Raw genomic sequence first — 144,179 nt, forward strand, 5'->3', positions numbered from 1 at the left:
GGGTTTTCTTGGCTGTAAATCTTTACAGGAGCAGATTGTCAGGTCTTTTCTCCCAGGGAGCTGCTGGTGGGTTTCAACCATCGACCTCAGTTAGCAGCTGAGCACTTAACCATTGTGCTACCAGGGCTCCTGTTATGGATTGGATTTTGTCCCCCCAAAATATCTGTCAACTTGGCTGGGTCACGATTCTCAGTATTATATGATTGTCTACCTTTATATCACCTGATGTGATGTCCCTATGTGTTGTAAATCCTATCCCTATGATGTAGTGAGATGGATTAGAAGCAGTTATATTGATGATATCTACAAGATTAGATAATGTCTCAAGCCAATCTCTTTTGAGATATAAAAGAGAGAGGCAAGCAGAGAGATAGGGGAATCTCATACCACCAAGAAAGCAGTGCCAGGAGCAGAGCACATCCTTTGGACCTGAGGTTCCTGCGCTGAGATGCTCCCAGACCAAGGGAAGACTGATGAAAAAGACCTTCCTCCAGAGCCAACAGAGAGGTAAAGCATTCCCCTGGAGCTGGCGCCCTGAATTTGGACTGCTAGTCTACTGGACTGTGGAAAAATAAACTTCTCTTTGTTAAAGCCATCCACTTGTTCTATTTCTTTTATAGCAGCACTAGATAACTAAGACAGCTCCTCATTTACTACTTCCCCAAATACGTTCAATGACTTCAAAATGCCACACACTGTCTCAGGCACTGGAAACAATGAAGATGAGCAAGACACCACCGCTCTCAATGCTTAGATTTTATCCTAAAGGCAATGAGCAATATCTGAAGGACTTTTTTCTTTAAATTGTGCTTAAGTGAAAGTTTACAAATTAAGTCAGTCTCTCATACAAAAACTTATATACACCTTGTTATATACTCCTAGTTGCTCTCACCTTAATGAAATACCACACTCCTCCTCTCCACTCTGTATTCCCCATGACAATTCATCCAGCTCCTATCCCCCCTGCCTTCTCATCTCACCTCCAGACAGAAGCTGCCCGCATAGTCTCATCTGTCTACTTGATCCAAGAAACTCACTCTTCCCAGCATCATTTTCTATCCCATATTCCAGTCCAATCCCTGTCTGAAGAGTTGGCTTTGAGAATAGTTCCAGTCTTGGGCTAACAGAAGGTCTGGGGACCATGACCTCCGGGGTCCTTCTAGTCTCAGTCAGACCATTAAGTCCGGTCTTTTTATGAGAATATGAGGTCTGTATCCCATTGTACTCCTGCTCCATCAGGGATTATCTGTTGTATTCCCTGTCAGGGCAGTCATCAGTTGTAGCTGGGCACCATCTAGTTCTTCTGGTTTCATGCTGATGCAGTCTCTGGTTTATGTGGCCCTTTCTGTCTCTTGGGCTCATAATTACCTTGTATCTTTGACGTTCTTCATTCTCCACTGCTCCAGGTGGGTTGAGGCCAATTGATGCATCTTAGATGGCCACTTGCTAGTATTTAAGACCCCAGATGCCACTCTCCAAAGTGGGATGAGGAATGTTTTCTTAATACATTTTGAAGGACTTTCAATAGGGGGAATAAATTTTAACTTAGAAGTTTGGAATTGCTTTGAATCATAGGTAACTTTAAATTAAGGGACACGTCTACAATGTGTTTTTTAAAAAATTGTGCAATACGAAGAAATCGTGTGTTTGTGAACATGGCAGAAAAACTATGAGGAGTGACCAGTATAGTAGTATAGTTTTCTATTACACATGATACATATGTATCAAGGGTCTGGCCTATATAAAAGAGCCCATCAGGAAATGCAAAACTAAACCATTACTAGCATAACCTCCCTTCATTTTGTGTAATAGTGTGTATTTGCAAAGGATCATGACTAACTCATTCATTACAATGATAAATATGTTTGAGGAAGCAAGATAGCTTCCAGTCAATATAGGATATTCCAAGTGAATGCTGCCTTTTCTCATGAGATCGTTTATATTAAGAATATATGCATTGAAAACTGTTTGAATAGATAGTAAATTAACATAGTATAAAATTCAAGCTCTATAAACCAATATGTAGCAAAAAGTAAGCTCTTTCCCATTCTGTTTACCAGCATCCCTCTCTCCCCCACGCCCCACCCACGTTGTCCCTCTCCAGAGGCAAGGACTGTTCAGGTCTTTTAGGAAACCTTCCAGAGAGGTTCTGTGATGTACAAATGGTAACATTTTATATATATTCTTACTCATGTTGCTACACATTAATAGGCAAAGGTACATAGCACAAACCCATTAGTCTTTTTAATGACAACATAGAATTCCATTGTATGGCAAGTACTACATTGTATTTAGCCATTATGCCCTTGATTTAGGTCATTTTGTAGCCTTGTATATGTCAGTTTTACTAATGTGCAAGTACAACTATAGGATAATCTCACAGATACGGAATTTCTGGGTCAAAGAGTAGAGATTCTTATTTTAAAACTAGTTTTATATAATAAAGGTAACGCGTGGATAGGAAAATAAAATGAATGAGTACAAAAAATATACAAGAAAAGTTTCCTTTTCCTCTTAGACATCCAGCCCCACTCTCCAATACTAACCACTGTTAATAGATTCCTCCAGAAAATTTCCTACACATAAGCAAGTGTATGGGTGTGGTAGTTTTTATATTACATTTGCATTTTAGAAAGAATACGCCCGTGGCAGATTGGAGAGAGGTTAAAGAGAGAGCAAGATGGAGAGCAGCAAAACCAATTAAGAGGTTATGGTAGTAATCTGGAAAATAAGCAACAAGTGATAAAGACCTACAAAAAAAGAAAAAGAAAACTGTAGATTCAAGAGATATTTAGGAGGTAAAGTCATCGAATGAGATAAGATGAGGGCCAAGGACTAAATCCTGGGGAACATCAACAAGTAAGTGAGGAACAGAGAGAGAAGAATCTGCAAAAGAACTAGAGGATAAGTAACCGGAGTTCTGAAGCGAACCAAGAAAGAAGTTTGTCCTCTAAACCACAGGACAGGTGGTTTTAAGAAAGAGAAAATGGTGAACAAAGTCAAATGATTGCGTAATGATTTGGAATCGGATAGACCTGGATTTGAACCCTGGCTTTGCCACTTACCAGCCAGCAATGACACCTTGGACAAGTCACTAGAGCTTTGTAAGTATTTGTAAAAGGGGTTAATAATAGTACCCATTTTTACAGAATTATTGTGAGGATTAAATTGGATAATGGACACAAAGCTGTTAGCACAGTGCCTGGCATATAAAACATCATTAATGCGGGCTCCCTAAAGGTCCCTAGGTGGAGCAAGCAGTTTGCACTAGACTGCTAACCTAAAAGTTGACAGTTGGAACCCACCCAATAGTACCATGGAAGAAAAGGCCTGACAATCTGCTTCTGTTAAGATTACAGCCAAGAAAACCTTATAGAGCAGGGTATTTTGTATAACATGGGGTCACCATGAGTCGGAATTGACTTGAGGGCAACTAACAACAACAAGAGAAAAAAAAGCACCGAAAAGAATTTCGAGGGCCGTGAGCATACAAGATGGGCCCTGCCCTAAAAGGACTCTAGGGAAGAACCAGAGCATTTTACAGAGCAGTGATCTGGCCAGGAAAAAACACACCAAACACCTGACCTCATGGTAACATCAGTTGGAACCCATTAATAACCCCATCCATCAAAGATTAGTCATTTTTTTTCCTGGTTTCCCTGCATGTAACCTTACACACAGGCACTAGGTATATAAAGTCACACCCCACACTGCCTTGTTGACTCACTGCCTTGGGACCGCTACCCAGGTGACTCTATGCTTCAGTGTCTGTTGCAAGAATCTTGGCACCAACCTCTATATGTAAGTTCCCTAATAAAGCTAGATTTTTAATCAAGCTGACTTTCTCTGCCTTTTTTTTTTTTTTAATCCAACATGTGTCCCTTGGAGCCACTCCTGGCACTAGTCCAGTGGGGTATGACAAAAATCCATTCAATTTAAAACTAATGGCCCTACCACAGTACTTCCAGAGAAGCAATGAGGACATAAGTGAAAGAGTAGCCAAGGAACTTGGCAATGAAGATGAGAGATTAGGTATATGCCAGAGGGAAACCAAGAATTGGGGAGTGTGGTTCCTCCACCCCAACTCCTCCACTCCACCTTTTTTAATAGATGGGGGAGCCATGCAGTGTACATTACTAGGCTTGGGGAACAAGTATAAAGGGACAGACTAAAGACATGGGAGGCAGAGAGGATAATGGATGGGATCAAGAAGGGACCATGAAGGTTGTAGGATCCAAATTTCAGAGGAAGAGCTCTTCTTGGACAACGAGATGGTTACTTTCCTCCCCCCCGCCCCCAATCACTCTTAGATGTTTCCAGGGACTCTCTTTACCATGGTCACACCTGCCAAACATCATCGCTTGTTTTGCCTTTCTGAAACACGTGCTTTGCAAATGTCACATCCTCTACCTTTTGTTCAGGCTCCAAAGCCTTCGAGGAATTCCCATTATCAATGGATTATGATTCAAATGCCTTCCCAACATTCAAGGCCCTCTATAATCTGGTTTCAACCTACCTTTAAATGTTGTGTCTTCCTATAACCTGTGAAGTCTTCTGTAGCTGAATTTCTCTCCTTATCCCTTCAGGGGGTCTCCCTAACATAGCCTCTTTCCTTTTTCTCACTTACCTCTCCATAAAGTGTTTCCCACCATCTCCATAAAGTGTTTCCTGAAGTACCGCACTTTCCAATGGCCACCTCCTGCTTCATAACTCTCCTAGAACTAAAGTACAGGTTGTAGACCAACCCATGATGTGATTTTTTGTTTTATTTGAAGTAGTTGCCCAATCTACAAATCAGAAATTCTCATATAAAAAAACCTGAATTTTTAGCTTTTTTTGAAGAATCGGAAGATATGGCAACACTGGGTCTGCATTCCCGCTTGGCAAGAGCGAAAGCAGTTACCCGATTCCAAAGTTAAATACTAAGGAAGAAAACTTTTAAATGAGGAAATAAAACAGTATAAGAAAGCACTGGGAGAAAGGAGGGGGATGCAGTTATAGGTGGATTGGTTTCAGTGTGATACCAGCCAGGTCTTGTAGCTAGGGCAAGAAGTTTGAAATCTATCAACTGTAGTTAGCAAATATTTATGAATCCTTGCTAGAAGACTTCTTGCCAGAAGGCTCTGTTGGCCCCTATTCTGCTCCCCCCTTCCCTCACATCAGCCAGCTGAGATTCAAAGGTAGGGAGAAAAAGAGGCAGGACGATACAGTGGTGGTGAACCCTGGGGCGGGGAAGGCACTATTACTGCTATGGAAATTATCCTCACACTCTATTTTCTAATGTATGAATACAGGTGGCTAGATCTTCAGGGTGAGGGACAGGCTAGGATTTGAATCCACATGGTATGACTCCACAGTCATCACTCCCTACGGCTATACAAAGGGAAGGGGATTTACTATGAAGCTAATGAAGCTTAACCTTCAGGACTCTGGGCAGGGCTTTAATAATGTGTTCATGTGGTCACAATGAAATTCAGAAAAGCCGGATGTGGTTTTTTTTTTTTTTTTACCAAAAAGATGTTTTATTGTTTCCAAGGATAGATGGTAATGATTCAAATATTTTTGCGAATACAATGGAAATCTGTTATTCTTTAAATCTACGTTTTTACATAAAATAGGGTGTTATCTTTATTATGCTTGTCATTATGAACAGAATAATTCTTATTTTACACATTAGCACGTTATATAGAGATCCGATTGGATGATATTGTTGCTGTTTTCACAGAGTAGTCTAATCACATATAGTTCTAGAACTGCACAGTAACGAAGCATAAAACAAACAGTATCCAAAGGCAGTAAAAGAGGGAGTCAGTTCTAGCAATGGTTAAGAACCCTGTTTCTTTCCACTGAAACACTCCCTCCAATAACTTTCCCTTCTTGGACATTTTGGGATTTAGCTAAGTGGAAGTTGAGTTGGGATACAATTATTTTGGGTTATGTTTGTGTGGTTTACACTACAATTAAGTTATTGATAGCCAAGTAAGTTTAGAAATGGCTTCCAAGAATACCCTTAATACCCACTGTGCTGAACAAAAGTTGTGGGGCCAGAGGTCTTATCTTGATATAAACCTACCCTACATCTTCTGGCCCTAAAAGAATGTGGATTGTGGAGGAGAGAAAAGATTTGAAATGTTTGAAACCAGAATCTAGTCTGTGGAAAATTCTTCCAATCATCACACATGTAAAATTTTCAGCAGAGGATTCAGTTCATTCTGGTTGAAATCCTTGCCAAGAATTTGTGTTTCTAACAAGTTCCCAGGAACTGTTAAAACATAGATTATGCTTTAGTATTCTGGGACAGAAATGACAATTCTCAGCAGGGGTCTAAGCCGAATGAACCGGTTCAAATCTCTGGTTATCACTAACACCTGGTGTGGTGGTCAGCCTCCAAGACAGACCCCAATGATCCCTGCCTCCTGCTATTCATGCCCTTGTTTAGTCTCCTCCCACACTGTATCAGGGTGATCTACGTGACCAATAGACAACAGGTAGTGGGTAGTGGTGGTGTGTCATTTCCAGGACTAAGTCATAAAAGATATTGCAGCTTCTGTCATTCACTCTGGAGGAAGTCAGCTGCCCGTGTCCTCAAGAGCCCTACAGAGTGGATCACATGATAAGAAACTGAGGTCTCCTGTCAACAGCTATATGAATTATGAACTTGGAAACAGATCCTCTAGCTCCAGTCAAACATTCAGATGAATACAGACATGGCTAACAACTTGACTTCAACCTCATGCGAGACCTTGGGTGCTTAGCCAGAACCACCCTGCTAAACTGCTGCCATATTCTTGACCCACAGAAACTGTAAGATAATGACTAAATTTTGGATGTAATTTGTTATGCAGCGATAGATAACTAATACACCGAGTAAAAATGCTAGGTCTCTCTTGGTCAAGAATATATTCAGTAATTCAATAAAGTCTTAGTGCTTATATATGCAAGCAGTATGACAGGTGAAAAAAAATCATTGCCTTCAAGTTGGTTCCAATTCATAGTGACCCTGTAGGACAGAGTAGAACCGCCCCATAGGGTTTCCAAGGAGTGGCTGGTGGATTTGAACTGCCACCCTTTTGGCTAGCAGCCAAGCTCTCAAGCACTGCATCATCAGAGCTCCAATATGACAGAAGAATCATCAAATTTGACAGCAATCCTATAATTTTCATGACATTACCAAAAATAAGTTATGAAGTTGAAACAAACTTTTCTAAACTATCATTAACAAAATTATTTTCATTAAAGATGCTGGGGAAAGACTGATTTATGTTTTTATTCTCTTTACAGAGATTATAGAATTGCCATATAAGATGATAATCAAAGATTATGCAGTTAGGTTTCCTTAGTCTAAATAATTATTCACTTTCGTACCTAAATTTTATCTCAATAATTTTGCGTTCTTTCTCTTAGAGGGCTATACGAAAACTCCGCTCTCAAAGCCAAAACACGTGTGACACCCTTAAAGATTCTGGCAGTTATTTACTGGAGACTGAAATTCATTTAGAATTCAAGGTGGAGTGTGGGTAGGGGGAATCTGGGATTGTGTTCCTAGGCTGGATAGTCATTTCCAACTCATGGCGACCCCCTGTGTGTCAGAGTAGAACTGTGCTCCGTAGGGGTTTTAATTTCCAAAGTAGATCACCAGGCTTTTCTTCCAAGATGCCTCTGGGTGAATTCAATCTGCACCCTTTGGTTAGCAACCGAGCAAGTCAATCACTTGCACCACCCAGGGACTCCTACAAACTTTATCCCCTTGTAACAAAGAAAGGGCAAGACTCCCCACAAGCAGAATTCTGTATATATGTGGGAGAGGCAATCCCCATGTGGACTCGCCCCTGGCTTTCATAGGGTATCCCAACCGGTTGTCCCCCCTTCCACAGCTCTAAGCTTTTAACTTCTGGCCTCTTCAATGTCCCTATCACCTTGTCACTTTTCTCTTCTCTCTTGGGAAAGACTAATGGAAACTGAGATGTGATTATTTCCATCAATTACAGACTGTTGAACAAATTGGAAAACAGTTTTGCAATGGGATGGGAGCTGTTAAAAAGTTTGTGGCCTATAAGCCCTGTAAGGAGCCTTGGCGGTGCAATGGTTAAGCATTTGTCTGCTAACCAAAAGGTCTGCGGTTCCAACTCACCAGCCCCTTGCTCCTAGGGAAAAAGATGTGGCAGCTTGCTTCCATAAGGATTACAGCCTTGGAAAACCTGAGGGGCAGTTCTACTCTGTCCTATAGGGTCACTATGAGTCAGAATCAACTCGACAGGAATGGGTTTGTAAGCACTGTATTTCATTCAAAGATTCACGTCTGTTGTAGTTATCTAGTGCTGCTATAACAAAAATATCACAAGTGAATCGCTTTAATAAATAAATTTATTTTCTTACAGTTTAGGAGGCTAGAAGTCTGAATTCACGTTGCCAGTTCTAGGGCAAGGCTTTGTCCTGTGTCAGCCCTGGACGAAGCTCCTCGTCTGAGCTTCTGCTCCTGGACAGTCTTCATGTGGCTTGGCATCTCTCTTTCCTCACCTTTGCTTCTCTTATGCTTGTTTAATCTCTTATATCTCAAAAGAGATTGACTCAAGACACACCCTATATTAATGCTGTCTCATTAACGTAGTAAAGACAACCCATTCCCAAATGGGATTATAACCACAGCATAAAGGTTAGAGTTTACAACACATATTTTTGGGGGCCACAATTCAATCCGAAACATCCTTTCACATTTTAAGAACTTTGATCAGTGAGCTGTCAAGTGTTTAACTGGCATCTTTTTTTTTCTCTTTTAAGGTCCATAAAATAATAGTGCATCTTACAATCAATGATATCTTAGGTCTGATAAAATATGATATAACTGTAGACTACATATAGCATACAGCATGACTCTCAGGCCAGGGCTGCAGTTTAGAAAGCCCTAGGCTGGAAAGTTCTTAAATTGTTTGGAGAGCCCTCTGTTAAAGTGAAAAAACATAAATGTTGCGGCACAGACAGAAACTCATTACCAGGAACCTGCTTGTTGGGTCTGGTTGACATGGCAATCACAGGGTATTGTCATGTAAGACAGGGATGGGGACTAGGATTCTAATGTGGCTTCTCACACTGAAGGGAGATAAAAGTCCACATGTGAGGTAGGACCTTTCTGACTTGATAGATCCCCAGTCATGCCCTGGCTGGGACTGCCACACCAAGCTGACATCTGGCTGCACAAACCCAAGAAGGAATAATAGGTGCCTGGAGTCCTACAGGGTCGCCATGAGTCGTAGTCCTCTCAACCGCAACGGGTTTGGTTTTTTTGGTTTATCATCATGTGTATCCTTTCTTGGTAACTGAACTGTACCCTTTATCCAAGTTAGGTAAAATGTTGCCACCTAAGCAAGTTATGTGAAGCCTCTAACCTAGGCGGATCTTGGGCTTTTAGTGTATCAGTGTAATATGTCTATTTGCATACAAAAAAGTTAGGATATATGCTAAATTAATAAGAGATTATTTCTCAGGGGTAGAATTAATGGAGATTTTAACTTTCTACTTAACCTATTTCTGTATCACTTGAATTAAAAAAAAAAAAACCACTTACATGTATTACTTTAATAATCATAAAAAAATGTAGAAATATTCTAAAGAAATGAAGTGGGGAGGCGACTGCAGATGTTTTTCCTTTCACTCCCCACTCCATCCCTCAGGAAATTTTTATTGAGCGTGAATTACTTTCCCTATACAAATACTTGTTTCCAGAAATAAAAGAAACTCCCCAAAGCCCAATGTTATTTCTTAAAATAAAAATAAACGTACAAATCCTTCAACATTGTGAGGGGAAAACTACAGTTTGTTTTCTAAATCAAATTTATACACGGTTTGGACATTTTATTCATTAAGCAAACACTTTGGTAAGAATAAACTGAGCGCCTACGGTCAGGTAGATAAATTTCTGGCGACTCTCACGTTTGTTACCTCATTTGAGTCAAAAAAAAGACTTTATAAGAAGATGGTTTCAAGAAATCCGTAACTTTCTAAAAACGCATTCCCGGGAAAGGAAGGAACCCCATGGCTTAGCGTCTCCCTTATCACGTGACTCTGAGACCACAGGAAGCCATCTTAAGCACCCCTTGCAGAGGAAACTACATCTCCCAGAATTCTTGCGCTGTGCGTCGTGCTGGCACTTTTACTGGCCGGGTCTTAGAGCTGAGCCTGTAGCCGGGCGCCATCTTTGACGCTGGCAGTCCTGGATTTCTGCTGGTGTTTCTGCTGCGAGGACGGCGGGTGGCAGCGGCTGAGAAAGAAGAAAGACGTGGCAGCAAGCGGGAGTCGGGGATAGTGTCGTCGGTTCGGTAAAGTTCTGTTCTCTGGTAACTAGACCCGTTTTTTAATTCCCGGGTGGCTTGGGGCCGGGGAGGTGGGGAGAGGGCGAGGGGAGTGGCAGCGGCCTCCCCTCGCCCCTGGGTCGGGGCCTAGCCCGGGAAGTCAGAGTGGGTCTTTCGGCCCCGCGGTAACGACCCCACCTCCCCACCCCCCGGCTGCTGCCCTCGCCGGGGCGGGCTAAGAGCCCCGGGCTCGCGCTCACTTTCCTCGTCTACCCTGCCCCCACCCACACCACCCCTCCGACCCCACCCCACCCCACTCCCACTCCACCCCACCCCACTCCCACGGCGCCTGCTCTTTTCCCAGCCAACCAGTCTCCCTCCCCTCCCCCACATCCGGTGTTAGCGAAACTTGTAGGAGCCCGGAGCAGCCCCAGAAGGCAGGCTGCTCCCTTGACCCCTGGAGAGACAGCTGACACTAGGTTGCCTTCTTCGGGGCGACAGTTTCTCTAGTTTAGCCGACCCCCCCACTGCCTAAGTCAAACTGAGTGCCGGGAGCTGAATTTACCTACTCTCATTCCTCTCCAGGATCCCACTACTTTGGAGATTTTTCTCAAACTCCACATCCCGAAAGCCACCGACCTTACTCCGGTATTCTACACCCCTTCCCTACCTTAATTACACTCCCACTCCCAGCCCTCACCATCGGAGTCAAGAGCAACAGGGACACTTCCGTTCTCCTTGTAGGATTGATGAAACCATAATGAAGAACATCCCCCAAACTCCCATAATCGGTGCGGAATCCTATGGGGAAAGCTTATATTTTTCGCATCTTCCAGGCCTTGGTTCAGGACCTCGAGAAGGAGGCTGTGGAACTAGTGATAGAGATGCTTTTTAGGGTAAATGTATGTAGGTATTGGGGGAAAGGGAGGGTCAACCAAGAAGGAATTAAAATGGTTTAAAGATCATATTTCAGTTTTTACTGCACGTATAGAGTTCAACTTGTGAGTTACTCATTTAGAGGCTGTAAAGCTTCTCCAGTCTAAAAATGTCTGAAAACTAAAATTGGATTAACTGTCAATGCAAACAGTAAATTAAAAACGTGGTTCGTAACCTTATTTTATAATTTTACTTTCAAGGCTTTTTTTTTTTTTTTTAGCCATCCACATTTTTAAAAATTTTATCACTTTTAGTTAGAGCTGACAGGGCTCAATTAGCATTTGCTGTTGGTGACCAGTATGTGGAGTCTGATTTAACTTTCCAGAGTTGACTTACTGGATTGTATTGGCAAATCACAATCCTAAATGATGAATGTTAAATGATGCACTATGTTTTTGTTTAAATGAAATTTCCTAAAAATATGTAATTTCAGAATTAAGGGAAAATGAATGTTGCTATCATGAGGCATCATAAGATATGTGTTTAAAGAGCTGAAGGCAGATTAGTTCCTGATGAAGCAGAAAGAACAGAGACCTGGAGTTTGGAAGACCTGGCTTCTAGCTGCTACCTACCAGCTCTATGACTTTGGGGAAGTGGGCCTCAGTTCTTTTTTCTATAACATGAGGAATTTGGACTATTTGAATTCAGAACTCAGAGAATCGGAAGGGACCTTAAAGCCCTCTAGGAAAGAGTTTGGGAATGTTCTCCATTGCTGTCACTTTTCCTCCAAAAATAACCTGGCTTGGAAGTCATTGGTCCAAAGAGAACTTGACTCCCCATAGAAATTGGAGAAAAGGTAACGCAAGGAGAGAGGAACAGCTGTATTTCTGCTTAAGTAGTAAACCCACTCCCAGATTCTGGTACAAGTTTTGGAGACATAAAGAGAATGAGTGTATGTACCTTAAGTGTGCCAGTTTCCTCACTTTCTCCTGGCAGAAGATGCAGCACTTTTAGCGGTGCTGGGATTCTGGGATGTGTTCCTATTAATTCTAATACTGATGAAGAAGATGTGGTAGAGGCAAAGATGGTGGCTGAAGGAGTGGATAAAGATGCTAAATTGCCTGCTAAAAAGAAAAGAAAGAAGGGTTTGCGAATTAAAGGAAAAAGGCGCCGAAAAAAATTGCTCCTTGCCAAAAAGTTTAGTAAGGATTTGGGATCTGGGAGGCCCATTGCAGATGCCCCTGCTTTGTTAGCTTCCAGTGCCCCTGAGCAGGATGAAGAAAGTCTTTTTGAGAGCAATATAGAAAAACAGATCTACCTACCTAGTACCAGAGCCAAGACTTCCATTGTGTGGCACTTCTTTCACGTTGACCCTCAGTACACCTGGCGAGCAATTTGTAATCTCTGTGAAAAAAGTGTCAGCAGGGGTAAACCAGGCAGCCATCTTGGTACGTCTACTCTTCAACGACATCTGCAGGCAAGGCATTCACCTCACTGGACCAGGGCCAACAAGTTTGGGGTCACTAGTGGGGAGGAGGATTTTACCTTGGATGTGCCTTTGTCTCCCTCTTCTCCTGGAAGCAGTGGAAGCTTTGAATATATTCCTACTGATCCTTTAGATGATAATAGAATGGGCAAGAAACGAGATAAATCAGCATCTGATGCCCTGAGGGCAGAAAGAGGGAGATTTCTCATCAAAAGTAACATTGTCAAGCATGCCTTAATTCCTGGAACAAGAGCCAAGACATCTGCAGTTTGGAATTTTTTTTACACTGATCCTCAGCACATCTCAAGAGCTGTATGTAACATATGTAAAAGAAGTGTGAGTCGGGGTAGGCCAGGGTCCCACTTAGGAACTTCAACACTTCAACGACACCTACAGGCCACGCATCCCATCCATTGGGCTGTTGCCAACAAAGATAATGGTGCTGTTGGAAATGGATTAGATGAGGCCGAGACTGAGAGAAATGATGTCTTGAGTGATCCTCTTCATGGAGAGAAGTCTACAGGCAGCCAAGATTTAACAGCTGAGGATCTTAGTGACTCTGACTCAGATGAACCTCCTGTGTTAGAAGTTGAAAATAGAAGGTCTGAGAGTCCCACTCCTATTGCAGAGCAAGACAATCTGATGAACGCACAGGAAGGGGGAAGAACATATTGTGAAAATTCAGTCTCAAGTCAAATCAGTCAAGCAATTATTCAGATGATTGTGGAGGATATGCATCCTTATAACTACTTCTCAACCCCAGCCTTTCAGAGATTCTTACAGATCGTGGCCCCTGACTATAGGTTGCCGTCAGAGACTTACTTTTTCACTAAGGCTATACCTCAGTTATATGATTGGGTCAGAGAAAAAATTTTCTTAACTTTGGAGAATGTACAAAGCCAAAAGATCCATCTGACTGTTGACATATGGACCCATGATCCATCCACCGACTATTTCATTGTGACCGTACACTGGGTTTCTTTGGAAACTGTACCTTCTAATAATGGCAGAACCCCAAATTTTAGAAAATGGGCGGTGCTTTGTGTAACAGGTTTGGCCAAAGACTGTTTGATAACCAACATTTTACAAGAACTAAATGACCAGATTGGTCTGTGGCTTTCTCCAAATTTTCTTACCCCTCGCTTTATTGTTTCTGACAATTCCTCTAGTGTGGTACGTGCAATCAAAGATGGCGGTTTTACTCATGTGCCGTGCTTTCTGCATTGTTTAAATATAGTCATTCAGGACTTTTTCTGTGAGCACAAAAGCATTGAGAATATGTTAGTGGCTGCTAGGAAAACCTGTCATCATTTTAGTCATTCAGTCAAGGCTCGTCAGATACTGCAAGAGTTCCAAAACGATCACCAACTTCCATGGAAGAATTTGAAGCAGGATGAAACTGGCCATTGGATTTCTACCTTTTATATGTTACGATGGCTCTTAGAGCATTGCTACACAGTTCACCATAGTCTTGGCAGAGCCAGTGGAGTTGTGCTTACCTCCCTTCAGTGGACTCTAATGACTCATGTTTGTGATATTCTTAAGCCATTTGAGGAGGCCACCCAGAAAGTGAGCGTGAAGACCACAGGATTGAATCAGGTGCTGCCCCTAGTACATCATCTACTTCTTTCCCTCCAGAAACTCAGAGAAGATTTTCAAGTCAGAGGTATTACTCAGGCCCTCAATCTGGTGGACAGTTTATCTCTGAAACTTGAAACTGACAGTCTGCTAAGTGCCATGCTCAAATCGAAGCCCTGTATCTTGGCTACTTTGTTAGATCCTTGCTTTAAAAACAGTTTGGAGGACTTTTTTCCTCAAGGTGCTGATTTAGAAACTTATAAGCAGATTCTTGCAGAAGAGGTTTGTCACTATATGCAGTCTTCACCAGAGGTCTGCCGTGTTGCAACTTCAGAAGCTTCTGGTCCCTTGGCCACTGGAGGGGCTGATTCATTTACCTCATCTATAAAAGAAGGCACCTCCACTTCAGGCCCCGTTGATAGCTCAGCTGCAGATAATGTTGCCATTGGAAGCAAAAGCTTCATGTTTCCTTCTGCCATAGCAGTAGTGGATGAATACTTCAAAGAGAAGTATTCAGAAATCTCAGGAGGTGATGACCCTTTGATTTACTGGCAGAGCAAGGTGAGCACATGGCCAGCTTTGACCCAAGTTGCCGTTCAGTATCTAAGCTGCCCCATGTGTAGCTGGCAATCCGAATGTATCTTTACTACAAATAGCCACTTTCGTCCAAAGCAGATCATGACCTTGGACTTTGACAATATAGAACAGTTGATGTTCTTGAAAATGAACTTGAAAAATGTTAACTATGATTATTCTACGTTGGTTCTGAGTTGGGATCCTGAGAATGAAGCTATTCAAAGCAATGAAAAAGAAATATTACCTTGATTTCTTTTTCCTTTCTCCATTTAAAATGAGCAATTTTTTGCTGTATTACTGTATCCTAATTGCTATAGTTGTTATATATATAAAAAATATATATATAGTCATACTAATTACTTCATCTATAAAAACAAATCTGGGGAAACATAAAAAAGGGCTGAAAATTCCTCAGAGGCAATATGATTTTGCTAAAATGGAGATTACAGATTTCACAGTAGTAATTCAATGTAGCTGGCACTTGAAATTTTGTTTCTGTCAATTGAGAGAGAAAAATATTTTTTAACTAAAAAAAAAATAGTGCAGCACTGAAGAAAGGCTTTAGGCTGTTTCTGGCTGGTGGATTTAATTAATAATTGGTTTTAAGTAAAACTTTTCCCCCATATAGGAAGTGTGATTTCTCTAGACCAATGGAATGAGAATAAAGCGTACTAAGGTGGTATTCCTTACCCACCCTGCCCCCCACCATTTTTTAAAATTTCTTTAAAAACCCTGATGCTTACCTACAACTTGGCAAAAACAAAACCCATAAAATTGTTTTATATTTGGAAATTTCTAAGTGCCTCCTCATACTGGTCAGCTTTATAATTTCTACTTAGTGTAATAGAGTTTACCCTTTATATTTAGGATTGGATCTATATAAAATTTGGAAATTTTAAGAAACAAAATTTACTTTTATTCTTCGAATTGCCTTTTTTAACCTTTATGTGGTAGTATAAAAACAATAAAATTGAGTAGGTACAGTCGTATAATTTATAGGTAAATGACATGATATAAAGCTTATAAAAGATGGAAAAGATTGAATGGGAGTTGGAATGAAAGCCCCATGAATGTGCTTTGACAAACCCAGTATGCGTTTCCCAGAGAATATTTCTTAAATGTCTTTTTTTTTTTTTACTATACTGAATGACCCATAATACTGTATTCTTAACTGTCTTTGAGATTGTTCTGGTCACCGTATTCTTAACTAAAAATAAGCAGTCAATATTTTCATGTGTTAGGAGTCATTGCCTCATTGGCAAAAGGAGGAAATGGATCTCGATGACCTTTAAGGTCCCTTTCCACTCTAAGTATGTTTCAGTGAGTGAGTGGGAAGCCAGAAAGTGGTGACTTTTAGTAAAAGTCTATTAGAAGTTTCAGACTGAATAACTAATGTAAGATCCCAATTTTTCCTTTTTTTCATTTTAGATTTGGGGATATTCCCTGCCCAAAAAATTCCTGGAAAATTGACTAGTATTAAGTGTGAGTAAAAGGTGTCCACCTTTTTTTAAGTTTTGATTTTAGTTTTGTCTTGGATAGTATTTGGCAAGATTTAGCCTAGAAATTATGTAGTGCTTATTACATGAGAATCAAAATTGCTTTGTTACTGGGCTGGTTTCAAAATTTAGAACTCATTTCTGTGTATCAAAAAAAAAAAATTTTTTTTTAAGTTGTGAAATGGTAAATGTACCATTGTAAAGTGAAATTTCAACTCTGAAAGGTTACCCTTTGCTAACTGGAGTAAATGGATGGTTATAACATTGTAGCCATTAGCAATAAAGCATTTGGAACTAGGCTGCATAAGCAGGCCTTTGTAGGGCCAGTGTTGAATGTCATGTCAGTGACATTGGTGTTCATATAAAAGAAGGAAAAATACTCCCTTAGATAAAAATTTTCTGTGTTTGACAGTGCCAGTTCAAGATGGCTATAACACTGCTCTGCCTTCTACAACTTGCCGCACCGCTCCGTAGTTACTCTATAACTGTACGTTTCTATCTTTTTTGGTTAAACACTCCCTGAGGATGGTGATGATATACCTACATCCATATTATACACATTCACATATGTGTAAGGATTTCCCTTCATCTTTGCGTTATGGGCTGGGCAAATTTAGTGTAACATTAATTTTCATGACACTTTGATATAAGAGTAAGTTCACTATTTTTATAATGAACCCAAATCTAAAGGCTTTTATAGTGTATTTTAAAAGGGAAAACTTACCCAAATGTTTTATTTCTACACATCTGTGTGTGTGTGTGTGTGTGTGTGTGTGTAAGCCAGTTAGTATATATGTACATGTATATTATATACATAAAACACTTTATATTTTTACATACAAGTATGTTTTTAATATACAGATAATAAAGATGGGGGAAGGTTTCTGTTTTTTTCTTAATAGGTGAAGAAATCTCGAAGACCAGAAATTGGATCTTACTGAATTTTGGTGTTTTTTTAAATTTTTTATTTTATTCTTTTTAAATTCTATTGCTCGGCTATGGAAGATGGATTTTTTTTTTTTTAAATAACCCTTTGAATCTCAAGTTCATTTTTAAATGAACTGTTTTTTTTTGTTGTCTTTTTTTTTGTTTTTGAGGAGATAACTAACCCTAGCTGTCTCCAGCCTGACAAAGGTTATTCGAATGGACTTAATCTCCCAGTAGTTGGGAGATGTTTTAAAAGCACATCCTGTGTTTGAATTGTGGCTGAGAGATTTCCTTGGCAATGTGAGGAGGAAAGTTCTTTCTGCCTCATTATTATTAATTCATGGATTGAGTGTTGGTTCGACCTACAGGAGTAATAGATTGGAACTCAGTGAAGACCCAGACGTTCCTGTTGAGATCAGCCAGCTAATGTAAGTGTGGAAATGGGCTTCTTTTTTTTTTTAGCTCATTGAAGGAGAGAACATTTTGTAATTTAAGGCATAAATTTCCTGAATTAGTAAGAAATTAAAAGGCCATTGTCAAGCTATTTTTACAAGCTCTTAGTTTTTGGACAGAAACATCCTCTGTGTATGTGTGTGTCATAATGCATGAATATTGCAAAAAAAAAAAAAAAAAAGGTAAAAACAATATAGCCAAGGTGGAAATCCCCATGTAATTCCATCTCAGAGAAAAGCACCGTTAATAGTTTTCTCACGACATAGTTCTATGTCCATACACACAGCTGTGCCTCATCTTTTTTAAATGACTGCATAGTGTACCATTATATGGATGCTCCATAATTTAATGTATTCCTCATCATACTCCCACCCACTTCAATTTTAATGGCAAAAACTCGTTTGGGTTTTTGCCATTAAAATTAAAAATAGCCCTGCACTCAGTAACAGCCCTGTCCACACATCTGTGTAAACTTACATCTTTGGAACCAACTCTTAGATGTGACTTTGTAGAATTGTCATATATTACCCTCTAAGAAGGTTGTGCCAATCTACTAAACAACTAACAAGTTTTTTTTTTTTTTTTAATTTGTAAGCAAAAAAGTTTTGTATTCCTTTTAATAAAAACACTTATATTTGGCCATGTTGCTCATAAGTTTTTTGCTATGTAAATGTTTTCATTTTATGTAGTAAAACCTATTCACTTTTTGTGGTCATGTCAAGTTTGGTATCATGCTAAAGAAGGTTTTTACCATAAGCTGATTTAAAAAGCACCTTGCATTTTCGGCTAGGACTTGGATGATTATATTTTTAATATTTAAAATTTTAGGTATTATAGCTATGTGGTATCTCCACTGTTCCTCCCACAGGCATGGTAGACATTGTCAAATATGGCTTGCCTGTTTGCTGAGCCCAGTTATAAATTCAGAATTCTCCTTAGTATTGTTGTTGGGTGCTGACAAGTTGATCTCGACTCACAGTGACCTGATGTGATAGAGTAGAACTGCCCCGAGAGGGTTTTCTAGGCTGTCATCTTTACGGGAGCAGAGTGCCCGGTCTTCTGGGGAGCCGCCGGGTGCATGGGTTTGGACCACCAACTTTTCGGTTAGCAACCAAGCACTTAACAGTTGCGCCACCAGGGTTCCTTTTCTTAGTATGTTGTTAGGTGCTATCCAATCGATTTTCAACTCATAGCAACTCCATGTGACAAGCGTAGACCTGCCCCATAGGGTTTCCTTGTCTGTAATTGTAATCTTCACTGAAGCTGATTGCCAGGTTTTTCTCCCATGGAGCAGCTGGGTGGGTTTGCACTGTACTTAACTGTTATGCCATCAGGGCTCCTCCTTCTTAGTATAGTGCTCTAATTAAATGGAGTTGATACATGAGCTAAAACTAAAATCTCTTTGCCATACCTGCTTTTATTCACCTGGAATATTTTTTTGACTGAAGTAGAAAATATTTTTTTTAATGGCTGGCCAATTTTTTTTGTTAATTTCAAAAGCCACTTCTTTCATAAGTCACGTTTATTCATGGACTCAAGTTAAATTGATCTGTGTACTCAGTCATTACCAATACTTAAATGTTATGTTTCACACCTATTATATCAGGTAGAGCTGGACCCTTCTATTCTTTTTTGATTTTCCTTTTCTCAAACAGTTATTTTTCTAGATGATTTTACAGTCTGTCATATTTCAATAATATACTAATTACATTCACCGTGTGGATTATCTTGGGGAGAAATAACATCTTTAAGCCTTCTCCATTTATCTTTCCATTTATCTAGGTCTTTTGTGTGTTAATTTCATAGTTTCTTCTTTTTTAATTTAACGTAGGTCTTGGATACTTCTTAAATTTCTTCCTATGTATATTAATGGTTTTATTTTGAATGGGACTCTTTATTATGATCTGAGTGATTGTTGCTGGCACGTAGGAAATTTACTGATTTTTTTTGTATATCTATCTAGTATCTAGCCACGTTTATTATTTTCATTATTTTTTTAGTTGATTGTTAGATTGTCTAGTTTTCAAGCATATAATCTGCAGATATTGAATTTTTTTGTCATATCTTTTCTGGTGTTTGTACCTTTTTTTTTTTTCTTTCTCTTTTTCAAGAACCTCTGGAACAGTGTTGATAGTGGAGATTATGGCCATTGCTTTTGTTCGTTTGCCCTTAAGTGCCCTTCTAGTATTTTGCTGTATTGCATGTGCTCATGGTTCCTTGGGTTCCTTACGAATAAGTGCTCTTATGCTAAGGAAGTTCCTTCTAATTTACTAAGAGGTTTTTTTTTTTTTGTATCAGGAGTATGTATTACAAGTTATTTTTCCTCCTCTATAATTTTCTCTTTTTAAAAATAACATTTTAAACCCCCCCCCTTTTTTCCCCCTTATTTATCATTTTATCTTTTGGGAATCTTAAGATAACCACAAGGTCTCCCCTTTCCAGTTTAATCTATTAATGTAATGAGTTACATAATAGATTTCCTAATGCTAAACCATTCTTAGCCCTGGAGTAAACCTTTTTTTTTTTTTAAATTATGTTACTTTTTTAATATAGTGTTGGGTCAGTTTGCTAATGTTTTTATTTAGGATTTTTCATCTGTACCTTAAATCATATGTCCGTAGCAGTTTGAGTGTTTTAAAAAGCTGTGAAATAGTGTCTGCGACATGGTTTATTTTCTTTTTTCTACTTATATTGAGTTCTTTTTCTAAAATCCTCTTTCTCAAGCATACTTCCTTGAGTAATTATTTTCAAGACTACATCGAGTCCATAGATGATACAGTTTTTGAGACTTTTCATGTCTGATAATTTCTTCCTTATCCTGAGGTATCCTTGAAATGTGGGTCATAATCTTTCCTTCAGAATTCTGAAAACATAGCATTATTGTCTTTTGACATACAGAGATTCAGATGGGAAGTCTTATGCCAAGTCTGACTTTCTTTCCATTTAGACATCTGCATTTTCCTGGAAGTTTACACAATTATGTCTTTACTATTGGAATTAAAAAAATTTCACCGGATCTATGTAAGTAGAGGAAATCTTCTGTCTAGCAGTTGATGGGCTCCTTTTAATATAAGGGCTCAAGTCTGCCCAGGATAGGGAAATTTTCTTGTATTGCTTGTTTTATTATTATCTCTATCAGTGCCATTCCTTCCTTTTAGAATTTCCATTGTACAGAAATTGAGTCTCCTGGATCTGTTTCCACATGATAGACCTTTTCTCTCAGATTTATATGTCTTTGTGTTTTTTGTTTTGCATCCTGGGAGAAGTCCAGCTAGTGATATCTTATAGTTCAGTTAGAGTATTTGTTTTTCATTGTCGTTTATTTTGCTGTTGATTCCCTCTACTGAAATTTCTTAGAGGGAGAAGCTGGAAAATTGAGTTTTTGTTTTGTTTTGTTTTAAGCTTTCTATTGTTCATACTCTTTTTCATGGTGGTATGTTCGTTTGTATCAATGTTATATCCTTCTGAGAGTATGTATTAATTTTTTTTAAATAATTTCTCCTTTCCATTCATTAACTTAGGGTTAGGATGGGAGAAGGCTGCAGGTTTTTTTTCCCCCTTCTACTTTCAAATAGCTGTTTTCCATTGAAAGTAATCAGGTTTTTCTTAGCAACTTGGATACTTTTTCTTTTTTTCCTTTTACAATTTAAGAAGTTTAGCAGGAGCTCTTGGGTTTCTGTCTGGGGGGTGGTAGTGATTCCTGGAAATGTTTAAATTTTTTATTTCTATAAAGATTTTTTTTTTTTGCCATTTTCTTGAATAGCAATTCTATTTTACCCCTATGAAAGTTATAAAAGCTCAACGCGTAAAACTTACAGGAACTGTTCTTTTGAACCATTGTTAGAAAGGAGGTGCCCATCTACTCAGGACTCAAGTCTCCCCATGCCCCTGCCTACCTCTGAGGGAGCTGTATAGAACCTTATTTGAAAATAATTGCCATAGTGCAATTCATGCTATTTTGTTGCCACATCATAGCTGTCATTTGTTGTTTGATTAGTATGTTGTGGGGTGGGGGTCTTCCTGAAAACCAGCTCAGTTACGTAGATGCTCTTCAAGATGTTGATTTCAGGTGTGCAGTTGACTTTTAATCCCTCTTTTGCCCTTTAAGAATTTTTTATTGTAAAATTTTTCATTGTCATCAGATTAATAACGTTTCCTTTTAGCTTATGTGTCATTGTAATTATTTGACTGTCTCTTAGGGACTTGGTCACATATGAGGCAGTTTTTAAAATTTTTTTGGTGTACACTAGAATGCAGAATTCACTCTCTGGGTGTGGGTCAAGGGAGCCCTACTGGTGGATCAGTGTGATGCTTTTAAAGGTCCAACGCATGTCCCATTCTGCAGCAGTTCAGTATGGTCCAGCCAGCTAGGGCATACTTAATTTTTTTATTATGCCTATGCTGTATTATATTAGAAAATACTATATTATGATGAGCAGATAAAATTATAATCACCAAAATTCTACCACCCTGGCAATAATTACTGCTAACACTTTGGTGTATATTCTCCCAGACTTTATGTGTATATGTGAGTATAAACAAGTGAGATCGTATTATTTTTATGTATTTTTGTAACTTTCTAAAACAAATACATTATCCATACTTCCACAGTACAAATATAATTATTTTTAATAGCTGCATATTGTTACATTATATGTATGTCCCACAATTTTTTAAACAGTCCCCAATTTTTGAACATTTACGTTTCTAGGCGTTTCTTCATTGTTAGAAACAAGATGGTGGTGAACTTCTTTGTGCATTATTATCTTGTATAGTTGTTCAATATTTACGTCAGGACAAATTCTAGAAATGGAATTGTTTGGGTCAGAGAGTGTGCAGATTTTAAAAGTTTTGAGGCAAGTTGAATGGCAGATACTTATTCTTAACCTAGGTTGTTCACTTCAAGGCTGGTTTCATTTTGGCACACTGTTCTTAGATTAGGAATTATCAGGGGAAGATATGCTTGAGTTTGGATTGATTGATTTCAAATGTATATCATGGCTCTGAAACCTGACCTTCTGGTACAGGGGTTTGTAGAAACCTTTCCCATGTTGAGATATGTGTTCTTGGCACATATTTTTTACTTCTGTAGAAGTGTTCATGGACACTTAAGTGGACCAGGGCATGGCAGGGACTGGGGAAGAGGCAGTGTTGGTTATTTTCTTGATTAACTATTTTATGGAAAGAGCTCTGAGGAATTTCTTTTTGCCTTGTTTTTAAATGACCTCGTAATGTTCTTATCATCCCATCTCAGGTATTTTCTACCTTGCCTATCTTTCCTTACTCCTTCGTGCTGGTCTAGATTCTAGGTATGCAGCTAGGTAGCCACCTTCATTACATAAACTACCTCTGTAGATGTTTTCAGAGGCATTTATTTCTCCGGTTATTCCTGCCAAACAGGGTTTTCCCTACGTAGTTATAATTACTGTATGTTTGAAATAACAAATGCTTGTGAAAATATTGGCTCTTTTGTCAGTTAGATGAAAAAATGCTATTTGCCAGAAATGTAGATTTATTAAGTATTCTGTGTAAAAAAAAAAAAAAGGAGCCCTGGTGGCATAGTGGTTAAGCGCTCAGCTGCTAACCGAAAGCTTGGCAGTTCAACCCACTAGTTGCTCTTGAGGAGAAGGATTTGGCATTCTGCTTCCGTAAAGGTTACAGTCTTGGAAGCCCTAAGGGGGTGGTTCTGCTCTGTCTTTCAGGGTCACTATGAGTCTGAATTGACACGATGGCAGTTTGGTTTTGGTTCTCTGTGTAAAAAAATCTAAGTCCCATTAATAATCTAAAATGTAGATCATTTGTTGAGTTAGCAGTACTAATTTAATTTTATTTGAGCAGTTTAGCACCATAAAAGAATATATAAGAAAGAAGGGCATGGCTATTCCTTAACAAAACAGAAGAATAAAATATGAACCAGAGTGTTTACAAAGCTATGTACAGGCAAATAAATATTAATTAAGAGTTGGTTTTAATGATACAATCTCATTAGTCAGAATGATTTGGAGGGGAAAGTTGGAAGAATTTACCTGAAATGACTTATTTAATTCATTGTCCGTCTCCTTGTTTTAGGATTGCATTTTAAAGACGATTTCTGTGATTGAGTGTTCTTGTGGAAGGTTAAACCTGTTCCCAGAGGACTTGGAGCTGGTCCTCGCCTTGAGGAAGCAGTGGCTTGTGTTCAGGAAGCCACTTTTAATCCAAGGATCTACCCAGCATGCCTAATCAAGGAGAAGACTGCTATTTTTTTTTCTATTCTACATGTACCAAAGTAAGAATTGGTATCTTTGAATCAGCTCTTTCTTAGTTTCGTGAGTAAGATAATCCTAACATCCTAAATTGATTTTATGTCTTGTTTTGCTCAACTGTTTATTACTGCTGTTAGATTTTAGTAAAGAATAGCATACCTAGGAAAATGCATTGTCCATTCATTTTTATCTCTTTATTTTATAATAACTGATTTTCCAGTGTTCTCTAAAAGTGAAAAGGACCATGGCATATCATTGAGTGTTTGCTTATCTGTAATTAATCTGTTCGGAGTACCTTTGGAATAAGGTGCACTTTGGCCTGTCGGTTGTTAACCTTGATTTTATTTACTTTGTATTAAATGAGTGAGTGGGTTGGATTATACCTCTAGAAACTGTCATGGGTTGAATTTGACTTAATTCTCCCCCCAGGTTTCCTGCTGTTAAGAATACATTCAGTATAAGAAAACAATGCTATCTTTCTAAATATAAATATGCTTTTGCAGCTTCTTTGCTTTGTCTTTGTCAAAACTTCCTGTTTTTCCGCTTGATTCTTTTGCAGCATTGGTTAGATAGATGCTTTTTTTCCTGTCATTTCTTTGTGACTAATTCTGTAAATTTATATGTTGTTATAAAAAGTTTTTCTGTCTTAAATACAGCAGTTTGCCCAACAGTAGTATTTTGTTTCAAGTATCACCATTGTACAAAGTATGTAGTGAAGCATGTAATTATACTTAAGTTATAATCTATTAATTTACTTTCCGATTTTCCATCAAAAGCTAGAGTTACAGAAATCAGGGTGTATGAAATGGTTTTGTAGATAAACTGTGAACTGTATTTAAAGAGTACCTAATACTACCACTTACCTTTTTCCACCATCTCTCAGCTCGTATCACCCATGTTGTTAGATCAGATGAAGGGTGCTGTTAAGAAATAGACCATATGGAATGATAAATTTTTCATTAGTATTGTTCCTGTCATCCCGTCTCAGTTGTATTCTATCTTGCCTGTCTTTCCTTACTCCTTTGTGCTTACCTAGATTCCAGGAATTTCTTATTACAGACACTTTGTCTGGGTTGTATTTTGGGGCCACAGTTCTTTACTTTGTTCTCCCCCTTTTGTTTACAGGGTGACAGCTGCCCATTCCGTCACTGTGAAGCTGCACTAGGAAATGAAACAGTTTGCACATTATGGCAAGAAGGGCGCTGTTTTCGACAGGTGTGCAGGTTTCGGCACATGGAGATTGATGTAAGTTTTGAGTTTGCATTATCATCATGTAATAAATAGTCTGGGGTGATGGCAATAAAAAAGACCAAAAAAAAAAAAAACACATTCTATACATTTTAATATGGTCAATTTTTCTTTTTTAATGATCCTGTGAATTTCTTGTTATAATGCTCACTTAATATCTAAATGTTAAGGAGCATGAATTGGTATAATCTTTCTGCAAGGCAGTTTGGTAATATATCTAAAGCCTGAAATATGTACCTATATGTATATGCAAATATTTGAGGAGTGTTTACCTGTATTTCTGTTTTCATTTATTTATTTGGAAACAGTCTCACACTCAGAGAAAAGTTTCCAGTACCGTATGAAACTTTATTTTTTCTGAAACACCTGGGAGTTACTGACGTTTCCCATCACCTCCAGATATTGTCATGAATATTTCCTACAAGCAAGGACATACTAATGACATAACCATAATGCAGCCATCAAAATTAGAAAATCAAGATTGATACATTACCTCCATTTAATCCTTAGGTCCCATTCATGTTTAGCCAATTGTCCCAGTTATGTTCTTTGTAATAGCAGAAGGAGTGAGCCCAGGTTCAATGTCGCAGTTAGTTGTCATGGCTCTTCAGTCTGCTTCAGTCTGAAACAGCTGCTCAGTCTTTCCTTGCCCTTCGTTAGCCTTGACATTTCCAGTAATTACAGACTATTTATTTTCTAGAAAGTCCCTCAGTTTGGGGTTGTCTGCTATTTCCTCATGGCTAAATTCAGGTCGTATATTTTGGGCAGGAATATCATAGAAGTGATAGTCTTCTCATTGCATGATATCAGGTGCATATGATTTTATTTTTCCTGTTGCTGATGATGCTGACTTTGATCACTTGATTAAGGTGATATTGGCCAGACTTCTTCACTGTAAAATTTTTCTTTTTGTAATTAATAAATATTTTGTGGAGAGGTGGTAAACCTGATGGTGTGGTGGTTAAGAGTTCAACTGCTAACCAAAAGGTAAGCAGTTCAAATCCACGAGGCACTTCTTGGAAACCCTATGGGACAGTTCTACTCTGTCCTATAGGGTTGCTATGAGTCAGAATTGACTCAACGGCAGTTTTTTTTTTTGTGTGGAGAGGTACTTTGAGACCCTGTAAATATCCCATTTCTCATGAAACTTTCAAATTTTTTCCAGTTTTTTATTTGTTAGCGTGAACTCAGGATTTCTTTCATGGCCTCTGACTGGTTTGTTCTGGTTCGAACCCCTGCTGAAAATTTGCATTTCTAACAAGTTCCCAGAAAATAATACATAAGAATCATCTAGGGATCTTACTAAAATGTAGATTTTGATTCAGTATATCTGGGGTGGAAATGCAAATTCTCAGCCAGGGCAGAGGTTCTCACAGGAACAAAGAACGAACCTGTTCAGAGCACTGGTTTCTACTTTTTTCAGTATATTTCATCTTGTCATTTATTTTTTATGCTCAGATTAACCCAGATTTGACCAGTAGGAGTCCTTCAAACTGATTTTTGTGTACTTTGCCATGTTTCCATCATTCTTTGAGCACTTCTTTGCTTTCTGACCTAACCAGATTTTTCAGGCTCATCTTGTACTTTTCCTATTCCAGCCTTGGAATCAACCATTTCTCCAAGGATCCTTGGTTCCTTTCAGTGAAGAACGATATATAGAAATTAAGATCTGGCTGCTCCTGCTGTGTCACTGCTTCAGGTCCTCTCAGTGAACAGAGCTAGGGGATATATAATGTATATACATACACACATTGACATCATTATTTATTACTGTATGTCTTCTGGTTGTTGTTAGTTGCCATCGAGCTGATTCCGACTCGTGTGCAGACTAGAACTGCTCCATAGGGTTTTCAAGGTTGTGACCTTTTGGAAGCAGATCACCAGGCCTGTCTTCCAAGGCCCCACTGGGTGGGTTTGAACCACCAGCCTTTCAGATAATGGTGGAATGCATAACCATTTGTGCCACCCAGGGACTCCCTACTATATGTCTATGTAGTGAAAATTATGAGTTCACATAGATGCCCCCAGTTCCAGTCTGAACCACAAGGTTTATTCTAGACTTCTCCTTTTCTACACTTGTAACTCTTTTCTCCAGAAGTGAGAAGTTTGGTTCCCATTGCCCTTAATATTTTCACTTATCTTATCAGTCCTTGGAAACCAATATTGTATCACAGCCTCTTCCTTCCTCTTGGGCTCTGACTACACAGGAATACACTTCTGCTTGCGTCAACTCCAGCTCCCTATGCCAGGCCTTACGGGGACCCCTTCCTCACTCTGCTTGGGCCCTCCTACCCCATCCCACTCTGGACACCCCTCATGGATTCCTTTTTCATACCCTTGGGCTCTGATGCTGTGTCTTAGGCAGCCCTGCCACATGGGATGCTCTCCTCACCCTGCTTACACTCTGTGTGCCAGGTCTCCACTCGGGGACACCTGCCACCTTCCTCACCTTGCTTGGTCTTTGTTGCCCCATTCCAGACTTCTCCTCCGTGGAGATACTGTCCTCACCCTAAACTGAGCTGCCCTTCTGCACAGAAACCTTGCTTACCCTGGTCAGGCCCAGCACTGTCAGTCCACCTTCTCTGCAGATGCCTTCCCAACTCTACTGGGTTCTGACACCCTATGCCAGGTTCCTATGTGGGATCTTTGTTGTGTGGACATCTTCCTCATCCTGTCAGGCACCAGCCAACACCCTGACCTGGACCGCCATACCCCTTCCTCCCCCAGCATGGATGCCTACCACCCTCAGCCCCACCTAATGACTTTGGACTGAATTGTTGGGGAAGGAATGGGGAAAGAAGAGACCAGGTATGCATTTCGTATGCCAGGGGTCACATAGTCTGGTTCCACATTTCTGTTCTTTCAAATAGTATGCCTGTCTTCCAAATAGTAAGGAATTCATTAAATAAACTCAGAGCAAGGAATACTTTGCAACCTAATGAAAATATCATGTTGTAAATTGCTGGTAAAGTATAAATTGACACAGCTTCTATGGAAGGTGTGCCTGGGTCTCTAAGTCTGCCCCTACATTTAGGAATTTGCTGGAACTCATGGGACACAGCATATAGTTTTATTCATGGTTAAGATTTATTACAGCTAGGGTGCACAGATGGATCACAAGAGAAGACGACACAGGAGGAGTCTGGAAGAATGTACGTCCAGGCTCCCTCATGCTCTCTCCCTCCCACGAGGGGCCACACGGAGCACACTCTTCCCCACAGCAACAAAAATGCAGGAACATTGTGATGTTTCTCTCCAGGGAAGCCCATTAGAGACTCAGAGCCCAAGGTACATAGGCACCCCCTGTCTTGCACCTTCCAAAAGTCCAGACTCCCAGAAAGAAGGCAGGTGTTCAGCATAAACCATATTGTTTGCATAGTCTAGGCACAGTGAACCGTCTGATCAGTTAACTGTTGACGGGGAACATTCGAAGAGCCAAGTTCCCAGATCCCACCCAAGGGCCAATCTTGGAAGCAGGCCTTTCTAAGGATAGCAGTCCTAGGCCTGCTGTTTTAATTTTATTCTGCATAGAGGCTAATCTGGCCTTCTCTCTCAGAACTCTCTCAAAATGCTTATACCTTTGTCCTGTATGTTCTCATACATGTGCAAAATGAGCTGTAGATGGAGTTACTCATTGTGGCATAATTTGTAATGGTAAAATACTGGAAATAACCTAACTATCCTTCAGTGAAAATAGTTTGCCATATTCATGGAATGAGTTCTGGGCAGCAAAATTTTTAAAGGGAAACTCCTTATTTATGGATAATGGAAAGATCAAAACATTTTGAGTGAAGGGGGCAGAACCAAGTGTTTAATATGCTACCATTTATGGAAAAAAAGGAGAGGGAAAAGAAGTTGTGTCTGTTTTCGCTTACCATATGCATCTAAAAAAAAGTCTCTGGACGTATAAAGGACAAAGAGGCTTTGGGGGAGGAGGGACAGGGATAGGAAGGAGCCTTTTTACTGTGCACCTCTTTCGTGTGTGTCTTTGGAACATGTGCTGTATAACCTGTTAAAAACTCAGAGAAATAATTATGCAGGAGGAGGGTGTTACTATGGAGGATATGTTGCTAAATCAAAAAGGTGCAGAACTCTGTGGAATTGCTTTAAGTGTGCATATGTGTATTTATGATTAAAAAATAAATAAAAGAGTTGCATACCAAAATAAGTGGTTCTCCTTGGGTGACAGCATTAACAAGCATTTATTTGAATTTTCTAAGTCATCTTCATGTTTGTGTTACTTTTCAGTTAGAAACAAAACTTAGTGAATTTATTAAACAGATCAAATAAATGTCAGGTGACTCCAGTATACAGAGGATGCTATTACAGAAGTCATCCTGTAACTTAAAAATTGCTTCCAGGAGAGAAATCACGTAATAAGCAAAGACTGACCCAGGAGCAAGGAAGAGTGGCATGAGGTCCTGCCTTGAGGAAAGAGAAATTGAATAATTGTTATTATTCCTGTCTAAAAGAGCAGTGGCAGCTATTACACCTATTTTTGGGGTGTGGCGGGAGACTAATTCTGTCTTTGAAAGGTAAAGGTGTTTGCTGTACCTTTTAAAATAGGTTTTTTTTACTCATGCATGTGGCAAAAATGGGAGCATACATTTTAAAGTAGTTTTATCCCAATTGCCTTTCAGGAATGTTGAACTAATTTACATTTTCACTAGCACTGTGTGGGTTGCCCGATTTTTCCATACCCCTGCCAACATCATGTATTATGAAATTATCAATCTCAGTGTACTAGGTTTTGATCTTTGTCCTTTTTGATGTCTTTAAAGGCCTTTTTATTTCTCTACATTTTTAATTTCTGAAGTAATATTGCTGTGCTTTCCTGGAATTTTAAACCTTAGGCTGCTTATCATGATGAAAGAACCAAATATAATACAGGCTATTGATCAGGGTCATTGCTTTTCAGAAGTGCTTGTTGGGTCTTTTTTTTCTTTAATTTTTATTGTGCTTTAAGTGAAAGGTTACAAATCAAGTCAATCTCTCATACAAAAATTTATATACACCTTGCTGTGTACTCCTAGTTGCCCCCCCCATGAGACAGCCCGCTCTTTCCCTCTGCTCTCTTTTCATGTCCGTTCCGCCAGCTTCTAACCCCTTTGCTCTCTCATCTCCCCTCCAGATAGGAGATGCCAACATAGTCTCAAGTCTCTACTTGATCCAAGAAACTCACTCCTCACCAGCATCCCTCTCCATCCTATTGTCCAGTCCAATCCCTGTCTGAAGAGTTGGCTTTGGGAATGGTACCTGTCTTGGGCCAACAGAAGATCTGGGGGCCATGACCACCGGGGTCCTTCTAGCCTCAGTCAGACCATTAAGTCTGGTCTTTTTATGAGAATTTGGGGTCTGCATCCCACTGTTCTCCTGCTCCCTCAGGGGTTCTCTGTTGTGTTCCCTGTCAGGGCAGTCATCAGTTGTAGCCAGGCACCATCTAGCTCTTCTGGTCTCAGGCTGATGTAGTCTCTGGTTTATGTGGCCCTTTCTGTCTCTCGGGCTCGTAAATTACCTTGTGTCCTTGGTGTTCTTCTCTCTCCTTTGCGCCAGGTGGGTTGAGACCAATTGATGCATCTTAGATGGCTGCTTGCTAGAGTTTAAGACACCAGATACCATTCTCCAAAGTGGGATGCAGAATGTTTTCTTAATAGATTTTATTATGCCAGTTGACTTAGATGTCCCCTGAAACCATGGTCCCCAAACCCCCGCCCCTGCTACGCTGGCCTTTGAAGCATTCAGTTTATTCAGAAAACTTGTTTGCTTTTGATTTAGTCCAGTTGTGCTGACCTCGCCTGTATTGTGTATTCTTTCCTGTCACCTAAAGTAGTTCTTATCTACTATCTAGTGCATACCCCCTCCCACCCTGCCTCCCTCCCCCGTCTCGTAACCATCAAGAATATTTTCTTCTCTGTTTAACTGTTTCTTGCGTTCTTGTAATAGTGGTCTTATACAATATTTGGCCTTTTGCAGCTGACTAATTTCACTCAGCATAATGCCTTCCACATAGCTGCATATTATGAAATGTTTCACAGATTCATCACTATTCTTTATCGATGTGTAGTATTCCATTGTGTGAATATACCATAATTTATTTATGCATTCATCCACTGATGGGCACCTTGGTTGCTTTCATCTTTTTACTATTGTAAACAGTGCTGCAGTGAACATGGGTGTGCGTATATCTGTTCATGTAAAGGCTCTTATCTCTCCGGGATATATTCCAAGGGTGGGATTGCTGGATCTTATGGTAGTTCTATTTTTAGCTTTTGAAGGAAGCACCAAATCAATTTCCAAAGTGGTTGTACCATTTTACATTCCCACTAGCAGTGTATAAGTGTTCCAGTATATCTCCACAGCCTCTCCAACATTTATTGTTTTGTGTTTTTTGGATTAATGCCAGCCTTGTTGGAGTGAGATGAAATCTCATTGTAGTTTTGATTTGTATTTCTCAAATAGTCACTGATCCTGAGCATTTCCTCATGTATCTGTTAGCTACCTGGATGTTTTCTTCAGCGAAGTGTCTATTCATACCTTTTGCCCATTTTTTAATTGGGTTTTTTGTCTTTTTGTAGTTGAGTTTTTGCAGTATCATGTAGAGTTTAGAGATCAGGCACTGATCGGAAATGTCGTAGCTAAAAACTTTTTCCCAGTCTGTAGGTAATCTTTTTACTCTTTTGGTGAAGTCTTTGGATGAGCATAGGTGTTTGATTTTTAGGACCTGCCAGTTATCTAGGTTTTCTTCTGTATTGTTAGTAATGTTTTCTATACTGTTCATGCCATGTATTAGGACTCCTAACGTTGTCCCTATTTTTTCTTCCATGATCTTTATCGTTTCAGATTTTATATTTAGGTCTTTGATCCATTTTGAGTTAGTTTTTGTGCATGGCGTGAGGAATGGGTCTTGTTTCTTTTTTTTGCAGATAAATATCCAGTTATGCCAGCTACATTTGTTAAAAAAACTGTCTTTTCCCTGTTAGAGTGATTTGGGGCCTTTGTCAAATATCAGCTGCTCGTACGTGGTTGGATTTATGTCTGGATTCTCAATTCTGTTCCATTGGTCTGTATCTGTTGTTGTAGCAGTACTAGGCTGTTCTGACTTCTGTGGTGGTATAATAGGTTCTAAAATGGGGTAGAGTGAGGCTTCCTACTTTGTTCTTCTTTTTCGGTTGTGCATTACTTATCCAGGGCCTTTTTCCCTTCTATATGAAGTTGGTGATTTGTTTCTCCATCTCGTTAAAAAATGTTGAAATTAGGACTGGAATTCCATTAAATCTACAGATCGCTTTTGGTAAAATACACATTTTTAACAACGTTAAGTCTTCCTATCCATGAGCAAGGCATGTTTTTCCACTTACATAGGTCTCTCTCGGTTTCTTGCAGAAGTGTTTTGTGGTTTTATTTGTATAAGTCTTTTACATCTCTGGTAAGATTTATTCCTAAGTATTTTATTTTCTTAGGTGCTACTGTAAATGGTAATGATTTGGTGATTTCCTCTTCGATGTTCTTTTTGTTGGTGTAGAGGAATCCAGCTGATTTTTTATGTTTATCTTGTATCCTGATACTCTGCTGAACTCTAGTATTCGTTTCAGTAGTTTTCTTGAGAATTCCTTAGGGTTTTCTGTGTATAAGAACATCTCATCTGCAAATAGAGATACTTTGACTTCTTCCTTGCCAATCTGATGCCCTTTGTTTCTTTATCTAGCCTAATTGCTCTGGCTAGGACCTCCAGCACAATGTTGAATAAAAGTGGTGATAAAGGGCATTTTTGTCCAGTTCCTGCTCTCAAGGGGAATGCTTTCAGGCTCTCTCCATTTAGAGTGATGTTGGCTGTTGGCTTTGTATAAATGCCCTTTATTATGTTGAGGAATTTTCCTTCTATTCTTATTTGCTGAGAGTTTTTATCATGAATGGGTGTTGAATTTTGTCAGATTCCTTTTCTGCATCAATTGATACAATCATGTGATTCTTGTCTTTTATTTAGTGGTGGATTCCATTAATTGTTTTTCTAATGTTGAAGCATCCCTGCATACCTGGTATGAATCCCACTTGGCCATGGTAAATTATTTTTTTGATATGTTGTTGAGTTCTCTTGGCTAGAATTGTGTTGAAGATTTTTTCATCTGAGTTCATGAGGGATATAGGTCTGTAATTTTCTTTTTTTTGTGGTGTCTTTACTTGGTTTTGGTATCAGGGATATGCTGGCTTCCTAGAAGGAGGCTGGGAGTATTCTGTCCTTCTCTATGCTCTGAAATACCTTTAGTACTATTGTTCTTAACTCTTCTCTGAACGTTTGGTAGAACTCTGCAGTGAGGTCTTCTGGGCCAGGGCTTTTTGGGGGGGGAGGGGAGTGTTTCGATTACCTTTTCAATGTTTTCTTTTGTTATAGGTCTATTTAGTTCTTCTACCTCTGTGTTAGTTTAGGTAGGTAGTGTATTTCTCGGAATTCATCCATTTCTTCTAGGTTTTCAAAATTTCTTAGAGTATAATTTTTCATAGTAATCTGATGTGATTCTTTTAATTTCAGTTGGGTCTGTTGTAATATCGCCCATCTCATTTCTTATTTGGGTTATTTGCTTCCTTTCCTGTGTTTCTTTTGTCAGTTTGGCCCGTGGTTTGTCAATTTTGTTAATTTTTCCAAAGAACCAGCTTTTGGTCTTGTTAATTCTTTCATTTGGTTTTCTGTTTTCTATTTAGTTCTGCTCTTTGCTTTTTTCTGGTGCCTGAGGGTTTTTTTTGTTGTTGTTGCCCTCTTTCTATTTGTTCAAGTTGTAAGGATAATTCTTTGATTTTGGCCCTTTCTTCTTTTTGGATGTGTGCATTTATTGATATAAATTGACCTCTGAGCACTGCTTTCTCTGTGCCCCAAAGGTTCTGATAGGAAGTGTTTTCATTCTCTTTGATTCTATGAATTTCTTTATTCCATCCTTAATATCTTCTATAATCCAGTCTTTTTTGAGCAGGGTATCGTTCAGTTTCCAAGTGTTTGTTTTCTTTTCCCTGCTTTTTCTGTTATTGATTTCTACTTTTATGGCCTTATGGTCAGAGAAGATGCTTTATAATATTTCAGCATTTTGGATTCTGCTAAGGCTTGCTTTATGACCTAATATGTGATCTATTCTAGAGAATGTTCCATGTGCACTAGAAAAGAAAGTATACTTGGCTGCTGTTGGGTGGAGTGTTCTGTATATGTCTATGAGGTCAAGTTGGTTGATTGTGGTATTTAGATCTTCCGTGTCTTTATTGAGCTTCTTTCTGGTTGTCCCGTCCTTCACTCAAAGTGTGTATAAGTCTCCTACTATTATTGCGGAGCTGTCTATCTCAGTTTTCAGTGCTGATAGAGTTTGTTTTATGTGTCTTGCAGCCCTATCATTGGGTGCATAAATATTTAATATGGTTATATCCTGGTATATTGTCTCTTTAATCATTATATAGTGTCCTTGTCCTTTATGATAGATTTAACTTTAAAGTCTATTTTGTCAGAAATTAATACTGCCACTTCTGCTCTTTTTTGATTGTTGTTTGCTTGATGTATTTTTTTCCATCCTTTGAGTTTTAGTTTGTGTCTCTAAATCTAAGGTGTGTCTCTTGTAGGCAGCATATAGACAAATCATGTTTTTTAATCCATGTTGCCACTCTCTGTCTCTTTATTGGTGCATTTAGTCCATTTACATTCAGGGCAAGTATGGATAGGTATGAATTTAGTGCTATCATTTTGATGTCTTTTTTTTGTGTGTTGTTGACAGTTTCTTTTTCCCACTTAATTTTTTGTGCTGAGTAGATTATCTTTATATATTGTCTTTTCCTCATATTCGTTGTTGATTTTGTTTCTGCTGAGTCTCTATTTTTTTTCTTGTATTTTATTTTGATTTGTAGGATAGTTTGTCTCCTTTGTGGTTACCTTACTATTTACCTCTGTTTTTCTAAATTTAAACCTTACTTTTATTTGTTTGTATCACCTTGTCTTCCTCTCCATATGAAAGATCTATGACTACATTTCTTAGTCCCTCTTTATGGTTTTAATGTTGCCTTCTTTTACAAAATAACATTGCTGTTTCCCTGGTTTGAGCATTTTTTTATCCTGATTTATTTTTGTGATTTCCCTGTCTGGGTTGACATCTGATTGCTCTGTCCAGTGTTCTAGTCTTGGGTTGATAGCTGATGTTACTGATTTTTTAACCAAAGAACTCCCTTTAGTATTTCCTGTAGTTTTGATTTGGCTTTTACGAATTCCCTAAACTTCTGTTTATCTGGAAATGTCCTGATTTCACCTTCATATTTGAGACAGTTTTGCTGGATATATGATTCTTGGTTGACATTTTTTTCCTTCAATTTTTTATATAAGTCATCCCATTGCTTTCTTGCCTGCATGGTTTCTGCCGAGTAGTCCAAGCTTACTCTTATTCACTCTCCTTTGTAGGTGACTTTTCATTTATCCCTAGCTGATCTTAAAATCTCTCTTTATCTTTGGTTTTGGCAAGTTTGATTATAATATGTCTTGGTGACTTTCTTTTAAAATCTACCTTTTGTGGAGTTTGATGAACATCTTGGATAGATATCTTCTCATCTTCACAATACCAGGGAAGTTTTCTGCCAACAAATCTTCAACAATTCTCTATTTTCTGTTATCATTCCCTGCTCTGGTACTCTAGTCACTCTCAAGTTATTTATCTTGATAGAGTCCCACATGATTCTTAAGGTTTCTTTGTTTTTTAAAATTCTTTTATCTGGTTTTTCTTCAAATATATTGGTGCCCAGTGCTTTATCTTCAAGTTCACAAATTCTGCCTTCTACTTGCTCAGTTCTGCTCGTCTGACTTTCTATTGAGTTGTCTACTTCTGTAATTTTATTGTTAATCTTCTGAATTTCTGATTGCTGTCTCTCTATGGATTTTTCCAGCTTATTAAATTTTTCGTTATGTTCTTGAATAACCTTTTTAATTTCTTCAACTGCTTTATCTGTGTGTTCCTTGCCTTGTTCTGTGTATTGCCTGATTTCCTTCCTGATGTTTGAAGTGTTCTGTATATTAATCTTTTGTGTTCTGCATCTGGTAATTCTAGGAAGGCACTTTCATCTAGAAGATCCCTTGATTCTTTGTTTAGAGCTTGTTGATGCGATAATAGTCTGTTTCTTTACATGACTTGATATTGACTCTTGTCTCCAAGCCATCAATAAGTTATTGTATTAGTTTATTTTATGTTTGCTTACTATATCATAGCTTCTTGCTTTGTTTTGTTTTGATATGCCCAAATGTGTTGCTTGAGTGAGCTAGCTTGATTATTTTTACCTTTGGAGCTCTGACGTCCTGTCCCCAGATGGCTAGAGCTGTTATCAGGTATATCAGTCTAGGAGTCCATTCACTTTTCTTGTATGAATTCAGCTGAGGTGTCCAGGTAGCTGATCATCAAGTGTGTGGTACAGGCTCTGTCCTACAGTCTTAGAGGGGCTGGGGTGATTGGTGTAGGTATCAGTACCTGGTTGCAGCAGGGGGTCATGGCTCTGAACAAGGCAGGGGGCTGAGAATCATCCCCCAGGTGTCTCTGAGGAAAGTGTGTCCCTGTTCCCTAGAGCGTAGAGGTGAGTGGGTTCTGCAGACGGACCGTGGGCACCCAGTGTTTTTGGTTGTAAGGACTGGGAGGTACCAGTTATCCTTGGACCCCTGTTTTGGGTGGCTGGGTGACCTGAGTGGAGCCACCCATCCTTAGGCCCCTGATGTGGGTAGATGGGGACCCTGTTTAATAGGCAAGGTGGTGTCAAACATCAAACGCGCACCTCTCCACACACAGCTGAAAGAGTTGTATTGTGCCATCAAGGGCCTACTCTGCTGAAGGATGCCCACACAGGTCCAGACAGGAGGGAAAGGTACTCAAAGTCCATAGACCGTTTATGCCCGGACAGGAGCTGCTTCTGTCCTGAGCTCCCCAGGTTAGTGGAGCTGGCAAATTATTGTTTCCTCCAATTGTGAATTTTTTCCTTCTCCAGGGCCAGGAAGGATGGCTCTAGATGCTCAACAGGGCCTATCTCATGCCCAGGGAAATAACAGCCACTGAAGCCGGCTTGGGGGTTGGTGGGCACGGTGAAATATACGCAAGTACTTAGCTTTTGCCGAGATCGCCGTTCTTCCCTGGGTCCGGAGGTATGAGTAGGCTGTGTGGCTGGCTGCTTCTGCCTTAGGGAACTGTGGCTGAACGCTAGTACCAGCCTGCTGCCTCTGGTCTGGGGTTGGTGTCTGAGGGCTCCCGGCGATTCAGGTCCAGTAACTCTTCTCTGCTTCTGAACCATCTCTTCCTCCCCTTGCCCCTCAGTTCATTTTCTACCCTTGCCTTTGATGTTCAGGGCTCCTAGCTTGTCATTGTCATGAATATAACTGGTTTCACTTGTTTTTTGGGTGTTTGTTGTAAGAGGGCTCGCCGGAAGCATCTATTCCACCATCTTGGCTCTGTCTCAAGTCTTTTCTCTTTTTTGAGTTATTTAATATAAATATGGAAAATTACACAAATCACAATCATACAGCTCAAAGAATTTTCACAAAATGAATATCTTACTTGATCAGTACTGGAATCAGGAAACAGAACCTTAGCAGCCCCGTTTACTCCCTTCATCCCCTCGTTGCCGCTGACTACACCACCAGAGGTACTTGCTAGCCTGACTGCTCTACTGCAGACAAAGTTGGCCTGTTTTGATCTTTATATAAATGGAATCATACCGTGTGTGCCCTTTGTGGCGGGTTCCTTTCAGTCCACATCTGTGGCGTTGAGTGTAGCAGTGGTCCTTTCTTTTCATTACTGGGTAGCGTTCTATTGTATGGATGTAGTACAATGTATTTATCCATCCTAGTGTCGATGTACATGTGAGGTGTTTGGATTTTGGAGCTATTCGAAATAGTATTGCTTTGAACATCCTTTGTTTTGAACATTCTTTGTGTGGGTCACTTGGAAAACTAATGTATGTATTATCCAGCAGTTTATTCGTAGGTGTGCAAGTATTTTTTTTTTTTTTTTGTTCTCCTGCTTCATAAGATGGAGGTGGCTTTGGTAAGGATAAATGCCATCCTTTAGTGTGTTACATATGCCTTACTTTGAAGAGTCACTAATGGGGAAAATTTGCTTAATGCCTTGAACTCCCAGCTTCAAATAATACCTGCAGTTTGTTGAGACCTTTCTATATACTAAGTGTTGCACATGCTTCATTTAATTTAATCATCGGAAGAAACCAGTTAGATAGCTATTCGTCCCATTTTATAGCTGAGATAAGTGAGGCTTAGAGGCATTAAATTATTTGTCCAAGGTTACATGGCCAATAAATAGCATAATAAGAGTTTCAAACCTTGTCGCTTTCTTTTTTGCATAATTTTAACTATTGTATCATCCTGCTTCTGTAAATTAAGTATGGACATTTAGGGGTTCTAGGATGAGGGTAAGGAGGAAAGAATAGCAGAGAAACTACCACCTTACTCCCTTCATCTATTCACAGTTCTTACAGTCTGTCATGTTCAGCAACTCCTTTCTGCTCAAAATCATCTCATGTGCCTCAGGTTTCTGAACCTTGTTAGGAACTTTTTTCAAAAAAAACAGTTTCCAAATTAATACATGTCTTACTTTGTTTTTTACTTGAAAAAAACGTGTCTGTCTTTCCTACAGAAAAAACGCAGTGAGATTCCTTGTTATTGGGAAAACCAGCCAATGGGATGTCAAAAACTTAACTGTGCGTTCCATCACAACAGAGGACGTTACGTTGATGGCCTTTTCCTACCTCCGAGCAAAAGTGAGATGCATATGTAATTTTAAAAGAATTAGTTACTATTAACAAACCCCTGCCACGCATACTGTACAAAGTATTTCATTGCCTTCTTTCCCTCTTAGTGAGTCTGTTATTTCTACTTTCCAGATGAGGGAATTGAATTTATAGATTAAATGACTTGTACATGGTCATAAAACCAGTTCGTGGCAGAGCCACTTGATGTTGCCAAAAGCCATGCTGCATCACAAGTGTTTCTTGGCGTGACAGCTTAGATTATTATAGTTTAATTCATTTCCTGTTTTCTTATGAGACCTACAGAGGTTTGTAAGAAAACTTGATTCTCTAGGCCAAGGGTTGACAAATCTGGGCCTCCTCTTGTTTTATAAAACAAGTTTTATTGGGATGCAGCCACAGTCATTTTCTATGGCTGATTTTGTGCCACAGCTGCAGTTGAGCAGTTGAGACGGAGACCATATGTGGCCTGCAAAGCCTGAAATATGAACTAGCTAGCTAGTTTGCCAACCCTGCTGTAGGCCGTAATCTAAAATAAGACTTAACACTACAAAAAGCTAGTATCTTTTTGGAAATGCAAATTGCAAATAAATGTTAACGAGGTAAAGAGAGGGCATGGCCCGATCCTGTAGCATCTAGCTATGTAAGCTTTATGTAGTTGTTTCCAAAGCTCCTTTTAAAGTAATTTCCTAATGGAATTACCAGCCATTTAAAGTCAAATCTGATGTGATTAAATTTGATGGTTACATCTTTTCAGCTCTATATGAGGAAAAAAAGTAGGCTCTTTATGGTTTGGTTCAAATAAGTGTTATCTACTGTCTTAAAGCTACTACTTTGCTGAGCAAAAATCATGTAATTTCAGTATTTAAATGAAATGTCTAGAATTTACAGTTACTGTGCATCTAGCAAGGAGCCCTGGTGGCGCAGTAGTTAAACACTTGCCTGCAAACCAAAAGGTCGGCAGTTTGAACCTACCAGCTGCTCCGCCGGAGAAACATATGGCGGTCTGCTCCTGTAAAAATTACAGACTTGGAAATCCTGCGGGGCAGTTCTGCTCTATCCTATAAGGTTGCTGTTGGTCAAAATTGACTCAAAGGCAATAGGTTGGTTTTTTCTCTTGTTCGTTTTATCAGCAGTATTGTGACCACTTATTTTGAATGTATTTATGTACAGTGAAGAGTTATTAGCTAAAGGCACATTTTCCACCTCCGGGAGTTTAGAATCTAGTTGGAAAAGTAGAGAAAAAGACATAAATGTTCATCAGGAAGATACACCACACTTATCATAGGTGGACAGAGCTTTTCAATGTGTTGGGATTTATCTTCTGTTTTAATTTACTGCTGATTTTGTATATTTAGCTGTGCTACCCACTGTGCCTGAGTCCCCAGAAGAGGACGCGAAGGCCAGCCAGCTCGCAGCTCAGCAGAACAAACTGTCTGTCCAGTCTAACCCCTCCCCGCAGCTGCGGAGCGTCATGAAGGTGGAAAGTTCAGAAAACGTTCCCAGTCCCACACATCCACCCGTGGTCATCAACGCTGCAGATGACGATGAAGATGACGACGGTAAGTTTTAGCTCTTTCTTTAAGGCAGATACAGCCAGGTCCACTTAGGTAACTGGAAGGAATTAGGGTTGAAGCTCTAGGCCTGCTGGGAATTGTAAACTTGTCTTAAATGTTGACATTTAGATCAGTTTTCTGAGGAAGGTGATGAAACCAGAACGCCTGCCCTGCAAGCGACTCCTGAGGCTCATAACGGGTTGCGAGTGCCTTCTGCCCGGAAGCCCGGGGCCGGTCTGAAGCAAGGTAAGGGGGGCTGTGAGTGCCTGGCCTTCTCGTAGGTCTGACAGCACCCCTGAATGTGTCTCAACTGTTCAGTCGCCTCTGGAATTTAGGTCCTGATCACCATCACCACCGTCTTACCTCCCCGTCACCTGCCTGCCCCACATACTTTCCCTTATTTATCCATTTTGAAAACTTTGATTGCCTGCTGTGTGTAGATAAAATGCCTGCTACGTGTAGATAAAATGCCTGCCATGTGTAGGTGACATGCCTGCTACGTGTAGGTGACATGCCTGCTACGTGTAGGTGACATGCCTGCTACGTGTAGGTGACATGCCTGCTACGTGTAGGTGACATGCCTGCATATGTGTAGGTGACATGCCTGGTATGTGTAGGTGACATGCCTGCTATGTGTAGGTGACATGCCTGCTATGTGTAGGTGACATGCCTGCTATGTGTAGGTGACATGCCTGCATATGTGTAGGTGACATGCCTGCTATGTGTAGGTGACATGCCTGCTACGTGTAGGTGATATGCCTGCTATGTATAGATAAAATGCACAGGTGAAAAGGCACTAGTTCTCACGTGATTCCTATATGGGTTTCTCAGGTGAATGTTTGAATTTTGGAATAAAAACTCTTGAGGAAATCAAATCAAAGAAAATGAAGGAAAAATCCAAGAAGCAAGGTGGTAAGTCATCATGCCTTTTGACACAAATGGTTGTGTGGTGTAGAGAAGAAGAATAAGAACACTCTGGAAGCAGCAGCCAAAATGAACAAGTAGATTTTACTTGTGCGGCTTGTTTTTAAGTAAAACACAGACTTCCTTCAAATCATGGTTGCTTGTTGAATTCTTTACAACTGTGTTTCAGTCCCTAACTACTCAGAGCTAGGCACACATAATAAAGAACCTGAAAGAACCTGTTTATCCTAAGAAATACAACTCTGAAAAATAGCGTTATTGTTGGGTGCCGTTGAGTTGATTTTGACTCGTAGCATCTCTGTAGAACTGCCCCATGGGGTTTTCTTGGCTGTAATCTTTATGGAAGCAGATCACCAGGTCTTTCTCATGCAAAGCCACTTGGTGGGTTCAAATTGCCAGCTGTTTGGCTAGTAGCCACGTGCTTAACCATTGTACCACCAGAGCCCCTTAAAGAATAGCATATAAAAACTACATTAAGAGAGGGAAGACTTCATTTTGCAGTAGATGACTTCTTCCTCAAGGGCTGCTAGAATTTTCTTCTGGAGCTTGCCTTGGCTTGGTTGATTTGTAGTTCCCACACTAAAAATTATAGTTACGGCATGAAATGTACTATCTAGAAAGAAACAAAAGGTCCTATGGTTTCTCTTACTGAGGCTTGTTCTATAGGAAACTTGGAGTTGAGTTCTGCAGATGATTAAATTTAGAAGGAAAAGGTTCAGTTGAGATACCTGATAGCTAATGTGCATTTGAGGAACTTTACAATGTTAGCCTTTTGGGTTGAATGCTTAAGCCACTCAGAGCAGTTGGTGTATTTTATTTTCACGTTGTGCCCCAGGCAGATGAGAAACAGGGATTATCTCCCCTCCCATCACCACCCCAATTCCTGTAGGCAAACATACTCAGAAAGACTGATAGGCTTGTAGCTATCAGCCTGTATTTGATTTTACCGGTCACAAAAACAGAATTTCTTTACGTGTGATAGTTTTGTTACTCTCTATAAATCATTTGCTTTTTTTTGGCGTGTTATATTCAGAAGGTTCTTCCGGAGTTTCCAGCCTTTTACTCCAAGCCCAGCCTGTTCCAGGTCCTGAAAAAGAGAATGTCCGGACTGTGGTGAGGACAGTAACTCTGTCCAGTAAACAAGGTGAGCAATGGGTAGATTCTAGAGTTGTCAGACCAGGACTTTCATCTAACTGGGAGGGCGCCATCCTCAGGGGAATCTGCCTTTGAGGAATTTGTGGGCGGACTTTGGTATGAAAAGAAGTCAGCACATTTGATTATTAAGATATCGAAATTCTTATTCAAACAGCCCTCACATTTATGTGTATTTAATTTTTATATTTACTGTTCATCTTATTCATTCAACAAACCTCATTGTGAGTAAAGAACTGTAATAAACCTCATAGAAAAATATAAAAGCGTTTTCTTTCAGTAGTTTTAAACCTCATAAGGAATATGAACAAGTATTTGCAGTATACAGGTACATTTAAATATTTGTGCTATTCAAGCAGCAATGAATCAGAGAGGAAAGAGAGCTTCTTGGTGAGATGATCAAGGAGAAGTTAAATAGTAGAGATAGCATTGGAGTAGAGTGGAATTTCCTTTAACATGTCAAAGCACACAAGCCAAGGTATAACCTGGATTTTATAACTAATTGACTAGAGCACCAACTGTCATCTGATACCTGGCTGCTGTTACTCAGAAGGACTACACGGCTGCTTGCTCCTAGGCTGTGCATTTGGCTGTTTAAATTATTGTTTTTAGGTTAAATCTTTTTTAAAATTAGTTCCTTAAGACAGATCTGATTTTCAAGACGCTTTCAGAACATATTTTGCACCCATTAGTAATTACTGAATGCAGAAAAATTGGCTACTGGTAGAGAAACTCTGTTTTTGCAATTTCAGGAGAAGAACCCTTGGTTAAATTGAGTCTCACCGAGAGACTGGGGAAACGAAAAATTTCAATAGGTGAGATGAGTTTTGTGTATATTTTTTGTTTTCTACTCGTTTATGCATGAACGGGACACTCTCTCCAACTTCTCTTTACACGAATCCACTGTTGGTACTGGTTTTCCAGCCCCTGTGCTCTTGGCTGAAAGGACTTCTTACAAATTTTCTTCATGTTGTAATGTGTGAATTACCCCTTTTGTTGAAGTTATGGAAATTTAAATTGTTAACAGTTTTAATGAGATTATGGTCAACTTTTTGAAGGCACTAGGTTTTAAAAGCAGTGAAGAATACCTCTGTTTCTTTGGACAAATTGAAATTTATAGTTTTTAGAGGGAAAAAGCACCCATTTAAAACCTAATTTGTGTCCTTGAATTTACTGGTACTGTTTTATATCAGGGAGGTGCTTTACCCCAGGGTATTACTGAATTTTGTATACCTACCCTAGTGTTTCTCAACAGAATTATTTTGAAAATCTTCTGACTTTAGGAGGTTCCTTCATATTCTTTTAAAATGTGCATGCAAATATGAAACCTTATCTCCAGTTTGTGTTGTCTTTGAATACTGTTTTCACTGCCTGATCTTTAAAATTGTCCTGAACTTATGTTTCAGGTTTTCAGACAGTCAGAAAATGGGAATATGTCAATTATACTGTTACAAAGTTACTGCCTTTAGTAGTAAAAACTACTTATAAAAAAATTCTCAACGATTAAACCATGGCTATCAATGAAATGAGGTCCATGGATGGCACAGTTTGTGCTTGACTGCTAACCTGAAGATTGGCAGTCTGAACATACCCAGTGGCACCACGGAAAAAAGACCTGGTAATCGGCTCCCGTAAAGATTACAGCCTAGAAAACCCTATGGGACGGTTCTACTTTGTGACATATGGGGTTGCCAAAGTCAGAACCAACTGGACAGCAACAGATCTGTTGTTTTTTTTAAATAAATTAATATTTACTGTGGATCTGCTCTTTTTCAAGTGCTTTTTGTTTAATCTTTAACCATGAGAAAACAGGCACAATGCTTGGCACTTAATAAATGGGCAGTGAATACATTCTGCGCTGAGCTCAGGCTCAAGAAAGGTTTAGGTGACTTGCCCAGGGTTATATACATGAACGTGCTGTAGATTGTATAAGTCATTTCCAAAGAGAACCTAGGAGAGGCAATCTGTAGAAACTGCTTCTATCTATGTTTCAGGAAACAGCCTTACTTAATCTTTTACCAGTTCTGGATTTTAAGAGCAGTATTTAATCATCTAATCATGTGTTTAGAGCACAAGCCAAGCCAGGGCTCCAGAAAATGAGACTTCAGCTGTGATAAAACTGATCCAGAGATTTTAATTAAAAATTAAAGAAAAGAGCTGTCTTAATGTCTGCATACATGTAAACTTTGTGATTTTATGTGTGTGTGTATGTGTGTGTGTTCCATATTTAAAGTATAAATGTGGGGAGAGGGACAATTACAAGTGTGTAGGGTTTTTCAGGGTTTTCATCTGACCCTACAAAGAAATACATCTTCAGCCAAGCAATCTGAAAAACAGGTTTTGAAAAATGTGTAACATTTAAGCAACTTGTATAGAACAGTGTCATAACATAAGCCAGGAAACAGGAAACGTGGATTTGTATCTTAGCTCTGTCACCGCTTGGTGTTCTCGGTAAGATACGGACTTTCAGAACTTTAGATTTCTTATCTGGAATTGAAGGGGAGCTATTTGGCCTTTAGAGTCTTCATATTACAGGAAGAGTTAAAATTTTATTTTCTTGCTGTCTTCCTAATCATCCCAGATGCATTTCACATGAATTTTCTTAGAATTTAGCAGCTGGCTAGTTAAGATCTTTTTCTACATGAAGATTTTTCACATTTTCCTGATTCTGAATTTCAACTCTAACCAGGCCCTAGGATCCTGTCTTTCTAGTTTTAGTGTATTGTTTGGGAAATGGTGATTTGTGCCTTCTAACCCTTTGTGTCCCTTTCCTTATTTCTTCTTTCCGGGATGTTTTTATTTCTTCTCTGACATCGATTCTAAGGAATTTTGTTAACAAACACACCATGTAAATGCAGTAAATTTATAAAATTACCCTATGTTGTCTGCTTTTGCTTGTGTTCCTTGACCTTGCTGAAGATTTGATTTGAACTCTTAAAACTAAGGTCCTCCTGTTTGTAGGTGGTGAAAACAGTGATCCTCCATTAAAGCGCAGCCTTGCACAGAGGCTAGGGAGGAAGGTTGAAGTTCCAGAAACTAACACTGACAGAACAGCAAAGAAAGGTACCTTTGTTCTGATGTACTTGTGTGTGTGTGTACACATCATGACACTTGTTTCTTATAATGTTAACAGCTGTAGATTGCCATTCTTCTGCTTAGATAAGTTCGATTATTATCTTCTCGTATCTGTTTTATTCATTCAGCAAACATTTGAGTGCTCACTGTGCTATAGATTCTAGGTATAAACCATTGAGCAAAATAAACACGATCACACTCCTCAGGAGCTTATGGTATAACAGGAGATAGAAATAACTTACAAATATATACATATGTGTGTGTGTGTATATATATAGTGATTTAGGTAAAAGTTTACAGAGCAAATTAATTTCTCATTAAACAGTTAATACACAAATTATTTTTGCAACATTGGTTGCCAGCCTCGCGACATGTCAGCACTCTCCCCTTGTCCACTCCAGGTTCCCTGTTTCTGTTTGTCCAGTTTTCCTGTCCTTTCCTGCCTTCTCATCTTTGCTTTTGTGTTGATGTGCCCATTAGTCCTATATATGTGATTGAACTAGGAAGCATGACCCTCACATGTGTTGTTCGCTCTCTAGATCTGTCTAATCTTTGCCTGAAGGGTGAACCCAAGGAGTGACTTTAGTACTGAGTTAAAATGCTCTCGATCATTAGGCATTAGAGAAATGCAAATTAAAACTATGATGAGATTCCATCTCACTCCAACAAGGCTGGCATTAATCCAAAAAACACAAAATAATAAATGTTGGGGAGGCTGCGGAGAGATTGGAACTCTTATACACTGCTGGTGGAAATGTAAAATGGTACAACCACTTTGGAAATCTATCTGGCGTTGTCTTAAAAAGTTAGAAATAGAACTACCATACAACCCAGAAATCCCACTCCTCGGAATATACCCTAGAGAAATAAGAGCCTTCACATGAACAGATATATGCACACCCATGTTTATTGCAGCTCTGTTTACAATAGCAAAAAGCTGGAAGCAACCAAGGTGTCCATCAACAGGTGAATGGATAAATAAATTGTGGTATATTCACACAATGGAATACTACGCATCGATAAAGAACAGTGATGAATCTATGAAACATTTCATAACATGGAGGAACCTGGAAGGCATTATGCTGAGTGAAATTAGTCAGAGGCAAAAGGACAAATATTGTATAAGACCACTATTATAAGATCTTGAGAAATAATATAAAACTGAGAAGAACACATACTTTTGTGGTTACGAGGTGGGGAGGGAGGGAGGGTGGGAGAGGGTTTTTTACTGATTAGTTAGTACATAAGAACTGCTTTAGGTGAAGGGAAGGACAATACTCAATACAGGGAAGATCAGCTCAACTGGACTGGACCAAAAGCAAAGAAGCCTCCGGGATAAACTGATCAGTGGAGCAAGGGCGGGGGTTTGGGGACCATGGTTTAAGGGGACTTCTAAGTCAATTGGCAAAATAATTCTATTATGAAAACATTCTGCATCCCACTTTGAAATGTGGCATCTGGGGTCTTAAATGCTAACAAGCGGCCATCTAAGATGCATCAATTGGTCTCAACCCACCTGGATCAAAGGAGAATGAAGAACACCAAGGTCACACGATAACTAGGAGCCCAAGAGACAGAAAGGGCCACATGAACCAGAGACCTACATCATCCTGAGACCAGAAGAACTAGTTGGTGCCCGGCCACAATCGATGACTGCCCTGACAGGGAGCACAACAGAGAACCCCTGAGGGAGCAGGAGATCAGTGGGATGCAGACCCCAAATTCTCACAAAAAGACCATACTTAATGGTCTGACTGAGACTAGAGGAATCCCGGCGGTCATGGTCCCCAAACCTTATGTTGGCCCAGGACAGGAATCATTCCCGAAGACAACTCATCAGACATGGAAGGGACTGGACAGTGGGTAGGAGAGAGATGCTGGTGAAGAGTGAGCTATTTGTATCGGGTGGACACTTGAGACTGTGTTGGCGTCTCCTGTCTGGAGTGGGGATGGGAGGATAGAGAGAGTTGGAGGCTGGCAAAATTGTCAAGAAAGGAGAGACTGGAGGGGCTGACTCATTAGGGGGAGAGCAAGTGGGAGTACAGAGTAGGGTGTATATAAATGCATATGTGACAGTTTGACTTGATTTGTAAACGTTCACTTGAAGCTCAATAGAAGTTAATCTAAAAAAAAAGTATAGTAAGAGACATTTAAAAAAAAAAAAAGTTTTTAGGGGCCATACACTTGGGGTTTCTTTAGTTTTTGTCGGACCAGCAAGCCTGTTTTTTTTGTGTGTGTGTGAATTTGAATTTTGTTCTACATTTTTCTCCTGCTCTGTCTGGGACCCTCTGTGATCCCTGTCAGAGTGGTCTGTGGAGGTAACTGGGTACCATCTGGTTGTTCTGGGCTCAGTCTGGTGGAGGTTATGGTAGTTGCGGTCCATTAGTCCTTTGGACTAATCTTTCCCTTGTGTTTTTGGTCTTCATTCTCCTTTACTCCAGCCGGGATGGGACCGGTAGATGTATCTTAGATGGCCACTCAAGGCTTTTAAGGCCCTAGCCACTATTCACCACAGTTGGATGCAGAACATTTTCTTTAAAAGACTGTGTTCCACCAGTTGAGCTAGATGTTCCCCAAGACCATGGTCCCCAGCCCTCAGCCCAGTAGCTTGGTCTCTCTGGGCGTTTGGATGTGCCTGTGGAGCTTCTGTGTGAAATGCTTAAGTTGTGGTAAATTCTGTAATGAAAGAAGTATGTGGTGCTATGGGAGCACATAGGAGGGGTACCTAGTCTAGCAGTCTATCAGGGAAAGATTCCTAGAGGAGGTGATATTGAAGCTTAGACCTGAAATATAAGATAGGAATTGGTCAGGTGAAGTTGAAGGGCCAGGTGCTGTGTGTGTTCCAGGTGGAAACAGTAACATGTGCAAAGGCTCAGATTTAAGAAGGCATGATGTGCTCAAGGACCTCAGTATGGCTGAAACAGAATTGGGGTAAAGAGATGGTTAAGTGGAGAGGGAAGGAGGGACTGGATCATGTAGAGCTTTTTAAGCTGTGTTAGAGAGCTTGGGCTCATCCTAACATAATAGCAAACCACTGAAATGTTACAAACCAGGATCAATGGCTCAGAATCGCATTTTAGAACCGTCTCTCTACTCTGCCTGCAATATTGAGAAAGATTAGAAGGGGACACGACCAATGGCCAGGATGTGAGTTTAAGAGCCTGTTAAAATAATCCAGACAAGAGGAATTAGTGGCACAGATTTAGTGTTCTAGAAGTAGATATGGGCCCTGGTGGTGCAGTGGTGAAGAGTTCGGCTGCTAACCAAAAGGTCAGCAGTTTGAATCCACCAGCCACTTCTTGGAAACCCTGTAGGGCAGTTCTACTCTGTTCTGTAGGGTCAGTATGAGTCGGAATCAACTCCATGGCAATGGGCTTCGTTTTTTTTTTTTTTTTTGGTTTGAGAAGTAGGTATGGAGAGATGCGGACTAAATCAGAAGATATTTGGGAGGTAGAATCATTTGTCGTTGAAGGAGAGAAAGGAGTCAAGGGTTGGACTTTTTTGTCCACCTTGTGTGCCCTGCAGTTAAACATTGGAGCTAATTACTTTTAGCAGAATAGCATTTTTTTTTTCTTTCTTTCTTGAGCTTTAGATTTTCTTGAAGATAAGTAATTAGGTATTGTCTTTCCACTTGTTCTCTAGCCCAAGAGGATGCTCTTGTTTAGGGCTTTCTGGTGTTCTCTGAGCAAGCGGAAGTTACTTTTTATTTGCAGCCAAATTTCCTTCCTCTCGGGCTCCTTTCCTCTTTGTCTATCAAATTGAAGATTCTCATTACTAATTTAATAGCATATTTCAAATAGATTTATGGGTAATAACCTTTTGATGTCAATAAGATTTTAGGAAGTTGTACAGTAACAAAATGATTCCCCTGAATCCAGTAGTGTTTGCTTCTCAGATCTAAAGAAAGGCAGCTTCTCATTTAGCGTTCCGCGGTGCTCTAGGGACTCTGTGACGCACATGGGTCTGCTCTGCGGAGAAGGGAAGTTTAAGACCATGAGAGGTTATTTTAAAAATTTTTCCATTAGAAGAAAAATATAAACCTAATTTGTGAACTTTGAAAAAGTAATTTGATTTATAAAAAGTCTCTGTTTAACTTTTATTTTTTGAAATTATTTCTATTTATAGTTCAAGTTTCCAAATCTCTGAAGGAGCGATTAGGCATATCCACTGATCCAAACAGTGAGGCAGCGACAGGTGAGTGAATCCTAAGACTAAGTCCTGATGTTTTTTTCTTGCCGTAAGAATCTTTGCTTTCCCCCCCAATTTGTTGGTTGTCGTTAGATTAAAACCCTGTTGCTGTGGAGTCAATTCCAACTCGTAATTACTCTATAGGACAGAGTAGAACTGTCCTATAGGGTTTCCAAGGAGCAGGTGGTGGATTCAAACTGCTGCCCTTTTGGTTAGCACCGAGTTCTTAACCACTGCGCCACCAGGGCTCCGTAGTTAGATTAGAGCTTGTGTTTTATTTTTTGTCATTTTGTTTGTTTTTTAAGTAATATACTTAGTGTCTGAATTTCCTTTTTGTACTTAGAGATAGCAAAATGATTCTTCATTATGGTATTAATAGTGGGAAATTAGAAACAATTATCCAACAAAAGGGAATTAGATTAAATTATGGTAGCTGTGTGTGAAAATAATCAGTCATTGAAAATCAGGTTCTGAAAAGTAATAACATGGGAAAATGCATTATGTGAAATGAAGAAAGATTACAAAAGAACAAATACTACTTTTGACCTAGAACAGAAGAATCTTTAAAAAAATGGAAGTGTACTTTCTTGTTATGAGAACTTACTCTTAGGAAAAATATTCATGTGTATGGAGTGATTCCAGTATTATAAAGACAGAAATACGTGTTTAGAAAAAATGCTGTGAAAAAAGTACATGTACCCATTCATACATACAGACACACACAGACATCCACAACCACATATGTGTACGGTTTAAAGGATAACAAAATGAACATCCATGTACTCAGCTATCCAGCTTTTGTCTGCATTGCTGGATTCAGTTTGATGCATTTCATCTAGGATTTTTAATTTTTACATCTATATTTATAAATCATGTTAGCCTGTGCTTTTCCATTTTTATTCTGTCCTTCTCTGATTTTGGTATTAAGGTTACACTAGCATCATAAGGGAGTCTCATGTCAGACGTTCATGTTCTTTTGTAGGGAACCTGAATTTATCCTCCAGAAACTTTCTCGAATTTTCTTTTTGTTGCTCCCTGGCATACTGCAGCTTCACTGTGGTGGATCTCAACACAGATCTTTTTTTTGTTGCACTTGGCACACTATTCAGTAGGTCCTTTGAATCTAAGGACTTGTCTCCTCTAATTGTAGAAAGCATTCCTCTAATTTCTTTGAAAATATCCTCTCTGCCTTTCTTTTTGTTTTCTCTTTATGGAATTCTTACTTAGACACACCTTGGAACTTTCGGACATATGTTTTGCATGTCTTGGGACTTGGCTTTTGTACTTCTGATTTCTTTGCTTTTTTGCCTCACCACCTGTGAGCTTTACTCTGCTTTATTTTCGAGATCGGGGTCAGCAAACTTTTTCTGTAAAGGGCCAGATAGTAAATATTTTAGGCTTTATGGTCCACAGTCTCTGTCGCACCTATTCAACTCTGACATTATAGTGAGAAAGCAGCACACACAATACGTAAATGAATGTGTTCCAATAAAGCTTTATTTTCAAAACTAGATGGTAGCCAGATTTGGCCCGTGGGCTGTAGTTTGCCGATCCTGTCCTAGATGGCTGGTTTTGAGCCAGCTTTGCCCGTTTTGTTATTCAGTCCTTCTGTTGGACATTTAAGGAGCCCTGGTGGCACAGTGGTTAAAGGTATCAACTGCTAACCAAAGGTCACGAGTTCAAAACCACCAGCAGATCCATGGGAGAAAGATGTGGCAGTCCATTTCCGTAGGGATTTACAGCATTGGAAACTCTGTGGGGTCACTATGAGTCGGAGTCGACTTGATGGCAGTGGGTTTTTATTGGACATTTACTTTGACACTTGTGTTTTTATTTTCTAAAACTTATTTTCCCTGACTTTGCCTTTTTCAAAGTCTGATTTGGCTGCTCTGGGGTTTCTCATTTAAATGTTTTAAAAATTTTTTGGGTTTTGTGTGTGTTATGGCTTCTAAATTGCTTCACTTTGCTTATTTTGGATCATTTTTAATGTTATTTGTCGCTAGTTGTAAGTATCTGGCTTAGGTTTCTTCTGTGGTTGTAAAAGTCTTTTTCCCAAGTAGCTGTCTATCCTGACTGGAATATCTGACTGATAACTGCCTGTGTAGAGAGGGTGTACTGAAGGCAGCTTGTGTGAGTTGCAAGTTGGAAGTAACAATTGACACAGTAAGAAAGGCTTTCCTTACTTTCAGAGTAGAACTAACTTTTTCTTTTCTACCTTTGCTTTTTCCTTCCCCTGCCTCCTTTTTCTTCTTGGCCTTTATGGAAGCCTGGAGTTTCCATGCTCTACTTCTCTAAAGCCCCAACATCCTTATGATATGTTCCCTTCCCAGGCAAGTGCTTCTGTTTTTAAGGGCCAATTCTCAGGAGAAGGTCATGACTGGCGCAACTGATGAATACACAGTCCTTAAATTTCCACCCCAGTGGTTATCCCGAGCCCATTGTTACTTTTCATACTAGGTGACCCAAGGTTGGCATATTTCTTTGGCTGTGTTGAATAGCTCTCAGCCCTACAGTCCTACCTTTTTTTTTTTTTTTGCTAAATTCAGACATCTGTTTCCTACCTTCAGGAATTCCTCGAGACCTATGCCCTTCTGGTGCATTCTTGTTTTCCATTGCTATTGTGCGTTTGTTTTCATTTCTAATTTCTTCTTTATCATTTTGATGAAATTTTGGTAAGGTGGGAAAACCATTCATATTAATTTTCCTACGGTGATAATTTTGAGATCATCTTGAAATGGAAGAATTTATAATTTTTACAACAAACCTAAAGAAATAATTCAGTGTTTGAGTGCTTCCTATGTAACGCACAATGCTAAAATATCTCAGGCAACGAAATAGATATGGTCTCAGTAAGTGTCTGGTATAGTTGGAGATAGGCAGTTACAGTACCGTGTGATCAGTGCTGTGCCCAGAGAACAAACGAGAGTTGAGGATGTCAGGTTCTAGGTGAGTCCTGAACTCAGTTAAGACCAAGCAGCAAGGGCCTTGAACATTATGCCCTTTTAAGAACTATCTATATGGGATCAAATTGACAACAGCAACTCGAAAGATTAGATAGGAACCTTAATGACAGAGAGTTTATGCTAATGACAAAGGAACAACTCAGAAAAGGAGGGTGAGAATGGTTACACAACTCCAAGAATGTAATTAGTGTCACCAAATTGTACATGTAGAAACTGTTGAATTGGTGTATGTTTTGCTGTGTATATTCTTAACAACAACAACAACAAAAATTTGGGGGGGTGGAGAAACAGGCAGCAAGGGAAGTGAGATGGTAGAAAATATTCCATGTAGGGCGGACAGCATATTCAGAAGTTCAGGAGACAGAACAGAATGTGTTTAAGGTTGTGAAAGGGTTTTTATTGATTCGTTGAGTAATTTCGAAGAGTCGAAACAAAGTTAAAACAGTTTCGGAGATTTATTAGCCAATCATACAATTCACAAATTGGATAACACACACTATGAGACTGTGTGCTGCACCTGAGAAGAGGCAATATCCAGTTTTTACAGTCCAAGGAACAAAGAAAGTCAGGAAGTCCAAGCAGTTTCGATGACTCTTTTGGATAGTCATTAAAATGTCTCTTGAAATCCTTTCTCAGAATTTTGTTTGGCTAAGAAGACAAACGAGGCAGGTCTTGAGGGGTCAGTGCCTGCCAGCACCAGCTTGTCTGGAATGTGGGGCTATTTTAAGAGTGGTAGTTACACATAAACTTAAAGAAATAAGCTAGTTATCATCTCTAAAGTTTAAGTTACTTAGTATCTTAAACATCTGCCCTGTGAAATGAGGTGGTATTTATCCTCTTCCAAGCTTGGTGTAAGTGACTCCATCTTGTTTTAGCCATTGTTTTTATTTTTCTTTTTCCTTAAAAGTTATTATTCAGTGATTACAGATGTGTGTGTGTATTATCTGCAAATTATTATTGTTTATCCCACATCACTTCATTCTTTCTTTTCCTAGCACTTTAGACATGGGGATAGTTATATATGTCAAGTGTGAAATTTGCTCTTCAGTTTAAACAGATCGAGAGTGATTAGTGTATCATTAAAAACAGCTGTTCAGTTGGTTTCGTGGCACACCAATCTCTGGGCCTGCCATTGTTCCTCTGCCTTGTCACTTGTTTTACCTTCTTTACATCATTAAATATCACTTCCTCTGAAAAGCTTCCCTTAGGCCATTCTAGACAAGGATTGGTGTTCTTGCTATAGCATTGTAACTGCCTTTATCAAAGCAGTTACTACCACACTTTTTCATTGCTGGTTTAATTGTCTATTAGAGATTGTATTTTGCTCACCATTATATTTCTAGCATAGTGTCCAGCACATGTCTGAACTAATTTATTGCTGTTTTGAATAGTAAGACTTGAATGGTAAGAAATGACAGATTTCTTCAACTAGTACATGCCTTTCAGGTGCCTCAAAAATAGCCTCTGAGAAATAAAGATCAGCAGTTTTTGCCTTCTAAGAGTTTTCCTTAAGGGTCATACTACCTGAAACATGCAGTAATCTAAAATTGAGATTGAAACTAATATAGGACTCTTGATCATTTTCATTGCCTGCCTAAGGGATATCTTTCTACCTTACATACAATGACATATTTTTTCCCCCATGAAAACAGAGAAGGTTACTAAAGTTGGCGAGATCCACGTGAAGACACTAGAAGAAATTCTTCTTGAAAGAGCCAGTCAAAAACGTGGAGAATTGCAAACTAAACTCAAGATGGATGGACCTTCAAAAGCCGATGACTCCACTTCAGGAACGAGAAACTCCTCCAGTATCCGAATCAAAACCTTTTCTGAGGTCCTGGCTGAAAAGAAACATCGGCAACAGGAAGCAGAGAGACAAAAAAGCAAAAAGGATGTAACTTGCATGAAGTTAAAGGCTGAGAGTGAAATGAAGAAGCCAGTGGTTTTGCCACCCATAGTTGCCAGCAAAGGACTGTCAGAGGAGCCTGCAGGGAAAACAAAGCCCATGCAGGAGGTGCACATCAAAACGCTGGAGGAAATTAAACAGGAGAAGGCACTGAGGGTGCAGCAGAGCTCTGAGAGCAGCACCGGCGCCCACCCCCAGCCCGAGGGCACAGCAGGGGCAAGGCGGCTCTTGCGCATCCCCAAAAGGACAGGTAACCAAAGAGCTGGTCTGTAGTGTTGCTTGCCAAAATGCTATTCCACGGGTACCCACAGGAGTTCTGTGAGAACTTTTATTTGTTGGAATAACTTTGAAAAGTGCTGGATTCATTAAAGTTAAGCTATTTTTTATAGTAGCACCATATAGACCTTTGATATCCTAATGGACATTTTGAGACTTTATGAGAGCTCATTCGTTTTGTCTAAAATTTGTTTTGTCCTATTTTATCATTATTTGCATTAAGAAACATTTTGCTTGACCTCAGCCATCATGAAGTCACAGTCTATATGAAATAATTAATGACATGTTTAATATGAATATAGGTATAAAAGAAGAGAAGAAACTTCAGGAAGGATGTGAAGTTGCATCTCAGAGCAGTGCTGCTACAGCAGAGGCTAAAGAGGTGGGTTTATTTAAGATCACTGTGTAATATTTTTTGTCTGTGGCAAGCAAGGGCTAGATGAATGATAAAATGTGCATTTTAGTATTAAAACAAAAACAAACCGGTCCATTGGTGTGGAGTCAATTTGAACTCATAGCGACCCTGTAGGACAGAGTAGAACTTCCCCATAGGATTTCCAAGGAGCGCCTGGTGGATTCAAACTGCTGACCTTTTGGTTAGCAGCTGTAGCTCTTAACTACTGTGCTACCAGGGTTTCCCTTTTGGCATTACCTTATAATAAATTTCTATTAAACTTTTCACTGATAACATTATTCACTATGCTTATAGTTTTCTATGAGAGTTTTCTCTACTTCTATGTATATGAGTGTTCTCTGCCCTTATAAAGTGGTTTTTAATTGGCCATTAATGTTTTTAATTTTTATTTCCTGCCTTTCAGAGTAATAACGTATTATCGATTGAATTGTGTCCCCCAAAAATATGTGTTGTAAATCCTCTGGTTATGATCCCATTTGGGAATGAGCTCTTTGTTTTGTTAATGAGGCAGGGTTAGTGTAGGGTGTATCCTGAGTTAATCTCTTGAGATATGAAAGATATTAAACAAGCTAGCAGAGACCAGAGACAGGGAAAGAGAAATGCCAAGCCATATGAAGATTGTCCAGAAGCAGAAGCTCAGAAGAGCTGACGAAGAGAGAAAGCCCTACCCTAGAGCTGGCATCCTGAATTCGGACTTCTAGCCTTGTAAACTGTGAGAAAATTAATTTTTTAAAGCCACTCACTTGTAGTAGTTCTGTTATAGCAGCACTAGATTACTAAGACGTAGTGCTACAAAACTTGGGAATTTCTACTTTATAAAAGAATGAAAAAATCCTCATAATTCCACAACCCAGATGTAAGCACTATTAATTTTTTTATGAACTTCCTCTCAGCCTTTTCTTTATGTATGTATGCACATGAACTTGTTTAAGATTTAATTCATGTTTACAACATAATTGAGAACTCTACAATGGTAACTTTTACAGCCTGCTTTTTTTTTTTTTTTAAATAATTTTACCGTCTTAGTAATTCTTCAAAACTTTAGTTTTTACTGGCCACATAATATTCTATTATAGAAATATAATCTTTCTGGGCATTTAGATTTTGTTCTACACAATTATAAAAAATAGTGAACGTCTTTGTTCATAAATCTTGGTGCAGCTGTCTGATTATTTAGATGTCATTAGTATTTGACTTAAAGTCGTGCATGTTAGCCTATAGACACTGAGATTTTATTGGTCCACACATCTTTAATTCTAATTTTTCATTTTAGCTTGGTATTGTCTGTCTAACATCAAATAAAGAACTTTTCTCTTGGATTCTGGGTTATGTCACATTGTGCTTGACATAGATGTTAACCCAGTGTCTTAGTTGTCTTAGTACTGCTCTTACAGAAATACCACAGATGGGTGGCTTTAACAAACAAATTAATTTTCTCACAGTTTAGGAGGCTAGAAGTCCGAAATCGGCGCCAGCTCTAAGGGAAAGCTTTCTCCTTGTGTTGGCTCTGGAGGAAGGTCCTTGTTTCTGAGCTTCTGCACCTGGGCGATCTTCATCTGACTTAGCATCTCTCTTTTCCTATCTCTGCTTCTTTAAACCTCAAGAGAGACTGACTCAAGATATACCCTACACTAATCTTCCTTATTAACATAACAAAGACAACCCCTTCCCACATGGGATTATAATCACAGGCACAGAGGTTAGAATTTATAGCACATATTTTTGGGGGACATAATTCAATTCATAACATTCTACCCTTTGGCCCCCCAAATTCATGTTCTTGCCACATGTAAAACACATTCACTCCAATCTCATCTTCTGAAGCCTCTAAATCAAATACGGGTGAGATGTTAGGCACATTCCATCCTGAGGCAAAATCCCTCTTCATCTGTGAACCGGTGAAGTCTAGAATACATGTTATCTGCTTCCAGAGTACAGTGGTAGAACAGGTACAAGGTGTAGACATTTCTATTACAAATAGGAGAAATTGGAGAGAAAGAAGGGATAATTGGCACCAAGCAAGTCCAAAACCCAGCAGAACTATTTACATCAGCTCTCAAGGTTTGAAAATAATCCTCTGTTCTCTGAGACCAGCTGGGTAGTGGGCCTGCCCTCCAGATTCTGGGTGTTGGCCATACTCCCTGGGTTCTCAGTGGAGGCCACTTGGGCCTGGGTTTCAGCTTTGCCTCCCAGGCCCACTGGGATGGCAACCGTGTTCCCTTGTCTTCGGGCAGCCTCATTCTCCTAGCTCATCTGAGTGGCAACTCCACCCCCTCGGCTCTGGCAGGCCCCTTTCTTCTGCCCCTTGGGCATGGCAGCCGCATCCCCCTGGCACACCTTAATGGCAGCCCCACAGTCTGGAACTGAGTTGTCCAAGATCCAACTCTTTGAAACCTAGGAGGCCTTACACTTTGAGATCCAGGAGACCTTGGCCCCACGCTTGGAAACAGATTATACGCCCTGCTTCTTCCAACAGTTCTGCTGATCTCCGTATTGTTCCATGGAATGGTCCTTTTCTTTTCTCGGAGGATAACAGATGTAGTTTCTTTGGCTTCTTTCCACCTATAGAATTCCAAGAGGCAGACAGTGTTCTTCCCATGGCCAGATTGAAGCATGTGAGCGCCCTAAGCATTGATAATTTGTGGCACCCCTTTGCTTGCTCATGTGTTTGATTGGGTTATGAGAGTTTTATACACACACACGCGTGCGCATGTGCGCGCGCGCATGCACGTGGAAACCCTGGTGGCGTAGTGGTTAAGAGTTTGGCTACAGCAGGTCGTTATCTGCCAGGCACTTCTTGGAAGCCTTATGGGGCAGTTTCTACTCTGTCCTGTAGGGTCATTATGAGTCGGAATTGTCTTAATGGCAACGAGTTTGCTTTTTTTTTTTTTTATTTTGTATATACATATACACACGTGTGTGTGTATGTGTCTTAGCTCTCCATGATGTAACTTTGTTTTAAATGTGACGATAATATTAACTATTGAACACAAAGGTTACGTATGCCATTTTACTATAAGCAGCAGGGAGAAACCACACAGCCCCTTTAAGATCAGGGTTAGAAATCTCCCGAGTCAGATATTCAAGTTCATTACTTACAAGTTCTACCTTCCACCAGACATTTGAACATACTTCAGACAAGCTCTTTGCAACTGCATAGAAAGCATTACTCTTCCTCCATTGTCCAATCACATGTTGATCATTTTCTTTGAAATCCTCACCAGAAGCACATTTAACGTCCACATTTCTAGCAACATTCTCTTGGCTGGCACCGTAGGTATTCTCTAAGGCAGTAGAGACTTTCTGTATAGCTCTCCTCACATCCTTGAGAGCCCTCATCAGAATCACCTCTGACATCCATAATTCTACCAACAGTCTCGTCAAGGCATTCTAGGCTTTTACTGTAAGATACCTTAAAACTCTTCCAGCCTCTACTTGTTATCCAATTCCAGAACTGTTCCCACATTTCAGGTATCTGTTAGAGCAGCACCCCACTCTTCCAGTACCAAAGTCTGAGTTATCTCGTGCTGCTATATCAGAAATATCACAAATGGGTGGCTTTAACAAACAAATCTATTTTCTCACGGTTTGGGAGGCCAGAAGTCTGAATTCAGGGTGCCGGCTCTAGGGGAAGGCTTTGTCTCTCTCTGCGGGCTCTGGAGGAAGGTTCTTAGCTCTTGGAGCTTCTGCTCCATGGGCATTCTTCATGTGGCTTGGCATCTCTCTTCCCCCATCTCTGCAGTGCTTGTTTAATCTCTTTTATATCTCAAAAGAGATTGACTCAAGATACACCCTACACTAATTCTGCCTCGTTAACACAACAGTGACAGCCCATTCCCAGATGGGATTATAACCAGAGGCATAGAGGTTAGGATTTACAACTCATATTTTGGGGGGACATAATTTAATCCATAACACCCAGTATTTATTAAATAATGTTTATCATGTGGCTTGAGGTACTGAATTTTAATGTTGTCAACGAAACACCCACAGGCTTCCGATGAGACCACAGGAGGTAGCATCACTAAAATTCAAGTCAGGAGATGTGAGACCGTGAGAGAGAAGCACATGCAGAAACCGCAGGAGAGGGGAGCCCCACAGAAGGAAAAATCCGTTTTAACACCCCTTCAGGGTGATATAGCCTCTTGCAATACCCAGGTGCCAGAGAAACCAGTGCTCACTACTGTACCAGGTGTCGCTCGGCACCCAACAAAGCGGCTGCCCACAAAGTCATCCCAGAAGGTGGAAGTAGAAACCTCAGGGATTGGGGATTCAATATTGAACGTGAAATGTGCAACACAGCCCTTGGAAAAAAGGAGTAAAGGTGAGTGCTTTTTATAGTGTATCTTGCTTTAGGATTTCAGAGTTACCAAGCTTAATTAACTCCCTGGAAACAGTTGGGTTGAATTTAATATGCCTTATATACTAGTGAAAGGAGCCCTGGTGGCACAGATGGTTAAGCACTTGGCTGCTAACCAAAAGGTTGGTGGTTAGAATCCACCCAGCGGCTCTGAGGGAGAAAGACCTGGTAATCTGCCTCTGTAAAGATTGCAGTGCAGAAAACCCTATGGGGCAGTTCCACCCTTATCACATGGGAATTGCCATGACTTGATGGCTTCTGTCTTAGTCATCTAGTGCTGCTGTAACAGAAATTGACAAGCAGATGGCTTTAACAAACAGAAGTTTATTCTCTCACAGTCTAGCAGGCTGGAAGTCCAAATTCAGGGTGTCAGCTCCAGGGGAAGGCTTTCTCTGTCGGCTCCGGAGGAAGGTCCTTGTCATCAGTCTTCCCCTCGGCTAGGAGCTTCTTACACAGGAACCCTGGGTCCAAAGAACATGCTCTGCTCTTGGTGCTGCTTTCTTGGTGGTATGAGGTCCTCCTCCCTTGGTCCCGGGATTTGGCAAGTGATGCTGCCAGGGGGCTGTAACACTTTGCAGGGGATGGGGGCCCACCCTCAGCCACCTAGTCCAGGGAAAGACTGATGACAAGGACCGTTCTCCAGAGCTGACAGAGAGAGAAAGCCTTCCCCTGTAGCTTATGCCCTGAATTTGGACTTCTAGCCTACTGGACTGTGAGAGAATAAACTCCTGTTTGTTAAAGCCATCCACTTGTGTATTTCTGTTGGAGCATCACTAGATGACTAAGACAGCCCCTGACAACAACATACACTGGTCAGATAGGCTTATTAAAAAAGACAAAACTAGATGAATTCCTTTCTCAGAACTTATAGTTGCTGCCTAAAAAGCTGTATCTAAAACTTTCCACGGTGCATCCTCCCTCTGGTTTTGAAGAAGGAAAACACCTGGGAATAGAAAAACAGTGGCGAATTCAAGAGCCACTGAAAGAGGGGTCATTTGAGTATGTAAATCTACATTGTGGCCATTTGTTGTAGGACAGATTGCCTTGGAGCATTTTCAGACTTTTGTTTAGTGCCATTCCTAGTATTGGAGGAATTTTTGGTATTTTATTCTGAATCATCCTCCGTGTGAAAGAGAAGTAATTCTAGCTATTAATTGAATATTTTCTGTCCTTTGTAGCTAAACCCAAAGTGAATGTGAAGCCATCTGTGGTTAAAGTTGTTTCAGCCCCCAAATTGGCCCCAAAACGCAAGTCAGTAGAGGTCCACCCTGCCGTCGTTGCAGCTGTGAAGCCGCTCAGTAGCAGCAGCATCCTGCAGGAAAGCCCCGCCAAGAGAGCAGCGGTGGTAAGCTGCGGACCTAACTGCATGGTGCTTTGTTCTGTGTGGTAGGAAAGAGGGCGGATTCACACTCTCACAGCCTGTTATATCTGTGTGCACTGCGTCCTGCCATTTCCTAAGCATTTTGGTTGTTGAGGTTGCTGCCGTATTTTACGTTTACAGTTAAGACATTTATGGAGTGGCAGGACAGGGGATGTTTTACCTAATTTTGGGGTGGCAAGGTATCTACTTCTTTGTACACTCAGCGTTTGGATTATCGATTCTTGAATTCCCAGGCTTAAAGAAAGGTACCATGAATCCAAGAGGCAGCAAAAGACAGATATGCAGAAACAAAAAGCCTGACTTACCCTTACTCTTACTTTGTAGGCTGTTGTCCCGCTCCTCTCTGAAGACAAGTTAGCCACTGTGTCCGAGACAGAAAAACCTAGGGACAGGTAATACCACACAGTCCTTTTCAACCAAACTTTAGACCTCTAATAGTGTTGTTTATGTTCTCGAGAGAATAACTGCTAGGTAACTTTAAATATTTATAATTTAGCCTTATCTAAATAAATCTTCTGAACTTCAAATTAATCGTAAGGAAACGTGAAATTCAGTGTTGCTGTTCTCCTTTGGTTCCATTATATATTTTGCCTGTATTATTTAAAAGATGTTTTTAACACCTGGCTGAAGTCTTCTTTAAATTACGAAAATGCTTGGTTCCAAATCCGTAAAAGTTTTTTATACGTCCTGAGACACAATTCCTTCAGCCAGCCATTGAAAAGGGGCACTTTTCTAATCTTTTTTTTTCCCCCCTTACAGTCTCGTGCTGTCTCCAACTCAGTCCTCTTCAGATTCCTCGCCACCAGAAGTATCTGGCCCTTCCTCATCCCAAATGGCTACGAAACCTCGCCGCCTCAGCTCTGCATCAACCGGAAAGCCCCCACTGTCTGTGGAGGATGATTTTGAGAAACTAATATGGGAGATTTCAGGAGGCAAGTTAGAAGCCGAGATCGACCTGGATCCTGGGAAGGATGAAGATGACCTTCTGCTCGAGCTCTCAGAAATGATTGACAGCTGAAGCTGGCAGTGAAAAACTTAAAAAAAAAAAAAAAAAACACCAAAAAACTGGACTTAGTTTCATCTATTACAACATTTACCCGAGGTGATCATTTCATTAGTCTAGAACTCCTCCCACATGAGAAGTATACCTCTGAAGTACCCGTGTGTGTCCCAGATTCCTTTGGGTCAGATTTTTAAAGTCACCCATTTCATTTTGTTCATTTGATGCCGTTGTTTAGCATCTTTGAGATACAGTTCTGTTTGTCTTTCTGTCCACAAAAAGAGACTGAGAGGAGAATCCTGGCGAAGGGTGCAAGAGAACGAGTGACTCCTTGAGGTGTTGGTCAGTTTTGGCTTTTTTTTTCCCCCCTTTATTGTATTATTTCTTTTATGAATTGTCTTAATGTACTTAATATTACCTGAATTTGAAAAGAATGAAGACGGCTGCTACCATTAAGGACCAAATTTCATGCTACCACTAAACAAAAAATTACTTCGTCTATGTTAAATTGTCTGTCTTTTTAAATGTATTTAGAGATTGAACTAAGCTTTAGAGAGGTGCTGAGTGACTCCGGAAGCCGGTGGTCTGGATAGAACCTTGGGCCTGATTGTGATGCTCCTGCTGCTCTGTAAGCCTCTGAAGAGCAATAGCTAATTTATTATTACTGTAATTTCTTCAGGCTTTAAAGTGCCTCAGGGGTGCCCTGAAACTAATTTTCTATTTCTGGAATTCCCTTGATTCTCTGTAAGAGATGGCGACATGATTAGAGGAATTCCTTTTTAGTATGAAAGTTGTCCCTTCTTTAGTACTTGTCTCCTATTAAATTGTCAAAGGGACAAAAATTGGTTAAATTTTTTATTTCTATCTCTCCCAGTGAACTCCTCTTGCCCAGTATTTATTTGGGTCCCTGTACCTAACCGAGGGCAAAAATGAACTCATTTAAGCTGCCAATATTTATCTCTGGACTGTAGCAGTACACTGACTTGTACTGCAGCAGGGATATTGAAACGCTCTGGGGGTGTATTGAATACCTTCCAGCTCTACAGTTTTCTTCATTTCTGAATCGAATTTTCTTTTCTTGTGTTGGTCTCCTTCATATCACCTCAAGGGTTTAGACTTGTGAAGGAACAAGAATGATGGGGATAGTAGTCTTGAAAGGAGACACACTGTACATAATCAGAAGGAAAAAGAAGGGACTTCCATTTTGATATTTTGCTCTAGGGGGCCAGTTTTGTTTCTCAGAGGGAAATCTGACCCACCTGTCACGCTGGCTCCTAAGGAACTGCTGTTGTAAGCGGCTCATCAAGAGTTGAACTTCATGTAGCCTTGTTGGGAATATGGAAAAGGAAGAAAGCCACAGGACTGCCCGTTCAGTCTTGGAAGCTCTGAATGATTCCGCCCCAGCAGCGATGATGTGGAATCTGTGTGCAGACACCTCTCCCGGGGCCTCTTCCGTGACTGAGTGTTGGGTGTAGCCCTCCGAAGCAGGGGTGGGAGGCTAGGGTTTCCGCACAGCTTGTCTACTTATTTCATTTTTGGAATCACCTTACAGATTCCAGAACCCTTTTGTATATAACCTTTATTCTTTTGTTTTTTAAAAATAACTTTGTTTCATATTTAAATCCCTTGTATTAGTCATTGATTCATGTTCAGCATTATTTCAGCCATTTGCCATTACAAAAAAAGAAATACTTATTTGTGTTTTAAATAAAACTGGTGTAGGAAAGTCTTGACATCGTGAGTAAATAGTCTTACGTTACTTAAACCTAGACTCTGCCTTGACAGAGGCCTCAGTCAGAATTTTGTTACCCATTTCGTAAATGGTCCAATTTCGCAGATACCGTTTGGCTTTAGAGACCTTTCATAAGGACTTATGCCTCACAGATCCACACGCGTGCTTCGGTTTTAACTGCATACGCTAAGTTAGGTAAGAGTGCATCTGATTATTATATGTACCTTCTGTCGCCTGAGAATTTCTTTATGACACTGATACTTAGTTGCTGTTAATGTAATTCAAGTGGTGCTATTAAATCTTTAAAAGGAGGGGGGAGATTGGAAGTGATTTTAAATTCAATGACCTAGAATTTCAAGCATGAAGGTATAGCATGTAAAAAATCCCTTAATTCAGGAGAGTTCAGATGTTTTCAATAGTGTGCCAATTTTTAAATTGTTATGGAGGTAAATACATATTAGCTACTAAGAACATAGATTTTTTAATAGCAGTCTAAAAGTCTCCAGTTCAATCAGCCTTTCATAAAACACAAAACAGATTGTGTATTTAATTTTGAGTGATGATGGCCTTCAATTTTAACATTAGGTGGAGGCCCCAAATGTTGCAGAGTTTGGCCATAGCCAGAAATTTTCAAGATAGTTTTGAGCTCATATAAATGATCCCCCAAATTCTGACCTTAACCCAGATTCCAATGGAACCTCTCATACGTCCAAAACAGCTTATTTTCATCAGTCTGAAACCACCATAGAGCTAAGACTGATGTTTAATAATTAGAACGGCAGGAACAAAATTTGTTCGATGCTGGTCAGAGTTCTGTGATCCTCTTCTAAAGCTGACTGCACTTCACCAGGATCGTTCTGCAGGGATTGATTGAAGTTGGCAGTTTAGCAACAGGAAATGCATGGTCTCCGCTTGCTGTTTAGTAGGCAACACTGTTAACTAGCCAACGTTTGTTCAGTTCTTAACTATCTACCTCTTAATTCACATATCCATTTTGACACTAGACCCTACACTGCATCGGAAGATCATTGCTGTTTTTCGCACTAGTTTCAGTGTGCAGATTCGATGGTACGTTCTTACGCACCAGCGGGTTTGATTAGTTGAACCTTTCAAGAGCCCTTTTTAATTAAATGTTATCTGAAGAAGCTGCTCAATAAATTTTTGAAAGTTTCCACAATCCAGACACATGAAATCTCCAAAGTGCTTCAGTTTATTTTGAATTTGCAAAATCATGTTAAGATCATGAACCAAAAGAAAATACTTGATCATTTTCTTAGCATTGTACAGTAACATGGTCAAAAATTAAGCAATGACCCTAAATAAGGACAGCAATCCAGAAATTTATGTATTTTTTAAACTTGGGTTCCAGAGGATTTGTTGAGTTGCCCTATTAAGTTGGGTTGAATTTATAACTTTTTAAGGTATTAAAAAGTTATATGAGTCTATGGTATAAGCAAAAAGCACTAAGTGAACTTAAACTTGGTATTGCTCTTCCCTAGTTTTTTGGTCTTAGACACTGACTGTATTTATCCTAAATAGGAGTGAAGCCTATAGAGTTAAGAGTAAAGGAAGGTAAGCACAGCCCAGATTCAGATTCTGAAGCAGGCAGAGAGGAAAACAAGACTCCTTGTTGTTGAATAAGTAAATGAGAGGAAGGAGAAGCAAAATGGAAGGAACACTGATAGGTCTGTGTGGATATTGAGGTCACTTAATAGGATTGGGAACTCAAGGAGGGTGGTCAAATTTAGAAAAGTTACTGTGAGGAAACATCATGGAAATACATTGGCGTGTAACTGCCACAAAGCATTTTGGACTCCTGTCCTTCGTGGCACAATGGTTAAACTCCGCTGCTCACTGGAAAGATTGGCAGTTCAAACCTACCAGCGGCTCAGCAGGAGAAAAGAACTGGCGATCTTCTGTAAAGGCTACAGCCTAGGAAACCCTATGGGGCAGTCTGATTCTGTCACGTCGGGTCCCCATGAGTCGGAATCTACTGCACGCAACAACCCCTTGAAGAGGCCCAGATTAGAATGTATTCTAGCCATAATTAAACATTACTGGCCACTGGGGGTAGAGGGGTGGACAAGGGTCTAAGCCAAGTCCCTGTCCTTGAAGTACTTAACCCGGTGCTGTGGGGTTGATTCCAACTCACCACGACTCTATAGAAACAGAACTGCCCCATAGGGTTTCCAAGGAGAGGCTGGTGGATTTGAACTGCTGACCTTTTGGTCAGCAGCCAAGTTCTTAACCACCGCGCTACCAGGGCTCTTTGAAGTACTTAGGAAATACTTTTAGAGGAAAGTAACAGCAGCGAAGTAGGTGCAAGTACTGGGAGAAGTCAGTGAGTTCTAGACTAATCGGGGAAGGCTTCCTGGAGGTGTTAGAGCCAGAGTTTTGGGTAGCTTAGCCAGGGAGATGGTTTGGGTGGCAAACAAGGCCAAACTGAGCAGGTAAGCTTTGTTTTCATAACCTCTGACCATCCTGTTGGTACCTGTCTTTAGAGCCTCTGCTTTGTCTTATTCTTGCTCAGTTGGCTGTCAGCTGTTCTTGGATGAGGTGTGAATGGGGAAGAAGGATCTATTTAAAATGCAAATCTAAGTCACTGCTTCATAAACCCTTCAGCCCCTCCCTCTTTCCTCCTAAATCAAGTTCCTTAGCAAAGCATAGAAGGACCTGCCCCACCAGTTTCCTCTCCACCACTGACAGCTCATGCTCTAAGGTCCAGCAAAACTGCGTGCGGGTGATTTCCCCGAGAAGCTAATCTCTCTCTAGCCCTTTGCCTTCGTTAATGCTGTTGCTATTCTACCTAAAAGTCTATTCCCCTCTTCTGTTTTGGCTAACTTGTACACTCTACGACCTTCAGGCTACCTCTCCAATGCCCCACTTTTTCTCTCCCCAAACTGGGGTTTGGTGCTTGACACTAGTAATATTGTGTGTGAACAGTCCACATCTTGGCAGGCCTTTCTTGATTTGAAAATGCTGTAGATGATGCAACTCCTGATTCAGCATTCATCCAAGGAGTTAGAGGAGGTGTGAACTAGACTCTGACCATCTCATACCTGTAGGTAAAGGTCCTGCAGCTTGCAGAATATCAGCTATGGACTCCAGTACATTTTTTTTTTTTATAATAACTTTTATTAAGCTTCAAGTGAACGTTTACAAATCCAATCAGTCTGTCACATATAAGTTTACATACATCTCACTCCCTACTCCCACTTACTCTCCCCGTCTTGAGTCAGCCCTTTCAGTCTCTCCTTTCTTGACAATTTTGCCGGCTTCCCTCTCTCTCTATCCTCCCATCCCCCCTCCAGACAAGAGTTGCCAACACAATCTCAAGTGTACACCTGATATAATTAGCTCACTCTTCATCAGCGTCTCTCTCCCACCCGCTGACCAGTCCCTTTCATGTCTGATGAGTTGTCTTCAGGGATGGTTCCTGTCCTGTGTCAACAGAAGGTCTGGAGAGCATGACCGCCGGGATTCCTCCAGTCTCAGTCAGACCATTAAGTTTGGTCTTCTTATGAGAATTTGGGGTCTGCATCCCACTGCTCTCCTGCTCCCTCAGGGGTCCTCTGCTGAGCTCCCTGTCAGGGCAGTCATCGATTGTGGCCGGGCACCAACTAGTTCTTCTGGTCTCAGGATGATGTAGGTCTCTGGTTCATGTGGCCCTTTCTGTCTCTTGGGCTCTTAGTTGTCATGTGGGCTTGGTGTTCTTCATTTTCCTTTGCTCCAGGTGGGTTGAGACCAATTGCTGCATCTTAGATGGCTGCTTGTTAGCATTTAAGACCCCAGACGCCACATTTCAAAGTGGGATGCAGAATGATTTCATAATAGAATTATTTTGCCAATTGACTTAGAAGTCCCCGCAAACCATGTTCCCCAGACCCCCGCGCTTGCTCCGCTGAGCTTTGAAGCATTCATTTTATCCCGGAAACTTCTTTGCTTTTGGTCCAGTCCAATTGAGCTGACCTTCCATGTATTGAGTGTTGTCTTTCCCTTCACCTAAAGCAGTTCTTATCTACTGATTAATCAATAAAAAAACCCTCTCCCACCCTCCCTCCCTCCCCCCCTCGTAACCACAAAAGTATGTGTTCTTCTCAGGTTTACTATTTCTCAAGATCTTATAATAGTGGTCTTATACAGTATTTGTCCTTTTGCCTCTGACTCATTTCGCTCAGCATAATGCCTTCCAGGTTCCTCCATGTTATGAAATGTTTCAGAGATTCGTCACTGTTCTTTATCGATGCGTAGTATTCCATTGTGTGAATATACCACAATTTATTTACCCATTCATCCGTTGATGGACACCTTGGTTGCTTCCAACTTTTTGCTATTGTAAACAGAGCTGCAATAAACATGGGTGTGCATATATCTGTTTGTATGAAGGCTCTTGTATCTCTAGGGTATATTCCGAGGAGTGGGATTTCTGGGTTGTATGGTAGTTCTATTTCTAACTGTTTAAGATAACGCCAGATAGATTTCCAAAGTGGTTGTACCATTTTACATTCCCACCAGCAGTGTATGAGAGTTCCAATCTCTCCGCAGCCTCTCCAACATTTATTATTTTGTGTTTTTTGGATTAATGCCAGCCTTGCTGGTGTGAGATGGAATCTCATCGTAGTTTTAATTTGCATTTCTCTAATGGCTAATGATCGAGAGCATTTTCTCATGTATCTGTTGGCTGCCTGAATATCTTCTTTAGAGAAATGTGTGTTCATATCCTTTGCCCACTTCTTGATTGGGTTGTTTGTCTTTTTGTGGTTGAGTTTTGACAGAATCATGTAGATTTTAGAGATCAGGCGCTGGTCGGAGATGTCATAGCTGAAAATTCTTTCCCAATCTGTAGGTGGTCTTTTTACTCTTTTGGTGAAGTCTTTAGATGAGCATAGGTGTTTGATTTTTAGGAGCTCCCAGTTATCGGGTTTCTCTTCATCATTTTTGGTAATGTTTTGTATTCTGTTTATACCTTGTATTAGGGCTCCTAGGGTTGTCCCAATTTTTTCTTCCATGATCTTTATCGTTTTAGTCTTTATGTTTAGGTCTTTGATCCACTTGGAGTTAGTTTTTGTGCATGGTGTGAGGTATGGGTCCTGTTTCATTTTTTTGCAAATGGATATCCAGTTATGCCAGCACCATTTGTTAAAAAGGCTGTCTTTTCCCCAGTTAATTGACACTGGTCCTTTGTCAAATATCAGCTGCTCATACGTGGATGGATCTATGTCTGGGTTCTCAATTCTGTTCCATTGGTCTATGTGTCTGTTGTTGTACCAATACCAGGCTGTTTTGACTACTGTGGCTGTATAATAGGTTCTGAAGTCAGGTAAGGTGAGGCCTCCCACTTTCTTCTTCTTTTTCAGTAGTGCTTTGCTTATCCGGGGCTTTTTTCCCTTCCATATGAAATTGGTGATTTGTTTCTCTATCCCCTTAAAATATGACATTGGAATTTGGATCGGAAGTGCGTTAAATGTATAGATGGCTTTTGGTAGAATAGACATTTTTACTATGTTAAGTCTTCCTATCCATGAGCAAGGTATGTTTTTCCACTTAAGTATGTCCTTTTGAATTTCTTGTAGTAGAGCTTTGTAGTTTTCTTTGTATAGGTCTTTTACATCCTTGGTAAGATTTATTCCTAAGTATCTTATCTTCTTGGGGGCTACCGTGAATGGTATTGATTTGGTTATTTCCTCTTCGGTGTTCTTTTTGTTGATGTAGAGGAATCCAAGTGATTTTTGTATGTTTATTTTATAACCTGAGACTCTGCCAAACTCTTCTATTAGTTTCAGTAGTTTTCTGGAGGATTCCTTAGGGTTTTCTGTGTATATAATCATGTCATCTGCAAATAGTGATAACTTTACTTCTTCCTTGCCAATCCGGATACCTTTTATTTCTTTGTCTAGCCTGATTGCCCTGGCTAAGACTTCCAACACGATGTTGAATAAGAGCGGTGATAAAGGGCATCCTTGTCTGGTTCCCGTTCTCAAGGGAAATGCTTTCAGGTTCTCTCCATTTAGAGTGATATTGGCTGTTGGCTTTGCATAGATGCCCTTTATTATGTTGAGGAATTTTCCTTCAATTCCTATTTTGGTAAGAGTTTTTATCATAAATGGGTGTTGGACTTTGTCAAATGCCTTTTCTGCATCAATTGATAAGATCATGTGGTTTTTGTCTTTTGTTTTATTTATGTGATGGATTACATTAATGGTTTTTCTGATATTAAACCAGCCTTGCATACCTGGTATAAATCCCACTTGATCAGGGTGAATTATTTTTTTGATGTGTTGTTGGATTCTATTGGCTAGAATTTTGTTGAGGATTTTTGCATCAATGTTCATGAGGGATATAGGTCTATAATTTTCTTTTTTTGTAATGTCTTTACCTGGTTTTGGTATCAGGGAGATGGTGGCTTCATAGAATGAGTTGGGTAGTATTCCGTCATTTTCTATGCTTTGGAATACCTTTAGTAGTAGTGGTGTTAACTCTTCTCTGAAAATTTGGTAGAACTCTGCAGTGAAGCCGTCCGGGCCAGGACTTTTTTTTGTTGGGAGTTTTTTGATTACCGTTTCAATCTCTTTTTTTGTTATGGGTCTATTTAGTTGTTCTGCTTCTGAATGTGTTAGTTTAGGTAGGTAGTGTTTTTCAAGGAATTCATCCATTTCTTCTAGGTTTTCAAATTTGTTAGAGTACAATTTTTCATAATAATCTGAAATGATTCTTTTAATTTCATTTGGTTCTGTTGTGATGTGGTCCTTCTCATTTCTTATTCGGGTTATTTGTTTCCTTTCCTGTATTTCTTTAGTCAGTCTAGCCAATGGTTTATCAATTTTGTTAATTTTTTCAAAGAACCAGCTTTTGGCTTTGTTAATTCTTTCAATTGTTTTTCTGTTCTCTAATTCATTTAGTTCAGCTCTAATTTTTATTATTTGTTTTCTTCTGGTGCCTGATGGATTCTTTTGTTGCTCACTTTCTATTTGTTCAAGTTGTAGGGACAGTTCTCTGATTTTGGCTCTTTCTTCTTTTTGTATGTGTGCATTTATTGATATAAATTGACCTCTGAGCACTGCTTTTGCTGTGTCCCAGAGGTTTTGATAGGAAGTATTTTCATTCTCGTTGCTGTCTATGAATTTCCTTATTCCCTCCTTGATGTCTTCTATAACCCAGTCTTTTTTCAGGAGGGTATTGTTCATTTTCCAAGTATTTGATTTCTTTTCCCTCGTTCTTCTGTTATTGATCTCTAGTTTTATTGCCTTGTGGTCTGAGAAGATGCTTTGTAATATTTCGATGTTTTGGACTCTGCAAAGGTTTGTTTTATGACCTAATATGTGGTCTATTCTAGAGAATGTTCCATGTGCGCTAGAAAAAAAAGTATATTTTGCAGCAGTTGGGTGGAGAGTTCTGTATAAGTCAATGAGGTCAAGTTGGTTGATTGTTGTAATTAGATCTTCCGTGTCTCTGTTGAGCTTCTTACTGGATGTCCTGTCCTTCTCCGAAAGGGGTGTGTTGAAGTCTCCTACTATAATTGTGGAGGTATCTATCTCGCTTTTCAGTTCTGTTAAAATTTGATTTATATATCTTGCAGCCCTGTCATTGGGTGCGTAAATATTTAATATGGTTATGTCTTCCTGATCAATTGTCCCTTTTATCATTATATAGTGTCCTTCTTTATCCTTTGTGGTGGATTTAAGTCTAAAGTCTATTTTGTCAGAAATTAATATGGCTACTCCTCTTCTTTTTTGCTTATTGTTTGCTTGATATACTTTTTTCCATCCTTTGAGTTTTAGTTTGTTTGTGTCTCTAAGTCTAAGGTGTGTCTCTTGTAGGCAGCATATAGATGGATCGTGTTTCTTTATCCAGTCTGTGACTCTCTGTCTCTTTATTGGTGCATTTAGTCCATTTACATTCAGGGTAATTATAGATAAATAAGTTTTTAGTGCTGTCATTTTGATGCCTTTTTATGTGTGTTGTTGACAATTTCATTTTTCCACATACTTTTTTGTGCTGAGGCGTTTTTCTTAGTAAATTGTGAGATCCTCACTTTCATAGTGTTTGACTTTATGTTAGTTGAGTCGTTACGTTTTTCTTGGTTTTTGTCTTGAGTTATAGAGTTGTTATACCTTTTTGTGGTTACCTCATTATATACCCCTATTTTTCTAAGTAAAAACCTAACTTGTATTGTTCTATATCGCCTTGTATCACTCTCCATATGGCAGTTCAATGCCTCCTGTATTTAGTCCCTCTTTTTGATTATTGTGATCTTTTACCTATTGACTTCCATGATTCCCTGTTATGTGTATTTTTTTTTAATTAATCTTAATTTGTTTGTTTTTGTGATTTCCCTATTTGAGTTGATATCAGGACGTTCTGTTTTGTGACCTTGTGTTGTGCTGATATCTGATATTATTGGTTCTCTGACCAAACAATATCCTTTAGTATTTCTTGTAGCTTTGGTTTGGTTTTTGCAAATTCTCTAAACTTGTGTTTGTCTGTAAATATCTTAATTTCGCCTTCATATTTCAGAGAGAGTTTTGCTGGATATATGATCCTTGGTTGGCAGTTCTTCTCCTTCAGTGTTCTGTATATGTCGTCCCATTCCCTTCTTGCCTGCATGGTTTCTGCTGAGTAGTCAGAACATATTCTTATTGATTCTCCCTTGAAGGAAACCTTTCTTTTCTCCCTGGCTGCTTTTAAAATTTTCTGTTTATCTTTGGTTTTGGTGAGTTTGATGATAATATGTCTTGGTGTTTTTCTTTTTGGATCAATCTTAAATGGGGTTCGATGAGCATCTTGGATAGATATCCTTTCGTTTTTCATGATGTCAGGGAAGTTTTCTGTCAGAAGTTCTTCAACTATTTTCTCTGTGTTTTCTGTCCCCCCTCCCTGTTCTGGGACTCCAATCACCCGCAGGTTATCCTTCTTGATAGAGTCCCACATAATTCTTAGGGTTTCTTCATTTTTTTTAATTCTTTTATCTGATTTTTTTTCAGCTATGTTGGTGTTGATTCCCTGGTCCTCCAGATGTCCCAGTCTGCATTCTAATTGCTCGAGTCTGCTCCTCTGACTTCCTAGTGTGTTGTCTAATTCTGTTATTTTATTGTTAATCTTTTGGATTTCTACATGTTGTCTCTCTATGGATTCTTGCAACTTATTAATTTTTCCAGTATGTTCTTGAATAATCTTTTTGAGTTCTTCAACAGTTTTATCAGTGTGTTCCTTGGCTTTTTCTGCAGATATCCTAATTTCATTTGTGATATCATTAAGCATTCTGTAAATTAGTTTTTTATATTCTGTATCTGATAATTCCAAAATTGTATCTTCATTTGGGAAAGATTTTGATTCTTTTGTTTGGGGAGTTGGAGAAGCTGTCACGGTCTGCTTCTTTAAGTGGTTTGATATGGATTGTTGTCTCCGAGCCATCACTGGGAAACTAGTTTTTCCAGAAAATCCGCTAAAAAAAAACTGCAGTCAGATCCCTATCAGAGTTCTCCCTCTGGCTCAGGCTATTCAGATGTTAATGAAGCCGCCTGGGGAGGGTGGGGGAGGGAACAGAGAGATAGGAGAGTAGCACCTCAGAATATAGCCAGAGTTGCTTGTCTTGCTTGGAAAGACTATTATATCTGAGATTCCCGCGGGCGCGTCGCCTATGTGTGCTGTCTGTGTGGAGATTGCCCCCGGGGGGTCTGGCCCGCTGGAGTCACGGTCAGATCCTCCGCTTCCAGCCCCACGCCCAGCGTCAAGGCTCCCCTACTGGGACGGTGCACTCTCGACTCCAAAATCAGTCGCTGCCTCCCGGGGACTTCTCGTCCCTCCAGCCGCGTGGCCGTGCCGCCCCCGTGAACCAGGTGGGCCCCCTCCCGGGGTTAGTTCAGATGGGTGGAGTAGCTCCCCGTGCTTGTGCCGCGACCGAGTGTCCCGGCTGGAACGCTGTTCTCCCCGCTCCAATACCAGTCGCTGCCTCCCGGGGACTTCTCCTACCGGCTGCGTCCCACGCCGCCCGCGCGACCCGGATGGTCACCTTCCCGGGGTTAGTTCAGGGGGTGGAGCAACTCTCCGTGTTTATGGCGTACCTGCGTGCAGTCCAAATCCCTGTGGGACGGTTCCCCGGCTCGGGTGCTGCTCTTTCTGCTCCAAGATCAGTCACTGCCTCCCGGGGACTTCTCCTAACGGCTGCGTCCCACGCCGCCCGTGGAACCGGCTAGTCCCCCTCCTGGGGTTAGTTCAGGGGGGTGGAGCAGGTCTCTGTGCTTGTGCCGTACCTGACTGGTATGCTGGCTCCAGGCTCTGGAAACAATCGCTGCTTCCCCGTATTAGTTCGTTCTCCGTCTCTAAATCTGTGTTTGTTGTTCAGGGTTCGTAGATTGTTATGTATGTGATCGATTCACTTGTTTTTCCGTGTCTTTGTTGTAAGAGGGATCCGAGGTAGCGTCTGCCTAGTCCGCCATCTTGGCTCCGCCTCCGGACTCCAGTACATTTTTAATAATTATGTGGGAAATAATTCTGTAGCCTTTAAATAAGACCATCTGTGAATTTCATCATTATCTCACCTTAGAAGATTACAACTGTTTGTAGTTTCCTATTTTTACTCTATATTCCACTTCCCTGGAAACCCTGGTGGCGTAGTGGTTAGGTGCTACAGCTGCTAACCAAAGGGTCGGCAGTTAAATCCGCCAGGCGCTCCTTGGAAACTCTACGGGGCAGTTCCACTCTGTCCTATAGGGTCGCTATGAGTCGGAATCGACTCGACGACACTGGGTTTGGTTTTTTGGGTTGTATTCCACTTCCCAAACCAGTCTTCTAAGTTACGCTTTCAATTGGGCATTGGTCAGGGTGGATGATTATTTGTATAGAGGGTAGCTACCCAGAGACACTTTCTCTGATGTCATAAACTGCACAGGACGCTGCTTTAGAAACAGCTGTTGTCATCTGAGGTTTTTGTTGCGTACTGTGAGACTGCCAACATCTGGGTAAATGCATTAAAGACAGGAGTTCGGGGACCAATGAAATCAAGCAAGGGGGACTGAGGGAAAAACACAGAGGCTTCACCACTCTGGCCGATTGTTACTGGAATGTGATGAAATTCTTGTTTGCATACCATTTGACTTAACAAAGCAACAACAGCTGGGGTGAACCGGGACATGGGTTCCATTTCATTAATATCTGCTCCATTAACATCAGTGAAATGACTTACTGTTGAAGACAACGCCATGCAGAATGTCCAGCTCTAAGAAAGCAGCTGCCGTGTGGGACGTTAGCCCGCCCTCAGCACAGAGTCTGTGGCCACATCTAACTCAAACCTTAGTGCTCTCTCGATGGCCTTGGTGCTCCCACGTAACCCACTGGCTCCTGCATTAACCCAGGAATACCTCACTTGTATCTGTAAAATTAGCTGGGAACTTGGCCACTATAATGGACCAAATAAAGTATTCATAAACATTAAAAAAAACCCAAAAACCTCTTTTACTTTTTTTTTTAATTGAACTTTAGATGAAGGTTTACAGAACAAACTAGTTTCTCATCAAACAGTACACACGTTGTTGTATGTCACTGGTTAACAACCCCACGATATGTCAACACTCTCCCTTCTCAACCCTGGGTTCCCTATTACCAGTTTTCCTGTTCCCTCCTGCCTTCCAGTCCCTGCCCCAGGGCTGGTGTGCCCCTTTAGTGTCTTTTTGTTCCATGGGCCTGTTCAATCTTTGGCAGAAGGGTGAAACTCAGGAGTGACCTTATTACTGAGCTGAAAGTGTGCCTGGGGGCCATACTCCCAGGGTTTCTCTAGTCTCTGTCAGGTCAGCAAGTCTGGTCTTTCTTTTTGAGTTAGAAGTTTGTCCTACATTTTTCCACAGCTCTCTTCGGGGCCCTCTATTGTGATCCCTGTCAGAGCAGTCAGTGGTGGTAGCTGGGCACCATCTAGTTGTACTGGATTCAGTCTGGTGGAGGCCGTCCATTAGTCCTTTGGACTAATCTTTCCCTTGTGTCTTTAGTTTTCTTCGTTCTTCCTTGCTCCCGAAGGGGTGAGACTAGTGGAGAATCCTAGATGGCTGCTCACAGGCTTTTAAGACCCCAGATGCTACTCACCAAAGTAGAACACAGAACATTTTCTTTATAAACTATGTTATGCCAATCGAGCTACATGTTCCCTGAGACCATGGTCCCCATAGTCCTCAGCCCAGCAATTCAGTTTGGATGTGCCTATGGAGCTACCATGATCTTTTGTACAGGCTATGCTGGCTTCCCCAGTATTGTGTACTGTCTTACCCTTTACCAAAGTTACCGCTTATCTATTGTCTATTAAGTGTTTTTCCATCCCCACCCCTCCCCTTCCTCATAACCATCAAAGATCGTTCCTTTTTGTATGTAGTTTCATAAGTTTTTACAGTAGTGGTCTCATACAGTATGTGTCCTTTTGTGATTGACTTGTTTCACTCAGCATAATGCCCTCCGGATTCATCCATGTTGTGAGATGCTTCACAGATTCATCGTCGTTCTTTATCGTTGCGTAATACTGCATTGTGTGCATGTACCAGTTTGTTTATCCATTCATCTGTTGATGGGCATCTAGGTTGTTTCCATCTTTTTGCTACTGTGAACAATGCTGCAGTGAACATGGTTGTGCATATGTCTATTCCTGTGTTGGCTCTTTTTTTCTCTTGGATATATTCCTAGGAGTGGGATTACTGGATCATATGGTATTTCTATTTCTAGTTTTCTAAGGAAGTGGCATATCGTTTTCCAAAATAGTTGTATCATTTTGCATTCCCACCACCAGTGCATAAGAGTTCCAATCTCCCAGAAGCCTCTCCAACATTTCTTATTTTCTGTTTTATTGATTCGTGCCAGAAATGCTGGGGTGAGATGGTATCTCATTGTGGTTTTGATTTGCATTTCTCTAAGGGCAGAGATCGTGAGCATTTCTTCTTGTGTCTGTTGGCCGCTTGAATGTCTTCTTTGATGAAGTGTCCGTTCATTTCCTTTGCCCATTTTTTAATTGGATTATTTGTCTTTTTGTTGTAGAGGTGTCAGATTTATTTGTAGATTTTAGAGATTAGACCGCTGTCTGATTTGTAATAGCCCAAATTTTTTCCCAGTCTGCAGGTTCTCTTTTTAAGCTTTCAGGGAAGTCTTTTGATGAGCATAATTGTTTAATTTTTAGAAGATCCCAGTTATCTAACTTATCCTCTGGAGCTTGTGTGTTGGTTGTGGTTTGTATCCTGTTAATGCAGTGTATTAGGGCCTCTACCATTGATCCTACTTTTTCTTCTATGAACTTCACAGTTTTTGGCTTTATATTTAGGTCTTTGATCCATTTTGAGTTAGTTTTTATATATGGTGTGAGGTATGGGTCCTGTTTCCTTTTTTTTTTTTTTTTTTGCAGATTGACATCCAGTTTTGCCAGTACCATTTGTTAAAAAGACTGTCTTTTCCACATTTGATGTACTTTGGGCCCTTGTCGAAGATCAGGTGACCATAGGTGGATGGATTTACATCTGGGTTCTCAATTCTGTTCCATTGGTCAATGTGTCTGTCGTACCAGTACCAGGCTGATTTGACTGCCGTTTTGACTGACTTCTTCATTACCAATTTGGATGCCCTTTATTTCTGTTTCTTGCCTTATTGCTGTAGCTAGGACTTCCAACACAATGTTAAATAGGAAATGGTGGTAAAGGGCATCCTTGTCTTGTTCCTGTTCTCAAGGGGAATTCTTTCGGCCTCTCTCCATTAAGAATGATGTTGGCTGTTGGTTTTGCATATATGCCCTTTATTATGTTGAGAAATTTCCCTTCTATACCTATTTTATTGAGAGTTTTTTTAATCAAGAATGGGCGCTGAATTTTGTCAAATGCCTTTTCTGCGTCGATTGAGGTGATCATGTTATTCTTTCCTTTTATTTATGTGGGTGATTACGTTGATTGATTTTCTAACGACCCATCCTTGGATACCTGGTACGAATCCTACTTGGTCATGGTATATTATTTTTTTTTGATATGATGCTGAATTCTATTGGCTAGAATTTTGTTGAGAATTTTTGCATCTATATTCATGAGAGATATTGGTCTGTAATTTTCTTTTTTTCTGGTGTCCTTGCCTGTTTTTGGTATCAGAGTTATGCTGGCTTCATAGAATGAATCCGGAAGTATCGCTTCCTTTTCTATGTTCTGAAATAGCTTGACTAGTACTGGTATAAGCTCTTCTCCAAATGTTTCGTAGAATTCTCCAGTGAAGCCATCTGGGCCAGGGCTTTTTTGGCTGGGACTTTTTAAAAATTACCTCTTCAATCTCATCTCTTTTTATGGGTCTGTTCAGATTTTCAATGTCATTTTGTGTTGGTTTGAATAGGTAGTGTGTCTCTAGAAATTTGTCCATTTCCTCTAGGTTTTCAAATTTGTTGGAGTATAGTTTTTCATAATACTCTTGTTACGATCCTTTTTATTTCAGTTGGGTCTGTTGTAATGTCCCCCATTTCATTTCTAATTTGGGTTATTTGCATTCTCTCCTGTTTTTCTTTTGTCAGTTTGGCCAGTGGTTTGTGGGTTTTGTTGATCCTTTCAAAGAATCAACTTTTGGTTTTGTTGATTCTTTCTATTGTTTTTCTATTTTATTTATTTCTGCTCTGATCTTTATTGTTTCCTTTCTTCTGGTGGCTGTGGGCTTCTTTGCGGTTCTCTTTCTATTTGTTCGAGTTGTGTAGCTAAAGCTTTGATTTTGTCCCTTTCTTCTTTTTTGATGTGTGCATCTATTGCTATAAATTGACCTCTGAGGACTGCCTTTGCTGTGTCCCAAAGGTTTTGGTATGATGTGTTTTCATTCTCCCTTGATTCTAGGAATTTTTTCACTCCATCTTTGATTTCTTCTGTTACCTAGTGGTTTTTAAGCAGGGTATTATTCGGTTTCCATGTAATTGATTTTTTTTTTTTTCCTTACTCTTCCTGTTGTTAATTTCTACTTTGATGGCATTGTGGTCAGAGAAGATATTATCTCAGTGTTTTGGATTTTGTTGAGGGTTGCTCTGTGGCCTAAGATGTGGTCTATTCTGGTGAACGCTCCATATGCATTGGAAAAGAATGTGTACTTTGCAGCTGCTGGGTGGAGTGTTCTATACATGTCTATAAGGTCAAGTTGGCTAATTGCGTTCTTGGACTCTACTGTATCTTTGTTGAATTTCTTTCTGGATGTTCTGTCCTTTACTGAGAGTGGTGTGTTGAAGTCTCCTACTATTATTGTGAAACTGTCAATTTCTCTTTTAGTGCTGTTAGAGTTTGTTTTATGTATTTTGGAGCCCTGTCATTGGGTGTGTAGATGTTCATTATGGTTAAGTCTTCATGATGGATCGTCCCTTTAATCATTATATAGTGCCCTCCTTTGTCTTTTATGGTGGGTTTTGTTTTAATGTCTTTTATCTGAGATTAGCATTGCCGCTCCTGCTGTTTTTTGGTAGCTATTTGCTTGATATATTTTTTTTTCCATCTTTTTTTTTTTTTTAATGAATTTATGTCTTTGTTTCTAAGGTGTGTTTCTTGTAGACAGCATATTGCTGGATCCTGTTTTTTTTAATCCATTCTGTCATTCTCTGTCTCTTTATGGGTGCATTTAGGCCACTTACATTCAGTGTAATTATTGATGTGAGTTTATTGCTGTCATTTTGTAGTGCCTTTTTTTTTTTTTTTTTTGTGGTGCTAACATTTTCTTTGTTCCTCTTACTCTCCTGTGCTGAGTTCCTTTTGTTTGTGGATTTCTTTTGTTTTTGTAGATTTTGTTTTTATTGAGACTTTATGTTTTTCTTCTCTATTTTGATGAGTAGGTTTGTTAACTTTCTTTGTGGTTACCTTGAAATTTACCCTTATCTTCCTAGCTTTGAACCAGTCTATTATTACCTGGTATCACCTTGTCTTCCTCTCCATTAGAACGTTTTATACCTATACTGTTTATTCCCTCTCTTATTGTTCTGATATTGTTGTCATTTACAGATTAACCTCTCTGGTTCCCTGTTGCAATTCTTTTGCTTTTGGATAGTCCTTGGGAGTTCATTTCTTAGGTTGATATCTGGCTGGTACAATCATGCGCCCTAGATTCAGGCCATGATCTGATGTTGTTTGTTCTCAGACTAAAGGACTCCCTTTAATAATTCTTGTAGGTTTGGTTTGGTTTTTACATATTCCCTATTTTGTGTTTATCTGGAAATGTCCTAGTTTCACCACCATATTTGAACGAAAGTTTTGCAGGATATATTATTCTTGTTTGGCAATTTTTTTCTTTCAAGGTTTAATATATGTCATCCCATTGCCTTCTTGCCTGCATGGTTTCTGCTGAATAATCAGAGTTTAGTCTTATTGTTTCTCCTCTGTATGTGACTTTTTGTTTTTCTCAAGCTGCCCTCAGGATTTTTTCTTTGTCTTTGGTTTTAGCAAGTGATTATGATATACCTTGGTGTTTTTCTTTTGGGTCTATCCTATATGGGGTTTGTTGAGCTTCTTGGATGGTCAGCTTTTCATCGTTCATGACATTAGGGAGATCTTCTGTCAGCAATTCTTCAGTGATCCTCTCTGTTTTCTCTCCCCATTCTGGAACTTTGATCACTCACAAATTCTTGCTTTTGGTTGTATCCCACATAACTCTCAGGGTTTCTTCATTTTTTTCATTCTTTTTTCTGATTTTTCCTCAAACAGAGTTGTATCCAAGTGTTTGTCTTCAATTTCGCTGATCCTGTCTTCCATCATTTCAAACCTGCCCCTCAGCCCTTCTATGCACTGTCCATTTCTGAAATCTTGATGTTTATCTTTTGGATTTCTAATTGTTGTTTTTGTATGATTTCTAGTTGAGAATTTACTTTGGCATTTTATTCCTGTGTTATTTTCCTGATTTCTTCCATTGCTCATTGCCATGCTGCAGGCCCTTAGAATTGCCAAATGTAAGCGGCGATTTATACTGATTCCAAGTACATATTTGGGGTATTGCATGCACACCAGCAATCTGGAAGGAAAAAGGGCTCCTAACAGCAGAAGGTAAAGACATTAAATATTCTCAAGAGATCTTACAACTTTTTCAAGCTGTTCTCCTACCCGCCCAAGTAGCAGTAGTACACTGCAAAGGGCATCATGAAGGGTACACCATGGTGGCCCAGGGTAATTACAAAGTAGATGCAGCAGCAAAGAAAGCTGCAACCAACTGTCATAGTAGCCTCACTAATTCCCTCTTTAGAGTTACTGCTGGAGGCAGAGCCAAGATGGCAGAATAGACAGATGCTTCTGGCAAACCCTCTTTACAAAAAAGACCCGAAAAAGCAAGTGAAACAAGTATATTTATGACAATCTAGGAGCCCTGAACATCAAAGACAAGCTTAGAAAATGAGCTGAGGGGCAGGAGGAGGAAGAGAAGATTGAGAAGCGGAGAAGAGTTACCGGACCTGAATCACAGGGAGCCCTCAAGCACCATTCCTGGGAGTGGCGGCAGCAAGCTGATACTAGTGTTCAGCCGCAGTTTCCTCAGGGAGAAGCAGCCAGCCACACAGCCTGCTCACACCTCCAGAACCAGAGAAAAACGGCGCTCTGGGCAAAAGCTAAGTATTTGCGTATATTTTACTGCGCACCTCCTGCTCCCAAGCCAGTTTCAGCGGCTGACTGCCCTGGATCTGAGATACTCCCTGTTGAGTGTGTAGAGCCATCCTCCTGCCCTTGGATAAGGAAGAAATTTGCAAGTGGGGGAAAAGATAATTTGCCAGCTCCACTAACTGGGGGAGCTCTGGACAGAAGCAGCTCCTGTCCAGGCATAAACGGTCCGTGGACTTTGAGTACCTTTTCCCTCTGCATGGACCTGTGTGGGCCTATTTCAGGAGTATAGGCCCTTGCTGGCAGACTCCAACCATTTCAGCTGTGTGGCGGAGAGGTGGGTTTTGATATTTGACATTGCCTTGCCTATTTTTTTTTTATTAACTTTTATTGAGCTTCAAGTGAACGTTTACAAATCAAGTCAGACTGTCACATATAAGTTTATATACATCTTACTCCGTACTCGCACTTGCTCTCCCCCTAATGAGTCAGCCCTTCCAATCTCTCCTTTCGTGACAATTTTGCCAGCTTCCAACTCTCTCTATCCTCCCATCCCCCCTCCAGACAGGAGATGCCAACACAGTCTCAAGTGTCCACCTGATATAATTAGCTCACTTTTCATCAGCATCTCTCTCCTACCCACTGTCCAGTCCCTTTCATGTCTGATGAGTTGTCTTCGGGGATGGTTCCTGTCCTGTGCCAACAGAAGGTTTGGGGACCATGACCGCCGGGATTCCCCTAGTCTCAGTCAGATCATTAAGTACGGTCTTTTTATGAGAATTTGGGGTCTGCATCCCACTGATCTCCTGCTCCCTCAGGGGTTCTCTGTTGTGCTCCCTGTCAAGGCAGTCATCGATTGTGGCCGGGCACCAACTGGTTCTTCTGGTCTCAGGATGATGTAGGTCTCTGGTTCATGTGGCCCTTTCTGTCTCTTGGGCTTTTAGTTGTCGTGTGACCTTGGTGTTCTTCATTCTCCTTTGATCCAGGTGGGTTGAGACCAATTGATGCATCTTAGATGGCCGCTTGTTAGCATTTAAGACCCCAGACGCCACATTTCAAAGTGGGATGCAGAATGTTTTCATAATAGAATTATTTTGCCAATTGACTTAGAAGTCCCCTTAAACCATGGTCCCCAAACCCGCCCCCCCCTTACTCCACTGACCTTTGAAGCATTCATTTTATCCCGGAAACTTCTTTCCTTTTGGTCCAGTCCAATTGAGCTGACCTTCCATGTATTGAGTGTTGTCCTTCCCTTCACCTAAAGCAGTTCTTATCTACTAATTAATCAGTAAAAAACCCTCTCCCACCCTCCCTCCCTCCCCACCTCGTAACCACAAAAATATGTGTTCTTCTCAGTTTATACTATTTCTCAAGATCTTATAATAGGAGTCTTATACAATATTTGTCCTTTTGCCTCTGACTAATTTCGCTCAGCATAATGCCTCCCAGGTTCCTCCATGTTATGAAATGTTTCACAGATTCGTCACTGTTCTTTATCGATGCTTAGTATTCCATTGTGTGAATATACCACAATTTATTTACCCATTCATCCGTTGATGGACACCTTGATTGCTTCCAGCTTTTTGCTATTGTAAACAGAGCTGCAATAAACATGGGTGTGCATATATCTGTTTGTGTGAAGGCTCTTATTTCTCTCGGGTATATTCCGAGGAGTGGGATTTCTGGGTTGTATGGTAGTTCTATTTCTAACTGTTTAAGATAACGCCAGATAGATTTGCAAAGTGGTTGTACCATTTTACATTCCCACCAGCAGTGTATAAGAGTTCCAATCTCTCCACAGCCTCTCCAACATTTATTATTTTGTGTTTTTTGGATTAATGCCAGCCTTGTTGGAGTGAGATGGAATCTCATCGTGGTTTTAATTTGCATTTCTCTAGTGGCTAATGATCAAGAGCATTTTCTCATGTATCTGTTAGCTGCCTGAATATCTTCTTTAGTGAAGTGTGTGTTCATATCCTTTGCCCACTTCTTGATTGGGTTGTTTGTCTTTTTGTGGTTGAGTTTTGACAGAATCATACAGATTTTAGAGATCAGGTGCTGGTCGGAGATGTCATAGCTGAAAATTCCTTCCCAGTCTGTTGGTGGTCTTTTTACTCTTTTGGTGAAGTCTTTTTTTTTTTTTTTTAGATGAGCATAGGTGTTTGATTTTTAGGAGCTCCCAGTTATCTGGTTTCTCTTCATCATTTTTGGTAATGTTTTGTATTCTGTTTATGCCTTGTATTAGGGCTCCTAAGGTTGTCCCTATTTTTTCTTCCATGATCTTTATCGTTTTAGTCTTTATGTTTAGGTCTTTGATCCACTTGGAGTTAGTTTTTGTGCCTGGTGTGAGGTATGGGTCCTGTTTCATTTTTTTGCAAATGGATATCCAGTTATGCCAGCACCATTTGTTAAAAAGACTATCTTTTCCCCAGTTAACTGACACTGGGCCTTTGTCAAATATCAACTGCTCATATGTGGATGGATTTATATCTGGGTTTTCAATTCTGTTCCACTGGTCTACGTGCCTGTTGTACCAATACCAGGCTGTTTTGACTACTGTGGCTGTATAATAGGTTCTGAAATCAGGTAGAGTGAGGCCTCCCACTTTCTTCTTCTTTTTCAGTAATGCTTTGCTTATCGAGGCTTCTTTCCCTTCCATATGAAATTGGTGATTTGTTTCTCTATCACCTTAAAAAACGACATTGGAATTTGGATTGGAAGTGCATTGTACGTATAGATGGCTTTTGGTAGAATAGACATTTTTACTATGTTAAGTCTTCCTATCCATGAGCAAGGTTATGTTTTTCCACTTAAGTATGTCCTTTTCAATTTCTTGTAGTAGAGCTTTGTAGTTTTCTTTGTATAGGTCTTTTACATCCTTGGTAAGATTTATTCCTAAGTATTTTATCTTCTTGGGGGCTACTGTAAATGGTATTGATTTGCTTATTTCCTCTTCGATGTTCTTTTTGTTGATGTAGAGGAATCCAAGTGATTTTTGTATGTTTATCTTATAACCTGAGATTCTGCAAAACTCTTCTATTAGTTTCAGTAGTTTTCTGGAGGATTCCTTAGGGTTTTCTGTGTATAAGATCATGTCATCTGCAAATAGAGATAATTTTACTTCCTCCTTGCCAATCCAGATGCCCTTTATTTCTTTGTCTAGCCTAATTGCTCTGGCTAGGACTTCTAGCACAATGTTGAATAAGAGCGGTGATAAAGGGCATCCTTGTCTGGTTCCTGTTCTCAAGGGAAATGCTTTCAGGCTCTCTCCATTTAGAGTGATGTTGGCTGTTGGCTTTGCATAGATGCCCTTTATTATGTTGAGGAATTTTCCTTCAATTCCTATTTTGCTGAGAGTTTTTATCATAAATGGGTGTTGGACTTTGTCAAATGCCTTTTCTGCATCAATTGATAAGATCATGTGGTTTTCGTCTTTTGTTTTATTTATGTGGTGGATTACATTAATGGTTTTTCTAATATTAAACCAGCCTTGCATACCTGGTATAAATCCCACTTGGTCGTGGTGAATTATTTTTTGGAGATGTTGTTGAATTCTATTGGCTAGAATTTTGTTGAGGATTTTTGCATCTATGTTCATGAGGGACATAGGTCTGTAATTTTCTTTTTTTGTAATGTCTTTACCTGGTTTTGGTATCAGGGAGATGGTGGCTTCATAGAATGAGTTCGGTAGTATTCCGCCATTTCTATGCTTTGAAATACCTTTAGTAGTAGTGGTGTTAACTCTTCTCTGAAAGTTTGGTAGAACTCTGCAGTGAAGCCGTCCGGGCCAGGGTTTTTTTTTGTTGGGAGTTTTTTGATTACCGTTTCAATCTCTTTTTTTGTTATGGGTCTATTTAGTTGTTCTACTTCTGAATGTGTTAGATTATGTAGGTAGTGTTTTTCCAGGAATTCATCCATTTCTTCTAGGTTTGCAAATTTGTTAGAGTACAATTTTTTGTAATAATTTGATATGATTCTTTTAATTTCAGTTGGGTCTGTTGTGATGTGGCCCTTCTCGTTTCTTATTCGAGTTATTTGTTTCCTGTATTTCTTCAGTCAGTCTAGCCAATGGTTTATCAATTTTGTTAATTTTTTCAAAGAACCAGCTTTTGGCTTTGTTAATTCTTTCAATTGTTTTTCTGTTCTCTAATTCATTTAGTTCAGCTCTGATTTTTATTATTTGTTTTCTTCTGGTGCCTGATGGATTCTTTTGTTGCTCACTTTCTATTTGTTCAAGTTGTAGGGACAGTTCTCTGATTTTGGCTCTTTCTTCTTTTTGTATGTGTGCATTTATCAATATAAATTGGCCTCTGAGCACTACTTTTGCTGTGTCCCAGAGGTTTTGATAGGAAGTATTTTCATTCTCGTTGCATTCTATGAATTTCCTTATTCCCTCCTTGATGTCTTCTATAACCCAGTCTTTTTTCAGGAGGGTATTGTTCATTTTCCAAGTATTTGATTTCTTTTCCCTAGTTTTTCTGTTATTGATTTCTAGTTTTATTGCCTCGTGGTCTGAGAAGATGCTTTGTAATATTTCGATGTTTTGGATTCTGCAAAGGTTTGTTTTATGACCTAATATGTGGTCTATTCTAGAGAATGTTCCATGTGCACTAGAAAAAAAAGTATACTTTGCAGCAGTTGGGTGGAGAGTTCTGTATAAGTCAATGAGGTCAAGTTGGTTGATTGTTGTAATTAGGTCTTCCGTGTCTCTATTGAGCTTCTTAGTGGATGTCCTGTCCTTCTCCGAAAGTGGTGTGTTGAAGTCTCCTACTATAATTGTGGAGGAGTCTATCTCACTTTTCAGTTGTGTTAAAATTTGATTTATGTATCTTGCAGCCCTGTCATTGGGTACATAAATATTTAATATGGTTATGTCTTCCTGATCAATTGTCCCTTTTATCATTATGTAGTGTCCTTCTTTATCCTTTGTGGTGGATTTAAGTCTAAAGTCTATTTTGTCAGAAATTAATATTGCTACTCCTCTTCTTTTTTGCTTATTGTTTGCTTGATATATTTTTTTCCATCCTTTGAGTTTTAGTTTGTTTGTGTCTCTAAGTCTAAGGTGTGTCTCTTGTAGGCAGCATATAGACGGATCGTGTTTCTTTATCCAGTCCGAGACTCTCTGTCTCTTTATTGGTGCATTTAGTCCATTTACATTCAGCATAATTATAGATAAATAAGTGTTTAGTGTTGTCATTTTGATGCCTTTTTATGTTATGCCAATTTCATTTTTCCACTTTTTTGTGCTGAGATGCTTTTCTTAGTAAATTGTGAGATCCTCATTTTCCTAGTGTTTGACTTTATGTTTGTTGAGTCGTTACGTTTTTCTTGGCTTTTGTCTTGAGTTATGGAGTTGTTATACCTCTTTGTGGTTACCTTAATATTTACCCCTATTTTTCTAGGTAAAAACCTAACTTGTATTGTCCTATATCGCCTTGTATCCCTCTCCATATGGCAGTTCTATGCCACCTGTATTTAGTCCCTCTTTTTGATTATTGTGATCTTTTACGTATTGACTTCAATGATTCCCTGTTATGAGCTTTTTTTTTTAATTAATCTTAATTTGTTTTTGTGATTTCCCTATTTGAGTTGATATCAGGATGTTCTGTTTTGTGACCTTGTGTTGTGCTGGTATCTGATATTATTGGTTTTCTGACCAAACCATTTCCTTTAGTATTTCTTGTAGCTTTGGTTTGGTTTTTGCAAATTCTCTAAGCTTGAGTTTATCTGTAAATGTCTTAATTTCGCCTTCATATTTCAGAGAGAGTTTTGCTGGATATATGATCCTTGGCTGGCAGTTTTTCTCCTTCAGTGCTCTGTATATGTCATCCCATTGCCTTCTTGCCTGCATGGTTTCTGCTGAGTAGTCTGAACTTATTCTTATTGATTCTCCCTTGAAGGAGACCTTTCTTTTCTCCCTGGCTGCTTTTAAAATTTTCTCTTTATCTTGGTTTTGGCAAGTTGGATGATAATATGTCTTGGTGTTTTTCTTTTTGGATCAGTCTTAAATGGGGTTCGATGAGCATCTTGGATAGATATCCTTTCGTCTTTCATGATGTCAGGGAAGTTTTCTGTCAGCAGATCTTCAACTAGTTTCTCTGTGTTTTCTGTCCTCCCTCCCTGTTCTGGGACTCCAATCACACGCAAGTTATCCTTCTTGATAGAGTCCCACATGATTCTTAGGGTTTCTTCTTTTTTTTTTAATTCTTTTATCTGATTTTTTTTCAGCTATGTTGGTGTTAATTCTCTGGTCCTCCAGATTTCCCAGTCTGCATTCTAATTGCTCGAGTCTGCTCCTCTGACTTCCTATTGCGTTGTCTAATTCTGTAATTTTATTGTTAATCTTTTGGATTTCTACATGCTGCCTCTCTATGGATTCTTGCAACTTATTAATTTTTCCACTATGTTCTTGAATAATCTTTTTGAGTTCTTCAACTGTTTTATCAGTGTGTTCCTTGGCTTTTTCTGCAGTTTGCCTTATTTCGTTTCTGAGGTCATCCCTGATGTCTTGAAGCATTCTTTAAATTAGTTTTTTATATTCTGTATCTGATAATTCCAGGATTGTATCTTCATTTGGGAAAGATTTTGATTCTTTTGTTTGGGGGGTTGTGGAAGCTGTCATGGTCTGCTTCTTTATGTGGTTTGATATCGACTGCTGTCTCCGAGCCATCACTAAGATATAAAAAAAAAAAAAAGTAGTGGTTTATTCTATAATTGCTCACTAAGTCTTATCTTGTTTTGTTTTCTTTCAATATACGTGGATGGGCTACTAGATTGTGCTGTCTTGTTTGTTGTAGCCCTTGACTTACTCATGACCTATTACCAGCTGGTTTGGGCTGTTGCCAGATATATATGCCTGAGTCTATTCACTATTCTTGAGTAGAATCTGATTTTGGGTTATCAAGTGTGTGCTGCACCCTAACACCTATCCACCTCGAGAAGTAGTGGTGATAGTTGTGTGCACCAGATTCTAGTAGCAGCTGGGGTTCACCCTCCGGGGGGGGCAGGATGTTGACAGGCTTCCCCCAAGTGTCAGTGAGGTAGGTGTGTCTCTATTCCTATAGCACCTTGGTGGGAGGGCACTGCAGCTGTACCTTAGGCCCCCAATGCAAGTACCTCTACCGATTGGTAGATGTCACCCTCCTTAGACCCCTAAGGCAAGAGGCTAGGTGGTCTGGGGGGAGCTTCAGCCCTCAGTTCCCTGTGGTGGGTCAGTTAGGGCTCTGTTGAATAAGCAGACATATCAGACCTGGGAAACTTGTTTTTCCAGAAAATCCACTAAAAGAAAAAAATGCAGTCAGATCCCTATCAGAACTGCCTTTGGATTATAACCACCACCTTGTTCCCTGTAAGGATGAAAGTCCGAGATTTGGATCATATATGCTTGGCTGTAGCTGGTTCTGTGTTTTTAGTCCAATTAGGGATGGATTTTTGGTCCCTGGGTTTTTTGTGGTTCCTTCTCTCAGGCCGGAAGAATGGGCTAGGAAAAGACCAAAAGAAAAAAAAATAAAGGGAAAAGCAAAGCCGCCGCAGAGTCGGAGCCGTTCTCCCTCTGGCTCAGGAAATTCCAATGTTAATGAAGCCGCCTGGGAAGGGTGGGGGAGGGTTCAGAGAAATAGGAGAGTAGCACCTCGGAATATAGCCAAAGTTGCTTATCTTGCTTGGAATGACTATTTTATCTGAGATTCCCAAGGGGCGTGTCGCCTATGTGTGCTGGCTGTGTGGAGATTGCCCCCGAGGGTCTGTCCCGCTGAAGCCACGGTTAGATCCTCCGCTGTCAGTCCAAAGCCCAGCGTCAAGGTTCCCCTGCTGGGTCGCTGCACTCCCGGCTCCAAAATCAGTCGGTACGTCCCAGGGACTTCTCGTCCCGCCAGCCGCGTCGCCGCGCCACCTCCGCGGACCAGCTGGGCCCCCTCCCGGGGTTAGTTTAGGGGAGTAGGGCTCCGCCCCGTGCTTGCGCCGTGACAGCGCCCAAAAGCCCAGCGCCAAGGTTCCCCAGCTGGGACATTGCACTCCCGGCTCCAAAACCAGTCGCTGCCTCCCGGGGACTTCTCGTCCCGCCAGCTGCTTCGCCATGCTGCCTCTGCAGAGCAGCTGGGCCCCCTCCCGGGGGGTTAGTTCAGGGGAGTAGGGCTGCGCCCCGTGCTTGCGCCGTGACAGCGCCCAGTCAAAAGCCCGGAGCCAAGCTTCCCCTGCTGGGATGTTGCACTCCCGGCTCCAAATCCAGTCACTGCCTCCTGGGGACTTCTTCCACCAGCCGCGTCACCACACCGCCCGCGCGGACCGGCTGGGCCCCCTCCTGGGGTCAGTTCAGGGGGGTAGGGCTGCGCCCCTTGTTTGCGCTGTCACAAGATTTTGAGTTCAGCTCCCCTGGGCCCAGACCTAAGCCCGGCGCCAAGGTTATCTGACTGGGACGCTGGGTCCAGGCTCCGAAAACAGTCACTGCTTCCCCGTATTTGTTCGTTCTCCATCTCTAAATCTGTGTTTGTTGTTCAGGCTTCGTAGATTGTTATGTATGTGATCGATTCCCTTGTTTTTCCGAGTCTTTGTTGCAAGAGGGATCCAAGGTAGCGTCTACCTAGTCCGCCATCTCGGCCCCGCCTCCCTGCCTTGCCTATTAAACAGTGTCCTCATCTACCCACATCAGGGGCCTAAGGACTGGTGGCTCCACTCAGGTCACCCAGCCACCCAAAACAGGGGTCCAAGGATAACTGGTACCTCCCAGTCCTTACAACCAAAAACACTGGGTGCCCACGGTCCATCTGCAGGACGTGCCCACCTGTATGCTCTAGGGAACAGGAACATGCTTTCCTCAGAGACATGTAGGGGATGATTCTCAGCCTCCTGCCTTGTTCAGAGTGTGACCCCCTGCTGCAACCAGATACTGGTACCTACACCAATCGTCCCTGCCCCTCTAAGACTGTAGGACAGAGCCTGTACCACACACTTGATGACCAGCTACCTGAACACCTCAGCTGAATTCATACGAGAAAAGTGAATGGACTCCTAGACTGATATACTTGCTAACAGCTCTAGCCATCTGGGGACAGGACGTCAGAGCTCCAAAGGTGAAAATAATCAAGCTAGCTCACTCAAGCAACCCATTTGGGCATATCAAAACAAAACAAAGCAAGAAGCTACAACACAGTAAGGAGACATAAAATAAACTAATATAATAACTTATAGATGGCTCAGAGACAACAGTCAATATCAAGTCACATAAAGAAACAGACCATAATCGCCTCAACAAGCTCTCAAAACAAAGAATCAAGGGATCTTCTAGATGAAAGTGCTTTCCTGGAATTACCGGAGGCAGAATACAAAAGATTAATATACAGAACTCTTCAAGACATCAGGAAGGAAATGAGGCAATACGCTGAACAAGCCAAGGAACACACAGATAAAGCAGTTGAAGAAACTAAAAGGATTATTCAGGAACATAATGAAAAATATAATAAGCTGGAAAAATCCATAGACAGACAGCAATCAGAAATTCAGAAGATTAACAATAAAATTACAGAAGTAGACAACTGAACAGAAAGTCAGAGAAGCAGATCTGAGCAAGTGGAAGGCAGAATTTGTGAGCTTGAAGATAAAGCACTTGGCACTAATATATTTAAAGAAAAATCACATAAAAGAATTAAAAAAAATGAAGAAACCTTAAGAATCATGTGGGACTCTATCGAGAGAAATAACCTACAAGTGATTGGAGTACCAGAACAGGGAGCGATAAGAGAAAATACAGGGAGAATTGTTGAAGATTTGTTGGCAGAAAACTTCCCTGATATCATGGAAGATGAGAAGATATCTATCCAAGATGGTCATCAAACTCCACATAAGGCAGATGTTAAAAGAAAGTCACCAAGACATGTTATAATTGAAACTTGCCAAAACCAAGGATAAAGAGAGAATTTTAAGAGCAGCTACAGATAAACGAAAAGTCACCTACAAAGGGAGTCAACAAGAATAAGCTCGGACTACTCAGCAGAAACCATGCAAGCAAGAAGGCAATGGGATGACTGATCTAAAAAACTTAAGGAAAAAAATTGCCAGCCAAGAATCATATATCCAGCAAAACTGTCTCTCAAATATGAAGGTGAAATGAGGACATTTCCAGATAAACAGAAGTTTAGGGAATTTGTAAAAACCAAACCAAAACTACAAGAAATACTAAAGGGAGTTCTTTGGTTAGAACATCAATAATATCAGGTATCAACCCAAGACTAGAATGCTGGGCAGAGCAATCAGAAGTCAACCCAGATAGGGAAATCAAAAAAATAGATCAAGATAGAGTTACTGCCACCTGACCTCCACCTGGACTGTTCCCAACAAGATAAAGACATTTCTAAGACCTGGGGAGCCACTTTAAACAAAAATGGATGACTGTACAACCCTCCACATAAAGATTTTCGTTCTATGAAAACTCATGCACCCTAGTCTACAGAGAACCCATCAGTCCATGCATTATAGACACAATGGACTATATGATTGAGTTAAGAGACATTTAATTGGCTCAAAGGTCCATGCCACTATTTCAGCAGTGGTAAAGAGTGGCCCTACTTGGGCAAAAAATAACCTCAAGAACACTTCTGAAGCACTCTCAGGGGTCTGACAAACCAGAGCAATGCCTGGAGACAACTGGCAGGTGAATTTTACTGAGATGCCTCGAGCTCCCAGGAACTACAAATATTTGCAAGTCTTTATCAACACCTTCACTAATTGGGTTGAAACTTTTCCTTGCAGGACTGAAAAGGCCACTGAGGTTGTGAAGCACCTCCTGAATGAAATCATCCCTCAGTTCAGGCTTCCTGTCTCCATTGGCAGTGACAACTGGCCCCATTTTGTAGCCTTGGCAGTGCAATTGGTAGCAACTGCCCTGGACATTAGTGGGAACTTATACACAGCCTGGAAACCCCACTCCAGTGGTAAGTTAGAGCAGGCTAACCAGACTCTGAAGAGACACCTAGCAAAGCTGTGCCAAGAGACCAAGTTGGTATAGACAAAGGCACTGCCTGTGGCCCTCTTGAGAGTTCAGTCCATCCCTAGAGGCAAACTGAAACTTAGCCCATTTGAGCTATTATACTGGCGCCCTTTACTAGAGAATCCCCATATAATCAACATAGCTTACCTTAATAATGACCAATCTCTTTCCCTCCATGAAGCTAGAGATGTTCAAGTTACTAAATACTTGCAGTCTCTTTGGGTAACTCTGTTTTCTCTCCATAGCTATGTACATCTGAGGATCCCACCTGCACTCATTCCAGCTTGGTGACGGGGTCTTCCTAAAAGCCTGGAATTGGAGCCTCTTCAGCAAATGTGGACCAGTCCTTTCAAGGTGCAACTAGCAATTCCGACTGCCATCAAGCTCAGCAGTCTCAGAGCTTATATCTAGCACACCTAGTAAAGGAAACTGTTCCATCAGACATGGAGAGACAAACTCATCAGAACTCTGAGAACTGGACTTGCAAACCTATTAAAGACCTTAAGCACCTGTTTGCAAAACACCCTCCTTCATAGATCCAATCCCCAACTAACTCTTAATCTTGTTCATTGTATTATATACACTGTTTACCTTTTTATTTCTTTATGCTGTGTTTAAACAAGTCAGATTGATAAGAAGCTAAGAGCCCTCTAAAAACCCACTGCATGGAAATGTTAATGTTTTTTGCAATCCTTCTCCAAGAGATTCTTGTGCCCCAAGCTAAGTGAGAAAACCACTGATTCACCCAACTTTCCAACTCCATTTCCTGGGGAGATAATCTGACCAATTGCTGAATCTGCCATCTGTCCCCCACCTCCTCTGCTAATTTAAAGTTCCCTGGAGAAGTCCTTTCTTCTTACAGGACACACCAGACTTGGCTCACAATTGCCTGATAGTTTAGAACAGGCATGCTCAAAGAAAAGGAGGGAATGAGGCAGACAGCCTCAGAGTCCAGCCCTTCTAAGAGACACCTGCTCTGGCTTATCTTCCTACACCAAGCAGAATAAGCTACACATTCTCCTAAAATTGTCCTTGACAAGATAACCACAGAACAGCCATAGCAGGCCTCAATCAGTTTTAGCAGGTTTTCTACACCATCTTAACACTTCAAGTGACCTATTAACTCATTAAGTGCAAAATACATATAAGCACCCTACCTCTGGGTGGAGACTTAACATGCTAATGAAAGAAAAACCTACCAACTTTTTCCTCCATACCGGGGGATCAAATCCTTGTCTAGAGAAAAAGCACAGTTATCCCCAAGCTCTGAGTGCCTGTGTGAAAGTCAATCCTAAATTTTCACGATGAATTTGTACTACTTCTCTACTCTTTGTAAAAGCCCACCTCCCCAAGCTACCTGCAAGCAGTATTGGAGGCAGTAGCCCCAACTGCTCCTTTCCTTGCCCGATGAAATACAGGCGCCTATCTTCTCTCACACCTCAGCCTCCTGTTTATTGGCTGTAACAATTCATGCCAAGCAGAACCTAGGGTTTCCATCCAGCAATGATAACAACCCTCAATAAAATAGGAATAGAAGGGAAATTCCTCAACGTAATAAAAAGTATCTATACAAAACCAACAGCCAACATCATTCTCATCAGAGAGAGGCTGAAAGCATTCCCCCTGAGAACAGGAACAAGACAAGGATGCCCTTTATCACCACACCTATTTAACACTGTGCTGGAAGTCCTAGCTAGATCAATAAGGCAAGAAAAAGAAATTAAGGGAGCAACCATATTAGTAAGGAAGAAATAAAACTAACCCTATTTGTGGACAATATGATGCTATACATACAGAACCCAAAAGACTCCACAACAAAACTACTTGAACTAATAGGAAGATTCACCAGAGTAGAAGGATACAAGATAAATATACAAAAACCTGTTGGATTCCTATACACCAATAAAGAGAACTATGAAAAGGAAATCAGGAAAGCAATACCATTTATAATAGCCCCTAAAAAAACAAAAACAAAAAAAATTAGGAATAAATCTAATCAGGGACATAAAAGACCTACATAAAGAAAACGACAAGATACTACTGCAAGAAACCAAAGAAGACCTACATATGTGGAAACACATACCATGCTCATGGATAGGTAAACTCAACATTGTGAAAATGTCAATTCTATCCAAAGCAATCTACAAATACAATGCAATCCCAATCCAAATACCAACAACATTCTTCAAAGAGATGGAAAACTAATCATTAACTGTATATGCAAAGGACAGAGGCCTCAGATAAGTAAAACGTTACTGAAGAAGAACAAAGTAGGAGGCCTCACACTACCGTATAGCCTCAGAACCTGCTATACAGTTATGGTAGTCAAAACAGCCTGTTACAGGTACAACAACAGACACATTGATCAATGGAACAGAATCGAGAACCCAGACATAAATTCATCCACCCTATGGTCACCTGATCTTTGACAAAGGCCCAAAGTCCTTTAAATGGGGAAAAGATAGTCTTTTTAACAAATGGTTTTGGCAAAACTGGATGTCCATCTGTAAAAAAATGAAACAGGACCCATACCTCACACCATACACAAAAACTAATTCAAAATGGATCAAAGACCTAAATATAAAACCAAAAACTACAAAGATCATAGAAGAAAAAATAGGGTCAATGCTAGAGGCCCTAATACACAGCATAAATAGGATACAAACCATAACTAACAACACACAAACACCAGAAGATAAGCTAGATAACTGGGATCTTCTAAAAATTAAACACTTATGCTCATCAAAAGACTTCACCGAAAGAGTAAAAAGAGAACATACAGACTGGGACAACATTTTTGACTATGACATATCTGACAAAGGTCTATTCTCCAAAATATATAGGAAAATTCAACACCTCTACAACAAAAGGACAAATAATCCATTTAAAAAATGGGCAAAGGATATGAACAGACACTTCACCAAAGAAGACATTCAGGTGGCAAACAGACACATGAGGAAATCCTTTGATCACTAGCCATTAGAGAAATGCAAATCAAAACTATAATGAGATATCATGACACTGGACATTACTGGCACTGATCAAAGAAACAGAAAATAACAATATTGGAGAGGCTGCGGGGAGACTGGAACTCTTATGCACTGCTAGTGGGAATGTAAGATGGCACAATCATTTTGGCAAACAATATGAGACTTACTTAAAAAGCTAGAAATAGAAGTAACATATGATATAGAAATCCCACTCCTAGGAATATATCCCAGAGAAATAAGAGCTGTCACAAAAATAGACATATGCACACCTATGTTCACTGCAGCATTATTCAAAACAGCAAAATGATGGAAACAACCTAAATGCCCATCAACAGGTGAATGGATAAACAAAGCATAATGGAATACTACCCAATGATAAAGAATAATGATGATTCTGTGAAACATCTCACAACATGGATGAATCTGGAGGGCATCATGCTGGGTGAAATAAGTCAATTGCAAAAGGTCAAATGCTGTATGAGACTGCTATTATAAAATCTCATGACAAGGTTTACACACAGAAATAAACAGTTCTTGATGGTTACAAGGGAGGGAAGGGGTGGGAAGAGAAAAACACTAGTAGACAAAAAGTAAGCGGTAACTTTGGTGAGGGGTAAGACAGTACACAACACTGGGGAAGCCAGCACAACTTGACCAAGGCAAAGTCCCAGAAGCTTCTTAGGCCCATCCAAACTCCCATAGGGATTGAATTACTGGGCTGAGGGCAGGGGACCATGGTCTCAGGGGACATCTATCTCCACTGGCATAACATAATTTATAAGGAAAATGTTCTATGTCTTACTCTGGTGAGTACTGTCTGGGGTCTTAAAAGCTTGTTAGTGGCCATCTAAGATATGTCTACTGGTCCCACCCTGTCTGCAGCAGAGAAAGTGAAGAAAATAAAAGATACAAGGAATGATTAGTCCAAAGGACTAATGGACCACAAGTACCACAGCCTCCCCCAGACTGAGTCCAGCACAACTAGATGGTACCTAGCTACCACCATGGACTGCTCTGACAGGGATCACAATAGAGGGTCCTGGACAGATCTGAAGGAAAACACAGAACAAAATTCTAACTCATAAAAAAAGACCAGATTTACTGGTATGACAGAGACTGGAGAAACCATCAGAGTATGGCCCCCAGATACCCTTTTAACTCAGTAATGAAGTCACTCCTGAGGTTCACCTTACAGCCAAAGATTAGACAGGCCCATAAAACAAGACTAAATGGGCACACCAGCCTGGGGGCAAGAACAAGAAGGCAGGAGGGGGCAGGAAAGTTGAACGAATCGAACTGGGGAACCCAAGGTAGAGAAGGGGAGAGTGTTGACATATTGTGGGGTTGGCAACAAATGTCACAAAACAATATGTGTATTAATTGTTGAACGAGAAACTAATTTGCTCTGTAAACCTTCACCTAAAGCACAGTTAAAAAAAAAAAGATTTTATTTCTCTGGAACCACTCTCTGTACCAAATATCTTAGGCTGGGTTCTTCAAAGAAGCAAAACCAGTGAAGTGTTTACATATATATGTATACACACACACACACTCACATATGGAGCCCTGGTAGCACAATGGTTAAGAGCTATGGCTGCTAACCAAAAGGTCGGCAGTTTGAATCCACCAGTTGCTCCTTGGAAGAAACCCTACGGGGCAGTTCTACTCCGTCTTATAGGTTTGCTTGGAGTCAGAATCAACTCAAGAGCAACAGGTTTTGCGTTTGCGGGGGGTTATATGTGTGTGTGTGTGTGCGTGTGTATATATGTGTGTGTGTGTAGCGAGAAAGACAGAGATTTATCTCAAGGAAATAGCTCACACATTTGTAGAGGCTGGCAAGACCCAAGTCTGCGGGTCAGGGATCAGTCTGGAGGCTTCTCTTGACTCGTGTAGCTACGGGGGCTGATGAACTCAAGATCGGCAGGTCAGACGTAAGGTCACTGGCTCACAGAGTGCAGAGGCTGATGAATCCAAGATCAGCAGGTAAGATGACAGGCTGTTGGCTCACAGGCTGTGGAGGCCAATGAATCCTGAGATCAGCAGGCAGTATAGTTGGTTGCTGGCTCAAATACCAAAAACCAAAGGTCAGATGTTGATGAGCCAGATGCAGGATCCAGAGCAAGCAAGTGAGCTTTGTCAGAAGGTTCACATATATACTGGATGCAGGCCACACCCCCGAGGAAATGCCCCTCACAACTGATTGGCTGATCGCATCAGATCGCATCATGGAGGATGACTACATCATTACATAACTGCCAAATCACTGAGACTCATGGCCCAGCCAAGTTAGCACACAACCTTAACTATCACACCAAACCTTGCCATGGAAAAAAGGTTGGAACAGAACTGATAATCAAATTCATGGTCTGAAAAGATGGTCATACAGCATTGTCTTAAAGAAAAATTAAAATAATTACCAATTTACCCTAAACATAGCACCCAGTCTGTCCTTTGGAGTCTGTTTTCTGAAACTGACTTAATTCTTCAAAAGAGCACAATGCCCAAGGCAAAATGGCCTTATTAGCTTATTTAGAGGTTTTTTTTTTTAGACCATTGTTTGACTCAAATGTGACACTTAGGAACCAGTTTCTTCAAGGCTAAAGGTTCAAAAGGACACCTAACTGCAAATGGCCTGGGTCAGTCACCCCAACTCCACGGATCCAGAAATCTGTGTTTCAGGAGAATATAAATGGTTTCTCATCCTTAAGTAACAACACCCCACCACCCCCTCTCTCCAGCCCTTGGTAGCCACTAATATAAATTTACTTCTACGTATTTGCCTCTTCTAGTGTCTTAGGATGGGTTCTCTACAAAAGCAAAACCAGTAAAGCCTATATATATATATGTATGTATGTATGTATATATATATATACACACACACACACATATATAAAGAGATTATACCAAGGAGATGGCTCACATGGTAGTAGAGACTGGAGTGTCCCAATTCCGTGTGTCAGGATAGAGGCTTCTCCTGATTCATGTAGCTGCAGGGGCTGGCAAACCCAAGATAGGCAGGTCAGAGAACAGGGCTATTGCTCACAGGCTGCGAAGATCAATGAGTCGCAAGATTAGCAGGCAAGACCGCAGGTAAGCTACTAGCTCAAGTCCCGAGAGCCAGAAGTCAGACAAACAGGAGCTGCAGGATCCAGCACAAATGAAAAGCCCTCAAGTCTTACCAGAATGTCCGCTTATATTTAATGCAGGCCACACACCCAAGGAAACTCCCTTTCAACTGATTGGCTACTTACAGCAGCAGATCCCATCATGGGGGTGATCACATACCAAATCTCAACAGGAAAGTGATCACAACATAATACGACTGCCAAAAACACTGAGAATCATGGCCCAGCCAAGGTGACACTCAGTCTTAACCATCACATCTAGATAGTTCATAGAAGTGGAATCATACAATATTCTTTTGTGCCTGACATTTCACTCAGCACAATGCTTTCAAGGTTCATCCATGCTGTAGCATGTATCAGAACTTCATTTCTCTTTATGACTGAATAATTTCCACTGTATGTATCACATTTATTTATCCACTGATGGACTTTCAGGTTGTTTCCACCTTTTGGCTACTGTGAATGATGCTGCAGTGAACACTGGTGTGTAAGTATCAGTTTGAGTCCCTGCTTTCAGTTCTTTGAAATTGGAATTGCTGAGTTCATACCACTTTTTTTTAACTTTGCCATCTAATGGGGAAAAAATGATATTTCACTGTAGTTTAGTCTGCATTTCTCTTATAATAACTGAAGTTGGGTATCTGTTCATAAGTTTGAAGACCATTTTATTTTGTTAATGAACTGATTAAGAAATCATACTACCCTGCCAGAGAGACCATGTGGAGAGGCCCCAAGACTACATAGAGAGGGAAAGGGACCCAGCCAATGCCAGCCTTCCAAAGATACCCACCAAGGCCTTAGATATGTCTCCTGAAGAATTACCCAACTGAGCTCGGCCTAAATTCCTGACTCGCAAAATCATAAATTATAATAAAATGGTTGCTGTTTTAAGTCAATAAGTTTTGGAAAATTTTCATACACAGCACTAGAGAGCCAAAACAGCATTTAACATTTTAGATTTTATTTTCAGGAGCTCTTTATGTGTTAGCGAAATTAGCCATTTGTCTGATTTGTTGCAAATAACATATTTTCCCCAATTCTTCTGACTTTGCTTATCATCATGCCTTTTTAGTCTTGTAAAACTTTATAATTTTTATGTAGTTGATTTGTCTTTTAACAAATGGTTAGAGCATACAATTGAGGAAAAGACTCAATTTTTAAATAAGAGAGATGAAGAGTCTAGGATTAAATTTAAGAATTGGACAAGTTTTATATGAAGAAAACAAAAAACTTCTGTAGGATTCAAAGGAATACTTGGACAAATGAAAAGACATCGTGTACTTGAATTAAAAAAAATTTAGTTATTCTAAAGTTTAATGAAATCTCAAAAAAAAAAAAAAAATCCCCAAAGGGTTTTGAAAACTGATTCTGAAGAGTATATGAAAGTAACTAAACAAGAATAGCTTGGAAAATGCTACCTATTTCTAGTTCTATAGAAGAAAACATATTTATAAAGCTACAATACTTACAACTATGATATTGGTTCCATAGACACAAGGATCAATTGAACAAAGTAGAAGTCCCAGATACACACACACAAACACACACACTTGATATATTATAAATGTGGCATTTTAAAATAATAGGGGGAAAGATGAGGTTTTTTTTTTTTTGTAACGGTGATGGAAAACTGATAGCTGTTAGGAAAATATAAAGTTGTATCACCTCTAGGATATACAAGGATACTAGGATAAATTCAGGTGGAGCAGCAAAGACTTAAATGTAAAAAAGACAATTACAAAAAAAGAAAAAGGAAACAACACAACACTCTTAATGAGTTACATAATCCAGTTACATGAGTGGTTATAGGGATCAACACCCAAAAGTCCAGTAACAGGAAAATGCTAAAACAAGTAGCTAAGCATCTGTGCATTTGAGACAGGTATTACACTACTACTGAATAGGTAGGTGTTAATACTACTACTCTTGTGTTCTATCCATATAGGGTCCCTACAAGTAGGGATTGACTTGACGGCAATGGGTTTGGTTTTGGGGGGTTTTGTGTTCTATCCCGGCTGTCTTTGAATTCAGCAAATCTTTACCCAAATCTTTGTCCAATTAACTCCGTTCAGAGCATGGGGTAGGAATGAGGTTAAGAGAAATAACTGTCCCATGACCTTTCTAGCTCTTTATAGTTAAAAAATCACTTCTATGTCCCCTGATTCAACACTTTTGAAGAGGTAGAAATTGGTTTTATCCTCATTCAACAAAAGACCTCAGTTAGGTAAGTTCTGATTCTGCCACTTTCCGTTAATGTCCCTTAGGCAAGTCCCTTCAACTCTGAGCTTCAGTTTCCTCATTTAAAAAATGAGTGTTCCAATTGAATGAAATTTCTGCCAGGCCACAAGCCACCACGACATAACGGAAACACTGGATGAGCTTTGGGGTGTGGCATACTTGCGCATTTCAGCTCCCCCACTCACTAGGTCGTTACCAGCGAAACGGTGTGTCACATCTAACACTGACTCCAGCCTGAACGTGTGTGTGTGTGCGCACTGTATTACACCACTGAATTCTCACCACAAACCCGTAAGGAAGGTACTATTAATTTTATCTCCATTTTGCACATTTCGGTCACGTAACTATTAAGTGAGCTGGATTTGAGCCCAGCATCGGATTTCAGAGCCTTCACGCTAAATCACCACGTTGTTGCCACCTCACAAAACTCCCCCACGGAGCTGACGAGAGGAGTTGAATCCGTCACTAGGGCAAACCACAGACTGGGGCTGTTTGCTCGGGCTTCCTGCCGCTCTCCCCGCGCTCGCCCCACAACGCTGCCGTCGAGCCTAAATTCCAGGAAGCTAGGCCTCAGGAAAAGGACTAATTTAACCCATTTTACAGACAGAGACACGCAATAGGACGACTACGGCTCTAAAAGCGGAAATCAGAAAACGGAAACGACCTGGTGCCTGTGTTTCTACCGCTTTCCCCCGCTTCCACCGCACGACCGAAGTCCCTCGGGGCTTTCTCCCGTCTCCCTCCAGGTGGCGCTGTAGGATCGGATCAGGTTCCGATCCTACCGAGTGCAGCGCCCTCAGTTCGGCCTCCCCGGGATGCTACAGATCACAGAGAAAGCCACTCTGCGGCTAGAGAGGCACCACCCAGTAGCCGTCAGGTCGCTGCGCGGCCTCAATACATTTCCGTTTCCGGTTCCTAATTCCGGAAGTCGCTTTCTGCGTCGGCGTGCGGCTTAGTGTGGTCTTTGTGAGCTTCCACCATGGCTTACCGTGGCCAGGGCCAGAAAGTGCAGAAGGTGATGGTGCAGCCCATCGTATCCTGCTTGAGATGTCAGGACTAGGAGATTCGGGCTAGGAAACGGAGGACGAAGGAGCGGGCAGAGACCCGGCCTGAAGGCGAGGAGTGCGGGTTACATCCCATGAGCCTCCGGGGTGATCGAGACCGGGAGAAAGCGCGGGTAGTTGGACTGGTGCTGGGTGGGAGGTGAGGATAGGCCGACCCCGGGGGTGGGAGATGTAGGATGTCGAGGCTGAGCGGAGGGACGACATCGCTGGGTACTGAGTGAACGCAGAATTACCGGTTTGAGGGAGGTTGTCGGGGCGATGGAAACTCCTGACGGATAAGGGAGTGGGGGGGATTCCTTCCGGGTTTTTAGGAGACTTCGGTTGAGTGCCATTTGTTGGGCACTGTTACTTGTGTAGGCAGCAGACCTCACGTTCAGAAAACAAACCAAAAAAAAAAAAAAAAGTGCGATGGTTGAGATCGACCAGTTCCTTAACTACTGTGATGCAGAACCTTATCTTCAGATATTTGCAAAATGTACGTAAGTTACTTGTTTCATAATGATTTTTTAAGTAAAAGTTGGGTTTTCTAAGCTGTATGTGTCAGTCTACTGGGTCGCTGTGTTCTATGTTAAAAATAAATGAAATCAGAGGAGGGGCTGGAGGGATAATTGACAGGAAAGGGTACAGAGAAGCCTTAATATAAGAAAGTAGTTATTTACAGCTGTCAACTCCAAGCGTGCAAAGAATTGTGTCATTTCTTTCCAAAACCAAAATTATGAGTTTCAGGGTTTGTTCGTTGGCAGACGTGTTGATAGTATTTGGTGCTTTTGTTGTAGTGATTATGACCAGAATATGGGAACGTTCTGATCTCCTCCACTTAGGGTTGCCAGAAGGTCAAACATGGCTTAAAAGAAATACCCAGTTAACTTAAACCATGTCGTGAGATGTGTGCTTAATGCCTATGGGAAAACTTACATATAGAAAAGACGTTTAAAAATGTGGAGTGAAGAAGTAGATTCAGCCTGCTTTCCTTTGGGGGGATTTTTAGCAATACTTTCAGTTGACAGGTCAGATGTTAAAATTATCTCTGAAAGAAAATGTTTCTGTTGCTCTGACAAGTTTTAGTGTGTGATAAGTAACACAGTTGAAAAACAGAGTAATTTCAAGCCCCGTAAATTGTAAACACCGGAATTGGTGATCCTCCTCTGGTGGTTATGTGTGTGACACGGAGGGCTGAGAAGCTAGAAGAAGCCTTGCTTTGGAGCTGGATTTTGCTTTATCAGATACAACATATGCCCTTAATCTTGATCGTCGGAATTTACTGCTTTGTGCTATACTGTCACCAATTTTTAATCTCAGTGGATTGGGATTATAAGTAATGAGAAATATGATTGAGTCCTGAGATCACAGCCAATTTGTTAGCCCAGACAATCACAGTATAACATTTAATAAATGAAAAGGTTTCTTGGCAAGTAACCTATCTTGACTCTTAGGTATAGACTTGCTGGTTAAAATTCTTGACTTATATTTTTCGGATAGTTTTTTAGGAGCCATAGTTCATCTCTGTTGTTTAACCAAAGTGATTAGATTGTATTTACTTATTCTAACATTTCTTTTTTTATGATTATTTCAGAGATCCCGGATTCAGGTGTGGCTGTATGAGCAAGTGAATATGCGGATAGAGGGCTGTATCATAGTGAGTACCCAGGATATTTTATCTCAGAGCAGTTTGTTCCCAGAAAAAGACTTAACGGAAAGTGGCTAGGCAGAGCAATATATGGAAAATTGAAGATTCAACCCAAGGAAAGTTTTTCAGGGCCCCCTGGTTAGCCTTGTCATTGTTCTAGTTGTTAGGGGTTGGGTAATTCAAAAAAGAACAGGAAAATTAAGCTTTTAGGATTACTTAAACAACAATATTGGCATTGCGGAAGGGGACAAAAGAGATAAACCAGTTGCCATCGAGTTGATTCCAACTCATAGCAACCCTAAAGGACAGAGTAGATCTGCCCCATAGGTTTTCCAAGGCTGTAATCCTTACAGAAGTGGATTGTCATATCTTTCTTCTGCAGAGTGGCTGGTGGGTTTAAACTCCCAACCTTTTGGTTGGCAGCTGAGCGCTTAACTGGTGCCCCACCAGGGCTTCCTCAGAAAAAATAAAACATAAATTTAGAAGGGGAGATTAATGGAAGCATGGCTGAAAGTATTACGTCAGAGCACTCTGGTATTCCATTTAGACATGGCAATTCCGTTTAGACATCTTAGATTTCATCGGTAATCTCCCCTGCCCGATTTACCGGTCGGGAAACAAATGTGGTTAGTGGTAATAGCATATTGTGGGGACACAGGGGGAGAGCATTGGCAGAAGATAATCATAGACATACACACATACTCTATCAGGCAGGTTGTGAAAGAGAGCAAGAGTGGCTCCTTGGCATAGCTAATGAAATCCTAAGTCCAAGAGGTTTGAGTAGTAATTTAGAATACCTTCTGGCTTTCTTTGTTACTTAAAAAGAGACTTAGGGTGAAGGTGGTGCTTACATATGCCTTACTTTAGATGAAAGATCAGTAGAGGGACGAATTTCTGAAGTTCATTGGCATTCTGTATCTAGATAGATACACTCATTTTTGAATGGTTTGAATGTGATCTAACTCGATGATGGTCCTGTGGCTTATTTTCTAGGGTTTTGATGAGTATATGAACCTTGTGTTAGATGATGCAGAAGAGATTCATTCTAAAACAAAGTCAAGAAAACAACTGGGTAAGAATATAGATGGCCTTACAGAATCCTAGAAAGGTTTATTCAGTTGCAAAATTAGTGACCTGCAGCTCAGTTCATTCTTAAATTTAGTTTGCATTTGAGAAGTTATTGTTTGGGGGAGTAGTGTACTCTTTCGAAATCATCCTCTCCCACTTACCCCATTCCATTTCTGTTTCTATGACTCCATCCAAACAACTCTCACTGAGACCTAGTGTTGTTAAACCTAATGGTCAATATTAGTCTTCATGTTAATTTAACTCCGAGCAGTCTTTGACACTTTTGGCCACTCCCTCCTTGAAACATTTTATTCCCTTGGCTCTGTGATATCAGACTCTGGTTTTCATTTTGCATCTCTGATGGTTCCTTTTCTGACTTCTGTAGGTTCATTCTCTTGGGTGCAGTCCTTAAATGTTTGAGTAGCTTGAGGCTTCATTCCAGACCCTTCTGTCACCCAGTATTGTCTTCCTAGGCACTCAAGGCTACAACTTCAATTATTTTTTTTAATTGGTTCAGGTGAAAGTTAATGGTTCAAGTTAATTTGTCATATAAAAATTTGTGTATATTGTTAAGTGACATTAGTTATAATCCCCACAATGTGAACGCACACTCCCCCTTTCCATCCTGGGTTCCCTGTTTCTATTCAGCCATTTCCTGTCCCTTCCTGCTTTCTCATCCTGAGTCCAGTCCTGAGCCACCCATTTGGTCTCGTGTGTCTAGTTGAACTAAGAAGCACACGCCTCACATGTATTATTTTTTATTTTATAGTCCTGTCTATTCTCTGCCAGAAGAGTGGGCTTTGGGAATGGTTTCAGTTCTGGGTTAACAGAGCATCCAGGGGCCATAGTTCTGGAGGTTCCTCCAGGCTCTGTCAGACCATTAAGTCCTGGTCTCTTTACCTGAGTTTCAGTTCTGCTCCACACTTCTCTGTCTCTCTGTCTGGGACTGTCTGTCGTGTTCCCTGTCTGGGCAGTCATTGGTGATAGCCGGGCACCATCTAGTTCTGGTCTCAGGCTGGTGGAGTCTGGTTTACGTGGTTCTTTAGTCTCTTGGGCTAATATTTTTCTTGTGTCTTTATTTTCTTCATTCTTTGCTCCAAGTGGATGGGACCAGTTAATGCATCTTAGATGGCTGCTCGTAAGCTTTTAAGACTGCAGACGCCACTAACCAAAGTGGGATGCAGAACATTTTCTTAAACTTTGTTAATGCCAATTGACCTGGATGTCCCCCAAAACTATGGTCCCCAGGCCCCAGCCCCAGCTATTCTGTCCCTCAAAGAGTTTGGATGGGTCCAGGAAATTTCTTAGCTTTTGCTTTGGTCCAGTTGTGCTGACTTCCCGTATATCGTGTGTTGTCCTTCTTGTCTCCTATCTACTTAGGAGAACTTGATCCTTGTCTCCTGTCTAGTTAGTGAATTTACTTTCCTGTCCCTCCCCACCCTTGTAACCGTCAAAGAATGCTTTTTTCTGTGTTTAAATCTTTTCTTGAGTTCTCATTATGGTGGTCTCGTACAATATTTGTCCTTTCGTGACTAATTTCACTTAGCATAATGCCCTCTAGATTCATCCATGTCATGAGATGTTTCAAGGATTCATTATTGTTCTTCATCTTTGTGTTGTATTCCATTGTGTGTATGTACCATAGTTTTCTTTATCCATTCATCTGTTGATGGGCACCTAGGTTGTTTTTGTCTTTTTGCTGTTGCGAACAGTACAGCTTTAAATATCATCTATGGGTGCTGGGTTTATGGTGACTCATAAATTCATGTCTGACCCAGACCGCTCCTGTGGGCGTATTCAGCATATCCACTGAAACATCTCAAAGACTTCTCAAAGTCAGCATATCACAAATCACCCTCAATTCCAACCCCTCACACACTCCCTAGAACTGTTTGAGTGTTCCCTGCTTTACTGAATGACACCAATAACCTTTCAGTTTACTGACTGATTTCTTTGCAACCCCTTCATCCCCCTCCAGTTTGCTCTCCAGGTTGCCAACAGTCTTTAAAAAAAACACCAGTCTGATCTTGTCATCCCTTTGCTTGAAATCTTATTAGGATTAAAAAACAATCTTTAACGTGTTCTGCAAAGCCCTGCGCAGTCTGGCATTATCTCCCTCTCTAGGCTCATCTCATACCACCGTCTGTCATTCCGTGATGTCAGCCACACTTGTCTTCTTCCAGTTCTTTGAATCTGCACATTTGCCCCACCATAAACCTTTGTGTACTAACTGTTCTCTATGCCTTTAGAACTCAGATTTTAAATAGCATATCCTCCAAGAGCCCAGGGTTTTGTTTGGCTTGAGGAGGGATAGGGCGTGATGTGCTGAGTTTGTAGTAAAACATTCATTAGTGGGATTCTTCCATTAATGTCTTTCCTATTAGATCAGAGGCTCTTTAAGTGCGTGAATTGTGGAGGGTCTTTTGCTCTCTAATATACTCAGTGCCAGTTGTTCAGTGTTTAATTCCATGCCTGGCATGTAGGAAAAATTCAAATATTTGAACAATGAATAATGGATGCATTTTTTTAATCCAGTTAACAAGGTGTCTTTAGGATTCATAGCTTCACTAAGACAAACAGAATCCTTTTTATTAACACTCATTGATTTCAGGTCAGTTCACAGATCACTGCTACTTTCACCAGTGGCGGATTTAGGTGTCTCTTGTTTCCAGGCCCTGAGGATTCTCTTGAGCCTATACTAGATAGGGAAAAGTAGATTCTGAGAAACAGTGTGATGTTTTGCTATGCTTCTTCCTGCTTAATGTTTTTAGGAAACCCTTAATTTTTCAGATTTAAAGATGTATTGTTAAGAAGGGCAACCTAGCTTTATTGAGATCATATTATTTATAAATTATTTGAAACATGTTAAATTCTCATCCTGCAGAAGAGATTAATGTGCTGCCTCCTGTAGAAACTTGGGAAAGTGGAATAGCCTAAACACTGTTGAGCTTGGTAAGCATTTCTCAGAGTGTTAGGTTGAATGCTCATGTTCTGACCGTGTTTATAGGCGTTCTCCAGAAAAAGGGTTCTCTGCTCAAATGAGTTTAGGAATGTTGGCCAAAACTTAAAACAGGTTTGTTTATTGCAGGATGGAGTCTTTAATATGCTAACAACTCTCAACTTGGCATACAACTCATTTCCAAACTTTTACAAACCCAAAGCATTAAGAAATGCTGAGGTAGATCTGTTGAGTTGACTTAGTCTGTAGAAAGTGAATTATAGTTTTTATAAAATTAATTTTTTTTTTTAGGATTTACAACACATTTTTTTTATATTGTGTTTTAAGTTAAAGTTTACAATCAAGTCAGTCTCTCATACAAAAACTAATACACACCTTGCTATGTACTTCTACCTCCTCTCCGCCTAATGAGACAGCATACTCCTCTCCACTCTATTCCCTGTGTTCATTCAACCAGCTCCTGTCCCCCTCGCCTTCTCATCTTGCCTCCAACAGAAGTTGCCCACATGGTCTCATGTGTCTACTTGAGCCAAGAAGCTCACTCCTCACCAACATCATTTTTTGTCTTATAGTCCAGTCCAATCCCTGTCTGAAGAATTGGCTTCGGGAGTGGTTCCAGCCTTGGGCTAGCAAAGTGTCCAGGCTAACAAAGGGTCCCTCTAGTCTCAGTCAGACCATTAAGTCTGGTCTTTTTACGAGAATTTGAGGTCTGCATCCTGCTGTTCTCCTGCTCCATCAGGGGTTCTCTGTTGTGTTTCCTGTCAGGGCAGTCATCGGTGGTAGCCAGGTGCTATCTAGTTCTTCTGGTCTCAGGCTGATGCAGTCTCTGGTTTATGTGGCCATTTCTATCTCTTGGGCTCATCTACACCGTATATCTTTGATGTTCTTCATTCTTCTTTGTCCCAGGTGGGTTGAGACCAACTGATGGCATCTTAGCTGGCCACTTGCTAGTGTTTAGGGCCCCAGATGTCACTCACCAAAGTGGGATGCAGAACATTTTCTTAATACATTTTGTTATGCCAGTTGACCTAGCTGTCCCCTGAAACCATGGTTCCCAAACCCCTGACCCTGCTACTCTGGCCTTTGAAGCATTCGGTTGTATTCAGGAAACTTCCTTGCTTTTGGTTTAGTCCAGTCGTGCTGACCTGTTCTATATTGTGTGTTGTCTTTCCCTTTATTTAAAATAGTTCTTTTGTACTACCTAATTAGTGAATACCCCTCTCGTTCCCTCTCTACCCTCATAACCATCAAAGAATATTTTCTTCTGTGTTTATATAGAGTTCTTATAATAGTGGTCTCATACAATATTTGTCTTTTTGCAGCTGACTAATTTCAGCATAATGCCTTCCAGATTCCTCCATGTTATGTTTCATGGATTCATCGTTGTTCTTAATTGTTGTGTAGTATTCCATTGTGTGAATATACCATGATTTATTTATCCATTCATCCGTTGATAGGCACCTTCGTTGCTTCCATCTTTTTTGCTAGTGTAAACACTGCTGCACTGAACATGGGTGTGCATATATCTGTTTGTGTGAAGGCCCTTATTTCTCTAGGATATATTCCAAGGAGTGGACTTGCTGGATTGTATGGTAGTTCTATCTCTAGCTTTTTTTAAAAAAAAAAAGAAGTGCCAAATTGATTTCCAAAGCAGTTGTACCATTTTACATTCCCACCAGCAGTGTATATAAGAGTTCCAGTCTCTCCACAACCTCGCCAACATTTATTATTTTGTACAACAGATGTTTTTGAGGGACACGGTTCAATCCATAACATTCTACCCTTTGGTGCCCCAAAATTGATATCCTTCCATAAAATATAATTTTATGAAAATTTCACTCAACCTTCAATAGATTATCGAACAAGTATATGTACTCTTAGGGAACCCGACAGCCTTTTAACACAGAGACACTCGAAAATGTTCACATACTTTCATGAGAGAGAAATTATACAATTGTCTGTGTGTGTGGCTGTTAATAACTTTTTTGTTTTCTTTTGCAGGTCGGATCATGCTGAAAGGAGATAACATTACTCTGCTACAAAGTGTATCCAACTAGAAATGATGAGTGAAGTGAGAAGTTGTTGAGAGCAATAGTTCCCTCCTTCTGCGCCCCCGCACGTGTAGCCATCCTTTGTTAGGAATATAATTCTAAAATGTCGTCATACCATTTGGATTATTTTTATGTTATTACCAGGTAACAATAAATGCTGTTGGGTTGTTTTTGTTAAATATTTTTTATTGTTTTTTTCTAGCCAGTGGTAGAGACTTTTTACTCACTGGCACCATTAGCTGTTGGTATTTATTTTAAAACTTTCTGAAGTGTGGTGGTTGCCCTGGACATTCTCTTTTCAGCACATGAGCTTGTAGATTCTTAGGACAAATAGTAGAAATTCTGCCTGGCAGGTAAGCTTCCAATAATGGAAAGAAGGGAAGGGAGGGACCACAAAAATGGACAAAGGTGAGCAAAGTTTATTGCACTAACATATCTCTCTTATCAATTCTGATTCTGGATATTGGAACCCTATGGTCCCAAACCAAAATAGGTTGGAGACATTTTAATGGTTTTAGTCACTACTTAAGATTTTTGTGAATTCTTTTATCATGAGGATCAGAGTGTGAGACGTATTTGGGTATAGGCAAAGAATGAAGTGCCTTAAAAGTACATGAAAATTGGGCGCTGTTAAGAGTTTAAAGGGGGGAGAAAGAGTTAATAAAGGAGAGAGACTATGAGATCTGTAGTCTGAAAAAGACCAAAAGCAGAACTGGTACATTGTTAGGCAGAATAATAATGTGTTCGTTGTGGGAACACCTGTCTCTTGTTCTCATCTCTAAGAAGTTTGGTTCCCCCCCTCAGTGATTTGATATTTCTTAATTGAATTCATATGTGGATCATTCTCCTCCAGTATCTCAGAGTGCTTCTCTTAGAGTTCTGTTAAATGGTTATTGAGCACCTGCTGTTAGCTAGACTAGGGCTTTGAACTGGTTCTTGAGTTCGAACCCCTGCTGATAATTTGCATTTCTATCCTAAATATACTGAATCGGAACCTATATTTTAACAAGATCTTTAGGTGATTTTTATGTGTAACTCTAGGTATTCTTATGTATAACTTCCTGGGAAAGTTGTACATTCCTATCTTTGAGGTGGAAATGCAGATTCTCAGCAGGGGTTTGAACCAGAGTAAATCATTTCGTAGCCCTGAGCTGGACACGGTGGGGATACAAAGACGAGTAAGTACAGTGAGACATGTTGGTAAACAAATAGTTTCAGTATCGTGTGCTAAATGCTGTTAAATTGGATCTTAAAGACGAATTCAAAAAAAAAAGTTGCTGTCAAGTTGATACCAACTCTTGGCAACCCCATGTGTTGCAGAGCAGAACTCCGTAGGGTTTTTATGGTTATGACCTTTCAGAAGAAGATTACCAGGCCTTTCTTCTGAAGCTCATCTGAGTGTGTTTGAACTGTCAACCTTTTGGTTAGTAGTCGAACACTTAACCATTTGCACCTTAAATTCTGCCCGTAGGCAGTATTGTTAATGAAGGAGGACTTAGAAGTCCAGCTCCTGCTTTTCCAGGGAGCTAAAGGAGCCCTGCCAGGTGCTCCTTGGAAACTCTATGGGGTAGTTCTACTCTGTCCTATAGGGTCGCTATGAGCCGGAATCGACTCGACGGCTCTGGGGTTTTTTTTTTTAAAGGAGCCCTGGTGGCACAATGGTTAAGCGCTTAGCTGCTAGCTAGCAAAAGGTTGGTGGTTTGAACCCACCAGCGGCTCCTCAAGAAAAGACCTAGTGATCAGCCAAGAAAGCCCTACAGGGCAAGTTCTGCTCAGCACACAACAATAACAACGTGAGGGGGATATAGAACTATTCTTTAAACTGAGTAAAAAGCCCACCTGGAGAAAAGGAGAGTGAAAAAACCAAAGACTCAGTATGGACCACTTGAGCCACAGCCTCAGCCACCTTGAGACCAGAAGAACCAGATGATGTCTGGCTACTACTACCTACTGCTCTGACTAGGATCACAACAGGGGGTCCCAGACAAAGCAGGAGAAAAATGCAGAATAAAAAATCAAGTTCAGAGAAAAACCAGATTTGCTGTTCTGACAGAATGGAGGAATCCTGAGACACTGTAGCCCTAAGACATCCTTCTGACCTGGAGTTGAAACCGTTCCTGGAGACCATCTTTCAGCCAAAGAATAGGACCATAAAATAAACAACACCTGAGAAGAACGTGTTCCTTAAAACTGTCAATTATATGAGATTAAAAAGACATTTGCCCAAAAGCAAAGATGAGCTGGCAGAAAATCCGACGAAAGAAAACAGGGAAACCCGGGATGGAAATGCGAAGAGTGCTGACACATGGAGGGGAATGCAAGTTTCCTCCGTGACTATTACATGGCCACGGTTGAGAACCCCTGGCTGTTGTCTATCTCTTCCCGCTAGAGTATTGCCTCCATGAGGTCAGGCCTGTGATCCATCTTGCCCAATACTGTGGCCCTACATCTAGAACAGTGCCTGAGACAGGAGCTCAGTCAAGATGTGATGAGTGAATTAAAGAAGATATACATGTGCCCACGAATTGAGGACAGCAGCAGTGTGACGATGCAAGGTCTCCCAAGCTGAAGTCGTGCATGAGAAATGGGTGGCAATTTCAGGCGTGTGCGTCTTCCAGGCTGTCAGCTTGTTACTAACAACAGCAAGGTCAATTATCAGGTGCTTTTACAATTATGCACAACAGCTCTCCGTACACAAAGATGCAGCAACCCCCAAACCCATTTCCCCTTTTAAATATACTGAAAAGAGCAGAGTTTTCAGTCCATCTGTTCACAGATGAAAAAACATTTCCAAATTTCAATGTTTTTTTTTTTTTTTTAATTCTAAGAATGACCACTGTTCGCAGTGGTTTTGATTACATTTTCTATCTATTATGTAATGGCATCCCTTAAATTTTAAATTGGCTTTGAAGAATAAAAAGAATTGAATTCCTGCTATTTTGTGTTAAAAAAAAAAAAAAAAGTGGATCGAATTGTGTCCCCCAAAATATGTGTCAAGTTGGTTAGGCCATGATGCCCAGTATTCTGTGGTTGTCTTCAATTTTGTGACTGTAACTTTATGTTAAAGAGGATTAGAGTGGGATTGTAATATCTTTACCAGGTCACATCCCTGATCCAATGTAAAGGGAGTTTCCCTGGGATGTGGCCTACACCACCGTTTATCTCTCAAGAGATGAAAAGGACAGGGAAGTGAGAGAGGGCAACCTCATACCACCAAGAAAGCAGTGCCGGAGCAGAGTGCATCCTTTGGACCCACGGTTCCTGTGCCGAGAAGTTTCTAGTCCAGGGGAAGATTGAAGACAAGGACCTTCCTCCAGAGCCAACAGAGAAAACCCGCTGGAGCTGATGCCCTGAATTTGGACTTGCAGCCTACTAGACTGTTGGAAAATAAGTTTCTCTTTGTTGAAGCCATCCACTTGTGGTATTTCTGTTATAGCAGCACTAGATGACCAAGACACTAGAGTAAAAGAAACCCTACTTGAGACAGATCTGTAGGTGAACACAGTAGTCAGTCCCGTTTAGAATTTGGCATTCCAACTAGGTCTTTCTCCTATTTAAACTCTTGTCTTTTTGGTCATTTTTTTCCCTTAGTCTCCCCATCTGTTCATTTTTTATTGTAATACCATTGTACACACACGAGATTTTATTTTGGAGATTTCTGGGAACTTGTGGGCAAAAAGAACTAAAAACACCAATTTACCCATGAATGTTATTATTTGGGGACATCATTATGATTTGCTTCTGAAATTAACTCTTAGCTTCTCTTCCTATTTTAGTAAACTTGCTCTCCAAACCAGCTAAAACCGTACACATTCTTAACCCACTAAGGCAGCGACGGTGGTAGCTGCTCTACACTGGCACTGCTTTTTATACATGACCTCATTTGTGGTGGCTCTGTGAAGTAGGGAAGGCATCCCACTGTTGCAGGTCAGAAAAATGAGGGCCCAAGTTCACTGGTAAGTGATGGAGCTGGAACTTTTTGGTCATATTTTGAAATAAAAGGCTGCATTAGCTCTTCTGAGGAGCCCTGGTGGCACAGTGGTTAAAGCACTCAGTGGCTAACCGAAAAGCTCGAGTCTCGAACCCACTAGCCACTCTTGGGAGAAAGACATGGCAGTCTGCTTCTGTGAAGATTTACAACCTTGGAAACCCTATGGGGCAGTTCTGCCCTGTCCTATAGGGTGACTGAGTCGGAATCAACTCAATGGCAACAGGTTTTTGGTTTAGCTCTTTTAACGTTTGAGTTTTTGAAATTCATTGAATCTGCTTGTAGCGTGCAGAGAAAACACTGGGCAGCAGAGGGAGTTGCAGCCCCAAGACTACTTCTCTCTTTTGGTGAAAAGATTGGAGCTTTTTCATTGCAGACTGAAGACCTCCTTGCAGCTTTCTTGGCACCAAAATAGCTGGGAAGAAGGATAAAAGCTGCAGCAGTATAATCCCTAAGAAAACCTGCTGTCTGCTTTTTCCATTTCCCTGTGCGGCCTCTCTGACCTGGCTGCCCTGTGTAAACAGGCTTTGCCTGCGGTGCCTTATTCTGAATGGATCGAGACTTGGAAGGTTCTGTTTTTGACAGAGCAAGTGATGAGAGTGAGAAATAAGGTACAGTGAGCTCTTACAATTGAGCTCTGTATTTGGAAATCCCTGCTTGCTTTTCTGCTCTGCCGGAGCCTGCGGTGGTCCCATTTTGAGTTGTACTTTTCCACAATCTGTAGATCTTTTCTTCCAACCAGAATGTGTATTACAGGAGGCGTTGCTCTCTGCTTCATCAAGATAACTAAAACATGCTGCTGGGAAGCTGCTCTTGCTGGCAGCCCTCAGTATGTGATTCATTATTTTTCTAGAATGGCGGTTGTTTTTTGAGGGGGTCTTGCTAACCACCCACTAACTATCTTGTAACATTCTTGACGGGGAGGTGGACCGGGTAGAGAACCAGCTCTGAAAAGCAAGCACTGGTGGCAGCCTTGTTTCCTATCAGGTGTAGATAGGGAGAAGGAAGGAAAAGAATAGTTTGGAAGTCCTGGTGCAGGCACCAGCGCTTGTCATTGTATTGCATTTGTCAAACAATTTCAGGATTGGGGAGTAAATCTCGGTTTAATTTGGATTAAGGCATTATGGGCCAGGAAGTATCCTGGACACTTTCTGGGGTCAGCGTAGTAGGCAGCTTCCCATGTAACTGGATGCCATTGGAAATTTTCCTTACCTAGTTACTCCTGTTAGAACCAACATCACCGATTCGTGTGCTTTTGTGAGAGAAGCTTGGTAAAACTTTTTTTTGAAGGTAGCATAAGAGTGTAAGTCTAGCAGTACCTAAAGTTTAATTTTAATTTGAAAGTGATAGCCAATGGAATTAAAAATTCAACTACAAAATAACAGTGCATGTTTATGGTCAAAATACAAACAGTACAGGTAGATATAAAGTGGAAAACAAAAATTCCTGTTTTCCTCACCACTGTTCTCCAGAGATAACATCACTGTTAAGACTTAGGTGCTTCCTTCTAAAGCTTTACAAATATGTATAGTTTGGTTTATTTTTTTATTTTGGCGTTTTTACTTGTTTATGCTCTGAACTTGACTATTACCGACAAAACTTGGACATTTTTCCATGTGAAACAGCTGTGAGGTATTCCATTGTGCAGATCTGTATTTGGTCTCTCCCTTATGGATGAGTGTTTTAGGCTGTTCCCATTTTTTTTACTATTAAAACCAGTTTTGTAACAATCATTTTTATACCTGTGTTTATGTACTTGCATGTTTCTCTAGGATGAATTCTTAGAAATGGAATTGCTAGATCAAAGGTTGTGCACATTTTTTAAAAATCCTAGAGGTATTTCTAGATATGAAAACGTTGTTTTCCTCATACCAGCCAACCATCGGTCAACAATTTTAAGGAAACACATAGGCTTGTAAGTCTCATATGAAGTAGTAACTGGCGAGGGCCAACATCCTAAGTATGCCAGAGTATGAAATGGAAAAAAATCTGGTCTTTGATGACTTTGTTGAGCCACTGAATTAGCCAACCACCAAATTTGGTACGTGAAAGAATAAATTTCCCTGTTGCTTAAGCCACTGCTGTTAGGTGCCGTCAAGTCAATTCCGACTCATAGCGACCCTGTGCACAACAGAATGAAACACTGCCTGGTCCTGAGCCATCCTTATAATTGTTGTTACGCTTGAGCTCATTGTTGCAGCCACTGTGTCAGTCCACCTCGTTGAGGGTCTTCCCCTTTTCCGCGGACCCCCTATTTTACCAAGCATGACGTCCTTCTCCATGATGTCCTTCTCCAAAGTATGTAAGACGCAGTCTCGCCATCCTTGCTTCACTTAAGCCACTGTTGGTTGGATTTTCTGTTACAAACCAAAGCATTAAAACTGATACGATATGAGAACAGGAGCCCACTGTCTTCAGTAGGGGATCAGGTGTTCAATAAAGAACTGTTAACTGCCATAGTTGAGAAGGTTGGGGATATCCCGTTAACTGAAGTGATGGTTTTGGCCTGTCTGGGGGAATACAGATGAAGTTCTGTGACTGTTTTTACTCACCAAGTGGCTGAACCATATAAGTGCCAGGAGACCTGGTTCTAACTCCCTGAGGACTGGTCCTCATTCCCAGAGGAGTTTTTCTCAATAAAACAGTAAATTTTACTCCCTTCATAGTTAAGAAAATAATTCCTAAGAAAGATGATCTTGGATCATCATTCCGCACCCATAGAAGCTGCAGCCTCCAGAGCATTAGCAGGTTAGCCTTGCCCCAGGGCCGTCCTGACTCAGAGATGCTCTGCTGGGCTGGGAAATTGCAGAGGGAAACGAGGAAGAATAAACAAATGAATGCCCTTCCTGATGGACTGAAGGGCTAAACCAGAGATACGGTGGGAGTGCGGTGAGGAGAGGATTTCCCCCAGGAAAGCAGCCAGCTTTGTATCCTATACTTGATAAGGGACTCGGTTTGGAAGAGTGTTTGCTATTTTTATCAGTGTCATTTAGCTTTTACTGAATATTATTATGCACTAGGCATAGTAAAGGATATAAAATTTCATCTGTCTTTGGAGATTTGGGGAAACTATATTATATAGAAGGAAACGTGAACTTCGGAATCCAGCTTAAAAAAAAAGCAAACCCACTGCTGTAGAGTCAATTCCTACTCATAGTGACCCTATAGGACAGAGTAGAGCTGCCCTGTAGAGCTTCCGAGGAGTGCCTGGTGGGTTGGAACTGCTGACCCTTTGGGTAGCAGCCGTAGCACCTAGCCACCGTGCCACCAGGAATCCAGCTTACCTGGGTTTAAATCCCAACTTCAGAATTACTTAAACCTCACTGAACTTCATAATGTTGTTGGGATACTTTAATGAGATAATATATGTAAAGCAGCTTGTGAGGCCTCAGAAATGCTCAAGAAGTATTTGTCTACAAATGTGAATAATTTGTGATTTAAAGATTTTTCTAGAAATATGTGTGGGGAAAGGGTAGACCTAAACTTCTATTTCATATGAAACAAGACAGATTACAGTTTTGGGAATCAGGTTTTTTTTTTTTTTAAGTCAACTTGGAGGTATAATTTGCATATACTAAAAGTCACCTTTTTTAGGTATACTTTGATAGTATTTGATGAATGTATGCAGTCATACAACCACTACCACAACAAAAGTATAGAGCATCTCCGTTATCCGCAAAATATTTCTTCAGCCCCCTTTGTAGTCAATCCACTTCACCCACCCTCAGCTCCTGGCAACCACTGATGTGATTTCTAACCTTATAATTTTGCCTTTTTCAGAATGTCCTATAAGTAGAATCTTACGGTACATAGCCTTCTGTGTCTGACTTCCTTCATATAATGCGATGCTTTTGAGACTAATGTTGCATGTATCAGTAATTTGCTTCTGAGTTGTATTCCATTGTATTGATGTACCACAGTTTGTTCATCCAATTAACTCTTTGATGGATATTTGGATTATTGCTAGCTTTTTGCAATAATGCATAATGCATAAACTGGGAATTCACGTGCAGACCTTTGTGTGGACGTGTTTTGTTTTTATTTAAAATAATGTATTTTTGATGAAACACAATACAGCAAAATAGGTTCCCACTGAACAGTTTCTACACAAATCTTTCAGTGACACTGGTTACGTTCTACAGATCGAGTCAGCATTCTCATTTCTGTTCTGGTTGTTTCAGTTACAACAGCCTAGTTTCCCTGCCCCTCTACCTTTTCATCTTTGCTTTAGGGTTATTGTTGACCATATGGTCTCATGTATGAATCAACCTGTTATTTAGCTAAAAGGTGCCTTCAGGGGATAGTTTTGGTTCAACGGTTAAAGAGTATCTCAGGGCAGCAGTCTGGAGGATTCCTCTAGTCTCAACCAGTCCAAAAAACAAACTAAACCCTTTGCCATCGAGTCCATTCCAACTCCTAGCAAACAGTAGCAAGTGGATTTTTTAAGAATTTGAGGTTCTCTTCTACACTTTTCTCCCTTTCTGTCGGGCCTTGATCAAAATGATCTATAGTGGTAGCCAGGTACCATCTAGTTCTGGTTGCAGGGTAGAGGAGGTTGTGGTTCATGTAGACGATTAGCCCTGTAGATTAGTTTCTTCTGAGTTTTTGGTTTCCTTCTTTTCTCTTTTGCTCCAGATGAGTAGAGACTGAGTTGTGTCTTAGATGGCATGGGGACATGTTTTTACTTTCCTGGATAAATACCTAGGAGTGAGTTTGCTAGGTCAAATTATAAGTGTTTGTTTATAAGAGAATGTCAGACTCTTTTGAAGTGACTGTACCATTTGGCATTCCCTCCAGCAACATGAGTGTTTCAGTTGCTCTGCATCCTCACCAACAGTTGGTATTATCAGATTTTTTTTGGTTTTGGGGCTTGGGTTCTCCTCCCCCCCCCCCATTCTAGTAGATGAATAGTGATATCTCATTGTGATTTTAATTTGCATTTTCCTAATGACATTTCAAGATCTATCCCGAAGTACAGTGCTGTCAGTGATAGGATAATATCAATACACCTAAAAGGAAGACCAGTTAATATGACTTTTATTCATATTTACACACCAACCACTAAGGCCAAAGATGAAGAAATTGAAGATTTTTACCAACTTCTGCAGTCTGAAATTGATTGAACACACAATGAGGATGCATTGATAATTACTGGTGATTGGAATGCAAAAGTTGGAAACGAAGAAGGATTGGTAGTTGGAAAATATGGCCTTGGTGATAGAAACCATCCTGGAGATCACATAAAAGAATTTTGTAAGACCAATGACTTCACTGCAGATACCTTTTTTCACCAACATAAACGGCAACTATACATGTGGACCTCGCTGGATGGAATTCAGGATGGAACACACAGGAATCAAATTGACTACATCTGTGGAAAGAGACAATGGAAAAGCTCAATATCATCAGTCAGAACAAGGCCAGGGGCCAACTGTGGAACAGACCATCAATTGCTCATATGCAAGTTCATTCTGAAACTGAAGAAAATTAGGACAGCTTCACAAAAGCTAAAGTATGACCTTGAGTATATCCCACCTGAATTTAAAGACCATCTCAAGAACAGATTGGATGCGTTGAACACTAATGACCGAAGACCAGATGAGTTGTGGAATGACATCAAGGACATCACACATGAGGAAACCAAGAGATCATTAAAAAGAGAGGAAAGAAAGAAAAAGACCAAAATGGATGTCAGAAGAGACTCTGAAACTTGCTCTTGAACATCGAGCAGCTAAAGCAAAAGGAAGAAACGATTAAGTAAAAGAGCTGAGCAGAAGATTTCAAAGGGCAGTTCAAGAAGACAAAGTATTATAATGACCTGTGCAAAGACCTGGAGATAGAAAACCAAAAAGGAAGAACATGCTTGGTATTTCTCAAGCTGAAAGAACTGAAGAAAAAATTCAAGCCTTGAGTTGCAATATTAAAGGGTTCTATGGGGAAAATATTAAACAATGCAGGAAGCATCAAAAGAAGATGGAAGAAATACACAAGAGTCACTATACCGGTACTGAAGGAAGCAGCCCAAGCTGCGCTGGAGGCATTGGTGAAAATTGGCGGAATACCAATTGAGATGTTTCAACAAACAGATGCAGTGCTGAAAGTGCTCATTTGTGTATGCCAAGAAATTTGGAAGACAGTTTTGTGGCCAACCGAATAGAAGAGATCCGTACTTATGCCTGTTCCCAAGAAAGGTGATCAAACCGAATGCAGAAGTTATCAAGCAATATCATTAATATCTCACACAAGTAAAATGTTGCTGAAGAGCATTCAAAAGTGGCTGCAGCAGTATATCGACAGGGAACTGCCTGAAATTCAAGCCAGATTCAGAAGAGAATGTGGAACCTGGGGTATCATTGCTGATGTCAGATGGATCCTGGCTGAAAGCAGAGAATAGCAGAAAGATGTTTACCTATGTTTTATTGACTAGGCAAGGCATTTGACTGTGTGGATCATAACAAATTCTGGATAACGTTGCGAAGAATGGGAATTCCGGAGCATTTAATTGTGCTCATGAGGAACATGTACATAGATTAGGAGGCAGTCCTTCGAACAGATCAAGGGGATACTCTGTGGGTTAAAGTCAGGAAAGATGTGGGTCAGAATTGTATCTTTTAACCATATTAATTCAATCTGTATGCCGAGCAAATAATCTGAGAAGCTGGACTATGTGAAGAACGGGACATAAGGATTAGAGGAAGACTCATTAACAATCTGCCTTATGCAGATGACACAACCTTGCTTATTGAAAGTGAGAGGACTTGAAGTACTTACTGTTGTAGATCAAAGACCACAGCCTTCAGTATGGATTACACCTCAACATAAAGAAAACAAAGATCCTCATAACTGGGCCAATAAGCATCATGATAAACAGAAAAGATTGAAGTTGTCAAGGATTTCATTTTACTTGAATCCACAATCAACATCCATGGACGCAGCAGTCGAGAAATCAAAAGACGCATTGCATTGGGCAAGTCTGCTGCAAAAGACCTCTTTAATGTGTGAAAAACAAAGATGTCACCTTGAAGACTAAGGTGATCCTGACCTAAGCCATGGTCCTTTCAGTCTCCTCATGTGCTTGGGAAAGCTGGACAGTGAATAAGAAAGACCGAAAAGAAGAATTGATGCCTTTGAATCGTGGTATTGGTGAAGAATACTGAATATACCATGAACTGCCAAAAGAACAAATAAATCTGTCCTGGAAGACATACAACCAGAATGCCCTTTAGAAGCAAAGGTGGTGAGTCCCACGTACTTTGGACATGTTATCAGGAGAGATCAGTCCCTGGAGAAGGACATGATGCTTGGTAAGGTAGGGGGTTAGCGAGAAAGGAAGACCGTCAACTAGATGGATTGACACAGTGACTGCAACTTTGGGCTCAAGCGTAACGATTGTGAAGATGGTGCAGGACCGGGCACTGTTTTGTTCTGTTGTACTTAGGGTCGCTATGAGTTGGGACCGACTCGATGGCCCATAACAACAACAGCAACAGTGGCAGATGATTTTGAATGTCTTCCCTGTACTTACTTGGCATCTCTTCTTTGGTGAATTTTCTATTCAGGTGTTTTGCCCATTTTTTAAATTGGGCTGGTGATTTTCTTTTTTGTGTTGGGAGATTCTTTAAACATTGTTGATAAAAATCCCGTATCAGATAATGTTTTGCAAATATTTTCTTTCAGTCTGTGACTTTTCATTTCTTAAAATTGTGTTTAGAACACCACAAGTTTTTCATTTTGTTAACTTCCTAGTTTTCATTATTTTCTTTTATGGTTCATGTTTTTTGTATTCTAAGAATTCTTAGACATACCAAAGGTCAAAAAAAGGTCTGATGTTTTCTTCTGGAGTTCTTAGATTTTACGTTTAGATCTATGATATATTTTGAGTCAATTTTTTAATGTGGTATGAAGTATGCATTGAGGTCCTTTTTTTTTTTTTTTGCATATTCCAGGAGCATTTGTTTGAAAGACTATCATTTTTCAATTGTTTGAGTTACATTGGCACTTTTGTTGAAAATCAGTTGACTATATATATGTTAGTCTTTTTGTGGACTTTATTTTGTTCCTTTGACCTATCGGTCCATCTTCTCACCAATACCATGTTGTCTTGATTATTGTAGCTCTATATAGGAAGTTTTGAAATCAGGTTAATGGCAGTCCTCCAACTTTGTTCTGTTTTCAAAATAGTTTGGCTATTCTAGGGCTTTTGATATTCCGTATAGATTTTAGAATCAGCTTGTCAGTTTCTACAAAAGAAGGCTGCTGATCTTTTGGTTGTGATTTCTTGACTATAGATCAGTTTGGAGAGAAGTGACGTCTTAACAATATTGAATCTTTCAAATGATGAACATGGTGTATCTACATTTATTTAGATTTAGGTTCTCTTTTCTTTCTCTCATCAGTGTTTTGTAGTTTTCAGCATATACTTCTTTTTTTTTTTTTGCAACGTTGTGTCAGCATTCTCTTTGTGTTCTGGTTGTTGCATTTCCAGTACCCTAGTTTCCCTGCCCCCTTATCTTCTCATCTTTACTTCAGAGTAAATGTTGACCTTTTGGTTTCATACAGATGGTTTTTTCGTAGACCACTGATCTTACAGGTTATATCGTTTATTTTGTGTGCCACTCTGCTATTTGGCTAAAAGTCGATCTCGGGATAGTTTGGTTCAGGGTTTAAAGAGTGTCTCAGGGCAATAGTCTCAGGGAGTCCTCTGGTCTCAACTGGCCCAGTTAGTCTGGCCTTTTTTAAGAATTTGGTTTTTTTTATTTTACATTTTTCTCCCATTCTACTCAGGACCATCTATTGTGACCCTTATCAGAATGGTCAGTGGTGGTAGCCAGCCACTGTCTAGTTCTGTTGGTCTCAGGGTAGATGAGGTGGTGCCTCGTGAGCCTTTGCTCCTGATGCGTGGAGACCAATAGTTGTATCTTAGATTGCCACTTGCAAGCTTTTAAGACCCCAAATGCAATCTATTCACCTCACTCAGATGCCGAACACAAACTTTGTGAACTACGTTATGCCAGTTGACTGAGTTGTCCCATGAGACCGTGGTCGTACACTTTCGAACCTAGAAAATCAATCTTGGTTATATCTGAGGAGTATCTGTAGTTGTGTCTTCAATGAATATATGTGCCTGTACACACATATCTGTATTTACACATACATGTAGAAATTTTTTGAAATTATCTGTTCTCACATATGTATACACCTGTACCTACCTGTATACCTATATGCCTATACCCATCCGTATGTGATCCTAGACTGTTTTTTTTGTTGTTGTTCTTTGTTGGCATTGTTGACATCTTGTGTATGTCATATGCTTTAGTACAGGCATCCTTTTCTCTTGAGCACTTCTCAGCGACATCATTCTACTTTGGTCATGCTGTGCTCACTTCACTCATATTTAGGGCCGGTTTTCCCATCACCAAAAGTATAAGTATTTGCAATCTAAATCGTGCTTCCCTTTTTCCCCTCCCTGCCCATAACCACCAATGCGCACTGGTCTCTTTATATATATATATATATATATATATATATATATATATATATATATATATATATATATATATATATATATATATATATATATATATATATATATATTAGCATTATGCCCTCCAGGTCCATCATGTTACAAGTTTCGTGAACTCTCATTGTCCTTTATGGTTGCATAGCATTCCATTGTATGTATGTATCACATTTTGCTTATCCATTCATCCACTGATAAGCATTTCGGTTGTTTCCAGTTTTTTGTTACTGCGAATAAAGCTGCAGTGAACATAGGTGTGCATATGTGTGTTCATGTCACTACTTTTAGGTTTCTAGGGCATATACATAGAAGTGGGGTTGCTGGATCATAGGGTAGTTCTATCAACATATAATTCTTATACATATTTGGTTAGATTTATCACTTCCATGGAAGCAGCAGTCAAGAAATCAAAAGATGCATTGCATTAGGCAAATCTGCTGCAAAAGACTTCTTTAAAGTGTTAAAAAGCAAAGATGTCACCTTGAAGACTAAGGTGCACCTGACCCAAGCCAGGGTGTTTTCAATTGCCTCTATATGCATGCAAAAGCTGGACAGTGAATAAGGAAGACTGAAGAAGAATTGATGCCTTTGAATTGTAATGTAGGCAAAAAATATTGAATATACCATGGACTGCGAAAAGAACAAACAAATCTTGGAAGAAGTACAACCAGAATGCTCCTTAGAAGCAAGGATGGCGAGACTTCATCTCACATACTTTGGACATGTTATCAGGAAGGATCAGCCTGTGGTTGTGAGGATGGCACAGGACGGGCAGTGTTTCATTCTGTTGTATGTAGGGTCGCTGTGAGTTGGAACCAACTTGATGGCACTTAACAACAAGTATTTCTTGCTTTTTGATGCTATTATAAATGATACTGTTTCTCTAATTTTGATTTCCAATTGTTTCTCATTTATAGAAATACGGCTAAGTTTTATAAATTGACCTGCAACCTTCCTAACTCATTTATTTATTCTAGTAGCTTTTTTGTGTGGATCTCTTGGGATTTTCTATGCAGATTATGTGTTGTCTGCAAATAAAAAGTTTTACTTCTTCCTTTGCAGACTTTAAGCCATTTATTTGTTTGTTTATTCATTTATTGCAATGGCTAGGATCACTCTAGGATAAGTGTGGGAGCAGACATGCTTGTCCTTTTTATTATTATTATTTTGTTGTTGAGAATATACACAGCAGGACATACACCAGTTCAACCTTTTCTCCATGTACAATTCAGTGACATTGATTGCATTTCTTCGAGTTGTACAACCGTTCTCACCCTCCTTTTCTGAGTTGTTCCTCCCTCATTAACATAACTCACTGCCCCCTAAGGTTCCTATGTAATCTTTCGAGTTGTTGTTGTCAGTTTGATCCCGTATAGATAGTTCTTAAAAGAGCATAATACTTAAGGCAGACATTTTTTGCTAGTTAAGCTGAACTATTGTTTGGTTTTAAGAAGACTTCAAGGAATATTTTTGGTTTAAGGTGTAAAGATTATCTCAGGGCAGTAGTTTCAGGGGCTCATTGACAGTGGCTCCAGGAAGTTCATGAGACTTTGAAATTCTGATCTTCATTTTCCCCCTTTTGATCAGGATTCTTCTATGGAATCTTTGATCAAAATGTTCAGTAATGGTAGCTGTACACCATCCAGTTCTCATGGCAAAGGAGGCAGTTGTTCATGAAGTCACATGTTCCATATCCTCCGCCTATTCATTACTCCTCTTCCTCTGTTGCTCCAGGTGAATAGAGACCAATTGTTGTGCTTTGGATTGCTGCTCGCAAGCTTTTAAGACCCCAGGTACTACCCAACAAATTAGGAGGCAGAACAGAAGCACTAAACACATTATTAGGCCAATTAACTGGGATGTCCCATGAAACCGTGACCCCAAACCTCCAAATCAAGAAACCAAATCCCATGAGGTGTTTGGTTGTACATACGCAGCCTCAGCAGCTACTCTCTCTCTCTTTTTTGGTTATTGTTGGAAGAGTTTTTGTGGAATTGTTGTCATTTCTTCTTTAAATGTTTGGTATATTTCACCTGTGAAGCCATTTGAGCCTGGAGTTTTCTTTGGTTGAAAGTTTAAAAAAAAAAAAAAATCCCCGTAATTAAGGAAATCTTTATTATGTGATCTGTCCTAATGAATTGACAAACTTGCAAAGTGAAACCCATTGCTGTTGAGTTGATTCTGACTCACAGCGACCGTATGGGGCAGAGTAGAACTGCCCCATAGGGTTTCCAAGGAGCGGTTGGTGGATTTAAATCTTTATGGTTAGCAGCCAGGTTCTTAACCACTGCACCACCAGGGAGGCATCATATATCCAACAGAGTAAATAATGTTGTGGTTAGGTGCCGTCAAGTCGGTTCTGACTCATCGTGACCCTATGTACGACAGAACGAAACATCGCCTGGTCCTGTGCCATCTTCACAATTGTTATGCTTGAGGCCATTGTTGCAGCCACTGTGTCAGTCCATCTCATTGAGGGCCTTTCTGTTTTTCGCTGACCCTCTACTTCACCAAGCATGATGTCTTCCAGGGACTGATCCCTCCTGATAACATGTCCAAAGTATGCGAGATGAAGTCTCTCCATCCTTGCTTCTAAGGAGCATTCTGGCTGTAGGTCTTCCAAGACAGATTTGTTCATTCTTTTGGCAGTCCACGGTATAGTCGATATTCTTTGCCAATACCATAATTCAAAGGTATCAATTCTTCTTTGGTCTTCCTTAGTATAAAAATGGTAAAAAAAACAAGTGGCATGAAAAATTGCAGAGGGTGGTCTAGAGCACTGCTCTAGATACTGGTCTTTAAGTCCTTAGCCTGATTTTCAGACACTTTCTACAATCTAGCTCTAACCTACCATGCAGGCTTAATGTCCCAGGACTCCCCTGTAAGAACTCTCCTGTGCAGTCAAAACAGATGACCCACTGTCCTCTAAGCTCAGTTACCTCCATGGCTCATTTTTGTAGTGGATGGTTTTTAACTACAAATTTAATTACCTTAATAGATCTCAAACTATTCCAGTTATCTATTTCTTGAGTGAGATTTGGAAATTTCTGTTTCTTAAGGAATTTGTCTGGGTTTTATCTAAGCTACCGTATTTATTTACATAAAGTTGTTCAAACTATTCTTATTATCCCTTTAATGCCTGTAGAATCTGTAGAGGTATCTTCTCTTTCATTCCTGATAATGGTAATTTGTATTTTTTCTAAATTTTTTATTGACCTCTCTGTAAAAGTTTGTCATTTTTATTGATATTCTCAAAGAACCAGCTTGTAATAAATTGTTCTAGAATGTTGTATGGTTTTCAATTTCATCGATTACAGCTCTTTATTTTTTCCTTTTGTCTGCTTGCTTTGATTTTAATTTAATCTTTTTCTAGTTTTTTGAGCTGTAGAAGCTTAAATTATTGATTGAAGACATTTCATATTTTCTAATATGAGCATGTGGCCATGCCCCACAAATTTTTGTATGTTTTGTTTTCATTTTTATTCAAATCAAAATATTTTAGGACCCCAGACAGTACTCACCAAAGTAGGATGCAGAACAGACTCTATGAGCTATGTCATACCAATTGACCTAGATGTCCCCTGAGGCTTGGTCCCCAGCCCTCAAGCCCAGCAACTCAGGCCTGCAAAGTATTTATCTATGTCTGAGAAGTTTCCCTGACTGTGCTCCCTGTGTGCTTCAATGTATATGTGACTATACATGCAGCATATACAAATATGTGTGTAGAAATATCCACACTTAGTCTATATATGCATATGGGTGTACTCCCGTACCTATTCAACATACATATCTATGTATCCACTCATAAATTATTGTTTGTTATTACTGTTGTTGCAGGGCTGTATATCTTACAGTATTTAGCGTAGTTGTGTATCTTTCAGTATCTTTTTTTGCACTGGGACATGTGATGACTTCACTATCATTCTGTCTTGCTTTTCCCTTCACCAAGTTAACAGGTGTCTGCTATCTAGTTGGTGGTTTTCCCTCCCTCCCCCTACCTTCCCTGGTAACCATCAAAGAATGTTAGTTTCTAAATGTAAACCTTTTTGTAACTTTCTTATAATAGTGGTCTAATACAGTATTTGACCTTTTATGATTGACTTATTTCACTCATCATAATGTCCTCCAGATTCATCTCTGTTGTGAGATGTTCCACAGATTCATCATTATTCATTAACATTAAGTGGCATTCAGTTGCGTGTATGTACCACAGTTTGTTTATCCATCCATTGGTGGGCGCTTAGGTTGTTTCTGTCTTTTTGCTGTTGTGAATAACGTTGCAGTGAGCATGGGTGTGCATATGTCTGTTCTTGTCATAGCTCTTATTTCTCTAGGATATATACCTAGGAGTGGGATTGCTGGATCATATGGTATTTCTGTTTTCCATAGTGGTCGTATCATTTGACATTCCCACCAGCAGTGTGTAAGTGTTTCAGTCTCCCCACAACCTCACCAGGGTTTGTTGTTTTCTGATTTTTGGATCAGCGCCCTTCTTGCCATCACCCTTCACCTATACACATCCTTATATTTAAAAAGAGTTTATTGTAGATAGCATATGTTGTTGTTAGCTGCCATCAAGTTGGCCCCTGACTCTTAGCCCATTCACAGATTCTTATGATCCATAGGGTTTTCATTGACTTATTTTTTCCAAAGTATATCACCAGGCCTTTCTTCCTAGTCTTTCTTAGCCTGCTGACTCTACTGAAACTTGTTCAACATCATAAGAACATGTAAGCCTTCACTGAAAGATGGGTGGTGGCAGTGCGTGACGTGCGTTGGCTTGGAATCAAACCTGTGTCTCCCACATGGAATATAAACAAAAAAAATCCATTGCCATCAAGTCGATTCCAACTCATCGCAACCCTATAGGACAGAGCAGAACTGCCCCACAGGGTTTCCAAAGCTGTAAATCTTACAGAAGCGGACTGCCACATCTTTCTCCCATGGAGCGGCGGCTGGATTTGAACTGCCAACCTTTCAGTAAGCGGCCGAGTGCTTAAGCACTGTGCCACCAGGACTCACATGAACTGTAGTGGGGTTTAATTTGACAGTCTCTGCTTTTTAACTGCTGCTTTAGATCATTTACCTGTAATGAGATTCTTGATACGTTTAGGTCTAAATCTACCGTCTGGCGATAAACAATTCTCCATAGGTCTCTGGCATTTTTGCACACCTGGTAATTGAGGTGCTGACTGCCCTTTGTTCCAGACTACCTTTTCACAGATGTTTATTTAGTGAACAGCCTTGGAAGATTGAGATCGTGTCTCCCTCTAAAGCAAAGGACAGGCATGCTTACTGCCCATTATTAAAAGTTAGAATTCCTCAGGCTTAGGTTTTTCCTTCCATCACACAACCCACTGCATGTGTCAGTACAGGCACAAAAATGCTGCTAGTCTGAATACTGCTACTGACACAAGTAATAAACTGTCCCTTGTATCTCACTGAAATGTCTCACGTCTTCTGTCAGCATTCATGAAGCTGGCAGGCCCACTTGTTAGCTTGAAATAGGGTGACATTTCAAACATTTTACTGTTCTCAGCTCCACCTTATTTGTTTTCTCTTTGTCCCATCTGTTTTTCTTTATCTCTGTCTCTTTTTCTGCCTTCCTCTGGGTTAATCATCTTTATGATTCCATTTAATCTCTACTGTTGCCTTATAGCTATATCTCATGTTAAACAATTTTTACATGTTCCTTGTTGGCATGGAGCAAGACACTGCCTGGTCCTGTGCCATCCCTATGGTCAGTTATGAATTGGACTATTGTGATCCATAGGACTTTCATTGGCTCATTTTTGGACGTGAATCACCAGGCCTTTCTTCCTAGTCTTATCTAGAAGCTTTGCTGAAACTTGTTCAGCATCATAGCAACACTCAGACTTCCACTAACAGAAAGGTGTGGCTGTGCACGTGGTGCATTGGCTCGGAATGGAACCCAGGTCTCCCATGTGGGAGTCAAGAGTTCTACCACTGAACCACCACTGCCCCCATACACAGTCTGTAGGGATTACAATGTGCATCTTTAACTTTGTAATTACGGACTACCTTCAAGTAGCACTTTATGGCTTCATGTGTGGTGGAACAATTTATACCCATTCCTCCTTTTCCTATATGTAACATTTTTATGTAAGTTATAAATCCCACAATACATTGTTACTATATTTGCTTTAGACAGTCAATTATCAAGATTCGCATTGTATATCTGCATATTTAAGGTAAGCCTCTCCTGGGTTGCGAAATCCCATCTTTTCTGGTTTTGTGAATATTTAGACATTTAACATACACTTTGGATTGAGAATAATTTTTCAGGTCATTCTTTTTGAAGAGGTGTTTTGCCGAATGGATCTTTTCTTGGCGTCTACTTGAGGTCTTTCCATACATCTCCTTCCAACCCCCTCTCAGAGGAAACCTGTTTCAGGTCAGTACAGGCTGCTTCTGAAGTCTTGGCTAGGGTGCAGTGTCAGGGAATTAGCAGCAGGAAAGTCTGGAGGGAAGGTCAATGAGGGCATTTCCTTTTCTCCTCTTATTGTTAATTTCCGTCAGACAGCTAAAGAAAAGAAAAAGTACTTTCTGCTCTAGTCTTTATACCTTGTTTCAACTCTAGGGTGTTTCTTTTTTCCTGATTCCATTGTTAAAAGTTTATTATGACATTCAAGAATATTTAAAATATCACTCATAATCACGCTTCCCATAATAGCTGTTTCCTGCTCTCTAGGCTTTGTGCATAATATTCCACTGAGCTGACAAATCATACTTTATGAAACATCTCCTTGTGTAATTTCAGCTTTTTCTCCATTATCAATGATTCCACAGTGAACGTCTTTGTGTGTCCCCGTTGTGCTTCCATAAGGTACATTTCTACCAGTGGATTTCTGTATTTAAAAACTGTCAATATTTTTAGAGTGCTTATATCTTATAAAAGTAAATTAGAAAGAGAAGAAAATTTGGCACATACATCCCTGGAAGGGTGGGGGCAGGGGGGAGAAAGAATCTTATAATTTTGACTAGAGAAAAGAAAGTGAATCAAATTGATTATAGACTAGTTGGAAGCAGATTCTTGCAAGAAAATTTTGAAAAACATGGTTATTGATCTGTAATGTGCTTTTTCCAGAAAGTAGTATTTAAAGTTTCAATACCTCTTGATTAAAAAAAAATTTTTTTTACTGTGGTAAAATATATATAACATACAATTTGCCGTTTTAATTATTTTTAAGTGTACGATTCGGTGTCATTAACTATATTCACAATCTTGTGCAAACATCACCGCTATATCCAAAACTTTTTCATCACCTAAAATAGCTGCTCTGAAGGTACTGGCGAAAAACAAGGCTCCAGGAATTGATGGAATATCAATTGAGATGTTTCAACAAACAGATGCAGTGCTGGAGGTGCTCACTTGTCTATGCCAAGAAATATAGAAGACAGCTTCCTGGCCAACTGACTGGAAGAGATCCATATTTATGCCTATTCCCAAGAAAGGTGATCCAACCGAATGTGGAAATTATACAACAATATCACACGCAAGCAAAATTTTGCTGAAGATCATTCAAAAATGGCTGCAGCGGTATATTGACGGGGAACTGCCAGAAATTCAGGCCGGTTTCAGAAGAGGACGTGGAACCAGGGATGTCATTGCTGATGTCAGATGGATCCTGGTTGAAAGCAGAGAATACCAGAAGGATGTTTACCTGTGTTTTATTGACTATGCAAAGGCATTCGACTGTGGATTATAACAAATTATGGATAACATTGCGAAGAATGGGAATTCCAGAATACTTAATTGTGCTCATGAGGAACCTTTACATAGATCAGGAGGCAGTTGTTCGGACAGAAGAAGGGGATACTGATTGGTTTAAAGTCAGGAGAGGTGTGCGCCAGGGTTGTATTCTTTCACCGCACCTATTCAATCTGTATGCTGAGCAAATAATCAGAGAAGCTGGACTATATGAAGAACAGGGCATCAGGATTGGAGGAAGACTTACTGACAACCTTTGATACGCAGATGACACAACCTTGCTTGTGAAAAGCGAAGAAGACTTGAAACACTTACTGATGAAGATCAAAGACTACAGCCTTCACTATGGATTGCACCTCAGCATAAAGAAAACAAAAATCCTCACAACTGGACCAGTAAGCAACATCATGACAAACGGAGAAAAGATGGAAGTTGTCAAGGATTTCATTTTACTTGGATCCACAATCAACAGCCATGGAAGCAGCAGTCAAGAAATTAACAGACGCATTGCATTGGGTAAATCTGCTGCAAAGGACCTCTTTAAAGTGTTGAAGAGCAAAGATGTCACCTTGAAGACTAAGGTGCACCTGACCCAAGCCATGGTATTTTCAATCGTATCATATGTATTGGAAAGCTGGACAATGAATAAGGAAGACCAAAGAAGAATTGTGATGTTGGCGAAGAATATTAAATATACCATGGACTGCCAGAATAACGAATAAATCTGTCTTGGAAGAAGTACAACCAGAATGCTCCTTAGAAGCAAGGATCGTGAGACTGCGTCTTACATACTTTGGACATTTTGTCAGGAGGAATCAGTCTCTGGAGAAGGACTTCATGCTTGGCAGAGTACAGAGTCAGCAGAAAAGAGGAAGACCCTCAACAAGGTGGATTGACACAGTGGCTGCAACAACGGGTTTAGGCATAACAACGATTGTAAGGATGGCACAGGACTGGGCAGTGTTTTGTTCTGTTGTGCGTGGGGTCTCTGTGAGTCGGAACCGACTCGATGGCACCTAAGAACAACAACAACAACAACAAATAATAGAAACCATAACTGTCATGGATTGAATTGTGTCCCCCCAAAATATGTGTCAACCTGGTTAGGCCGTGATTCCCAGTATTTTGTGGTTGCCTTCCCTTTTGTGATTGTAATTTTATGATAAAGAGGATTAAGGTGGGATTGTAACACCACCCTTGCTCAGGTCACCTCCCTGATCCAAAGTAAAGGGAGTTTCCCTGGGGTGTGGCCTGTACCACTTTTATCTCTCAAGAGGTAAAAGGAAAGGGAGGCCAGCAGAGAGTTGGGGACCTCATACCACCAAGAAAGCAGCATCAGGAGCAGAGCATGTCCTTTGAACATGGTGTCCCTGCGCCTGAGAAGTTCCTGGACCAGGGGAAGATTGAGGACAAGGACCTTCCTCCAGAGTCAACAGAGAGAGAAAGCCTTCTCCTGGAGCCGACACCCTAAATTTGGACTTGCAACCTACTAAAAAAAAAAAAATGTGAGAAAATAAATTTCTCTTTGTTAAAGCCATCCACTTGTGGTATTTCTGGTATTTCTGTTATGGCAGCACTAGATGACTAAGACTATAACCAATAAGCAATAACACCACATCTTCTCCTCCCCCTTATCTCTAATCTACTTTTATCGCTTTGAATTTGCTTATTCTAGATATTCCATATAAATGGAATCATACAGTATTTGTCTTTTTGTGTCTGACTTACGTGTCTCCGCATAATGTTTTCAAGGTTCATCTATGTCGTAGCATGTATCATAGCTTCATTTCTCTTTATGGCTGAACAGTATTTCCTTTTATATACATACCACATTTTGTTTGTCCGTTCATCTGCTGATGAATACTTTGTTTCTACCTTTTGGCTATTCTGAATAATGTGGCAACGAACATTGGTGTGCAAGTATCTGTTTGAGTCCCTGCTTTCAATTCTTCTGGTTATACACCCAGGAGTGAAATTGTCAGAATCAACTCCACAGCAATGGGTTTGGTTTGGTTTGGTATGGTAGTAATTCTGTTTAGCTTTGTAAGGAAATGCCAACCTGTTTTCCACAGTGGCTACACCATTTTACATTTTCATCAGTAATGAATGAGGGTCCTAATTTCTCCACATCCTTGTCAACACTTGTTGCCCTTTTTCTGATAATAACCATCCTAGTGGGTGTGAAGCGGTTACTCACTGTGGTTTTAATTTGCATTTTCTTAATAACTAATGAAAGGAGCCCTGGTGGTACAGAGGTTAAGCATTTCAGTTGTTATCTGAAAGGTCAAGAGATTCGAACCCACCACCCACCAAGGAGAAAGATGTGGCAGTTGGCTTCTGTAAAGATTACAGTCTAGGAGACCCTATGGGACAGTTCTGCTCTGTCCTATAGGGTCGCTATGAGGCTGAATTGGCTCTGTGGCAATGGGCTTGGTTTTTAGTTTTTTAGTGACTAATGACATTGAGCATCTTTTCATATACTTACAGGCCATTTGTATATCTTCTTTGGTGTAATACCTATTCAAGTCCTTTGCCCATTTTTCTATTACGCTATTTGTCTTTTGTTGTTGAGTTGCAGGAGTTCTTCATATATTCTGGATATTAAGCCGTTATCAGATAATCCGTTCCCAAATATTTTCTCCTAGCCTCTAGCTTGTCACTTCACTTTGTTGGTAAGTCCTTTGATGCACAAAGTGTCTTCATTTTGAAGAAGTCCAATTTATCTAATTTGTCTTTTGCTCGTGCTTTTGGTGTCACATCTAAGAATCCATTGTTGAAAACTAAGTCCTGAAGCATTATTCCTATGTTTTGTTCTAAGAGTTTTATGGTTTTTATAAATGTTTTGCCATCTTTTTTCTAAGAGTTTCTCACATTTAGATCGTTGATCCATTATAAGTTAATTTTCATATATGGTATGAGGTGTGGGTTCAGCTTTGTTCTTCTGCATGTGGAGATCCAGTGGTCTCAGCACTAGTTATTGAAGGGACTACTCTTTCCTCAATGAATGGACTTAGCACTCTTGTTGAAAGTTAATTGACCATCTACAAATGGGTTTATATCTGGACCCTCAATTCTGTTCCATTGGACTGTAAGTCTGTTGTTATACCAATACCAGACTTTGTTGATTACTGTAGCTTTACAGTACATTTTAAAATTGGGGAGAGTGTGTCCTCTTTCTTTGTTTTTCTTTTCCAATATTGCTATTATGGGTTGAATTGTGCCCCCTAAAAATATGCGTTGTAAATCCTAACCTCCATACCTGTGGTTATAATTTCATTTCAAATGGATTTTCTTTGTTATGTAAATGGGACAGTATTAGTCTAGGATGTGTCTTAAATCAATCTCTTTTGAGATATAAAAGAGATTAAACAAGCAAGTGAGCAAGCAGAGATGGGAGGAGATGCCAAGCCTCATGAAGGTTGCCCAGGAACAGAAGCTCAAAAGAGACAAGGACCTTTCTGCAGAGCTGACAGAGACAAAAAGGCTTGTCCTAGAGCTGGCACCCTGAATTTGGTCTTCAAGCCTCCTAAACTGTGAGAAAATAAGTTTCTGTTTGTTAAAGCCACCCATTTGTGGTATTTCTATTATAGCAGCATTTAATAACGAAGACAATTGCTTTGGTTTATCAGAGCCCCTTGCAATTCCACATAAATTCGAAGACTGGCTTTTCCATTTCTACAAAGAAGAATATTGAAATTTTGATGGGGATTGCCTTGAACCTATATGTTGCTTTGGGTAGTATCGACATCTTAAAAGTATAAGGTCACCCAATACATGAATACAGGAAACATGTCCATTTATTTAAGTCTTCTTTAATTTTTTCATCAGTGTTTTATAGTTATCAGTGTACAAGTCTTTCACTTCCCTCGTTAAATTTATTCCTGGTTTTTTTTTTTTTTTTTTTTTGATGCTTTTATGAATGGGACTATTTTCTTAATTTCCTTTTCAGATTGCTCATTGTTGTGTATAGAAACTCAACTGATTTTTTCCTTTTTTTGGTAAAAGTATAGGTAACATCCGTTTCAGGGACATCTAGGTCAGCTGGCATAACAAATTGTATTAAGAAAACATTTTGCATTCCACTGTGGTGAGTGGCATCAGGGGTCTTAAACACTAGCAAGTGTCCATCTAAGATGCATGAATTGGTCTCAGCCCACCTGGAGCAGAGGAGAATGAAGAACACCAAAGACACAAGGTAATTATGAGCCCAAGAGACAGAAAGGGCCACATAAACCAGAGACTACATCAGCCTGAGACCAGAAGAACTAGATGGTGCCCGGCTACAATTGATGACTGCCCTGACAGGGAACACAATAGAGAACGCCTGAGGGAGCAAGAGAGCAGTGGGATGCAGATCCCAAATTCTCATAAAAAGACCAGACTTAATGGTCTGACTGAGACTGGAAGGACCCCGGTGGTCATTGTCCCCAGACCTCCTGTTAGCCCAAGACAGGAACCATTCCCGAAGCCAACTCTTCAGACAGGGACTGGACTGGACTGTAAGACAGAAAATGAGGAGCAAGTTTCTTTGTGCAAGTAGACATAGGAGACTACGTGGGCAGCTCCTCTCTGGAGGGGAGATAAGAAGGCAGAGGAGGACAGGAACTGGCTGAATGGACACGTGGAATACCAGGTAGAGAGAAGTGTGCTGTCTCATTAGGGAGAGAGCAACTAGGAGTACATAGCAAGTTGCGTATAAGTTTTTGTATGAGAGAATGACTTGATTTGTAAACTTGCACTTAAAGCACAATTTAAAAAAATAGGTTAATATCCAACTGATTTTTTCGCGTTGACTTTGAGCATGCAACTTTGCTGAATTCACTTATTAGCTCTGTAGCTTTCTTTTAGATTCCTTAGGATTTTCTATATATAGAATCATGTCACCTGTGAATAGGGATAGTTTTATTTCCTCCTTCCGAATTTAGAAATGATACCTTTTGTTTCTTATACTTGCGTAATTGCTCTGGCTAGGACTTCCAGTACAATATTGAATAGCAGTGGTGAGAGCAGGCATCCTTGTCCTGTTCCTGATCTGAAGCCGAAAGCGCTAAGTCTTTTCCGTTGAGCATGATGTTGACTGTGGGTTTTTCATAGATGCCCTTTTATCATGTTGAGGGATTTCCTTTCTAGTTTTTTAAGTGTTTTATCATGAAAGGGTGTTGGATTTTACCAGATGCCTTTTTGCATCATTGAAATGATCATGTAATTCTTTTCCTTTGTTGTGGTGTATTACTGTAGTAAATTTTGAAATTGGGAATTGTGAATCTTCTGACTTTGTTCTTATATTTTAAGGTTGTTTTGGCTATTCAGGGCCTCTTCATTGTTTTTTAAAAGGTATTATGTTAAGAGTTCATTCCTGAATGAAATTCTGACATACTCCTCCTGTTGGAAACCTGTTCACAAAGGTTTAACTAGTGTTTGCAGTGCGTGTGTGTGTGCGCGTGTGTGTATGTGTGTGTAGAAAGAGAGCGAGACTACAGGCACCATGGAAACTAGATAATACGTAGCTTTTTATAAAGGGCCTGGGCCTATGCTGCCCAATATAGGATCCACTAACTATATGTGGCTATGAAGCACTTGAAATGTGGCTACCGAGACTAAGGAACCAAAATTTTAATTTAGAAAAGTTCAGGAACAACTTGGGCATGACAATATGCTTTTTCGGTTCTCCATTTCTGAAAGTCAAATACAAATCAAATGTTTCTAATGAAAATTTATAATTAGTCGACTTTACTCTGAGTGTAAAATACACACCAGATTTTGGAAACTAAGTACAAAAAAGAAGCTAAACCAAAACCAAACTCTTTGTCGCCAAGTTGATTCCAGCTCATGATGACACTATAGGGCAGAGTAGATCCGCCTCATAGAGTTGCCAGGGAGTGCCTGGTGGATTTGAACTGCTGACATTTTGGTTAGCAACATAGCTCTTAACCACTATACCACCAGGGCTTCCACAAAAAAGAAAGTATCTCAGTAATGTTTTATATTTGTTACATGTTGAAATTATAATATTTTGGATATAATGGGTTGAAATACGTTAAAATTAATTTCACTTGTTAATTTTTTTACTGTGGTTCCTAGGAAATTTAAAATTACATATGTGACCTGCATTGTATTTCTGCTGGACAGAGCTGGCCTAGATTGTACGTGACATGAGTAGAAAAAGACTGTCCCCACAGCTCCAATATGTTGCAAACACAGATAAAAGTGGTAGATTTATTGAATTATTGAGATTAGAGGATTCAATATTGGGATCTAGAAAAAGGAGCCAGAGGGCCAATGCAGGACCAACTGGTTGGAGGCAAAGGGTAGGCATTGGCAGGGGTTTATTGCTTAAAAGCAACCAGCGTCCCATTTAAAGTGGAGACTGACTACACAGGTCTACCATATGACTGTGCTTCCTGCCTTCAGTGTATGATCCAAGAAGTTAATTTAAAGGAAAAGAGTAAGCATGATAGCTGATAGCTGAGTAAATAAAAATGATAATGAAATAAATATGATTAAATATTAAAATGAAAGGTAATAACCCATTGCCGTCGAGTTGATTCCAACTCATAGCGACCCCATAGGATGGAGTAGAACTGCCCATAGGGTTTCCAAAGAGCACCTGGTGGATTCCAACTGCCGTCTTTTTGTTAGCAGCCATAGCTCTTAACCACTATGCCACTTTTCCTAAAAGTAATAAAAACTAATAGAGGGCTAGAATTATTAACACAAAGACAAGAAAATTGAAAAGGAAACAAATAATACTCTAAACCAAGAGTTGTAAACATGAAATCAATGAAGCCTCTATCCATGGTACAAGAATCAGTATACCATTCTGAAATTATATTTAAAAAGAAAAAAATTGAGGGAACATGTCCATTTTTTAGGAAGATGTGGTCAACAGCTTTCATCAGATTCACAAAAGGATTTATACCTCCCTATTTTTTTTTTTTTATATAGCCTCCAGGAAACGTTGGTGGCATAGTGGTTAAGAGCTACAGCTGCTAACCAAAAGATCAGCAGTTCGAATCCACCAGGTGCTCCTTGGAAACCCTATGGGGCAGTGCTATTCTGTCCTATAGAGTTGCTATGAGTTGGAATCAACTTGACAGCAATGGGTTTGGTTTTTTTGTTTTACTATAGCCTCATAATGATAGCTATAAAAAAATAAAAAGTATGATTATGGTTAAGATGGAGTAATAGGGATGTGATGTATCCTCTCACCTGGAACAACTAAAAAACTGGACAAAATATATGAAACAATGGATTTCAGACATTGGACATCAGACAGTCCCAGTCATCTCTGAAAAAGGGGAAACAAATGAAGTGAGACATACAACTGGCCCAACTTATTGTCTGGAGAGATTTTTAGGGCCGCAACACAGGGAGGGGAAATCCAGGTGAAGCCCAGCAGTCTCCTTGAGGAGATGGAGTCAAGAGTCTGGAAAAGCCAAAGCAAATAGAGTTTCAGGGAAGAGTATTGAAGAGGAGAAAGCCATGCAGAGAGAGAGAGCTGGAAATCGCAGTTTCTGCCTTGAGTCTTCTTAATCTTGATCAGCACCTTCTCTAAGGCAGGGAAAAGAGACACTAAAAAAGATCACAGTGAACACGCCACATATCTCACACAGTCTGGGAATAACTTGTATTCCTACTGGCCTCAGAAGAAAAGCCTCATACTTCACAGTGCATCAGATAAAGTACTTAGAAGTACCCAGATATTTGGTAGCTAAGTAATACACTTCTAAACAGCCCACCAATCAACAAAGAAATCGAAAGGGAAATTAGGATGTATTTTTGAACTGAATAAAATATGAAATCAAAATATATCAAAATTTGTGGGATACAGCATTAGTAGCGGGGAAAAATTAGTCCTAGATTAACATTGCTCTGTGTTATGGAGTGAACCGTGTCCCCCAGAAATGTGTGTCAACTTGGCTAGGCCATAATTCCCAATATTATGTGGTTGTTCTCCAATTTTTGATCTGATATAATTTTCCTATGTGTTGTAAATCCTAATTTCTGCCCATAGTTAATGAGGCAACATTAGGTTATGTTAAGCAGGATTAGGGTAGGATTCAACACCCTTACTCAGGCCATATCCCTGATATGATGTAAGGGGAGTTTCCCTGGGGTTTGACCTGCATCACCTTCTATCTTACAAGGGATAAAAGAATAGAGAACTGAGAAGAGAGAGGGACCTCATACCACCAAGAAAGAAGCACTGGGAGTGGAGTGCACCCTTTGAACCCAGGGTCCCTGCACTGAGAAGCTTCTAGATCAGGAGAAGATTGATGACAAGAATCTTCCTCCAGAACAAACAGGGAGAGAGAGCCTTCCCCTGGAGCTGGCACCCTGGATATGGACTTCTAGCCTCCTAGACTGTGAGAGAACACATTTCTGTTTGTTAAAACCATTCACTTTTAGAGATCAGGCACTGGTCTGAGATGTCATAGCTGAATATTCTTTCCCAGTCTGTAGGTGGTCTTTTTACTCTTTTGGTGAAGTCTTTAGATGAGCATAGGTGTTTGATTTTTAGGAGCTCCCAGTTATCTGGTTTCTCTTCATCATTTTTGGTAATGTTTTGTATTCTGTTTATGCCCTGTATTAGGGCTCCTAGGGTTGTCCCAATTTTTTCTTCCATGATCTTTATCGTTTTAGTCTTTATGTTTAGGTCTTTGATCCACTTGGAGTTAGTTTTTGTGCATGGTGTGAGGTATGGGTCCTGTTTCATTCTTTTGCAAATGGATATCCAGTTATGCCAGCACCATTTGTTAAAAAGACTATCATTTCCCCAATTGACTGACACTGGTCCTTTGTCAAATATCAGCTGCTCATACATGGATGGATTTATATCTGGGTTCTCAATTCTGTTCCATTGGTCTATGTGCCTGTTGTTGTACCAGTACCAGGCTGTTTTGACTACTGTAGCTGTATAATAGTTTCTGAAATCAGGTAGAGTGAGGCCTCCCACTTTCTTCTTCTTTTTCAGTAATGCTTTACTTATCCAGGGGTTCTTTCCCTTCCATATGAAATTACTGATTTGTTTCTCTGTCCCCTTAAAATATGACATTGGTATTTGGATTGGAAGTGCGTTATATATAGAGATGGCTTTTGGTAGAATAGACATTTTTACTATGTTAAGTCTTCCTATCCATGAGCAGGGTATGTTTTTCCACTTAAGTATGTCCTTTTGAATTTCTTGTAGCAGAGTTTTATAGTTATCTTTGTATAGGTCTTTTACATCCTTGGTAAGATTTATTCCTAAGTATTTTATCTTCTTGGGGGCTACTGTGATCAGCGCCTGATCTCTAAAATCTACATGATTCTGTCAAAAGTCAACCACAAAAAGACAAACAACCCAATCAAGAAGTGGGCAAAGGATATGAACACACATTTCACTAAAGAAGATGTTCAGGCAGCCAACAGACACATGAGAAAATGCTCCCGATCACTAGCCATTAGAGAAATGCAAATTAAAACTACGATGAGATTCCATCTCACACCAACTAGACTGGCATTAATCCAAAAAACACAAAATAATAAATGTTGGAGAGGCTGCGGAGAGATTGGAACTCTCATACACTGCTGGTGGGATTGTAAAATGGTACAACCACTTTGGAAATCCATCAGGCGTTATCTTAAACAGTTAGAAATAGAACTACCATACAACCCAGAAATCCCACTCCTAGGAATATACCCTAGAGATACAAGAGCCTTCACACAAACAGATATATGCACACCCATGTTTATTGCAGCTCTGTTTACAATAGCAAAAAGCTGGAAGCAACCAAGGTGTCCGTCAACGGATGAATGGGTAAATTGTGGTATATTCACACAATGGAATACTACGCATCGATAAAGAACAGTGACGAATCTCTGAAACATTTCATAACATGGAGGAATCTGGAAGGCATTATGCTGAGGGAAATGAGTCAGAGGCAAAAGGACAAATATTGTATAAGACCTCTATTATAAGATCTTGAGAAATAGAAAAAACGGAGAAGAACACATACTTTTGTGGTTACAAAGGGGGGAGGGAGGGAGGGAGGGAGAGGGTTTTTTACTGATCAATCAGTAGATAAGAACTGCTTTGGGTGAAGAGAAAGACAACACTCAATACAAGGAAGGTCAGTCTAATTGGACTGGACTAAAAGCAAAGAGGTTTCCGGGATAAAATGAAAGCTTCAAAGGTCAGCGGAGCAGGGGCTGGGGTCTGGGGAACATGGTTTGAGGGGACTTCTAAGTCAATGGGCAAAACAATTCTATTATGAAAACATTCTGCATCCCACTTTGAAATGTGGCGTCTGGGGTCCTAAATGCCAACAAGCGGCCATCTAAGATACATCAGTTGGTCTCAACCCTCCTGGAGCAAAGGCAAAGGAAGAACACCAAGGTCACACGACAACTAAGAACGCAAGAGACAGAAAGGGCCACATGAACCAGAGACCTACATTATCCTGAGACCAGAAGAACTAGTTGATGCCCGGCCACAATCGATGTCTGCCCTGTCAGGGAGCACAACAGACAACTCCTGAGGGAGCAGGAGGCCAATGGGATACAGACCCCAAATTCTCATAAAAAGACCATACTTAATGGTATGACTGCGACTAGAGGAATCCCGGAGACAATGCTCCCCAGACCTTCTGATGGCACAGGACAGGAACCATCCCCGAAGACAACTCATCAGGCATGAAAAGGACTGGTCAGTGGGGGGGAGAGAGATGCTGATGAAGAGTGAGCTAATTAAATCAGGTGGACACTGGAAAAAAAAAAAAAAACCCATTCACTTGTGGTATTTATGTTATAGACAGCACTAGATATAAGACACTCTGGCTTCACCTAGCAAAGCTTAAATACAAGCTTTGAAAGGAACAAACTATTTCAAATAACATACTTAGACAAAGCTCAAGAGTATAGGAATACAAAAATATTGGTACCCAACAAGGTAAAATTTACAATTTCTGAATTTATGGCATTCAGTTGAAAATTAACAGGCATGCAAAGAAATAGGAAAATGTGACTGAAAAAGAAAAAAAAAAATCTATCAATAGAAACACACTTGTAAATGGAACAAATGATAGAATTAATAGACAAGGACATTAAAACAGTTATTATAATTTTATCCTATATGTTCAAGGAGGTAGAAGAATACTTGATCATTTGAAAATGAAAAGGTGTGCAAACGGAAATTCTAGAGATGCAAGCTATAATGTCTGAGATGAAAAACACAATATATAAAATTAACAGCAGATTAGATATTGGATAACAAAAGATCAACAAACTTGAAGACATAGCCTAGAAACTTATCCAAAATGAAACACAAAGAAAAAAGACTGAAAAATGAACACAGTATAAGTGAAATATGAGACAACTTTAAGAGACCTGATGTGTGTGTGTATAATTGTAGTTCCCAAATGAGAGGAGTGTGAAGGACAGAAAAATTATTTGAAGAAATAATGGCTAAAATTTTTCAAAATTGGTGAAGAGTATAAACTCGTAGATCCAAGAATCTCAATGGGCCCCAAGTGCAAGAAACATGAAGAAAACTATACCAAAGCACATAATACTCAAGTTGCTCAAACCGGGGATAAAGACAAATTTTAAAGACAGTCAGGGGAAAAAACATGCATCTTAGGCTGGGTTCTCTAGAGAAACAAAACCAGTGAAACATACATTTATAGAGAGACAGAAGTAGAGTGAGATTTATGTTGAGGAAATGGCTCACACATTCAGAGGCTGAAAAGTTCCGAGTCTGTGGTTCAGGTTAGAGGCTTCTCCTGACTCGTGTAGCTGCAGAGGCTGGTGAACCCAAGATCAGTAGGCAAGCTGCTAGCTCAAGTCCCAAGAAATGGAGGTCAGATGAACAGGATCCAGCTGCAGGATCCAGAGTAAGCAAAAGCCAACAAGCCTTGCCACAAAGTCCACCTATATTAGATGCAGGCCATACCCTTAAGGAAACTCTCTTTCAACTTATTGGTTGCTCACAGCAGATCCCATCATGAAGGTGATCGCATTGTATCAGGTCTCATCATAGAGGTTATTACATCATTATATGACTGCCAAACTACATCATAACTGCCAAACCACTGAGAATCATAGCTCAGCCAAGTTGACACTCAACCTTGATGATCACAGTCCACCCCTTGTCAACTTGGCATCTGTACACATCTCCTTAAACCATACATAATGTCTGAATAAATACAATTAAAAAGTCATACTTGCACCTAACATGATACAACTAAAATATGTATAGGCAAAAACGCACTAGCCCTTTGTATATCTTAGATTTTATAAGTGAAGAAAAAAAAAATTTTGGGGGGGGGACTTAATGAAAGTTTTATTTTGTAATTTGTTTCATGTTTTTGTTTGTTTTCACACAGTTTACATTGTACAGATAAGTAAAGTGCTCTGCTCCATATAGCCTCTCAGAGACCCAAGCTGATGGAAGCTCCATTATCTTGTACCTCAGTGAATCTCAAGTGAGGCAATTTTTCCACCAAAGAACCTTTGTTAGTGTCAATATTTGTTTCTTGTCACAACTGGGAAGAGGGCTACTGGAATCTAGTGGGATGCTATTAAACATCCTACAGTGTACATGGCTGGGGCCTCCACAACGAGAAAAGACCTAGCCCAAAATGTGAATGGTGCCAAGGTAGCAACCCTGTTGTGGCTGCACCATAAGCGCATCCTTAGACCCCACAGCAGGGACAAAGACAAATGGCTCTTCAATGCTTCATCTTGAAAATAAAAGACACATCACGTCTTTCCACAGCCCAGCTGCCATAAGTAGTCACAAGTCCCTGTTTAAATGCAAGGAGGCTCGGAGATGTAGTGGAGAAGATGACATATTTTATAAGCACCACTGGTACTGCCATGTTCTAAAACAGGACCATGCTGTAAACATATTTTGCTATTGGAATTACTTCTTTATGAGAAAACAAAAATATTTGACGGACACATGCAAGAAAGAAATATTCAACAATTACAGTCCTTGTTTCTGCAGCTGGTCACATGGTTGTAACTGGTATTTAGATCTAATTCCACTACCCGTTCTGTATTCCCTTTCCCTCAGCAAGCACCTCAGCTGGTCATGGTTCTTTAACTGGTGGGGTGAACCAAACCTTCATTCCTGAAGGGTCTGGGCTATTAGTGGTCATATTGGAATTGAGTTGCTGTAATTTTCCATTGACTTTAATCACAGGGCATTGTAGTACAAAGAGACACCCCAAGGAACCTCCTGCATTCCAGATATACTCTTCTTTACCTTCATTTAATCCAGTCTTTACCTTCATTATGTAATATCAATCTGATTTCCTTTTGGTAATCAAGATCAATCATACCAGCCAATGTGGTAACTCCCCTCTTTACCTGTTGATCCAGAAGCATAAGGAGCCCCAAGTGGTCAGGTGGCATTCTTAACTTCCAGTTCAGTGAAATCAGTAATGTGTCTCCAGGTGGGCACA

At 40.2% G+C, this 144,179-nt stretch overlaps 2 protein-coding genes across 10 annotated transcripts; both read left to right on the forward strand.

Moving 5' to 3' along the window:
* The first annotated feature begins 10,162 nt into the window (after positions 1-10,162).
* Positions 10,163-64,122, forward strand: LOC126061320 (zinc finger BED domain-containing protein 6). 9 transcript variants are annotated; one of them, XM_049857789.1, is made up of 20 exons: positions 10,171-10,331; positions 10,872-11,077; positions 16,231-16,284; positions 17,594-17,653; positions 23,748-23,946; positions 25,049-25,168; positions 38,812-38,935; positions 40,282-40,485; positions 40,609-40,725; positions 41,311-41,391; positions 42,437-42,547; positions 43,308-43,370; positions 45,517-45,618; positions 49,756-49,824; positions 54,434-54,937; positions 55,266-55,345; positions 59,372-59,702; positions 60,917-61,083; positions 61,444-61,511; positions 61,879-64,120. In XM_049857789.1, exons 5-20 carry the CDS (start codon positions 23,893-23,895, stop codon positions 62,135-62,137), a joined length of 2,454 nt encoding a protein of 817 aa, XP_049713746.1. In that variant the 5' UTR covers positions 10,171-10,331; positions 10,872-11,077; positions 16,231-16,284; positions 17,594-17,653; positions 23,748-23,892; the 3' UTR covers positions 62,138-64,120. The 9 variants fall into 9 exon arrangements, 6 of the variants coding, with proteins under 6 accessions (XP_049713745.1, XP_049713746.1, XP_049713747.1 ...); XM_049857790.1 differs by having other exon boundaries at positions 10,872-10,934; XM_049857792.1 differs by lacking the exon at positions 10,872-11,077.
* A 37,516-nt stretch (positions 64,123-101,638) lies between these two features.
* On the forward strand, positions 101,639-121,177 carry SNRPE (small nuclear ribonucleoprotein polypeptide E). The gene is made up of 5 exons (XM_049858089.1): positions 101,639-101,755; positions 102,235-102,261; positions 103,360-103,422; positions 104,407-104,485; positions 109,442-121,177. The coding sequence occupies exons 1-5, from the start codon at positions 101,702-101,704 to the stop codon at positions 109,495-109,497; spliced, it is 279 nt and encodes a 92-aa protein (XP_049714046.1). The 5' UTR covers positions 101,639-101,701; the 3' UTR covers positions 109,498-121,177.
* Positions 121,178-144,179: the final 23,002 nt, after the last annotated feature.

Source organism: Elephas maximus, chromosome 18 (assembly GCF_024166365.1).
Source record: "Elephas maximus indicus isolate mEleMax1 chromosome 18, mEleMax1 primary haplotype, whole genome shotgun sequence".
In the NCBI taxonomy this organism is placed as follows: Eukaryota; Metazoa; Chordata; class Mammalia; order Proboscidea; family Elephantidae; genus Elephas; species Elephas maximus.

What these genes read in the sequence shown, in the direction of transcription:
- LOC126061320 (XM_049857788.1), top strand. Translation starts at nt 12,109, where the DNA reads ATGAGTGTATGTACCTTAAGTGTGCCAGTTTCCTCACTTTCTCCTGGC.
- SNRPE (XM_049858089.1), top strand. Translation starts at nt 101,702, where the DNA reads ATGGCTTACCGTGGCCAGGGCCAGAAAGTGCAGAAGGTGATGGTGCAG. An exon ending in TCTTCAGATATTTGCAAAAT is followed by an intron (nt 102,262 to 103,359) that starts GTACGTAAGTTA and finishes TGATTATTTCAG; the next exon opens with AGATCCCGGATTCAGGTGTG. An exon ending in AAAGTCAAGAAAACAACTGG is followed by an intron (nt 104,486 to 109,441) that starts GTAAGAATATAG and finishes TTTCTTTTGCAG; the next exon opens with GTCGGATCATGCTGAAAGGA.